Genomic DNA, 123,355 nt, shown 5'->3' with positions numbered 1-123,355 from the left:
TTCGAAAGAACCGTTTGACGCCGACTTGGAGCACTAGGTATGTGCCCCTCGGTCCACGCTGGTCTCCAATCAACCTCTTTTATAAGGATTCGGGTCACTGGGTATGCGCATGTAGGTCTGTGCCACCATTCAATAATGGTATTTTACGCCAACTTGGCTAACTAGCCTTGTTTCTCTGGAAATGTGCCATTCCCCGATGCAGATCGGAATAAGACCCCACATCACGAGGGTTCCTCAATGACAGCAAACCGACGCATTAGCAGGCTGTGCTACAAATGCACTGGGTGTTTGCCGAGTTCAATAAAAATCTTTTGCGCCAAGGCTTTAGAGAGCTGCGCCATGAAAGCACTGGGTATGTGGCGCTCTTTAATGAAGTTCCCGTCCACTTGCGTCACTGAGTAGGTGACACTCGGTTTGCGGCGAGTGAGGGAAAAATTCTCAGTGTTTGCGTAGCCCAGCGCGCCACGCTTGTTCTGTTGGGGGCCACGTGCGACTTCGCGGCAGCGCCACCGGATGGCGAAGCTTGTCCAAAAACAAGCGCGAGAGAGGAGCCCGGTCGCGGGCATGGCGCGTTTGTCAGCGTTCGTCCGCACCGGTGCGCCATGCATCTAATAGGCCACGCGCTCGCTCCGCGGCGGTTCTAGCTGGCGTCGAGTGTTTTAGGAAAACAAGAATGAGGAGTGAAATATGAGCGAAATATTCAAGCGATGGCGGCTCCGATAGTAAGATAGAATTACTTTTTTTCTTTCTTGAGGGAAACCTGGCGGACGCTTTTCTGGCTTATGCGGCATGAAAGAAATTCCACATAACCCACTCGGCACAGTGCACCGTGCACAAAAACACATGCATGCTTACCAAACGGAACGAGCAGACGAGAGTGTGCTTGTCCACTGCAAAACCACACCAGCCACCGCTATGGATCAAGAACCGAGTGAAGACAACGAAGACGGGACTTGGTTTCTCGTGGCCGGAAAGCGCAAGAAACAGGTCCAAGCTACGTCGAGCTTGCCACCCAACATCGAACCCGCACAGCAGGACCACCTACATCTGACATTGCGCAATAAGAGCTCGCAGCTGCCCCCGCTACCGATCGACGACTTGAAAGTGGTCTTCCGACCGAGAGATGGACTGAATCTCGGTGATTAGCCGCAGCACTCTATAGCCAGAGCTATAGGCACGGCATCTCAATTAAACGAGAGCACGCTGCACCAGCTAACCATCCACATACGCCGAGAGCAGAACGTCGCAGTGGTCAGCACACCTCACGAAGAACTAGCGGCAAAGCCGGCAGCTGATCAAGTCTATATGCCTGGAAAACAAGCAGTACGAGGCTCAGGCCTATGTGGCTACTCCGGTTGCTTCCTGCAAAGGAGTCATCTCCGGCATAGAAAAGAACACAACGCCGCCGACAACACTGATGACAAATATCCGATCCCCGATGGCTCAGGTCCTGCATGCAAGAATGATTGGAAATTCAGCCACGGCCATCATAAGGTTCTCAGGCATTCGGGTTCCCCGGTACATCTACTATTACGGAGCAGAATACCGGTGCTACATTCATAAGCCCCGACAGATGCAGTGCAGCGTGTGCCTCTCCACGGGTCATCGAGCGGATGTTTGCCCAACCCCGGATAAACCCCGGTGTGCTGGGTGCGGAAATTCCAACCCCTGCGAAGGGCATGCTTGCACGCTGAAATGTTTTCATTGTGGTGGTGAGCACCCCGCCACTGACTCTCGATGTCCAGTAAGGCAACGCAATACCTTTAACAAGAGCCACTCGTTCTTAGAGCAGCATAAAATGGCGGAGCAACAACTCCAGCACGACAAGAAATCCAGCAAGGTAGCGACATTCAACGGTGCGGCACCTGCGACTACTGATGCAGAACGTGGTCGTCCCAGCTGCCGATCCAGGGTACACAGCCAGTCCCAAAGTCGCAGTAGGTCCAGGGTCCGCAGGCCGTCCAAGGACCAGAAGCAATCACCTGGTCGAAGCCGATCTGGGAGCCGCAGCCTCACGCAGCAGAAACAGCTACCGAAGGAACCTCAGGCCGCGTGGACGAAAACGCCCGACCAGGGAGGACACAACGGTGAGTTGGTCAGCGCAGTTTCCCCCTCTTTCCTCCTCCCTTCCTTCACATCCGTCCGCACAGCAAACAAAGAAACAAAGCAAGTCTCCCACAGCGACGCTTTTACTCACCCAGACACCCACACCGGCACCTGAGAAACTCCCTCACAATTCCTGCACCAAACAAGAAGTGTTCGAAATGATAGAGGTAATGGCGACTGTTTTGAGAGCGGAGATGAAAAAAATGAAGGAAGAGATGATGGCTGATGTCCAGCACATGCTACAACAGGTCATACAACAAGCCATGACTGACATGAAACAATTCATGAGCCAACTTTTAGCTCAACTTTCAGGCATCAAAACAGCTCACTTCCACATCACACTAACGCCACTCGAGAACCAAGAAGGTCACATCCTTATACCCGTCCGGCTCATACAACAACACCTGCCCTCACCAGCGAGGTGATATCACAGTTCCTAGCCACACAGCCTCACCCACCAGACGTTATAGCACTTCAAGAAGTACATTGCACTCCCACACTCACTGGATACAATGCATACACCGACACCACCAAACCACCACTAGCTGCCACCCTTGTGTCCAAACAAATCACAGTGATCGAGCGCACGCTCGACAGCTCCCATATTCCGCATGTGCTCTTAGAAATTATGCTTAGGAATCGATATGAAATCAGCTTGTTTTTACTAAATATCTACAGTGCACCGAAATCGCGACGAGACGACTTCGGACAACTGTCCACGGCCGCCAGTAAACAAGCCAAAAATTGATTATTCTGGGAGATTTCAATGCGTCCCACCTAGCCTGCGGGTGCCAAACAGAAACTCCAAAAGGCTACCGTCTAGCCCACGCCATGAACCTTCATCAATTCACTCTGCTGACCGAACCTGACACACCAACCAGAACGGGCAACAGCGTAAGCAGGGATACGTGCCCTGACCTAACAATGGTCAAGGGGTTGACTCAATGCTCCTGGAACAACCTAATGGAGAATCTGGGCATAGACCACAGAATTTTAGCCACAGAAGTCCAACTGGCGCTCATAAGCACCTCAGAACGTCCAATTAAAATAACGAACTCGGACTCTTTCTGGCGCAACAGAACCAAATATCAACAACACGACGCGCCATCTCTACACGAGTGGACACAACAGCCACAAGCAGATTGTAAAGCAGCCACTAAGCAACTTACTGCAATAACGGAGACACCGGATGTGGACAGACATCTGCTCCATCTCCGGGATGCTCGAAGACGCCTGACCAAACGATGGAAGACGCAGCGGCACAACCAAAGGCTGAAACAAAGAATCGCCCGGATCACAGCAAAAGCTGAAGAGTACGCCACCACTTTCGCGAATAGCAATTGGCACAACCTCTGCGACTGCCTTAATGGCACACTAAGTAGTTACAAAACGTAGTCCCTCCTCAGAGCACTACTCAACCCAACACACACAAAAACGCACACAATGAACAGCGTCCGCACTCTCATCCACAAAGAACAAATGGATGATGACGCGCTCCTCCAAACACTGCAACAGAGATACATTGCTACAGGTCACAAACCGGAGTACAAAGACTATCCACACGACGAAGAAAGCCAATTGGACGGCGACATTACCGAGACAGAAGTGACGGCAGCCCTACACGGCATAAGACGTAACACGGCGCCCGAAGCAGACGGCATTCACTATGCAGTGCTACGCAACGTCCACGACCAGGCCATACGGCAACTCACTGCATACTACAACGACAATTGGAAAAACAGAACGCTTCAACAAGAATGGCGACACGCCCGATATCACCTTAATTCTGAAACCCGGGAAACCGCTCTCCCTCCAAAATCTCAGACCCATTTCCCTGACTTCGTGTATTGGGAAACTCTTCGAGCACGTAGTTCTAAATCACCTGCAGCCTCACCTCGACGCGAAACATTTCTTCCCCAATACCTTATTCGGCTATCGACCAGGTCTGTTTGCGCAGGACATACTCCTACAACTTAAGGAGGGTGTTGTGGATAGTCCAAGTAAAGCTCAAACAAGAGCCATTCTGGCGTTAGACCTCAAAGGGGCCTTCGATAACGTCTCACATGACCTCATTCTAAACAATCTTGCGTTCTCCCGATGCGGAAAACGCATCTATGACTATGTCAGAGCCTTTTTATCTGACCGCACAACCACCATCGGCCTAGGTGATATTCGGTCGGACATCATAAAACTTTCCGGCAGAGGGACTCCCCAGGGTTCGGTTCTCTCACCCACCCTGTTCAACGTGGCGATGGCAAAGCTGCCACCACTCCTCGACAAACTTCCGAACGTGCAGCACGCCCTGTACGCCAATGATGTTACAAGCTGGGTAACCACAGGGTCAGACGGCGCCATTCAAGACGCACTGCAGGAAGCTATAAATATAGTACAAGAGAATGTAACAGCCGGAGGACTTACGTGCGCAACTGTAAAGTTAGAGCTCCTGAGTGTATTCAAAAAACGCAATAATGCCGATATTCCACCAGCCATTACATTTCATCTCAATGGCAACGTTATTCCAAGGGTAGACAGACTACGTGTAATAGGCCTTCACATACAACACAACGGGAAGGCCACACGTACCCTACACGTGCTCCGCCAACAACTTACCCAAGTAACGCACGTGATAGAGCGCATTACAAACCGCCGACAAGGACTTCAAGAAAAAGACATATTCCGAATTGTGCAAGCCGATTAACCTACCACCTCCCCTATCATAATATGACTCAAACTGAGATGCACCAGATGGACACCCTCCTCCGTACGGCACTAAACGCAACGCTGGGGCTACCCCAACATGCGTCTATGCAGCTCCTACTGCTAATGGGGGGGGGAGGGCACAACACATTCCGCGAACTAGTTGAACGTCATGTTAACAGCCAATTGCAACGTCTGCAACGAACAATGCAAGGGTGCCACATTCTATCCCGGTTAGGATACCAAACGCCAAGAAAACTCCAAGAGTAAAACTGCACACTTCTTCCACTTAGCATTCGCAACAAAATTCCCCGGAATATGCACCCTGATTGTGATAAAGGCCGAAGAAAGGCAAGCGCACAAGCCCTGGCTCGAGTCTTTGGCGATGACACATCGAACACACCGGTCCTATACACCGGCGTGGCCTGCTACCCACAGAAACGTGCCCTATGTCTGGTCGTACTAGATAGTGCACACATTCTGAGGGCTTCGGCCTCGCTCGCCACTGTGGACAGTGGCACGGCGGAAGAGGCTGCCATCCCCCTAGCCTTCGTACCCGCTTCAACCATGCCGGCACGGGATGGACCCATCACAGTGGTCACTGGTTCACAGACCGCCTGCAGGACTTTGGCACAAGGGAGGGTGACAAGGCTGTGTGTAGGGTGACACCCTACACACGCCGCATCCTTGCATAATTGCACCCCACAGCGTTACACAGGGTGCGTATCGTCTGGACGCCTGGACACGCCTCTCTCCATGGTAATGAACGCGCTACTGCGGTAGCCCGAGAGCTCGCTAACCGGGTGCCATTGGAAGAGCTGTCCAACCCAGACGACGCGCCGACAGAACCACTGAACTACATTGAAACTACAATATTACTGAGATACCAGGAGGAGGAGGAGGAGGAGGAGGAGGAGGAGGAACTTTATTATTGCAGAAACCGTTGCGCGGTTTATTCCTGGGTGGTTCCATCTGACAGGGCTCCACTGGCAATCGCGGCTCGCCGGGCCTGGTCGAGGGTCGCCAGTTGGCGTCCCAGGACCAGTTCGGAGAGTCTCGCCTCCCAAGACCACGTAGTGAGTGTGTGTGTTGTGACTCGTGGCGAAATTGCGTGGCCCGGACGGTTGGTGCATTCGTGTGTTATGTGCGCGAGTGTCGCTGTGTGGTTGCTACACCAGGGACATGTTCGGGACGTAGAACTGTCTGGGCAGATTGCGTGTAGGCGAGACAAGATTGCGTGTAGGCGAGACAAGATTGCGTGTAGACGAGACCATGTAATTCCCTTAATCGAAAAGATGCCGTCGCGTGGCGACAGCTTCCCACTAATTGATTTCCCTGCCTCTTATTTTCACCTCTTCAACCCCATACAATATTCCTCATACAATCCATATTGTGGAGCAAAGCTCACAGTATATCATTGCACCTGGGAGTGCCCATATCCTCCGGGCTACTCTCTTATTCCTTCACCTTCACCTTGCTCCTGGGAGACTGCGCTGACCAGCTCAAACCCGCAAGAGCAGCGACGGCTGATGCGGCGGGCACGCGGAGTGGCGCGAGCCAATGGGGCCCTGAACTAATGGCTCCACCCTGCGAGGAAGTTGCCCAATCTCATAAAAAATGTTTTCTCTCTCTCTCTTTGTCTACTGCAACCGAAACGCAGACCAGGCGATCGAGAAGACAACACGATCAGCGCTTGAAAATCTACTGGCCTAGGCGCTGTTATTGATGTATCCCAACAGTTTGTATTGTTTATTTATTGCAAATTATAATAATTTCAGATGTGTTTTGAGAATGCTTTAGTTTATAAATGCAGAAAGTTTTGCACAACAAACTGTCATGGCCTAGTAGGAGACGGCATTTGATTTCGCGCGCTAGGTACACCTGTCGATCACGGCGCCCATCTGATGGCGTCATCACGGAAGGGACCCAAGGTCTCCCATTGTTTTGCCATACCGACGACATACCGCTCCATTCTAGAACGAAAATAATTGGAGGGTGCTTAAGCTTCGCCTTTAAGAGTGGAAGGCAATATAATTAAAAGATCCCTAACTGCTTCTTTCGCTACCCAGCAACTGTGGCTTATAAAATCTTAATGCTTACCGGAAAACGCTGCAGGCGAACGCTATGCACGAAGCCGAGCTTCCTGGTAGAAACACGGCCTCTTGCTTAGGCCGATCTCTGAGTTAGTGCGGAACCGCTGCAAAAAAATTAATTATTTCATTTCCAGGTTTCTATTATTGTTTAGCACATTTAATATTTAAGGTTGAGATGGTGTGACAGAAGAGGCATATGCTGGCGGTGTTTTCTTTCACGACATTTGTTTATGGGCTGTCGTTCTCAAAATTCTCAGGAAGAAGTTTGTCAAGACAGTAAGAGAAGGGTATGGGCTACTTTAGTGATAGAGTGGTATGACAACAGAACCCGCATAAACAGCCCTGTCACATACCAAGGCGTGGCATACATATAGACCTAAGTATCTGCGCAAATTTTGGCTTAGGAACAGCGCTGCCGACGCCGACACCAGATCTTCTGCGACACGGGGCCGCTATCGCTTTAATATCGGAGCCACCTTTGTCAGAAGCCGAAGACCAGCGCGCGAGCAGTGGCACGAGTGCGGTTACGGCGAGGGGCGCCGACATTCAACGCAGGAACGAGAGCCTGAGCTGCGCTCTAAAAAGCTCCACGTACACCAGAGTTTTTATAGCTTCGTAGTGGAAGGGCCAGGCGCGGCATTACTCACGACACCAGGTGTCGTCTTTGCGTGAAACACAGAGCGTAATGGGGATGCAATAGGTGCGCGGTGCTCCGGGGCATGTGGAAACGTGTAATGGTTCCAGGATTTAGTTTCGGAAATGCGGTTGTTTGCGTCAAATCAGGGGTACAATCAGGACTCGATGACAATCAAAGGTCACTGGGACGCCTCGCATTGGGCGCTCACGGGAGTACCACAAATGGAGCTGTGTATGGTCATATGGGATGGAAAGGTTTTGAAGTGAGGGAAGCTCACAGTAAAATTGATTATCAAGAACGGCTGAGGAATATGCAAGAAAGCAAATGGGTTGTGATAGTATTGAGGTATTTGGACAGAAAAAAACATTGATTCACAGTGGAGGAAAAGAACTAAGGAGCTTACCAGCAAGTATGCGACCTGTATGGCGAGCAACATGGCAACGAAGAACGTCAAGCGGGAAGTCAGAGAAGCTGAAATAACGTCACGGGTGGCGGCGATGGAAAAGAAACCTGCCATGAGTAACTACTTAAGAGGAAAAAAAAAACAAAATCAGGAAAGAAACAATTTGTGATAACGCAAAGCGAAGCTCATTACTTCTTGAAGCGAGATCAGGATGCTTTAGAACACGCACCTATAAAGCGAGATATAAGAAGGAAGAAGAAGCATGTGCTTGCTGCAGTAAAGCTAGGGAAACGATGGAGCATGTTTTATTTGAATGTGAAGACATCTGCCCAGCGGTCGATTTAGGCACCACTGGAATCTTTGAAGCCCTTGGGTTCAGCGAGAGCAAGGGAAATGTAACTATGTCCGCAGTAGAGATTAGTAAGGAGCGATTGGAAGAGTGGTGGAAGAAAAGTGGGGAAACGAGAAACAACGGAGGCGTGCAAAAACAAAGTTCTCAATAGGAGTTCAGAAACTTTGGTTATGGGACTTCATCGTAGTCCTTTCTTATCGCGTTTATTTCTTTTTAACATAGGTACGTCATTAAGCAATATAATAGCAAAAGCTTGGTGGCACAACCCACCACCCCGTTCCATAGGGGATACTTACAACATCCATCCATGCATCCATGCGGAAACTGCGGGACACTGGACATGGGCTCCGACATTTGCTTGGGCTGGCTGGTTTTCCTCTGGATTTCCTATTTGTACGGAAACAGCGTATACTTAGTGGTGGGCTTGGTGGGCTCGGTCTCCGCACAGGAGCGCTTGAACCCGCGGGCACTTGAGGCGTTAAGGAGGTTTTCACGTTCTCTCGCGCTCTTGCTGCCACATGGATGAGGCGACGAAAACACGGTTTTGCACTGCAATATCCCTTACCGATTAAAAAATGATGGCTGAAGGCGTACGACGGGTAAAGTGCGTGCTGGAGGTTAATTTCTCAAATGCGTTGATCTTGGATGCACACATATTCTACTATATTCTCATGGATATGTAGAAGTGGTATATCCCTGTTAAAGTTAGTCAGTAGAAAGTGTGAACAGTCACGAACCGGACCGTTTGATCGACTTTTCAACTATGTATATATGTAGTGTTGGCTTTGTTAAAGAACAAGCAAACCTAACTTGCAGGACTAAGTGTGGTATTTGAAAGGCAAATATTCAAGCTGAAGTGCTATTGAAAGTAGAAACACATATTGATTGTTTTAGTTAAAGTGCAGCAAGCTTTAGGAAAAGTTTCACTGAGGAATAAAAGAAATGTGTGTGTTCCGCGTGCGTTTGCGTGACTTCGGCTGCATGGAGCAGGAAGTTGAAAGTTGAAATGATAAATTATGCAAACACTTACTCATCTATTAGTATAGTACAGCAGCCGTCGAAGCAGGCAATATGATAATTAAGATCAGTATGATTGAAAGGGTAATAACTCCCAAGACACCGACATATAAAAAGCCGGGTGTCTCTTCTCAACCACACTTCTGTTTACAACTTTAAACCTACGATCTCTATGACTTTATACTTTAACATTATGAATCACATTTTCCTCATTTAATCTCACAACGTCCCCGCACCTCACACACAATCACCGTCACAGAGTCGTAATCGTACTATTGTTGCCATGCCGTCGTCACGCAGTCGCCGTCACACCATTGCTTTCATGCCGTCGTCGTCGCGCTGTCGTTTTACCATCGTCATCATTTGAGTAGCGCCATGTAATTGTCCCCGTACCGCCATCACCATACCGTCTTCCTCGATCAATCAACGTCGTTCCTGTATCGTCGTTCCATCGTAATTATGCTATAGTAATTCATTTCTTGTTATGCCACCGTTGCGATGCCATCTTCGTCACTCCGTCGTCGTCAGACGGTCGTTATCATGTATCTGTTATCTCACCGTCGCGCTTATGCCATCGTGGTTAATCTGTGTGGTATTTGGCTTCATACGGATTACAGCTTCATCTAGGACCCCGAAAAACAAGGGCCGCAGTGTGTAGATAGCCGAGCGAAATACTCTGGCAAATTATTAGCGCACGCGTTTTTAATTTGAAAATATAATTTTTTGCACGCGCACCCCTGCAAAACTTTATCAAATTGCAATTTACCTTTAGTGCAGCCGTTTGAAAAAAAAAACACTTCCTGCGGCTATTTCGACTTTATTTTACAGTACATCGCCGAATCCCAAGAACAGCCGCACTGCACACTCACCACCCGCACATTGCTTTTATGTGGTTAAACTTATCTTCTCACTTTCCTGGGTGCTGTGGTTTGTTATCTATTATTGTACTGTGCTTTTTCTTTAGAGTTGGCATTGGGTCACCATTGCGTTTCCAGTGTCACCACTTATGTGAAAAGGCTTGTGTTTGACTCACTATTTCATGTGTATTATGAGTCAGAAGCTGTAAAAATACGTGTGCGCTTATTTAAAACAGAATAAAGAGCCACAAAAAATCCTTCTGGCAGTTTCCTAGGGAGTCACAATAACACGCTTTCGAATGTGCGTTAGTCTTTGGTGCTTTATCAGTACATTTCACTATTGTCGCATTAAGTTAAATATAATAATGCACTGCTTCTTCGTCACAAGACTTTTTTCCATAAGACCAAGTGACCCAGTATATTGGATTCGCCTTCAATGCACCGTGGCGCCTGTTCAGGGATACACACGTTTTGTATTCATAAATAACGGCATATACTCGAGCCATCTGCGCACATATCAAGCAGACATCTGAATAGAGTATAGTCAACTCCCGTACAATCGAAGTCCAAATGACAAAGAGTAAATGAAACGACGAGCGTGTCTTGCCAAATTTCTTATACGAACCTATTTGTGGGTGTCTAAGGGCTAAAGGCATATTTGTTTGAGTTTTCTATAAGGCTCCTACAAAAAACAATTTCATTTTTGATCTAATAAAACAAATTCAATTTCTCAAAAAGCATGAAAGGGAGAGTTTTAGGTATTGAGTGGGAGTCGTCGTTTGGACAATTACTGAGATTTAAGCTTCTCGTAGAAAACAACACTGGTAAAGGCATTTAGTACTCCAAAACGTGCGTATGATGGCAGCTTGTGAGTATTTTTGTGTGAAGTTTATTTCTAGTTTCACCCGAGAGGGAAAGGTATCGGTTGTGGGCAGCGATATGAAATAAGGATAGTAGCTTTATTAGCCCTACAAACTTGAAAGCATAAGCATACTAACTAAATCAACAAGCACGGTGTCGTGCGGTCACATGCAAACATGAGCACATGTCACTCAATGAACGCGGAAACTCGCCGTCAAAACGCTGGAGTAAGCAAGCGCGACCTCAGCAAGCGAGCTCAACTACGCGCTCCGCCCCACGTCGACGCGAACAAAGCCGCGGAAACACAGCGTGCGGTGTACTATGCCCCGTCGCAGATGGATTTCAAGATACAGATGCCCGAGCAACCGCGGCCGCTCGGAGTAGAAGGTGCCCCCTTCCCTTCCTCCCTATCCACGGCGAACCTTGTCCCAAAAGCAGATGGCTTTCAACATACAGCGGCCCGGGCGGGCGTACGCGGCCATCCGGAGTTGAACGCGTCCCCGACCCCTACCCGTATCCCGGAGCCTTGCACGTGGCGGAAGACGGCGCTTCCTCCCCGCTTTTCTTCCTTTCGCGCGCGAAATTGAGCCTCCATCGCCGGCTCACCCTCGCACGCTTTCATTCGCACATACAGCATACGACGCGGGGCGACGATTTCATTGCCCTCAAATCTTGTGCGAAACCTCACGGCGACACCGACGGCGGTAATGTGCTTGGACTGCCCATATAATTGCTATCGAAATGAAACGTGCGGAGAAAGCGCAGAAGGCTGCGCAGTTGGAATGGGTACAAGACGCCTTTGATTGTGGCTCATTTTAATCACAATCGTACTCTACTCCTTGTGTTCTCATTTCTGTGATGTCGCCCGAGAGGGAAAGGCATCGATTGCGATAGCAATTCAGTGGGCAGCTGTATGTAGTAAGGATAATAATTTTATTGGCCCTAGAAACTTGTAAGCATAGGCATACTAACTAAATCAACAAGCGCGGTGTCGCGCTCGCACATGCAAGATTGGTAGCGCAGTAACTGTCAGGTTCCTTCTTGTGCTATCGATTGCAGAACGCCCTTGCAGCAGCGTGTGAGAAAATTAACTTGTGGCAATTTGCATGTCCTTTATCGTAGCGCCGTTGGGAATTGTAGTTGCATAAATGTTCTGTTGTGGCGATGATGCAAACCGATGAAGGCTGGCGTACGACAGTGCGTTGGGTATGAAATGTCTCTTAAGGAAGAGCTAGCTGCAGTCTACGTCGGGACCCTGAAGTTGGGAGGTCGCTTCGGAGCGCCGCTGATCGTTATATATTAAATGTTCCGAATTATATACGTCACTAGAGTAGAGAACTTTGTCTGCATGTTTTTGTTAAGCAGTAATCCACATTTGATGGAATAGTCCGCGTTTCAACGGCTCCTCTCGCCAAGATCCCCTAGGGAGAGCCGAAATAGTGTCTCCGACTTTGCCATAAGTTTATTATTTAGTATCAACACTTCTCGTACGTTTCTGCAACCGCGTATGGCACCGCTTCGTTTTTTTTGTTTTTTCAATGATTTTAGGCGCAAAATGCAAGGCGCCGTACAAATCTCTACAAACAGCGAATGTTACAAACAGGCTCGGATATAGCAAAATCTCTACGAAAATGGCGAAGCACAGCAAAGTCGTAGGCTGGCTTTTGCTTTGCTTTTTTGCCGTATAATACGAACTTGTGCGTCCTGTCTTTGCCACCTCGCTGAATGTGAACAGTTTGCATCGAGTTCTTTTTCGTCGACATTTATTTGTTTTTTTCCCGTGGAGTGTGTCACTAATCACAATGACTTTTGTTACCGTGCTGCGACTGGAGCCTCTGGTCTAGCATACTGAAAACGTCTGCCCCTAATTTACAAAATCTCAACAGCTTTAAGTTAAGAAAAATGTCTCTGCGGCTGCTTTGTGCATGTCAGGAACTAAATTGGGTAACACCGGTAGATAAGCGTCGTTTGCTTGCTCAGCGTCATTTCAAGAGTAGTTAGGCAAAGAGTGAGCGATGCGAAGTGGTGGTGACCATTACATTTGTTGACGTGCAATCAATCCTGCCACTACGATACCAGGTGACGCACGCGCTGCCGCAGCCAAATAGTTATTGCGGTAGAGCACCATGCGTATAACAAGCGAAGGCGAAACATCCGTACGCCGAATGCAAAAATAAATGACAGGCTTAATATCAAAAGCCCTAATCAGAAACTTTGGGAACATATTTATGAATGCGAGGAGGCAGGATGGAGCTATTTCCTTACAGGAAGCTCTGCGGTGTCTGCGTGGATTCCGGTCTTGTGAGGTATTCGAGTTGCTGCAATCCACAAGAAAGGGCGCCGACTGCTCCAAGAAAATTATCGGCCAGTTTCTTTACCTTCTATTCCCCTGCAGATCGCTAAAGAATGACATCGTATTTATTAGAGTTGCTGAAATCCACAAGAAAGGACAACGACTGCTCAAAGAAAATTACCGACTAGTTTCTTTACCTTCCACTCGCTGCAGATTGTTAAAAAATGTCATTGTACATTTCATTACAGCTTTTCTTGAATCCAATAATCTGTTATCAGAGTTACAGCATAGCGTTTGAAAATGTTTGTCGGCAGTCATATAGCTGGTGTGTACCGTTCGATACATTGGCTTAGCTGTTCACGCAGGGGGTCAGATATATCTACAATTTTCTCAATTTGCGTAAAGCTTTCAAACTCATGCTATACTGCAAAATTTAAAAAAAAAAGGAATTCAAATGTTGCGGCTTACCTGCTTTAAAATCTAATGGAATAAAATCTTAGTTATCGCACATATCACAGTTTCTTCTAGTACGTGGCTCCAACGCAGTAATTGGTTCATTCGGCGTTGCCGAGGGAAGTGTTCTCGGCCGCACTCTCTTAATTGCACAATAATGACATAACAACTCCTGAGAATTCTGACGTCCACATCCGCCTATTTGCGGATGACTGTTAATTTTTCAAAGTAGTGCGCTGTACAGATGACCAAATCAGTTCAATTGCAGCTTTGCAGCCGTATGTGAGTGGTCCACTTCATGGTCCATGATGTTGAACTCTAAAAATAGAGTGCTGCTTCGTGTTACGAACAAAAACCAACCACTCATTTCCTCTTACCCTAATGATGATGAGCTCTTTAGAGAAGTATATGAGTATAAGTACTTAGGCATCCCATTTACAAATGCAATCTAACGGTCAAAGGACATTACAAACATAGGGGTTAAACAACCTCTCCGAATCTAGGCTTCTTTAGGCAAAAGTTCAGGTTGGATCCTGCTGCTGTTAAACTCTTGGCATATAAGGCTTATGCTTTACGAAAACTGGCGTATGCTAATTTGGTATGGGACCCTTTCAAGAAGAGGGACATACAAACTTAACGTTGTTCACCGGCGTGCGGTTCGTTTCATTTTAACAAATATAGAAAAACCGATTCACGTTCTGCTCTCATGCTCCAAAATAACATTTCTAAGTTAACATTGTGAAGAAAGGCAGCTAGGTTGAAATTATAGTGCTCGATTGGGCATACGTCTTTTAATAACAGTGCACACATATATGCGCAACCGTTCCAGACGCGCGCTCTACGTAATCGTCATGCGCACAATCTTTTCGACTACATGTCATGCACCCGCCCCTTGTCGCTTTACAAATTCATTCTTCCCGCGTACAATAAGCTAGTGCAACTATTTGTTTCACCAAATAGAACAAGCTGTGTTAACGTCATGGTGTTAACACAGCTTGAAGAGGGACACATTCTTGGCTGCGTTTTCCTCCTGTTTCTCAATATATCACGTTGTGTTCCTATATGCTGCCCTCTAGATTATATGATCAGCAATTATATGTTATCGCGTTGTAAGCAACTGTACCGTTCACAGAGTACACCTGATTTGTTCAAATCACATCTGTACAAAATCGACAGCTTCCGGAGCATTTCTGTACTACATCAAATTCGGGAGTGCAGCGTGCAATAAAAACTCCACAGATCTATAGATGCCGAGCTCTTTCCAGTGTAAAGCTTGAACAAAAATGTTTGCAAAGAAACTTCGCAAATACCGCTTATCTTACATGCTCTAGACTAACTTTGGAATTTCATTTTGCTCTTTTTGATTTATCTTAAATGTGCGTGATCTGAAACCTTCAAATGATTCATAACTTAGAAGCCAGGTTATTAATGTAGGGATGTGCCATAGTATTTATGCAATGAAAAAAGAAGCACCAATTTGCGTAATATATTGATATCGTGGCGAAATTATGACTCGGATGATTATATCCAATATTTTAAGAGGCAACAGTTTCACTCAAACCGTGATAAAGATTGTCGGGAACCGAAACCATCCGTGCTGCGCTTACACTACGAATATGTAAAATGAATGATGCCAAAAAACAGAAACAAGCTTTCTCTAGAAATCTGTTTCTATTAAAAGTTGGTTAATATTGTGCAAGCTTTCGCAAGTCACTTCGTGAGGACAATGGAAAAAAGCTGCGTCGGTTGCGCGACTCTATTAACTGAAAACCAAAATCGCGTGCACTTTGCCTGGATCGCATATCGCATTTGTTGCTTAACGTTGTATAATCTTATAAACTTGCCGTACCTTAGGTCACAATAAGGTGTTCCTTATATAAAAATAATAATTTAGCAGAAATGTTGCATTCGATAATTAAGCTTAGCAAACCTTCATAAGCCGTGGGTATGCCACCTATACGGAAGCCATAAATTTTTAAAAATGAGTGCGAAATTGTGTATGTACTTGGTCTTTACCGCAGCAGCCTTGAATAACAAAAAATGTTTCTTACAGCCAGTACGCTCCTACTGCTCCTGCTTATGCAAGTCATACCGCCTGGGAAGAGCGCCCCTGCGGAATTACCGAAAGCTTATCAAGATACATATGGGCCAATGCCAGTTTCTTCTCGAGCTCTGATGCCGATGGCGCTCCCATCTTGGTTCACTTCGAGAGGGTCTTAAGCGGGGGGAGCAGGTACAGCGCTTGAAGAGAGGTCTCTAATCAAAACCAATGGAGCCATGAAGCGGCCCTTACCAGAAGAACGCCCGGACACGGAGTCGGCCGTAGTTTTCTACCCACCGTTCAAGTGAACATGTCTGCTGAGAGGCTCTAAGGTTCGAAAAGTGCTACTGGTAAATCCTTGAGGTTGCCCTTGACCTGTAATTAAATTGTTTTGCCTGTATCAGTTCACTTGCCGTGTATCTCGTTTATCTTCTCTTTTCTACTTCCTTCGTTTCCCAATGTGCGGGTTATTAAACGGGAGGAACCCTTGCAAACTTCATTATTTCAATTATTTCTGTTGCCTTACGGCTACAACTCCGGTATACCGATACAGAGCACAGTTTTTGTGCCAGAAAACACGCGTCGGCATCATGCAAACGGACATTACCTCCCACTGATGTGCGGAGATTTTTTATTTATGACACTTCACGTGGGCTTTTTTTTCTTTTCTAGGCCCGATTGGCATGGTCAGTTCTTAGTAAAACAAGAAATGCAGGATTACGTGGGTTTGACCTGTGTCGGAGGGGAACTGCTCTACAAAATTTGTTTTGGTCAAAGAATAGGAAACCTCTAAAAAATATATTACGGCAGAAATCATTTCACGATGTCTGCCGTGGGTAACGTACACTGCAAAAGAGCAATGTTGTGATGGACGATATTCACGAAGCTACGTTTATTTAACACGCGTAGTGTTAATTTTGGGTCATTGGCTGCTTTGCCTATAAGCCACATACTCTGACATCTTTCGACTTTGGTGCGACAATCGCTTGCCAAAGTCGCTTATAAGCACGAAGGCATGTCGGTGACTCTATGACACCGACTCAGTCACCACGGAACGCCGCAGACGAAATGATACCGACCGCACGACAAAGGTGTATCACGACGATGGTATGATGATAGTGAGCGGTCGATTACTAAATTAGGACGAATGTATAACAATGATAACTGGAGGACGACGACATGCGGACAATAAGACGGCTACAGCGGTCTGAAGACAACAGGATGAAGAAGCCGAAAAAACGATGATGGCACGATCAATACGGAATGACGATGAAGGTATGGCAACAGATCCATGAAAAGGTCTGTGTCACAATGATCCAATGATTAGGATGACATGATAACAGCGACATAATTCCGACTGAATGAAGACGGCACGATTACGTTGGAATGACGAAGAAGAAATTACTTTGATGTATCGAAGAAGTTGGTATGACGATGATGGCACGGCGGCAATGCCATGACGATACTTTATTGATGACAGTGGTGAAACGACAGCGTGATGACGATGGAACGACCTCGACGACAAGCCAATGGCGGTATGACAAGGAGCATCACGAAGACTGTATGAAGGCGACGCGGGGTCGGGGTAGAAAGCTCGAAAACGACAACACAATGATAGGCACTGTATGATGACGGCGTAATGACGACGATGGCATCACAAATGCCGAATAACTGGATTGAAAGCCGACAGTACGCAAACAATAGAATGTCGAAGAAGGTTCGACGTCTGAAGAACGATAAAGGCCAAGTGTCAACGACGGGAAGATGACAACGAGATACCCTGCTGAAGTGATGACAATAGTAAAACAACAACGTGACGCCGAATGCATGATGAGGACTGTGTGCCGACGATGAGTGCGAGAGTGAGCGGGAACTCTCGTCACGGGCGAGAGTCCGTGACGAAGCTGAAATGACGACTATTAAACGTTCGCGACCTCATCACTTTCACGGTGTCGATAGAAATACCTGATGACTGCATGCTGACGATGGCGCGAGTACGATGGCGTGATGACTACGGCATGACGGAAGCCGGATCATAAAGCCGGAATGATGGCGATGCAATTACCACGGCGGCATCACAAGCACGAGCCCTAGAACCTCAAGCTATTGACAACTTTGAATACTGGATCGGGGTAGAAAGCGTGGCCACGATGGCATGACGAAAGCAAGGCATCCCGAAGTTGGACTGACGACCATGGAAAGATCACGACGGCACGACAACCAGCAGCACATACCTTGTTGCCCAAGCAGGGAGATACCTTGAGCAACTGGGTCGGCATAATAAGATAGATAGATAGATAGATAGATAGATAGATAGATAGATAGATAGATAGATAGATAGATAGATAGATAGATAGATAGATAGATAGATAGATAGATAGATAGATAGATAGATAGATAGATAGATAGATAGTCAAAGCCGTGCGCACGTAGCGTATGATGTTATCAAAAGAGCTGTCGCCAAACTAACGAAAAATTGAAGTTTGAGGCAAGCGAATAATTGACCACAACAGCAGCAGCGTTTTCGGTCTAAACTGCAGAAGCTGGAGCTATTGCTCCCAGCGGAGGGATGGCGATGGAGCTATAGAGCATGGCATTCATCTTGACTACAATCTTACCCATAGAAAATGAGCCGTACTGGCTACTCAAGGCAAAGAGAGGACAAGCAGGTCATAATACAGTTTCAAGTGTTGCCCGGATTCGTCACAAGAACCGCATAGTGCGTGTACCACCGAAAGATGACACTACGGCGCATCTAGCACTGTTTCTAGAGCCTGAGCTTCCGTCCCCATTTAACCAGCCTCCGGTTCGTCCGAGTTTCAGCCCTTCAGGACAGCCGGGAGTCTGCGCTTCCTGAGCGTCGCTACATAGTTGGCAATAAGAAACCCCTTCACCATTATGTTCCACAGTGGAGTGTCTCAAATAAAATAAGTCCGGAGGAACGTTGCAAAGCACGCCATAGCATGGCGATAGCCACGCTCTTGGTCTCACACTCTCCCCTGTAACGCTTACTCTTCTAGGTACGGTGCCCCTAAATAAAGCGCTTCGCCCAAGCCATAATCTTACTTCTGCTCGCACAATCATATAATAAATCATTACATGCTGTCAGCGCGGCTGCATTGCCGTGAAAATGACAGTAATCATCCCTTAATGTTTGAAAAAGTGTCTGCTGTTGAAGGCAACTCTACACAATGGAATCTGCGCTACTTTCCCTAGTTCAACAGATTTGTAGTGACATTACCCATTTCATTACATTACATTTTCATGAAGAATTATTAGGGGAACTCCAGCGCGTACATCGACAAGAGCTACAACCATGACGATTCACGAGCATGGGTGTGAAGCTTAGCGGATTGTTTTGCCAAAACTCTGTCCTCATCGCTTTCAACGACTTTGCCTCTTTGCAAATTGATCATGGTTAACAGAATATTGAGTCGTAAATGCGACCATTCACAATGATTACGTGAGCCTGCAGACCAGTGTTGCGGAGTTACCACTCCGGATTTGGAATGACTCCGGGATCATTCCACAATTCGCGAACCCAGAACGCAATGGGAATCGAATGGCGACAACGGTTGGAGGAATGGAATTAAGCACTTTTTGCCCGGAATGAAATGGGAATGGAATTACGTTTTTTTTTCTAAAATAGAGCCTTTTGTCGCATACGCGCCGTTTATTTTTGTCAAAAGATACCGAAGAACCAACCGGCCCACTTTGAAACATTAGTAACTCAAAGCCTCAAATTTAGCAATAAAGCAGTATTCTTAAAACGGCTTGTCTGATTACAAGCATGGTACATGTATAAGCAACACGCCTACTACAATTCTGTACTCTTCCCGCCGTGGTTGCTCAGTGGCTATGGTGTTCGGCTGCTGAGCCCGAGGTCGCGGGATCGAATCCCGGCCACGGCGGCCGCATTTCGATGGGGGCGAAATGCGAAAACACCCGTGTACTTAGATTTAGGTGCACGTTAAAGATCCCCAGGTGGTCGAAATTTCCGGAGTCCTCCACTACGGCGTGCCTCATAATCAGAAAGTGGTTTTGGCACGTTAAACCCCATAATTTAATTTAATTTTTTCAATTCTGTACTTTGACTGAGTTGCTCGAAACTTGGTCTTGATCCTTCGCGTAACCGCGCTTTATGGTATCCATTGTGGGGAACTACGGCAGCGGCATACGAGACAGTCGGATTTTTGCTTCCCGCGTTGCGAAATATCGGCGTTTCCGCTGCGGAAACCTTAAGCAAATGCACCCTTCTCTGCAAAGAGGTGGCTAAAGGCTTACAGTGTAGCCTGGAGAAGCGGTTCGCAATCACGTGGACTGACCCTGTTTTTCTGATGGGTGCCCTGATAGACCCACGGTTTAAGTCTTTTGGTGTTCAGCTGCAACATCCGAGCAGATGCGTTCTGCTGTGGAGGGAAGGGTGCCTCTTTTGTTTGGGCAGGATAGTGCCAGCACCGCCGAAAATGAAGGCTCTGAAGCAAGGCCAAGCAGTCTGATGTTTAAAAACATCAGGCAAAATGAAAATTGCCCACCAAGACAACATGTCTGGCATAATTGCAAACAAAATTTCTCTTTTCCTTTGAGACAGAACTTGCGCAGACACGCCCGCCGCTTTCCCTTGATTTCCGCCTCTCAAGGGCAGTTTTCACTGTGAATGCGACATCAGATGATGTGGAACGCGTGTTTTCCACGGCATTCCTGATAAGGACAGCGAAGCGAAATCGGCTTTCAGGCAACTCTTTGAAGCAACTCATGTTTGTTAAAGGGAAGCTGAAGAGTCTGTCGAATTCAATAAGACGCGCATATACGGATGCGGGAACTTTATAAACCATGTAAGTAAAATTTGGGGTTTTTTTTTCAATTAGGAGCGGCGTATTCGTCGGTTAAAATTGCGCTGTAGCTCCGGCCTCCGTCGAATTCCCCGCGCTGCTGCTGACGCTGACGATGCGAGCGGAGACCGGAAACCGCGGTGTTGTGACGTCAACTCTAGTGTTTTGTTCCTTCGCAGCCTGCTTGACCGTGCTTGACCGTGCTTGTTTCTGCGTGCGTGCGATCGTAATCTGCTTCGATCGACCCTGCATTCCTTTGTTGGTGCGTCTGCGTGTATGGTAGTCAACGTGCGCAGCATCAACTGAAGGGGTGGGCCGATCATGCCGGCTTTCTGTGCAGCCTACGGTTGCACGAGCACCAGCGGCCGACGAAATCTCACGTAGCCGACGGAATTCGCCGCCTTTACGACTTCGGTTACGAGTAGTGTGCGGATGGCGCACAGATGAAGGTCACTACACGTACTGCATGAACCGGGAAGCTTTTCACGCGTTTAAACCGTCTTTGTAGATTGCCGACAGCTTTGGACAGCGCACAAATGCCGACGATCGCATCCCCGCTTACGTTCCACGAGGAGGCAGGCAGGAACACAACACTACAGTTGTTTTACCGGAAACGAGCTCACTAGACCGGCGAAAGATCGGCGAGACCACTAGATCGCTTTGCAAAAAACATACTCACCAAAGAGCATTTCCAACACGAGGAGATCCCAAGACTTCGCTCTCGTTCGCGTCGAAAGCACTGCTCGCACCAGCATCGTTTGCTTCTTTGAGAGGCCGGCTCTTCGCAATCGGCTCGTACATGTAGGGAGTAACGCCGAACTCCTCAGAAAAACGCAGTCTCTCTAAATTTTCCATTACCTCTTAATTTTCCATTACAGCACCAAACTACCTGGCACCGCGCTTCATGTGTAGCGGCAGCGGTCGGTCACTAGAGTTGACGTCACGAGGCGCCCGACCAATCACAGGCGGAAACGAGACGCGCGAGCTGGGCGTGTCCGCTGCTGCATTTTTCGTCAAAATAAAATATATTTGCGCTTTCTTTCGCTCAATTTCGATACGATATTCGAATTCGGAGGGTTGAAAACCATTATATACGCATGTTCAATCATTTTTTCTGGAAAACCTTTAAGCTTCCCTTTAAGTGCAACACATAGTTACGTAGAAGGCGATTATTTTATCTCACCTTTCTTTCTTAAACTAACCGTTGCAGCAGCCGTCATATACACTTCGCGTTTGAAACGGCGAAGCATCCATTTAGTTCAGGACATTTTGTTGCAAGATTTGGGCTGCTGAGCACGAGGTCGCGGGATCGAATCCCGGCCACGGCGGCCGCATTTCGATGGGGGCGAAATGCGAAAACACCCGTGTGCTTAGATTTAGGTGCACGTTAAAGAACCCCAGGTGGTCAAAATTTCCGGAGTCCTCCACTACGGCGTGCCTCATAATCAGAAAGTGGTTTTGGCACGTAAAACCCCAATTATTAAAAAAAAAATTATTGCAAGATTTGAATGAATAAAACCGAAATAAAGCTTCCTTTGTACAGTACACTGCCTGCTATCTTTAATGCAGCATTTAAAAATCACGAGGACAACTAAGCAAAAATGCGCTATGTCGTCATTAAAAAAATTATGGGGCTTTACGTGCCGAAACCACTTTATGATTATGAGGCACGCCGTAGTGGAGGACTCCGGAAATTTTGACCACCTGGGGTTCCTTAACGTGCACCTAAATCTAAGTACACGGGTGTTTTCGCATTTCGCTCCCATCGAAATGCGGCCGCCGCGGCCGGGATTGTCGTCATTTTAGCATTAACACATGTAGGCTTAAACAATATTAAAACATGACAAGCCGTTAAAACATGCTGATCATGCAAATACTATAAGAAGCGGGAGAACTGCCCCTATCGGAATTAGTAGAGTGGTTGTACTGCACGAGATATGTGCGCAAGTTACTGCCACTCGACCTTGGTAACGTATTTTGCGTATTTTTGCCCTTCTTTACGTGCCTGATGACATCAACCTTTCGGTGCGTTCATCGATAACTTGAAAAAACTACCAAGGTGCCTTTCCTACGTTGGGGAATTACAGGAATGGAAATTAACTTCGAGGCAATTCCCGGAGTGGGAAAGGGCTCAGCTTTTTTCATTCCAAGCAACGGAAATGAATGGAATTTCGGCAAGTTCTAATGGCCCGGAATGGAATTGGAATAGAACAGGGACGCCCCATTCCGGAACACAGCTGCAGACGCTAATTACCTTGCTGTGCTTAAGAGTCTAAGGGATCTCGAAAATTCAGAATGATAAAGCCTAATAAGTAGCTGCGCCAGAACTCTTGAAGCTGTATTTACTAAAATTAGACTAATCGAGGTATTAACCCTAACTCTCATGAGGCTCAATAATCGCAGTGCCAGGGTTCTCTTTAAATATGTTCGTGCATGAGATAGTGGCAGAGGGATGGTCACAGTTCTGATACGCCTATGTTAACTTAAACGGCACTGTACTCTGCAGCATCTATAGCCCTAAAACCAATACATAAACGTACACATAACTATACATTGGTTCATTCCAAGATAGTGCCTTCGACCGGAAGGCAGTATGTGCATTCGACCGCCTTCTGCCAACTGCCAACCGCCTTCGACCGGAAGGCAGTTTTCCCGGAGTCAAAATTGCTACCAGGAATGTGGCAACGAATGAGGCACTTGCTGAATGACGGGCAAAACCTGATGCTTTTGTGAAAAAAGAATCCCATGCGCTTTGTTGCCTTTATGTGCGCAATATACAGGTCAAACGAATCTGTGTTTGAACGATCGCTTCAGAGAACTGAAGGCAACTGTCGCTGCTTTGGCGGATGGCGGCCATCTCACTAGCTATTGTCGTAGGTGTTCGTGTACCAGGTACTTTAACCGCCTGCATTCATTTGTTCAGAGGGTTGCAGAGGCAGGGTGATTAGAGATAAATTTGAAGCTTTTTTCCATAAAAATGTGAGTGTAAGTCTGTAAGAACACAGTCGCTTGCTGCTACCACAAAAAAGAGTTCGGATGTGAAAAATAACCTGCGTATTGTTTTGTTCTAATAGTTCGTGGTAAATTGGGGAGAAAAAGAAAAGGTAAGAAGAGAAAAAGGGCAACACCAAAATAATAATTTCTTGTCCCTTTTTTGCGTCCACATTCGGCGCATTCCATGAATGATATCCCGGTAAAATAAAGGTTAGTTGAAATTTTGCGTCGTATCTTCTGTGCTTCTGTAGTTCTCGTCCCACGTTTTTAGCAGTAGCTAAAAATGGATCCAGTCTTTAGAAATTTATTCGCTCCAAATGCGCTGACTAAACTATAACTATTAGTTATTGTTGCACATGGTCCATTGGCAAACGTCTTTTACCTAATTGTACCGTCTGCTCCAGTCAGGTCACCCAATCTCCGCTTACACCGGTTCTCTCAGCCTGTGCATCCCGCATGTAGATATTGTGGTCATATGGGTAAGAAAAAGTTGTGTGATCTTCCAGTATTGTTTAAAATTTTTTAAATTGTTTTCTATATTGGCAAATTTTGAGCAGCACAACTGTGGCTTATAGGAATGACTCATAGAAGGCCGGACTTATACACCAGACCATCTGAAGGGGTGCCACGCGAAAGAGAGTCATACTCAAACAGTACCTTGTCTTTCACCCGAAGAGTGGCTCATCTGACACATGTAACCGTAGATTTGCACATGATACATGCTATACCTCCGACTGCAGGATCGTGAACACACAGGCGACAACGATTCCGTGGTATGCCTATTATTAAGGCGAAATATTAGGTGTATATGTTAGCAGTGACTTTCACGAAACTGTGCCGGGACGACAAATGGCCGACGCCGCCAAGAATAAAAACACAGCAAAAAAATTCATGGATTGACGCCACATTTCTCACGGAGGTTCCTCTAAACAAGGTAAATTGGTGGCCTGGAAAAGAAATTTGGGTACATTTCGTTGAGCATGGGAATCGAACCCGGGCCTCTATAGTGCTAGACGAGCACGGTTCCCAAGGTCGATTCAAATAGGTCGAGAAGATTCGGGCGAAAAGCGGTTCAGTACTGATTGTCACCGACATCAGCATGGGGGGTTATGGGAGAAGCGATTGAAGCGTTACTATGTTTGGAGGGAACAAACATTGGGAAAGAAAAACGCGTTTTTTAATTGAAACGAGACACAGTTAGATTCATTCAACGAAAATAAAATTCCTAGTCAATCTTATATATTCGTGACGAGTTAAGAAAATACAAGTTTAATTTTATTATTATTAATAAATGGATTTCTCTTCAGCGCCTATCGCTACAGGGGGCGTTGACGCCACTATCACTCGCAATGCAATGCACGTCTTGAAATGGGCAGAAAGGCGCACTCGTAAAGGTCACCTGTTGAAATACGCCCCGCTCACAGTTTGTGCTTTCTTGTTTGTCGAAGTTTGTCTGAATTTGGTGGCGCGGGTAGCTTCATCGCTTCTTAATCTCTTCAGTCAAAAGTAGTGAGTTACGACCGCCAGATGGTTGTGTAGTTGTTTTCGTGCGACTGCGCTGGCCGACGGGCTTGGCATCCGACAATAGGATCAGCACTCTACACCTAAAGCTTTCGTTGGCCTCCAAAGAAAATATGTTCTGTGCAGGGATGCGATTTCGACAACCGTATGGCTGGCCTTTTCCTGCATCGCTTTCCACGCTGAAAGCTCGGAACGCCCATCTAGTCGAATGGCGGGGCATTTGAAGATATAGTTCCAAAGGAAGGACAACAAAACAAATTTCGCGCCTTCGAAAACAAAATGACGTCACTTCTGCTTTTAACGGACATAGCGTCACATTATTTTTTCTTCCACCGGAAGTGTTCCCACCACATACAGAGGGCGCTAAGCCCCATGAACCGCAGATGGACCGCCATGTTTTGAACGTATGGGCTCCTATGGAAGCTTCGCTACCAGGTATATTTACCTCGTGGTTCCCTTACGCCACGGCTGCTCTTTTTTTTATTACTGGCTTGGCAAAAGAAAGTACAATGTGAATATTACATCGCCATAAAAAACAACTAGTCAATGCCGGACCAGTGTGTTGCGATAAGAACAATGTAGGCTAGTAACTTTGTCGAAAGCAGTTAGCCAATCAGGAGGATCACTCTGTGCACAGAAAAATTCGCGTATATATAGCACACTTTCAATGAAGTATTCATGTGCTGGGGCCTGAACAATTAGCTCATGTCTAATATCCATACGCTTTCGCCACACGCCACGCATGCACAGAAGCATTAACAGATCGACAGGCACTCCCTCTGGTTCCGCGCATGGCAGGAAGCGTATGCCGAAAGCATTTAACGGAAATTCCTTTTTAAAGCTGCGTTTTAGAATATCCCACAAAAGCACTGTGTCATGGCAATCCAGAAAGATATGCTCGATCGTCTCCGGTTTTTTGCATATAAAGCAATTCACAGACCAAGGTACAAAAATGCCTTTGCTTTGCAACCACGGTTTCACTGGGAGAGTGTCTGTATGTAGTTGAAAAAAGCAAGATTTAACAGGAGCTCTTACCAGCATTCGTTTAACTCTGTTAAGAACATCTCGTTCTGAACCTAAAACAAGTACTGTACGATACAACGGTACAGGCAAGAATACATCAACAAGAACTTTATACAACTTCTTACTAGTAACAGCGGCCAGATATTCAGTAGAAACGCCCGGGCTGCTCCACGGTTCTAACTTACTAAGGTGGGCCTAGTGCGTGCTTGATTGCACACGTCACATTACACACGTCTCGCTGACTAGCGCGCGCGTCATCGGGAGGTGCACGGGACGGTACGGAAGGGGTGGGGCCACCTCATGAGCTCGTTGATGACGTTCCGAGCTCTACAGACATTTATATGCTTTCCCACTCCGACACGTACGCAGTCTTAAGTGTCCGTCGTTCAGTAATTGAGTAATTGTCGTTCAGTTCAGTTCAGCAATTGCTGTCGCGCCAGGTGTTGTTGCGCAGAAAAGCAGGCGCGTGCTCTCTACGCATTGACGTCAAAGTCGGAGCGGCGGCGGTTGTCGGCGGCGAATGACGGAGGAGCGTTGACGTGCACGCTCGTGACGGCCGCGCAAGCACGCCTCTGCGGAAGAAGCGCGGGGCGCTGCGCGTTAATGAGGAGGTCGCCTTAGTGCCGCACGTGTATTTCTCATTGCGGCTCGTTATCCCTTTCGAGAAGTCAATCCCCGATTGTGTAGCTCAATGCATTATCAGTATGTCTTACAGCGGAGTCTAAGCTGTTTTTTTAGGGAACGTGAAACGATTTTGACGATTTTCAACAAATGTACTGAGTCGTTAGAGTAGGTCCTTCTGATCATTAATTGACACATGTAAGTGCTCCGCGTAAAGCGTGTCATTTATTATAAGGTTTTAAATATGCACATCGCTGCCGATCGCAGCACACTGCTCGGCGGAATTTTAAGCCGCCCCTACCCATATGACGGAAATCACCGATATGACGTCAGTAGGGCGAGCTATTCGATTGGCTGACCAGGGCGCGTGATCGATAAATTTTCCAACTTTATGGTAAACGAATGATGTTCATGATAGGTGGAATGTTAGTTAATTTCTTTTTATAAAAAGAAAGTCACATAAAGAGAATGCACAAGAACAATTTCTCAGTACATTTAAGCACTTCCGGCACACAGCAAGTGTGGTCTGCTTGTGTTACAACGTGCTGTATCTTGACGAGAGCTCCACCGTCAGTGGCGGTCTGTCTTTTCGCGAGCGCTATGATTCGACTTTGTTGCGTTGTCGACTGCAAACGTAGGGACTGCCAATATGTCAAGCTCCGATATCGTGTCCCTCTGCAAGCCAGTAGACGAGCGGACTAGCTGCAGCGCATAGGACTGCCGCTATCCGATTGGCGCCAGGAATTGCGCGATTGCGGCCTTAAGTTTACACCGAATGATTACTAACGCAATAGCGTTTCGCTATTGCGTTAGTAATCATAAAGGGCAAACGCAAGCTCAAGGGGACAGGGCCTGGCCGTGTCCTCTTGCGTGTTGTTTCAGGGGATGAACAGAAGCGCAAATGTGAATGGTCTGCATGGTGCAGCTACCTGGTGGCATACAGCTCAACCACACGCACTACCAGTAACAAAATGTATTCTTGTTTGCTGCTGGTGTAAATTTTTCGCAGAAGTGTAATCGTTAGCACGTTGTTTTTGTAAATGTTTAAAATGTTTTACACTTGGTTAGAGCAATATGAGCTCTTTTTTGGCTGGTTAAGCTCTGCGCCACGGGTGGCTGGACCGTGGAGACCGATCAGGCAGCTTACGTACGTCTACGCTAAAGTTCCTTCATCCGCTTGAGTTTATGCTTCCACTGTTCCGTCGAAACGTTCAGCTAGTGTGTTGTTACCGGAATACCAGACACGTTCGGCGCTGCGACAGAATGCTCGCAACGCACGCTGCTTCGATAGCTCTCGCTTGGGGTCGACGTCCGACCGGCTATTGGAGAGGTTGCGCACGGGCGGGGGCGGGCTCCAAACAACCGGAAGGGGACGATGTCACGTCGCATCGTGACGCAGAATCAGTGAAGGCGGAGCTTAGCCGCGATCGTTCGGCGAACGAGTTGAGGAGAAAAAGCATGGCTAGGGAGGAGGGTAACTTGTAATCGCTTGTAGCTCCATTAATACGTAACGCTTCACTTAAATTGTGGTGCAAATGTTCTAGTTAAGCTGTACCCTACGCGTTTACAAAATTTCTCCGAACCGTTTCAGGGGCCCTTTACCTTCATGTATAGCCAAATGTGCAGCAGGCTTTCGCCTCCTTTTAGAAGAGTGTAACAGCTGCCCAACGTTTCTCACAAAGTTTTTACAGAATGGTTTGCTAGTAAAATAGTTCTGAAGAGCAAGCATTACATCGGCACGCTTAATTGTAAATACATTGAAAACAACCGGTCTTCTCGCACCTATTCGATCGCGTCTGAGTGGATGAAGTCTGATAGAGGAAAAATAAAATTTTTATATCCATCGACTGGCTTTGAGTCGATGTTTCATTCGAAGCCCGTGTTATATTTGGAAATATTGACAAATATGGAAAAAAAAGCACGTATTCTCTTCACAACTTTGTAATGCACGAATAAATAACTGTATCCCAAATATGAACAAAGGACCTTTTGTAACATCACAAGCGGACAAAATTGATGCCGCCCATCTCCATTGTGCTCCTTACTATCAGTTGTGAGTACAATATCAGCAATACCTTCGTTAAAATTGTAACAATGTTTATCTATGTACTAAACTCATTCATCCTACTTCATCAACTCACACACTTCAGATTCCCTAAGAGATGTAGCTAACATCTGTTTGAATGGCATGTGGGTTTGTGCTGGAGTTTTTTTTCTTTACCAAAGTATCAATTTTTGCCAGCATCGTAAAAACTCAGGCCCATGTAGATACTCTGCTTCATCTTATCAATAAATAAAGTTGTCCAATAAATACGACGCAATTTACTCACAATGCTTCAGCTAATGCCTGATGGTAGCATTTCTCCATTTCACACGTATGTGGACAAAACATTCCAAATTAGCCTCGGCATACGGCTCCTCTTAAATGCGGGAAACAGCGTCTGCACAAAATTCATGGTGGCAGTTGAGGCAATTAATCGGAAACGGAAACTTTTTTTGATGCCTGTAACTCGATTTTCAGAGTTACGTTTTTTTCTAATACCTGGGTGACTCGTAAAAAAGTTTGCATTTAAGGTAATGCAGGTAGCATTTTTTAAGTCGTAGTACTACACTCAGGTGCCCTCTTACTTCAGAGGTTGTCATACGCTATAATTTGTCTTTTCTTGGTGCTCTGATAATCAATTTCTTACAAAAACTTCGAGAAGTGACGAGTACGTGTCCATAAGCACGGCCACAAATCAATATTCCGTATGACGTTTGAATTAGGTAGACCTGCAGCAAGGAGCTCCTTCGCACATTTAACAAACCCGTTTCCTTCTGGCAGTGGTTCATTCTTCCATTGGCATGAAGTAATGAAAGGCGTTTTCAGCTTCATCATTTCTAGTCCATAGACCACACATTACAAATTTAAGCAGATTCAGTAAAAAAGAGGCCCACCGACACGAGAACTGGCCGGTGTGCCCGTAGAACACGTCTAGAGTATCTCGCTAGGAATGAAGGGTTCGGGGGGACGTGGCTTGCTCTACAGCAGACGTCGAAGTACATTGCACTACATGTCTAAACAGCCCTTCCACGACTGCAGAAACACTGAGGAAATCATGAGTGATAAGCACTCGTGGTCACGAAGACAGGGGCGTCCCGCGCGCAACTACCGCGCAACCAGTGCCAAGTGCATGTTATGAAAACCGCTCAACAAAGAACATATAGAAATTAGAAAATTAAATTGTGTTTTGCGCATGCAAGTACACGCTTGCCAAGGCGACCAGAGCAATTCTTTATGACATTCCCCATTCGCGGAAGCCGCACTCTAGATGACTGTAATTTGCAATATGAATTTTTCTTGTTTGGAAGCTGCTGCTTGCGATGAACATTCACACTATTGACTGTGTCATCGCTTATGTTCGCAAATACACGTCCTGCTCTCCTGTGCTACAACAGATGGTTTCGCACGCTCTATTTGAAAGGCGAAGGAATAATGAAGCGTTTATTGTCTTACAAAGAATGGAACAGCACGGGAAATAGAGTGCCTGAAATGCTGCATTCAAAACGTGGATTTCAGATGACTGACTGATATTACAAATCCTTACTGTCCTACAGGCACAATGCAGGTTTACATTGATTTCTTAATTTTCTTATTGTGGCTTAACTCCGCCAGTCTCTTATACAGCGAAAAATGTTCCCTCTTCTACATCAGTGAAAAACGAAAACCAAACAATTGTTCTAGCAATTTTATTGACGAAACTTTTCTTCCTGTGTTGTGGGGCGATCGCTGACAGAACTCTTTGTCGTTCATTGCTTTTTATCAATATTCAAATTTGATCTACTATGTCAGGAAACCTCAAAAACAAGTTCTGCGTGGCTCTGGTCAACGGTACCACATCACTGAGTGAGTAGCGTTTAGAAAAAAAAGCATCATTGATAGTTGCATCTCGAAGCGGATAAATTTAGGTCCATACCGCGAAAGGATGACTAAAATGAACATTACTATTTTGAGATATTTGCATGAAAAAAGTTTGAATCTTTAAAAAAATATGTTGTTCCCCCACACTGTGAAGATTGGTTTACACGAAGCTTTATTTGGCGTTGAAGAACGCTGAAGAATGTTGAAGCTGCTTATTGGCTGTTTGCAAACACAGACAACTTGACTCAGTTGTAGGCATTTTCACTGGAAACTGCCTAACTCAATACAAAATTGTTGCACGCGGTCAGGCGAAAGTGGTCCTTGATGACTAAGGAAAGGCGACGATAAAATTATCACGACGGCGTACATACGATTGCTTGATGTCGATGAATTGATGACGACGTATGGACTGCACTGGCATGACGACGGCGGAAAACCCCCCCAAAAAATGGTCATAATAGAGCGACCTCGACGCTGTGACGACTGCATGCGGACTGTGTACTTATGACAACGGCTTAAAGGCGATAAAATGAAGAGGACTGCGTGACATCAACGGTCAATTTACACTATACCTGTGTATGTTTATCCTGCGCCTTCCATTCACCCGAGGTTAGCCGGCAGGTACGAAGGGTGAACGCTGAAGGACGACCATTGCGTGACGATGAGATTACATTCAATATTACCCACGCATTCGGCAAGAAACAACAGCCGTGGGAAAGACGGAGGAAGATGCAAAAAAGTCTCGCTTTCAAAATTATGGGGCTGGATGGCAGGTATGACTGCGACAATTTGTTCCATAAGCGTTACGTTAAACGGGTGGTGTTGTTTTAAGGCTTTTATAAGCATAATTTAATCGTCAACAAAACACGACGTCTCTCTTATTCAAACGTAGACCAGAATAAAATTTTCGCCATGCCTCTTCCTCAAGCTGGATGATTTTGTCGTTTAGACAAGCAAGAAAGCATTGAAGAGTGGTATAAGTTCTCGCTGAATAATGCATTCAACAATACGTTTATTATGAAAAATATAACTTTGAGTATTTCTTGTGTTTTTTTTTCATTGCAGCGCACGGGCTCATTTTCTGTCACATATGGCGGACGGATACTTCAAACAGAAGATAAGAAAGGCTGTCGGCACCGTGAAATTCAAAATTATTGGACTCAAAAACCGTATATTTCAGTTCGGACTCGTAAGCCCTATTCCTCATGAGCTCACGCCATTAAAAACCACATATGCCGGTACGGTGTCTTTTTTAGAACAGCCATTCTCGACAGATGAAAGCGAGAGCCCACTCTTCGACGAAAGCTTACTGGCTGACAAAGAAGAACATCCCGGCGTTGGACCGCTTGAAAAGTCCTATGCTGCAAATTTTTTGGTACAAGAGCTACATTTTGAGGAGGGAGTTACGACAAAGTAAGCCGCACCAGAGGGGTTATTGTTTATTGAGAGAAGCTCTATTGAATAGCTGGTACCCCCAGCAAAAGTTCTTCACCAGAAGATGTATACAGTGGCCAAAGTACCGGACGGATAAAAATGTGACTTGAACTCAAAAACTCCACTGCGACGCCCAGCTTCGCTAGCATATCTAAGAGCGTTCTAACCAGCTGTTTCTTTTGAAGTATTAAAAATGTGAACGTTTCGAAAGTTTCATTTCAGTCCGCTTTCTTGTGCATCTACCTGTGGCTCTATTTGTCGCCGTGAGTGTTGCCAATATGCAATGTTATAAAATCTTTATCCGTTCTTATTTTTGCAAAAAAACTAAATAAAGAAAGAATGGTTCAGAGAGGGGAAATACTGACTTGGGGTAAAAAAAGTTTGCCAAATGCCATGGTATTCTGGGTTCAAAGAATTTTAAATATACACTTAAGAGGAAGCTTTAGCTCGGACCCAACTCCGACGCGGCCTATTCAAATACATGTAAAACGTCAAAACATTTTTACGGGATAAGCCCTCGACCGATTGTAATTAAGTTTGTTGCATCTGAGAGAGAAAGTTAAATTATAGTGACTGTTGGAAGCGGGCTTTCGATTTAGGGTTTGAATTTTGTTTAAAAAATCTTAAAATATTAGACAGCTTGAAAAAAATAGAAGCACGAAATTCACAAATTTAGAGCTCTGCACCAAAAACATATATCGCGGTTCTATAAACGGCATCAATTAGATCATTCAAAGCTAACAAATTCGATATGTCATTTTACATGTTACATGAATTTGTTACGTTGGTTACAAGGGTTCCGCAAAAGCTGTATTTCCATATTAATAAATTTTTTGATATTCATGTGTAACAGATAAATTTTGTCCGCTTTAGGTGTACTATCAGGTGCAATTCACAGAATTGTATTGTCATTTTTCGTTGTTGAGTTACGGAATTGTAAGCTTGATAGTTTCTTTGTTTGAAAATTTTCAATATTTGCCAATTTTTAATGAAAAATTGACGACTTGACTCGAGACTTCAAAACAAACAGCCACTAGATCTTAAGTTTTTGTTTTGAATGCAACAAACCTCGTCACATTTGGTGCAGTGGTTGCCGAGAAAAACGAATTATCCTTTTACATGTATTTAGAGAGGAGCACCCGAGCTAAAGCTTCCTCTTAATGCGTTGGTTCAGGCCAGCAAAGACCAACAGAGTTGGTTCTGGCAGACCTACAGCGCTCTTTGGCTCCGTCACTGTCTCAAATATCGCTTTTACTGGACGTCATTAAAAGGAAGCGTTAACTCGGACCCAACTTCGACGCCGCCTATTAAAATACATCTAAAACGCAAGAACGTTTTTCTGAGATAACCGCTCGACCAATTATAATAAAATTTGTTGCATTTTAGAGAGAAAGGTAAATTCCAGTGACTGTTGGAAGCGGAATTTCGATTTAGAGCTTAAATTTTGTTATACAGATTTTCAAAAATTAGAAAGTTTGAAAAAAATAGAAGCACGAAGTTTCCAAATTAATAACTCTGCATGAAGAAAAGATATTGCGGTTCTGCAAACGGCATCGACTAGATCACTGAAAGCGCAGAAATGTGATATGTCATTTTATATCTTGCGGTAATTTGTTGTGTACAAGGGTTCTGCAAAAGCTGTATTTCCATATTATGATTTTTTTAAATTCAAGTGTAACATATCAATTTTGTCCGCTTTAGATGGACTATTAGATGAAATTCACATAACTGTGACATCAGTTTTCATTGTTGAGTTACTAAGTTGTAAACTTGATAGTTTCGTTTTCTGTAAATTTGCGTTTATTGCCCATTTTTAATACAAAATTAGAACCTAAATAAAATATTAGAAATAAACAATCACTATTAATAAAGGGAAAATCAGACATCCACCCGTTCGAAGGAATTGCTACAAAGGAAACCCATACGAGTTCCTCAAAAGAAAAGCCTCACAGTTGAAGAAAAATTCGTCTTGGTCCGGGAGTCGAAACCAGGATCACCGCCTTTCCGGGGCAGCCGCTCTACCATCTGAGCTAACCAGGCGGCTGGCATATGGTAGGGCGAAGTGGAATTTGTTGACAACACGAAGCAAAGGCAAGAGTTTGACGTAATAGTTTGACGTAAAACCTTGCGGGTCTCCGCAGAACTATTACGTCAAACAATCACTATATATTAAGTTTTTCTTTTAAACGCAACAAACCTTGTCAAATTTGGTGCAGTGGTTGACGAGAAAAATTAATTCTCTTTTTACATGTATTTAGATAGGAGCACCCGAGCTAAACCTTCCTCTTAAGCCAACGGGTCGAAATTCCACTGCTCTAGGGAAGCGTCACATCTGATGCTAGGTCATGCAGAAGCGCAAGTGTCTGCTAATACTCTCATGCAACAATGCTGCCATCGAACACTCAATGCTGTCCAATAGTCATTTTGATGCTTGGCGCCTCAACTACATCAGCTTGGTTTACCAAAGGGTTGGTTGCACTATTCAGAGCATGGATTTGACATTCTCTAAGAGTGTCGGCCCAGAATCGGTTTAAGTATTTATTATCGTTCAGTGAAAGCCCTTCATTTCTGCTTGAACTTCTGGGCAGAAAGGACGATTCGAACCGGTTTTAATGGTTTAAGGTATCTTTATAAACCATAAAACAATGAATTATGGGAAAACTTGTCAGTGCACATCAGTTGCTCGCAAAAAAATGAACAAAGGTAGGCAAATTAATTGATGCGATACAATGAGCAATTTATTATTGCCCCCATACTTTAGTTTACAGAGAAACGCCATCCAACACTAACACCCAGCAAGGAGACGCATCACTTCAGAAATTATGCATAGGTCATCCACTCCCGGAGAATGACTTACTGGTTCCCAATTTCACGTGCTTACATGTTTATTATAACAAGCCCGTCCATCGAAGGAAAACGTTCAAAACCACACTGATGCTGCTGCCACTCGTACAATTTCAAGAAGCTTCTGCACTATTGAGAATAAGTTAACATGCATGAGCTACAATTACATCAAATTCATTGATAAAGTATCCAAGAAGGAGGCAAGCTTGACACAATGTTCGCTTTTTTTGAAGCCTTTTGTGAAAAGTGAGCATTGTGGATATATAATTGCCCGGCAGGAAGCTTCCTAGTGAATGTTGGCAGTAGGCATGCTGGTTGGTGATCATTATAGGTCATGGGTTGCGGGCAGGGTGGTTGGTGGAGATGATGAATAGCGGGTAAGCAGGTTACGGGTGCGGAGTGCGGGGGCATGGCGCACGGCAAACATAACTTGCAGCACCATGTCAGCTTGTGAAAAAATATATATATATATATATATATATACATATGCGAATGAGAAGAAAGGGAAGGGGGGATCCGATTTTTATTAGTCTTATCATAAGAAGCCAGTAAACAAAGATAGGGGAAAGAACTTTTACTTTTTAATTGAATAAAATAAATTAAAAATAATAGAAATGAAACTGAATGAAAAAACTGGCGGCATGTGGTTCACGAGCCCACGTCTTCGCATGAAGTGTGCAACGCTTTACCATAGTGAGCTACCGCGGAGCCGTTTTCCCATCCACATTTCGGAGTATTTATGTTTTATCTACTAGAAGTAACCATCGGAGTGTTAGCCAGCGCTACTACTGACAAGCCTCAGCGGCGGATGTAGAACTCACTTTCTGCCGCAGGCGTCACGTGTACGTGAACTTTTTCAGTGAAAACGACTGGTCAATACACCCCGACGTGCTACCTGAAGGCATCAGTGCTGCAGGATTCGAGACCCTCGCTATGCAATGAACTAAAGGAGAAGAAACCGAGGGGTCCGATTTTATTAGTCATAGGATAAGAAGCCAGCGAACAAAGACACCAAGGATAACTTAGGGGAAATTAATTGCACTTAATAATTGAAATAAATAAATTATGAATAATGCAAATGAAAATGGATGAAAAAGACACGACTGACCGCAGCTGGCACACGACCCCTCGTCTTCGCATTAAGAGTGCGATGCACTTACCAGTTTAGCTACCACGGCGCCCTTCTCCCATGTACCACAAGAATAAAAATGTGGTTGTCGGCGATTGTCCCAATGGTATGATGAACGACCACTGTGCGCCGCAGGAGAACATGGAAATTAAGAGCCAACACATAGTCGCCGTCAGGAACAAATGGGAAGCACTTGAAAGGTAAATATATGGCGGCTTGAGGCGGCAGCCGTGCGAAGTCTACAGAAAGTGAGCAGGGCTTTGCTGATTTTGGAGGACAGTAGTGGTTAGGCAGTTCAAGTTGGAGGAGGCGAGGAGTCAGTGTTGAATGGTCCTATAAAATGTCGAGGTTTAAAAGTCATGGGAACAACGTTCAAGAAAAGCAAATAAATCGGAAGTGTTGAAACCAGCAAGTTCCCCGTGCCACTAATGGAGCAACGTGCGCTATTCTTGGCAAGTGCACGGGCAGTGCACACGCCAATAATTATGGACTTTGCTCCATTTGCGACGCGGATAACACGAGATGCGGCACCTGCAAGGACTTTCTTCAGGCGAGAACGAAGCTGGTTGCTCATTACCGCGATACCGACTCCAGTATCGACAATCGCTGGGTCATATCCACCGTCAATTTCTGCATCGGCGATATTGCGTATGGTAGGCAGAGTGAGAGGCTTTGGCAGGCATGCACGCGTCTCCTCCTCTCACGCTTACACGCTGCATCTTGGAGGTAAGCTCTACGCAGCAAGTCCAAAGGTGCGGTCGATATGGGGTTGGTGCCTTCACGTGCATTTTGTCGTTTCAGCGCGTACCCCCCCCCCCCCCCCCTCCTCCCGTAGTGTTGACAGTCGCATAATCTCTAGTTTCAAAGACAAGGTGTGAAGCGCTCGCTCGCCTTGGGACTGCGAGTTCGTGATCGTCGAGTGACATCTGTTAATGTTTGCCTGAGCGCGCGTGGCACCGGGTAAAATACGAACCTTACCTCGTGTAGTCGCCTCTTTGCTAACGTCGTAAATGCTCAGCGCCTTTCTTGGGAAACTGACATTTTCTGTTTTTGCACAGGACAAATACCTGTATCTTTCTACAGTTTTGATTTTAAGTTGTGGGCGTTGGCTGCGGGCAATAAGCGCGGTCAGCCATGTCGTCCATGAAATGTGGAATCGCGCGACCTAACAGACGCAAATGTACGACGCCGTGAGCCATGTCGATGCATTGCTTCCAGTGCGATCTGCACCGCAGGCGCTGGCGTTCATAACCACGCTATAATTCCTGACCTTCTTGAAATTTGTTTATAAACGCCTACTCACAAGGAACTACCGACGAGGAATGCGCTGAGAATTTGAAAAGTTGTTCTTAACGCTCAAACTTTTATACGTTGAATTGACGAAATTCGCAATTTAACGAAGTTTTTCGTTGCCAGTAAAACTGCCTTATACGGAGGGTCGACTTTGCGTATAAAGAATACCTCAAGCACTTATACAGCATTACAAAGGATAAATTTTTGCTAATCATCCTCGAACAACTTCTAGTCGTCGCTCAGCGGAAGACGCGCCTGCATAATTCGAAACTTACACGAATGTTATCGTTGATTCTAACTGTTGACTACGTTGTCGCCTATTATTCTGTAATCAGATTGCATGCCCGACACGAATTGTGTAATACTCTCCGGAAGGCACGCGGGTACCAGCGATTACGCTGGAACTTTCGGCAAGTCATGTGTAAAAACCGACGTGCTTGACCCCCAAATAAGATTTTCGACGATCACCGACTGTGTTCGCCGCTATCGTCGTGCATGATTATTGCTAGTTTTCCCAGGGGAAGCGCTCAACCAAGAAAAAATGGTTGCTTTCGTGATTCACAATTTTCGCTACTGTGTTCTTCGCCGTCACTACGACGTTACAATTTATGCATACGCAACCAAGCGGAACCAGATCACGGGTGTACCAGAAAACAAACCCGGCCTGACCCAAGACCGCCGTGCAGGCTACTTTAGTCAGCCTGGCCCGGCTTCTGGGCCGGGCCCGGGTTTTCGGGCAGGCCTGTGCCCGCGACCTGCTTTAGTAGCTAGAAAATGACGATGTCTTTACCAGAATGCAGCCGCCACACTAATATGGAGCCTAACGGTGGCACCGAAAAGTGTTGCTGGTGCTCAATGCGAGCGGTGCACAAAAGTTATTATTTCGTGAGCATGACACCAACTTTTCGCGCTCGTCATCTGCTACCTTGTGTTATCGCAGACGGTCAACGGGACATTGGCTTGTGGATATTTGATGGATGTATGAAAGGACTCGTGGTGAAACTTTTGGTTTACTCTCCTGCTTAGGACGAGTGACTAGCACTTTTCGCTGAAAAATAGAGAAGCCCGGCCACAGAAACAAAGTTGTTTTTGGCTGCTGTCTAATATTTACTCCCGTATAGAGTGAAAATACCTGGTTGCGGCACAACACTGCATGACGACAATAACGACCTAAGCCGCTGTGAGTCGCAGCCAACAGCTATTGGTTGCTTCATTCCATTGATTTCTCGATTATGTATTCATGCACGAATTAAAAAAAAATATCTTATGGTTCGTTTGCACAATTGGTGCCTTTAAAGAAAGCTGCCCGATTCATCTACAACTCTTACGGTGGAACTTTTATAACAGATCTCCTTAAACGTAGTGGCTTCCCTTCGATTACAGAACAAAATCGTGTTTTCCGATTAAAATTCATTTTTCAACTAATGAATGGCCACTACCATATTGATACCTCACACATCTTAACACCTTTAACTGGTTATGCTACTCGTCATAAACACTCACTAGCAGTAACCCCGTTAACACCGCACAACAACTGCTTCAAATACTCTTATTTTACAAGAACAATAGTTGATTGGAATAAACTTCCTGATAAAGTTGTTACACAAAATTCTTTATCCCGTTTTCAGGCGCACCTGCATTCATGAATGAACCGCACATACTTTATTTGCTCCTTTTTTCATGCATTTTGTCCTTTTGCCATTTTGAATTCAAGCGTCGGCATGATTACTTGAACTGTATGTTTTTATGAATGTACTTGTATGTTCCCACCCTGCTAAGATCTTGTAAAAGATCGCAGTATCTATAAATAAATAAATAGATAAATATAATCACAACTCCTTTACATTTTCAGGCAGAAATATGGGAGCGAATCGCGCATGTCGCAAACCGTGTTGAATGAAGTTTTGAGAAATTGTTTCTTGAAATTATATAAAACTGTTCACCATCTGAAACACAATTCGCTGCACTATAACTTCGAGTCTGCCTGAAAAACTAGAAAGACCAAAATATTCTCCCTCCCCGCACTAAACCCACAGGTTCAGGATTTTAGCGTAATCCACGACCGTGGATTACGATGCATTCGGGATCATCAAACTTTCCTTCACGCCATCTACTGGTTCATCCCAGCTTACTTTTGTAGCCATATCCAGAACCGGTCTACATTAATCGGCAAGAAGCCTACCGAGCCGATGTGCCAAGTACGTTGAAAGTTGTAGAAAGTTTCACGTAATTGTAAAAAAATTGCGCGTGATTTCAAATGTTGGTCACACTGAAGATGTACAGGGGCCGTTTGTAGTATCACTGTGAAAGGCACCCATTTAAGGTGGTTACCAAAAATACGCTCACGCCCGCCGGCACATAACCAACGACTGAATAAAAAGCACACAATCCAAGGAGCCGTTTTATATCACGCGGAATTTTATTGAGACGTTCGTGTACTATTGTTATGATAATTAGTCGAAATACAAAGCTTGTACGCATTCTTTACTTCTTCCTTGTGATTTGTGTTGGCTATTCCAAGCCAGATATATCTATACATACATATATACCAAGCTTAAAGGTGCTCCTAATTATGTACTAGCAAAAGAGCTTACATAAACCCTGTCTGCTGTTTACACAAGTAGTGGTGCTCCTAGTACTAGTAAAACGGCTTACAAAAACCCTGTATGCAGGTTTGCCCGATTGGGCTATTAATAGCCAAATTGGGCAAATGTCTGTCCGGATTGGCGTACGAATTTTCCTTTTGGCTATATGGCTATTTTCTGGCTGCATCTTTTTTCCTGTTTAAAAAATGAAGTAAAGATAGTTAAGCACAAATGAAAAGCACGCTGGAATCAAAATGCAGACGATAGCTGGTTAAAGAAATTGAGCCCGTCTGCTACAAGATCAAAATTTCCAAACTATATGTTAGAGAACACATGTGCATGTAAAATGTCAAGGATCGCGGCCTTTTGATAATTTTGATTAAGAAAGCTGGCCTCAGAAAACACGTCTCCATCCGCGAACTAACGCTACCCGCGCGTGCCAGCGAACATAGACTGGTGCTGTCTCCCCGTATGAGCATTCGGCGTCCTATGTTTTAAGCATGAGATACTTTTAGCTCCCGTTGACGGTGCGCCGCAGGTGACCATGGCGCCAGAACAGAGGGAGAACACCGACTTGAACCTAACTGAAATTTGCCGAATGTTCTGCCTGCCACATAGCGCCTACGTGGCAATTCGTTCGGACTCTCCATGCCCAAATTGGTCCTGCTGCAACGCCAACGTAGAACATATCCTCGTCTATTTTCCCACAGCCACCAGAGCCATCCGTTCCCTATACTACTCCAAAACCCCCTCTTGTCTTTGCTATCACTACCCGTATCATATACCACTTCGAATGAGTGTTCAGCCAGGTCTCATTCATTAAAACTGACCTTCTAAGCAGAATGTCGAACGAGACATTGGTAGTGCTCTTCTACTTGAACTTTGGCCTGGCCAGGAACGGAGGCTGCTACACGGATTTTAAACCGGGCCAAGAATTTTTGCCCCGTTTCAGTCCTGACATTTTGTACGGACCAAGCAGTTCCACTACTCAATAAGCGCGTGAATCGTAATCATAGCATACTTTTTATGTCTATATATCGTACTAGATTTTGTACTAACCGCCATCTATTGTGCTAGACTTTGTCTTGAAATTTTTGTAGTTTTCAGCTTAGTGTATTGTGTGGTGTTACGCGAAATTATCATGAGCTGTAAGTAATAATACAGAACGCTTGAATGCATGCCATTGCCTAGCGCGTTTATTGCGCGGTGTTATCGTTGTGTTGTTCTTTTCGTGATTTTTTTTGGTGCGCTGGGAAAAATAAAACAGTGCATTTGCAATTAAGACCGCATTTGCCTTATCATGAATTTGCCTGCATGCCGGCGTTTCTGCACTTCTTGCGCTTGTGCAGCAACTGCTGTCCAAGCCGCATGGTCTCCGTGACGATGCGCGCGGAGGTCATGCGTGGTCATGCGTGGAAAAACTAACTTGTAGGTATTCTTGCCGAAAATTAATTCAATATGCTTAAGAAATCACTTCACAAAAAGACAAAGCTTTTGACTACTTTTGGGCTACCCAGAAGTTTCGCTTTTGGCTAAATTCGGGCTACTGCGGAGGCCAATCTTGCTACCTGTGGTTGGAGCGATCTGGCAACCCTGCCTGTATGCCGTTTGCACAAGTAGTGCGAGGATGTTAGCCTCTGGGAGTGTAAATTTGTGTAGGCCATTTTCTTATTAAACTGACCAGAGGTTAACTTTTTCGCAATAGTGGTGCAATCAGCATGCCGGATTTATGTAAGCCCTTTTGCTAGTGCATAATTAGGAGCACCTTTAAGCTTTGTATATATATCGAAAAATACGTCTCGCTTGGACTGGCCAACACAAAACACTGGGAAAAGGTAAAGAGCGCTCACAAGCATTGTGTATATACATATATATATATATATATATATATATATATATATATATATATATATATATATATATATATATATATATATATATATATATATATATATATATACTGGCGTGAAATGGCCCACGCGAACTACAGGAAGAAGGTAAAGAGAGAGAGAAAGCAAGGACAGGAAAGGCAGGGAGGTCAACCAGAAGCGCACCCGGTTTGCTACCCTACACTAGGGGTGGGGGAAAGGCCAATAGAAAGAGGAAAAGGGAGCGAGTGAGCACTGAGTGCGTGTGGGCGGGACACTATAAACGGTCTCTTAAGCCGCTGCACTTCGAGTATCGCACTAGTGCACGATTCGCTTTTCGTGCCAGTGACGGGTGTGGCCACGGTCCGGGTATCTTCGAATCGGTGAACTGTCGTAACTCCAGTCGGTGTAAAGTTTCCCGCAGAGAGAGGTGTTGTACATCGTAGTGGCGGCAGGTACACAATAGGTGCTCGATGGTCTCCTCGCACCCACAGGTATCGCACATCGGGCTCTCGGCCATTCCCAAACGATAAGAGTATGCCTCCTTAACGCGATAGCGTTAAGGAGGCATACCAGTGTCTCAGAAAAGCCGACGTCATCGTCGGACGTCGTTTCGGCGAAAGCATTTTCGAACCACCTATACCAATGCCTTCCATATGACGCAAGGAATTTACTTAACAAATTGAATTTCTCGATCTAAAATACGTGGAAAAATTGTAAACTATGCCTTAGACACAACCTACAGACATGATAGCTCTCGTATCGTAATTTGAATAGGCGGGAAAATATGATTCCGTTACGCAAAAACTCAAAGAAACCCTTTTTGCAGCGTTTCTACCAGTCACTAACCAGCCGCGGCGTACGCCGCTTGCACGCCGGCGCGCGGGTGTCTCGGAGGCCATGGAGCGGCGCGCCCAGTCTCTTGCAATACTTCCAGCTGGCGCTCGCCTACGTGGCATCGCGGCCCACGCAAGAGGCCGCATTTCTACCAACAAGTCCACATTCGTGCATAGCGTTCTCGGCCAGCGTTTCCCAGTTACATAACCTCCAGTTGCCGGGAAGCGCAAGAGGCATTCTGGAATCCTTGATTGCTATCGCATTCCACTGTTAAAGGCGAAGCTGAAGCGTCCTTTAAATTTTGGCTTCATAAGTTTATGGCTTCATACCCATTGTAGCACAATGGGTCACCCATTGTGGAGGGATCAGCAAAAATGCGCGCATATTGAGTCGCGCATAAATATGTGTACTCATTTGGTGCCAAAGATGGCTGTTCGGGGACATACTCAGTGACCCAAGTTGTTAACGAGGCCAGCTAGTGACCAGTTTTCTACTCAGGCACGCGTAAGGTGGCTTAAGTTGTCTATTCGGCCAGATTGCAGACGGCGCATACCTAGTATCTCAAGTTAACCACATGCGTGCATCCGCTCTTACATCGCGCGAGGAAAGGACGACAAATACCAAAGACCGGTGAAGTGGCAAGAAAGGCTTCGCTAAGAAACATCTAGCTTGAAGACACACGACTTGCTGAGGACTTGGTGCATACCTGAGATAATACACGAGCCTACCGCGTGTCCGCGTACTTTTTCATTCTTGTAGTATTTGTTTTTTCGCTCAACAATTATCTGAACTAGTTAGATGGTATGTGAGCACTCCGGTGCCAGACATAGCAGCTACTCTCACTGCCCATGCATGTAGCTTATTACTGATAGAGATGCGGCTGGGCTGCATTTTGAGTACTGAAGTCCCCGTGCACCCGTGGTCGCACTGACAAATACGTAGACCTGGTGCCTAGTGAGAGCGAGATAGAGAAGTAACCATTTAATTTTGTTAGGGCGGGGCGTCCTCCTCATAAAGTGGGTACCTTATTTCGGGGCATTTTGGCTTCCGGTCATTTCATGGCTGGAAGATTAATCTCCAATTGCCGACTGGTTGTTGCGGCAGTGGCGAGACAATCTCGCACAGCCGTGGGCCTCCTTGCGCAATGTCAGCTCTCTCTTTTGTCAATCGAGGGTGAGACGGCATATTTGGGTAGCCTGGCCATGTCTCTTTCCCTTTCAGGTCACGAGAAAGCATGTGCAGTTTGCGTTCTCTTAGATACGTTGTTCATTCATTGCGGCAGTTGGTGTAGATTTGTTCAATGTGGGGGTTGGTAGGGGGTGCCGGGCAGCCATGCTCACGGTAGTAGTGCACCAGGCATGAACTGAACTCTAAAAAATTCACGTTTATCTATGCATTCGTTTGCAGTTTTTTTTTTGCATTCTTAATCTAACCGCGATATTTCTCCACGCTTACCAATCAGGCCTACGAAGAGTGATCTTCAACCCCACTTCACGCTTAGCAGGCGGGATAAGGACCCCCATTCCCATGCTTATTATGGCATGACTGCGACGGCGCATGAGGAGGGGATGGGGTAAGGAGAATTCCCCAGCCTCCCCTCGCCTCTTCTATGCATGCGCGGGAGGCAGCGAAGAAGCAGCAGCATTTCTCTGCTTGGGTCGCTTCTCTGAATTAAGCGATCTTTGCTCCCCATGCTCTTCGCTTTAACTATTGCTAGGAACCAAGACGTTATGGCAGTGGCAGCAAGCCGGCTGTAAATAGAAGCTGAATATGCTCCAGAGAGATTGCGCAAGACTCTCCCTCAGGTGACCCTGAAATTAGTCTACTAAGAAGGTGCTTTAAGTCCTGACACACTTCAATGACGCCAAGGAATGTGAAACGTAAACAAGACCCGTCGGTATTCTTAGGCAAAAGGACGAACGCCCTCTCAACCGTGCTCTGCGGCACCGCGCGTTAGAAGATAGCGAGCCGTGTGCAGGATAGAAACGTCAGGAGAACATTTCCCCTCTTAAAGTCTACACGTTATTGCACTAATTTTCCGATTGTTGTCGCAAAATACCTGATCAAACTATTTTTCACTGGCCTCTTTCTCTAAGAAAGGCGAATATTGTAAGCCGAAAAAAATATGACATATATTTCTTTCTGGGCTAAATCTTTGATTCAATGGATTTATTCCTAGAAGATGGGATACAATGAACCGTTGATGTTTAAAAGCGAAACCTATAGAGTAAAGCATTTTCAGATCACGGAGAAATGCTATGTCTTTATATGAGCTTGATTTAAAGCTGCAATGCAATGAAGAACTTTTTAAATCTTGTTTGCACCCATGATGTTTCTTTGCTTGTTCTGGCTTTGTAATTGCTTGCATAACAATTGGCCCGTTGCTGCCGCATATGTTAGATATTTCATATAATAAAGGCATAAAGGCATCACTGGTGCATTATCTAGGGATGTGTCATCGGTGCTTTCCTGCTTACGACCACAGACGAGGAGCCTTGTTTCCCCCACACGATCTAAGGTCCTATAAGGTCACTTAGCGGTATTTAAAAAAAGATATGTCTTTATAAACGTAGCACAGTGCTTTAGAGATGAAAAAAAAAAACGTTTCGTTTAGACTAACAACGGTAGCTATTAGGATCACTTGCTTTTTTACTGCTTTACCACTGATTGCAGGTTCTTGTGACATTTCTGCTAGTAAGCGCATTTGAAATAATGCAGTTTGAAATTTTTCAGGAGTATGCGATACGTGGGAGAGGGTGAACTCACCCCAGTAATGGGAGCACGCCTCGCAAGCCACGTTTGACGGCTCAAACGTTTTCAGTATTTTTGATGCGAATAAAAGGAATCTTTTCAATTTTTGTTTATTTTCATCAATCCTACTTCCATAGCTTAGTTCGCTTTCAAAGGCGACCTGAAAAAGAAAGTAACAGCGCGCAAAACGCATTTAGGTGAGGCATATAGCTGAAACAGATTTTAGTCCAAACCCTGTGGACTAACTACGGCCGGTCAACAGGGCTAGACTATCCGCACAGTGCCAAGGCTACCGAGAATAGGGTGGCCTTCCACATTCACGCATCAACAGCTTGGTCTCCGAAATAAAGTACATTCACTCACTCACCGAATCTTGGCACTCATGGTCTCCAAAAATGTCGCTTAGGGATATGCGTCGATTGGTGGTCGCTACCGCGTTGTGTAAGCAGCAGTGTGCTGGAAGGTGTTTCATGAACCAGGGCCCATTACTGCGCTGTGCAAGTTTTGTGCTTCTATCACGAGATGCTTGATCGAGTATACTGCTTGATACCCTTTCACCAGCAGCGGGTGGCCCACTTCCCGGTAGTTAAATGTGTGGGGCCAGGTGGAGGTTGGGAATGTGTTGCAACACAGCGAGACCTTTTAAGTATAAACAAAAATGAGGCGGTGCCTTCTAGCTGGAAAGTGGAACGTAAAGCGTTTCACGTGCTTTCAGCAGGTCTCAGCATTGCTGCTTTCTGTTTCCCTTTCCTGCCTGAGCTGCGGCTTCAGAACCTTCAAGCTTTGAAACAAGATTTGTAGCGACAAAAAAAAAAAAACTATTTATTCAGAATTTCAGAATTGCAGATTGTGCTTATATGATGCAGAGAAGTGGAAGTGTCAGATTTGGGAAAACTGCATTGCGTTATTTTCGGCAGTCTCCTCTCTTTCCTTTTTCCTCCCCTCCTTCCTATCTTCCATTTCTGTGTTGCTGTCGCGTCCCTTGAGAAGAGCAGGGAGGCGTTGTGCCCCTTTCGGTGGCAGTTGCCAGCCTGCTCCTCGCTTTTCCTTTCCTCTTAACTGTGTATATGTGTTCAAAACAAATAATCATAATAGTATTAATAATAATAATGCTTCATCCAGTACTGCGGGCCGAACTTGACTGTAAAAGAAAAATATTATAGTTATTTAAATCAAGAAAGGCATTCCTTAGGTTGTGTAGCTGTTTGAGTAATGCGAATATAATTATTTCTGTGCGTGTGTTCGGGCAGTGACAGAAGTACTTCCCACCAGAGCATTTCTGTATACTTACTAGAAGATAACCGGCCGTGGTTGCTTAGCATCTGAGGTGTTGGGCTGCTGAGCATGAAGTCGCGGGATTGCATGGATCCCGGCCATGGCGGCCGCATTACGATGGAGGCAAAACGCGAAAACACCCGCGTACTTACATTTAGGTGTAGATTAAAGAACCCCAGGTGGTTCAAGTTTCCCGAGTTCCCCATTACGGCGTCCCCCTTAATGAGATTGTTGTTTTGGTACGTAAAACTCAATAATTTCTATTATTTGAAATTCTTGCAGGAAACTTTCATGACCATATCTTGCGTAAAATAATAGGCTGCTTGGCAAGGTACGGAAATTCGCCCATGAGTTGAATATTTTCCAGCTAAATTCGTCATTTGGCGATCGATGGGATTAACGCCGTATGACTAGAGGAACATTTGCAGGCTAATAAAAACAGAAATACCATCCTTCTTGAACCACCTTACAGCATTACACAACGCATTTGATATGCGTATTTCTGGATAGGGATTATAATTCCGAAAAGGTGTAAGGACTTTCCTCGGTGTTAGGAAATAAGGTGCTCACTCAGCCCATCACATTTCCCTTTCTCTGAGGCGGTTAAGCAGACTTGTTTCGGTATGTTGCAAAATTATAAGCGAAACGATGCATGCAGAAGTTTCCAAAGTTTATTACAGATTTCCGATAAATGGCATATTTTTATCGTTTAGATAAACCTAGTTGGCCGAGAAGTGTACACATCTTGGTTTTGAGTCGTACGCCAGTCCAAAATTATGGGCCAATAAACAACCATGTCATTAGGATTTCATCTATTTACCCAGTTCGCGCTAACGTAATACGTTGTTTTTACGCTATTTAAATGTGTCTGAAGACTCGAATGGACTCGGACATGACCGATTTTATAATTTCGCTCCTGTCATGTTTGTATCGTTTTATTCTGTGGAAACGGCTCTTTTCTGAAACTTCGGTTTCGTGCACCATTTATACTCTTTAAGTCCTTGGCACTTCACTTTGCTAGGGCGACGGATTTCAGAGTGAGCAACTTGATAACGTACCAATAAATAGTGCAAGTGCACTGAAGAAGGCTTGTATGCATAAGTACTAATAAACTCGCGCACTAGAAGATTTTTGTACAGCGGTTTGCTTGTGCGCTTCATTTTGTGACTGCCTGCCGTTCAAGTAATATCATTAGCACTCAATGACGAGTGGTGCTTTTCATTTTTTTTTCATTCAAGTACTGGAAACAATGCGCCTGGTGGCATTATCTGCATAACTGAATTAATGCGTGGAAATCCTGCACCACATTTATCGCCAAATCAATGTACCCATCAGATTATCTGACTTTTTTCATGGCCTGAGCTGTTAAGTGATTCTAGTGTGAACAGTGCTCCCGTGCACATGTATATTTAAGAATGAAAGACGACGTTGGCATGCCATTAAAGAAATCAGTCCTACGACACATAAACAGTAACTCAGGAGAGAAATACAAGTTTAATGATACGCTGGAAGTAATAACTAGTCAGCCCTTGTACCCAATTATTGAGGTAATTTAAGTCTGCAAAAAATGCAATGCGACGATGGAACACTCAAGAGGAGACAATGCGGCATTACAAAAACAATAAATACCGACAGGTCCCAAAAAACTTGAATGAGCTTAACGAAAACGCAGAGGTTAGGAGCAGCTGTACTATTCTTGGCAAACCAGTTTGAGAAGGCGTTGTCTTGCTGCCTTCTATATTATTATAGAACGCCCACGGGGAGCGTGCCCCCCCCCCCCCTCCTCCCCTTCTTATTTTTTGTTTTTCTGGCAGGAGCTGACGAACACGTCATTGTCCACATAACTTCCAGCGCCGTTATGCGTGACAGCCTTTTTAGAAGGAAACAACAGCATGGCTGAACCATATAATCGCTTTGTTTTGTTTTTGTCGCCGCTCAGAAACTTCTGGATCTCGTCTGCATTGGCTTTATAAAAGAAAGCATAACACACGACGCAAGACATGCGGCTTCCAGGAACGTACTTCCTTTTTCCAGAGCACTCTTTTTATCAATGCACGGCATCATTTCTTTTTGTCTCGTCCGCTGTGCCGAGACACTGCATAAAGTACACAAAGGAACCTGCTCTACCTATTGTAAAGTGGTACGGTACACCGATCATTAGATACGTCCTCTGAGCAGTTACGCTTACAGCTATGTAACCAATAACAGTACAGAAACATTCATCTGCTCCCAGAAAGTGTACTTCGACAAAAATGACACCCCTGTTAAAGACAAGAAATTGCGCGGTGCACTGTAGCGTGGCAGTAGGTAAGTACATCATGTACAATGTGCTGCGGGTACATTTGATTAATTTTGAACACCTAATACAGCACAACAGCTGCAGTTTCTTGTTTGTAACATCTGGGCTTCTTGCAGAAGGTGCATTCGACTTCTCAGACGTATCATATTATAATTTCGGATGGCAACACCATAGCGTCTGCTGCTGGCTATGATACCAGTATGCCTGCAAAAATAGAAAAAAGAAAAATTATCGTGGGCGCACCACACAAAGCTCGTTCTAGTAATCATGTCGGTGAATGAAAATCTTTAGGAATTCCCAGTGTAAGATACAAGATTTAAAGAAATAAAGAACGCTTCCTTGCATGTTTCATTTTCGACGCACATATCTTCCATCATAAGTTTCGGTGCCGCCTTCAGTGCAACTATAGCGCGATAATTAAAATTTTCCGTCTCTTTTAGGAGTAACCTTTGTTGACGCGTTCGTGGCATTTTTTCCTGCGTATGTGGCCTTTAATGACAAACAAGTTTAGTGGGAGGGTGTCGCCATATAGGAACGGTGCCGCGAAGGAGCAGTCTATAAGCGCAAAGAACTAACAGCAAACAGCGCCACTGTTTCAAATGGCGAAACGAGTACAAACTCCGGCAGTTGCCTGTGACTCATGCCAACTGCTGCCGGAAAATCCACCTTATGTATGCCTCCCTGTAATATTTACACCCTCCTGCTTACTTTGGCTAATGTGTATCAGAGATGATCACTTCGGTTCTCTACCAGCTCCATGTAACGTCGACGCCTCGACAGAAGAAGGTGGTCGGTGTCTGTACGCTTGCTGAACGCAAGCACAAGAGGGCTGAAGCCGAACATCGTCGATAACCCGACAAGACCGCCGAAGCTTGAGCCACTTGCTTAAAGTAGATGAGGTATGTTGCCCATGGGAACGAGTTACCGGGTAAACAAATAAACACAAGGCGGCCATTTTGGAGCAAAGCCGGACCGCCGCCCCTCGGTGGCATGCGACGGCGAAGGCGGCTCGAACTGTTGCTCGCCCATACGCAGCCGCTCATACTTGCTTAGAGAAGCATTTCGTTAAGGGTGCCTTTGTAGCACCTGTGATCTCCTCAGGTTTGCCTTGTACGTTCACAGCGTCTAAGAGAGGTTCGTGAACCATTCTAGAACCACACTTCCCAACAGGCAACCTTACGTACTTTGGAGTGTGCGAGCTACTGAGCTATTGTGTGGCCGACAAGCAGCCACACAACATCTCACTCGAATGGCTTCACGTAGCCACCAAACGCACCGCCACCCCTTTCACCCCTTATCTACCCCCCACTTGCCTCTGCTGACTGATCTCGGCGAACGGTGTACCTGACCTTGTGGTTTGACTACCTGTGAGGCAGATATTTTCGAAGAGGCGAAGAGCGCCGAAGAACTGAGCACCCTCCCCATGGAAGATCCAGTTGAGGCCAACATGATTCTAAATCAATAAATTTTATGTCTTGGACAATTCCACACACTTCAAAACCTACTCCGCAGAGAATCAGAGATCTGTGAGCCCATTCTTTGACGAACACGGCGACGAGTTGTCATTTCCTGAAATCTACTTCAAGCATCCCAGCTGCATTCACGCCGAAGTGCGCCCCATGGCCTCTAGGCACGCAACCAGGGCAAATTCGCTGAACCAACCGAACCGGAATGGTGCCTTAAAATGTGCTGTATATAGCGCTACGTATATAGCGGTACGTAGCTAAGATTTAGGATTTGCACGGGACTCGTTACCTTTGCAAATACTAAATGTTTTGCTGAGGTTACCAAGAATATCTCGGAGAGGTCTATATAACATCCATCTTGTTTATAATTTACTTCAAGTAAAATAATTTCTTCGAAAACACAAGCTACCCTTAATTAATAGAATTAATACCGCGGGAACCGTCTTCCAATAGCCACTTGATTATTCTCCAGTCTGAACTGCACTGCGTATATTCTGCTTAGCACCAAGTAATCAAACGCTAGACAACAAACCGTTATAGTTGTCCGTGCACTTTAACTTCATACTCGCATATTGCTTACTTGATGTACAAATACACACGCCGTTCATGAGGCAATTACACCACAAATGCCTCCATTTACCGAGATGTCAATAGGAGTTTTCTGCCTGTTTTATTTTTCTGCACATTGTCTCGAAATTTAATCTATGGGGGGGCCTAACAAATATAGCGAGTACCACGCATTTTGGTCGATGTTCGGCAATTTTCTTTCATAGCAGATTTTGCTCTGAGCCTCTCGCACTTCGGATGACGCCCACCCCATGCTTACCTGGACAGCGGGATTTGTTGTTGTCGTTGTTTTCTACCCGTGCACTGAACAGCCGTCTTACAAAAGCCACTAGATTATTCTCCAGTCTGAACTGCACTGCGTATATTCCGCTTAGCACCAAGTAATCAAACGCTAGGCAACAAACCATTGTAGTTCTCCGTGCACTTTAACTTCATACTTGCATATTGCACAACCTTCAGAACAGCTCCATCGTTACCCGGAAGCAACCTTTGTGTAAAAAGTAAAATACGCTATTCTGAAAGGATGCGCTCTCTAGCCAACATGTCTGGCACCATCCAACTGTTACGCTTAGTAACCGTTATCACTTCTGGATGGCGCCAGAAAGATGGGTTAGGGTGTCGATGCTTTGTGTGCTCCTCTTCTTTATCAAGCTCAAAGTGAAACGTTTGCTCGGCCCATGGCTACCATCACCAGAGTGAACTTCTCAAACATCATTCCTAATTTTTTACAAAAAGCAAAGGTAAATTAAAAGGCTAAATGGCCACATATCCAGAAATATGTCTCGGTCTTCCGAGGCCATCGTTCTGTCTCCAGTTCGTGACCAATATCTCAGCGTTTTCTGTAAACTAAATATAAACGCTAAATCAGTTTAGGTTAATAAATAATTGTTCGAAAAGTGCATTCATGATCATTTCGCGATAATAGCTTGATTATTCATAGAGAGAATGAAGGTCGTAGTTGAGTTTTTGTATCTCGCGCTGAAGCATTGCGCCGGTACGTCACGGAGAGATCACGGATTTCAAAATTTCTTTTTCCTTACTTAGCACGCCTCGGCTTACTACATGTTCCAGTAACACGATGTGTTCAAACTTAAGCACCTACTTAAAGACAATGTAGTACATATTTAGTCGACCAAGAATTGCGTAGGTCCTGACAGGCGTCGAAAACGCCTATGGCGTTGCGACGTGCCGATGCAGGGACTTCAAGGCGGCGACCCGAGCCGTATTTTCTTTTTCCTCTTCCTGTTTTTGCATTTCTGGCCTTATCAAGGCTCTTCAGCGATAAGAGGAGTGTTTTTGATATTGTAGGAGAATAATTTGATAATACAGGTGGATTCATTTTTGCCAGCGTTAGTCGAACAATCTCGAAAAAAAAAATGTGTACATTCCGATTTTTCAGTCCTATATATGCTCTCCCTTGTTCTGTGAGCATGGTTTGATTATCTTTACCTCGCCGCTTTATTGCGTGAAGTGAACCAGGTAGACTACTTCACAACTGTAACTTTTAAAATACGTAGTCATCTTGTTTTAATCTCTGCAATGAGGGGCTCTTTTAGGTCTGTGGGAGTTGTAGCGGAAGATCCGACAGCGGTTATCTTAGCCCGCTATGATGTAACATTTCTTTTCCAATGCTATTTATTTTCTCGCTGCGTCGGTGGCTTAAGTGTCTGTGCATCCCCGTTATCACCGGGATCATGGTGTCGTAACGGTGGATAAAAACTGAATTGAGCAATGAATAGGATTTAGGCACAGAAATCTGTGCACTATGCCAACATTATTATTATTACTCATTTGCAGGTGATGATGGCGCGTACTACGAAATGCTGTTGCGAACAATTTCACAGGCCCTAGCGACAGCGCGTATGGAGACATTACAAATTTATGGGGAGAACTGATTACTTACTGTGATCACTCTAAGTAAAAATGTTCTTACTGGACGTGCCAATCAGCGTTATTTCGACTCGTAGGTGCAATACTACTAAACTGTTTTAAACATGGTGTTTTGTCTGATGAATACGGAATAATTTAATATAATAGCAAGCTTTTGCATTGAACTCCTTAGCATAGTCTATGATGATCGCGGTACGTTTACTAGTTTACAAAAGTTGTATCGCAGTAAATTGTGATTTAGAAATATATCTCGGATTCTACAGAGAAAAGAAAAAAAATTACCGACGATTACGTTACTTCCTAATGCGAAATTTGAGCGCAGCAAATAAGCTGTTTCACCTTTTCGATAGATTGAGGCAAAGAAATCGAGCAACACATGTATGCGCTATCACAGAATTTTTTTTTTATTTTTCACACGTATTCCTTTAACAAAGACTCCACTAACAGTTCTTGACAGTCATGAAGGAAGCTTTGTGGTCGTAGAAATAGACTGATATATGTTCGACTTGGTACACCAATGCTTGATTCTCAAAGACGAGATCTATACAAGTGCCTCGCGAGGTTGTCACAGCCGTGGGACGCGTTACGAGCGAGAGGAACGGGATGTTCTCCCGCATAAGTGTTAGGAAATTGCTGTTTGTCTTTATGTCAAGCCGCCACCGATCTGGCTCTCTGATTGCCACCGCACAGGGCGAACGGCAGCGGCAATTTCGGCTCGGGCGGTGCACATATACAGATCCGCCGCCACCGATCTGGCTCTCTGATTGCCACCGCACAGGGGTTGCATTGGAGGAGGAGCGAAGAAAGGAATTAAGTTCGAGCCGGCGCTTTGACAACCGGAGACTCGCAGGAAGAGGGGGGGAGGAGGGCGGCGTGTACACCCAGCGGCAAACGATGGGGGCAGAAGCGCGCGCAGCAAGCGGACGAAACGATAAAGGGAGGAGGGAAGAGATAGCAGCGACTGACTGATGCAACTGAAGAGCACCCTATCCGCCACACAAGAACAGGGGGGGGGACCCTTTCCTCCTCTTTCTGCATGGCGGCGACGGTGTTCTATGCAGTCACGTTATCTTGACTCTCTAGCAGCGACAGCGGCATCCAGCGGTATCAGTCGGTCGCTGCTAGCGCTGGGGGGATGAAAGGGGGGCGGAGCTGGTTACGAGGCCGACGACAACGCCGACGACGACGCGAAACCCAGGAACGGACGCCAAAGAGCTGCGCTCTAAAAAATTACTGACGATTACGATGTTGCTTAATGCCGAATTGGAGCGCAGCTCTTTGCGTGTTTTCATTTCACGATTCATTGTGTAGCGCGGAGAAATTGTCTTGTATGACCCGCTCCAAACGGAGGGAAAAGTAGCGCGACTACCTCGGTAATCGGTAGATCACAACAGGTAACGCGTGGCTGACGCGTGGGTGCGATTCAAAGCAGCCGCCGCAGACAGGCCTCCGATCGTGCAGCTCTTTGTTTATATATATGGTGTCTGTGACGTCCTCTGTGAACAGAAAGCGCGCTACTCTGGCGCCATCTCGTGGCCTTCCTTACTGCAGAGCCCGTCTTGCGCGGCACTGCGCTATAGAGAAGTGGTTCTTCTGGGGAAGGAGAAAAGGCTAGCGCCATTTTCTGCAACCCATACGGCAGCATGGCTCAGCGCCAGCAGGGTGGAGAGCATGGGGTTAAAAGAGAGAGAGGGTAGGAGGGAGAAAGGTAGAGGGTTGTAGAGATGGAAGCGAAGTAGTGGCCGATCAGGAAGCCCGAGGTGGTGGGATGGCCGTTAGGCCATCCGTCTTTGTAGAAATGTCCTATAGTCTCGCCGAGAGCCCCGACGAGTCGAGGTACTGGACGACACTTAGAAAGGCTGGTAGCTGATTACGACAGGGGAAGAGGATATCTTCCTGTCGTGAACATGGGAGCCCCAGGCGGTGGAACTCTTGCAGAAGTCGACCGCGGTGCTGCAGGTGAGCAGGGCAGGCCAGCAGGAGGTGCTCCCACACTGCGCTATTCTTCTCATGCTTTCGCTATACCCTCTCCTCCGCTTTCGTCCTCGCGCTCTTTTGGCTGTCGCCGATTTCTATCCCTCCGCATTCACTCTTTCATCCTTCGCTTCGCTTGTTCGCCCGGTTACGAGGGGCGGCGACGCCGACGCTCGCCGCAGGAACGTGTACCTAAGAGTCGCGCGCTAAAAAAAACGCGCGATATCATACCAGCAGCCACATAAAATGTCCTGCCACCGATGTATCTCATAGTAGAAGTAGGAACCAGGCGAAAAACTATATAAGGGGCAATTCTGACTATGTTGAGCCCCCGTACTCGGCAATCTGAGTAAAGCATTGAAGAAGCTGCGCCGTGATGACATTGAATGTTTACGTGAAATCGTGAATCACATTCGCCCACAAATACACTGACAGTAAACGCCAGGGCGACAGAACACGTCGCCCTAGTTCTAGCATGTATGCCTCTTTGTATAAAAACATCCTGCGCATGCTTTCTTTCTTCTCGTTTACACCGTCTTGGTGGAATCGTAAGAGTTGTTAGTCAATGTACGGGCACTATATGGCGAAGGCGCCTACTAATTATCTCAAATTGCGGCTGGCATATGTAGCCCTACACCTTGGCATAATATTCCAGTACCGGCAAAATAGACAGAACATTCATGCTTATCTAAAAAGTGATCGTTAAAGTGTCGTCCAATGCACAGGCGAGCCATCTTTCCTGCTCTCAGTAACATTACCCAGCTCTTGATATTTATGTTTTAAAGACACGTCACAGCCGTGAAATTCACGAAAATTCTTCCTCAGATCTTAATTTCCACATTCCCCAAACATATACAGTGCATGTCCTCTATTAGGGCATGCAATAGTACTCAAATTGATTTTTGAAATAAACCTATCAATTTAATAAGAAATGATTAGATATATTATTGAGTCTGCCGAATAATGTGGTTATTGAGGTGACTATGTGATTCATTGTTGAATATTGTTTTTAGTGACGGTATGTTCTGTAGATTTGCGTAAATCATATTTTAGTAATCGAAGAGGCTTGCCCACCTAAATTAGAATAGCAGTTCTGCAGAATGCACTAGGCGTCACACATGCTTGTCTCGCGTTGACAAATACTCAACACAACATAACGCAGTACTTGGGAATAAATTTCTTAGGAAAGGGAACATATGTTATGCACATGACGTTGACCATTGATTATTGCACAAATGACTATCTCACCTGGCATAAATTACTGCACCATGTTTGGCGTTCTGACCGCACTAGAAAGCTATCCGCTTGTAAAGAATCCTAGTGATGAATTGGAGTTGCAATTCTACACCAATTTGAGAAGCGTGGCTTCTCAAAGAAAAGGCTGATTACATCGGGGATAAGGTTCGACAGCAGATTCCATAGAGGTATTCCAGGTATTCCATAGAGGGGAAGCAGACAAAAAAGAAACAAACACCTTATCGACTTTTTTCTATAGACCGTCTATAGACTGCGAGTAGACAAAAAGAAATAGAAACCCTATCGACTTTCGTCTATAGAAAGTCTATAGACAAAGTATGGACAAAAATAGATAGAGGCTGTGTCCACTTTCGTCTGTAGGTATTCTATAGAGGGGAAGCAGATAAAATGGAAACAAACACCTTATCGACTTTTTTTATAGACCGTCTATAGACTGCAAATAGACAAAAAGAAATAGAAACCCTATCGACTTTCGTCTATAGAAAGTCTAAAGACAAAGTATGGACAAGCTAGCGTATTGAATGTCCGGCAGAAAATGAGCTATACAGCGTCTAGTGAACGACATTTAACTACTGCCTCGAACCGTTCGGTTTGAGGCTCCTGGAATGAGTCCTGGAGGTCATGATTGCTTCTTCAAGTCGAACACGGCCCTATAGTAGAAACAAAGGTAAATATGATAATAGTGCGCTCGACATGTCGGCTGGGAAATGGGAAATAATACTTCGATTGATTTCTTGTCGCGCCTGCCTAACACTTGTGCTTCTAAGGAAACCTGACTTAGCTCTCGATCTTACGTATTGAGGTCAGCGACGGGAAGTACAAATGCACAAATGCGTGTTGACTGCCAGAAAGTATCTCTAACTATAGCTTGCATGTTGCTCCTTGTTTATTCGTCGCCACCGTCGTGGTGATCACCTTCATCATCATTACTGGCCTAGTTTATGCACATATCAGAATGAAGACCCCTCGCAGCGATCTGTGCGTTGTATGCTAAACAAATCGTGAACAAATGTTTTCCAGTACTTGAAACTTCGTGATTTCTTCCCTCCTCAACTTACGGCTTTTTATTTGTTTATTTTTAGTTACGACCTTGGCTTTTTTGGAGCTTACCTATGCAAGTCTACCCTCCCTGGCCGGAACCAAAGTTTTCGGTGATCATACAAGGACAACGCTTTCGGGAGTTGCTGCTGATCCTACAATCAGATCAAGCCTTCCTGTTGTAGCAAACGCTCTTCGGGCTCTTGACTTGGCGACTCAAAGTACAGCGCGAAGCGTTTTCACAGGCATAATCGGTGCTCTCCGCGGAGAGGTGGTAAATGCGTACGAAGAAATGCTGCCGACATCTGAAGAAGGCCCAGTCACAGCACTACCTTCAGAAAGGGTGAACGCCGCAGTGAAATTACCGGAAAGAAAAACAATTTTGGATCCACCTGCTAACCTACACCAAGCACGGGCTATCGTAGAGAGTTCCTTGACGGCACGTTCGATCTCTTCAGTACATTCGCCCCATGTCGAAGAGAGAGCCTGGTACAACTTTTTCAAGTCTTCCTCCGGAGGAAACAAGAAATCATTGATTGAAAAGATAAAGGCGGCAGCGATGCCAGCGTTTCCCTTCAACTCTGTGAAGCGTCAAAACAGGGGCCCGCTAGACCGGTTCAAAAGTATCCTGCGCGGGTAAGAAAGAAGAGCCACTATGAAGGGTCTTGTGAGACCTGAGAAGCGCGAGGCTGGTACGGTGGTACGGAACTGCCGTCGCTAAAGAATATCTGCAAGCTCTGGCTAGAACCCTGAACTTTGCTTGTGTTATTCCGAACGGGCATTCTTGATTCCGAAACTTCGTATACTGATAATTGAGTGAAATAAACTACTTGATGCTCGCTGGAATAACCTTTCTTTGTCTAATTGTGTTGTCTCTTTGATTTGTTTTCTCGCAGTTAAACTTTAGAAAAGCTCAGGCAAACAAGTTACCTAAAAACACGTGTTTTTAAGTAAATTGTTAGCCTGCAGCGAATGAGGTCGATTAAATGGAGAGGGATTGCAATTTTTGTCCCGCTGTACATTGGGATAAACATTGCAATCCATCTCTCTATTTAATTAGTGTACTTCGCTGCATGTTTCTTTTTCTCAATTACATAAGCAGCATTCTTGGTCTAAAGCTCCTACAAGTCTATTCACGTGAACATAAGTATAGAGTTAAAACAAGATATACGCCTTGTATACTGTGCATATTTACTTAAATGCATAATATAAGCTAATCGGATGTCTTTACCAGGAAACTTGTTTTTTTAGCTCTACGTGACCTACTAATGCAATGAAATTACTATTCGAATGCGAGATTGTCCGTTAAACACAGCTTATTTGGTGCGTAGCTTCCGAGATAGAAAGGAGGGCTATGCTACGAGTGACGTGTGGGGAAAGTTCAATGTTGTTGGCCTAAATATGAGGTCTGGAAATAAGTACTAAAACCGTAAATAAGTGCCCTATGTCAGATGCCCGCTGGACTTCGGCGGCGTTAACCAATACTGCTCGTTTTATATCATGGATATGGCTGGGCCGGTTATGGGGAATGTGAAAGCAATGTTTAACTGAGTGGGCTAATAAGGTAAACGAGCTGCTACGCCCTTTTTCGCTTCGCTATGTATATTATATCAGCGTTTGCATTTAAGGATCATTACACCGCTGCTTATGAGAAAATGCGCAATAGACCAGTGCACAGTGCCAATTTCATTCCGATACATACCGCTTACAGTATAATAGAACCGAAAGTCCTTTAAGAAAATGTTAGCTCTCGAAAATTTCTTTGTATAAGAATAGGTTGTCTTTCAGTGAAAACGCTGACGCAGTAGGTATAGAATATACTACGTCTTTTATATTTTATGTCCTATATTTCTTTTTTAATTTGAAGGATAACCACGTAACAATATTGTCACGTTGTAATAGCGGTGACAAACACAGTACCAAACTGTGTATCAGAAAACTAAATTTTGATTGCGCAAACATGTGGCCGTAATAGCAAGCGACACTCAAAGCATAACGGTAGCGGCGAGCGCAGTCACCAATGATGGAAATCTGATCTGTGGGTCAAGCTAGTCGGTTTTTATACATCACTCGTCTAAGGTTCCAATGTAACCATTGCATGGTGACCGCGCCTTCTAGAGACTACTACACAATTAGCGTCACGCATACTGTCAGATTACACAAAGTACGGTGTCAACAGCCACAACAAATGCAATCAATGAAAACCTTCGAGTAAGTTCCAAAGCAAGCAGGTACGCCTTGCGCTGAGCAATAACCTTAAGTACTTAGCGAGTGAAACGCAGTCCCCTAGAAAAGGATGAATAAGTACACATGTCAACGATGTCGTCTTCAAAAGCCTCTTACCGATGCTTCGAACGAAAGAGGAAAAGAAAACATAGTAAAGCACACGCAGCAAAGAAAAACAAAAACGTGCAAAGAAACAAGGTCCCAGGGTACGTTAGAGCTCGTAAAAGGGCTTATGGAGCACTATATATATATATATATATATATATATATATATATATATATATATATATATATATATATATATATATATATATATATATATATATATATATATATATATATATATATATATATATATATATATATATAGACTACTTCAGCTCACGAGCAGTGCTGCTGTGGACCGCCTGCCAGGACCTCATAGTCCAGTGCGCTAATGCGTCGGATTATCTTGTAGGGTCCGAAACAGCGTCGCATAAGCTCCTCACTGAGTCCTCATCGGCGTATTGGGGCCCAAACCCAAACACGGTCGCCGGGCTGGTATTTCACATGGCTTCGTCGAAGATTATAGCCAGGTGCGAAAGACAGGTGCGATGGAACCCGTGGCGGCGGTGTGGGTATTGCTACTCATCGCCAACTTAAGTGCTCTTTTGTAAATATAAGAACGCCTCTAGAAATGATTTGGACGTGCTGCCACGCCACTTCACCGCGCACACTCATCGGCTGTTGCTATCGTCAACCGTGCAGTGATAGCTCCTTTCTTTCGTTTTTTTCACGATGCGTTGTTTAAATTAACAACGGCTCATCCTAACACCCCCATATTGTTACTCGGGGACTTCAACTTTCGAACTATAGATTGGAGTAACGTTGCGTCATGCCCAACACAAACAAACATGGCTAGTGAATTTATAAACATTTGCTTGCTGTTCGGTCTATCGCAGCTTGTTACTAAACCTACGCGAATAACTCAACACTCATCAAATATCCTAGATGTTGTCTTAGCGTCACACTCCGCAAAGATACCTCCTCTTACGTACGTCAGTGGGTTAGCGATCACACCGTCATTCCTGCCACGTTTCCTTGCAATATACTCAAACGTAAAATATCAAAGAAAGTACTAACACTATATGAGAAAGCCGATTATTCAAGCATTAATCGTGAACTTTCTATCTTTCATGAGCAACTTGCCCTTACGTGTCAGCAGCGGTCGACTGAGAGTAACTGGGCACTTTTCAAAACAGAAATGCTGCGTTTAATGGGTCCTTACATTCCAACTATCACGATAAATGAAAGAGCGCGTTCCTCCAGGTTCAACACTACTTGAAAGCGCTCAAACAATAAGAAAAATGATTATTTCGTGTAGCCAAATGCTCAGGTTCTTCTTCTGCCTGGGAAAAATATAACAAAGCTACTAAAAAATATAACTCATTAAAAGCACACACAAAACGTAATTTTGTTTCTACTGCCGTCCCAAACATGTGGCACTCTAACCCGTGGCGTTTTTTTTGGAGAACGATAAAACCCGTGACTAATAGCTCTATTTCTCTATGTGATAATTCTGGCTCACCCATTTCTGACTCAAATGTTCCTGATGCCTTGAACCTTGTATTTTGTTCAATGTTTGCAAAAGAACCTGCCAATGAACTACCAGATTTACCATTTTTCGATTTTACGCCAATGGAAGGTACTAATTTTAGGCCGGAAGGCATCGTTAAGGTAACAGATGGCCTGAAGTGCTCATCATCCTGTGAGACCGACGGCATTAATGCCAAAGTGTTAAAAAATACGAAGTATGTCTGTAGTTCGATCCTCTGTATCATCTTTCAGAAATCACTTGACACATGCATTGTTCCAAGAGACTGGAAAACAGGGAAAGTCATTCCAGTCTTGAAGAAAGGTGATCGGTCTTCCCCAGGTAACTACCACCCCATTTCACTCACCAGCGTATGCTCCAACATCATGGAACATGTCATTTACTCTCATGTTGCAAACTTCCTAGCTTCAGTGAAGTTCTTGCACCCTAATCAACATGGCTTCAGGAAAGATCAATCATGCGAAACGCAGTTAGCTTTATTTATTCATGATATTCATTTAAACCTCGACTTCCAACTGACACCCTGTTTTTACATTTCGAAACGGCTTTCGATAAGGTTCCATATTCTCGCCTTTTACTAATATTATCACGCCGAAACATCCACCCACTTGTTCTTAACTGGATCCAGTGTTATTTAACTAACCGAAAACAGTTTGTATATGCTAACAACCTTACATCTTCCGCTTCCTTCGTTCTATCTGGTGTATCTCACGGCACTGTTCCTGGGCCACTGCTATTTTTAATCTACTATAATGACCAGCCATTCACTGTAACCTCTGCAATACGCCTTTTCGCTGATGATTGTGTCCTATACCGCCCAATCAATACCGTCACCGACGTCTCTACTCTTCAGGAGGACCTCTTTCATATTCAAGACTGGTGTGCTACATGGCTCATGTCCCTAAAAGTTAGTAAGACTGTGCATATTTCATTCCATCGTCGACCTAACTACATTCCCCCTGCCTACAAGATTAACAACTGCACTATATCTACTACCGACTCCTTCAAGCACTTAGGAATTCACCTATCCAAAGATTTGTCTTGGACAAATCACGTAAGCCACATAATTAATTCAGCTAACAAAATTCTTGGTTATCTTCGCCGTAATCTCTTCATGGCACAACCACCCGTGAAATGACTTGCAAATAAAACGCTTGTGCGACCAAAACTTGAATATGCTTGTGCTATCTTTGACCCTTACCGAACTAATCTCACTAAAGCCTTTGAAAGCGTTCAGAACCGTGCTGCTAGATTTATTCTTTCAGATTAATCATATCACACTAGCGTTTCATCACTAAGATCTAAACTAGACCAATCGCCTTTTGCCTCTCGTCGTCGCATCTTTCGCCTATGCCTCTATCACAGGTTTTTTTATTCCATACCTCGTGACAGCCATGGTCCAGCTGGCTTATCGTGTTCGTCGAACATGCCATCCAAACTCAGTAATCCCACCACAAGCCCGCACCACTACGTTCCTGCAGTCGTTCTTCGTCCGAACTGCCCGAGACTAGAATGGCCTTCCCAGACAAACTGCACTCAACCGCGATACAGAATGCTTTATATCTGCCATTGGGTGTTCCGACTCATCTTTCTAATTTCCACATCATCAATCCCGCCTTTTACATGCCCACCCCTCATGTAATGTCCTATTTTGGACCCTTGAGGTATTAATAAATAAAATAAATAAATACAGGGTGGTAAGTTTTTCTAGAACAATCTGCCCACCATCCTTCAACAAATCTGCCGTTACCTGATCCTCCCAAGCTGCCTTCCCTCTTTGCATAGCTCCCAAGGCTTTCTTTACTTCTTCCGGCGTTACTTGTGGGATGTCAATTTCCTCTAGACTATTCCCTCTTCCATTGCATTCGTGGGTGCCACTGGTACTGTTTAAATCTCTACAGAACTCCTCAGCCACTTGAACTATCTCATCCATATTAGTAATGATATTGCCGGCTATGTCTCCTAGCGTATACATCTGAATCTTTGCCTATTCCTAGTTTCTTTTTTACTGATTTTAGGCTTCCTCCTTTCCTGAGAGCATGTTCAATTCTATCCATATCATACTTCCTTATGTCAGTTGTTTTACGCTTGTTGATTAACTTGTAAAGTTCTGTCAGTTCTACTCTAGCTGTAGGTTTAGGGGCTTTCATACGAACGAATCAGCGCCATGTAAAGGTGGGACTTAACCCTTATACACACAAACTTGCTTTTTTACCTCGATGGCCCACTGAGGGTTTGGTTCGAGACTCACGATGTTGACATCACAAGCTGGGATTCTTTCAAGAGAAGGTGCGTGCCATTTTCGGTGACAGCACTGGTTGGCAGCTTGCTGTGCGGAATGAGCTGGCGACTCGTGCATAGACGTCTACCGAGTCATAGGTACCTTGCAGTCAGGACGTTATCGCTCTTTGCCGCAGGGTTGACCAGTACATGGCCGAGTCCGAGAAGCTTTGTCATGTGCTGAAAAGTGTTGCCGACAAAGCTTTTAAACTGCTGATTTTTACCAACGTTCATACCATAGATACTATTATCAAACAGTACCAGCGGTTTGAGAAAGCCGAGAGCCGCCGTATATCTCACAGATTCACACTGCTGCCCAACACTGCCGCAACTTCATCGTTTGATGCCGTTTTCCCGCCGCCCACCTATGACAACGTCGCGCGCATTGTTCGTGGCGAGAATGAAGCTGCGTCCAGCACCTTTTCAACCTCCCGTATTCGCAATGCCCACCAGTGATTCATCTCCGCCATCGGTGCCCCTCACCCTGACTGTATTCGGGCTGGAGTTTGCAAATCTCGACCTCCCATCAGCGTGCCCTCTGACTCGTGCTTATTCTCGGCCTTATTCCACCGGCACCGCTCGACACTCCCACACTTGTCGTTTGCACTTCCGTAATCCTACAGAACAGAGAACGCCCGATGAACAGCCCATCTGCTTCTTCTGTCATCAGGCCGGGCACATTGCTCGTGATTTTTGTAGCCGTAAGACCTACACACCTCGACAAACCTTACCTACTGTGCTGCGTCATACTCCTTCAACCTGTTCAGCCGCTGCCTCCCCTACTTATTATTTGTCATCCTCCACGCGCCTCTTACCTCTGACGCCCTTCCCGTTCACTGCTTCTGCCACTCCCCGTCGCCTCAATGCCGCCAATCCCACTCACCGCAGCCTCGTCGCTTTTCCTCGCCGACCTTCTCTTGACCCTGGCAGCCAGAAATCTAGATCATGTTGCTTATGGAGGTGAAGCTGCAATGCCATCACCCCCTTCTACTGACACTCCCCACTCACCGTAGCCTCCTAGGAATAAAATTCGACAATCTTCCTGTAACCGCCCTCATCGATACTGGCGCACACCTATCCAATATTAGTACCCCTTTTCGCCACCGCCTGCAGAAGATTATGATGCCGTCTGCAACATAAACAGTACGTGTCGCCAATGGTGGTGCTGTTGAAGTGACAGGAATGCTTACTGCTCCGCATTTACTCTGACCCCCTGATGTAGTGAAACAGAAGTAAAGAAAAAAATGGTGAAACCAATACCCACTGGCCGTGCCAGCATTGTCAGCCGTCACACTGTTCTTTTTGCCATCCTTGCTCGCTGCCCAAGTGACCTTACACTTGGCCTTGAGTTTATTTCGGCAAAATCGGCCTTAACGGATTGTTCTGCTACACTTTCCCTTCATCATCCTCTTCAATCGGATGCCTGTGGCACGCCCGTTAGCCGCTTAAACCCAAAGCTTTTTTTCGCCTTGAGCCGCCATATGTTTGTCGTCGCCCCCTCCCGTTCCTGAGGATGATTATATCATCACCCCCATTAGTGACTTACGACTAACGCGTAATGTCATTGTGCCACATACCATTGGCACAATGGTAGATAACTGTGTGTCTCTCCCACTCCTGGATTTTGGTCTGAGCCTTCAAGTGTCGTCCCACAATATGTCGCTTATCCAACTCAGGGCTAGAACAGATAATGGCGTGAAGGTTGTCGCCGTAAATGCTCTTGATGAAGCTGATGTTTCCCAGTCACCAGGTTCTGAGGACACTATTTTTCGAAAGATGGTGTCGTCCGCGCCCTTACAGGGTCGTCCGCTAGGTCACGGACGTCACCTTCGATATTGTTCCCGTCTCGCTTACTGTGCCACCTACGATTGCTCTCATTGGCATAGCGCCCGTCAGCAGACTGAAAGCATACCGCCCCCTTTCTAATATCAATGTTTAAACGCCACTGAGGCTGCGCTCCTACCACTGGGAGTGATGTTACGAAGCTAACTCATTCTGAGAGAGACATTTTGCCTCGAGCAGATGACGAATAAGACGGGTCTGCCTGGTGTGCACACTACCCACCATCTTGGTTGCTGCTGTGTACGTAAGTTTGAATGCATCGCAAATAGTCACGCCTCGTGTCGTTTTACGGAACAATTTTGAGCAGTAAATGAAGTTTCTCCAGCCTTCGTAGCCATGTATCAAACGAACTATGTGTGAGCGCATATATGACCTATGTTACAGAAAATTTAGAATAGGTGTCACTGAACGCAGTAATACCTCGTTAACTCTTTTTCCTTGTATGCTGTACATATTTTTTATTGTCGACCGTCTAGTATTTGCATTGATGCCTCGTCACTTGGTGATAAACAGTTCGGAAAACATGGGTTTGAAGTCTGCGTGCCATCTTAGTATAATTACCCGACTCAGGCACTTCACATTTTAATGGGTCTAAAGACGTGATTCCTGGCGCTAGTCGTCACATTTTGATCTGTCTGTTTGAATGCAGCCAACGCGCTAGATTATCACGTATTCTATGTAGCGGAAGTCAGAGCTGGCTTTTCCTCTAATAGATTTTTTTCAACAAATGTTTTATTTCTTTATGGTATTGGTTTCATTCTTTATTTTGAAGGTTTTCAGCCTTCCCAAGTACGAGAAGAAGGGATTAGTTTTCTGCTGATTAGCACCACTGATTTAATTCAACATTACTCGAAATTTGCGAACGAGAGAAGGAACGGGCGTCGGGGGCATCGGCGGCATTCTCGGTGGTCGCGTAGTTGGCGACGGAGAGGTAGTTGGTTGCGTTTTACAGGCTGGAGGTGTGGTCGTGGTGGTCTTGGGTGGCGACGTCGTTGTTGGCGATAGAAGGCAAGGGTTATATCGGCCTACACAGACGCACTCGTAGCGGCAGCAGTAGCCATGACCTGCATGGCACCATGGCGGGAGCTTTGCACGAACATGAGGTGGAAAGAGGAAGAAGAGTTAGCGAGCAACTTTCTTTTTAACAAAAAGGATACACTCATGCGTTAGGTTCGGTATTACAATTCTGAGTAGGTGATGCGCTCTTTCGTGAGGCACCGTCTGGAGTAATACATTCGCCTATGGGCGCGAGCACTTGGCTTTAAAGGAGACGAAAGCTTTGCAAAACATCCGCGATTGTTATGACAACGCACTAAAACACCAAGACGGCCTGAAAGCCAACGCGAAATGGAAAAAGTAGAAGATGAGTTGGCGTCAGCCAATCGTATAAGTTCTCCGGCGTAGTTTCGTTCCCCTGCGTGCGCCCCGGTGAGGCTGGTCGAAGGTACGAACTGCAAATATGGTTCTAGCACAAGGAAAACTAAGCCCAAACAAGGGACAGAAAGATCGCCATTCTGTGAACTCAGAAAAAGTGAAAAGCGCTATTACGCCGACGTGTCCTCGCACGGCGCCCGTTAAGCCATGCGAACACACGATGGAAGAGAGCTTTCACTTGTGAGAATCGCAGCTTGTTGCAGCCAGTTTCTCCACTTCTTCCATAATTAGTGTATCCGAGATGCTGCTCCAGAGTTTGAAGGACGTTAGCAGAGGGCCTGACCAGCTGCACAGAAATAAGAAGACTGCAAGCTGTGCCGTATATGCACAAGGCGCAGCAGAATCTGAAAAATCCTCCGAATCGGAACGGCGTGCTTGTGGTTTTCTCCGGCCCGAATAAGCTGTCGATGCTCGGCGCCCGCGTTGCCTGTCGAAGCAAGGCCCAGCCTGCGTCCACAAAGAAGCACGCTTGGCCTTGTCTGCGTTATGCCGTCGGCACTATTTAAGAGATACCTCCAAGTCGCGGCCGAGTCCACATCGACCGAACTTAAAGTTTCACTAACGACGGATTAAGGGAGCACAGCCTATTGATAAGAAATGGTAGAGGTTCGCTGCGTGTTGCTGTTTGGGGACCCATGTCTGCTAGGTAAGAGCCTGGATTCTCTGGCACGTGAACTGCTGGCAGCGTATTACATAAATAAAAAGAGTGACACTTATATCCGTGTCCCCTCTGTCACATTGCACAATAAAAAAAATAGAAATTATCAGATTATCCATGCTGATTTTTTGGTCTTGATGGCATGCCGTTTTGGTTTGTACGGACATACAGTCGTTTTTCTAAAATGCGTAAGCATTTCGAGGCCTACCAAACGAGGAATCCTGTCCGCCCGTACATCACGTAAGTCGAATCGCTATAAAGAAATTATTGTACACAACAAAACAGGAAAGGAAGAACGTTCACGGCGATGAGTTTCGAACCTATGACCCCACGCTCAAAAGACGAGCGTAATTACCCACTGGGCTAAGCACCTACGCTTCCAGAAGGTGAATATAACTGAACCATATGATTGAGTTGTACCTGTGGTACTTAACAAATGTCATAAGGATAACACTTTATATGATGGCTTTGCAGAAACATTTCGTGATGATGGAATAAAAGCCATCTCTAGGAATGGATATAAAGCCAACTCGGAGCATTTTGGACATCAAGAAAATTCCGATTTTGTCAAAATATAATGCCAAGCACGCATCATCCTCGATGCGCTTCGTTGGTCGTGGGGTTCCCCTTCAGTGGGGACATTCCTTCGCCGACCGGAATGCCACTAACCTGTGAGGCCTCTCACATTTCACGTTACGCCATATAGAGAGATAATGACTGCATGAGGTGAGCAGGATAATAAGGAGTGAAAAACGTTTCTGTGGGTCTCATCACGGCTGATAAATGTTCTAGGTGGATCGATAAGGTGCTAAAAAGCGATAAGGGCTTATAATTGTCGGAGCAATTTTGATAAGGAGAATGAGCACCGATAAGGCTTGATAAGAGTTGGATCAGGTGCGATCAAGTTGATAAGTACCAATAAGTGTTGATAAGGGTCGGATCATGTACGATTAGGTTCATAAGGACTGAGAAGACCGAATAAGTGTCACATATTGCGATACGGCTGATACGGGCCGATAAGGCTTGATAAGGCTTTGACTGAGTCCGATAAGACCGATAACAACTGATGATGGTTGGATCTATTTCGATAATGTTCATAACGACCGATAAGAGTTGATAAAGGTCTATACAAGTGACATCAAATTTCATAACATTGATAATGATATCGAGCTGCGTGGATATGAGCAAGTAGCAAAGTGGTTGCGCACACATAGACAAATCCCAGAGGAGTTTCTGCATGAATTTTTATTCGTATAGTGCACTTGCTGATTTTGCGCATGTAAATGCTCCTTGTATAAAATATCGGGGTTTGTAATAAATTCAGTTGGAAGTTGACGCTCTTTCTGTCCTGTCTTCCTTCCCCTTAGCTTTCTTGCGGTAGAACCACATTCGAAGCATGAACCAACTAGTTCGGCATCGCATTGCTCCGAAATGTACAGCTTGGGCGCTATAACGTAAAGCTATTCCAATTCTGCAATAAGCCCTGTGCGATTGGTCAAAAACTTTTTTGGACCATCCCCACTTCGTCTGTCTGTCACGCGACGTCACGAAAACCGCGATAGCTCCCCATCAGATATGACGCGTCCACAGTGATTATGCATGACTGGACCAAACAAAAGAAAAAAAGAAGTTATTTCTTATTCGACGCCTTTTCGCCATTAGCCATCGGCTATTGGTCAATAGTTTTCGGGCTGCACCCACGTCACCTGCCCGTCACGCGACGTCACAAAAGCGCGAAATATCAAAGCGTGAAAGTGGCGTGTATACGTTAAAAATGCATGAATGTGCCGAACAAAACTGAATTTTCTTCTGAATAGCCGCCGGCTGCCCCGTTCCGAAAGAAATAAAAAATGCCTGCCGCCGATCGCTCAGGCACTGGCCACTTGCACCGACCGGAGAGCTTGGGTTTATTTGCGTACAATAATACTTTTTGCGTGGCAGCGTAGTGCTTTCGAGAACTGTCGGCACGTTTATGGCCTCACTCTGCCAACTCTTCTTATCTAAGGATTTGCTTTAGTGGCTTTCTTGAGCTTCCGTTGCATGCCGTCACGATTTTCGATCAGCCGCCGCAACCTAAGTAAGAGTAAGCGGACCAATCGCAGACGCCGGCACCACCCTGTTCATCTGGTTATCGATTTTCAGTGCACTGGCTCGACCCCATCGAATCCCTCTCCTCTTGAGCGTGCTCCTCACCTATTGTCAGCCAGTTAGATAAGAAAAGCCGCTCAGTGTAGGCAATGTTATTGGTTTTTCAAGCAAAGTGACCTCATGAGGAGAAATTTAGGTTGATCCGTTCAGACAATCGTGCGGGGAATCGCCCGATGCTTGCGTCGGCGGTTCCGGAAATTTTACGTCAGGGAATAGGAATAAAAGCATATTGGAATAGTTTTACGATATAGGAACCCCTGACTTCTTAAAATTTGTGGACACTGATTTGTTTTGTTCAAATATATAACTTCATTTGTCGTATAACAAAGCAAATTACCATGTTTGTTGCTTGAAGCCAGTTTAAAGAATGAAACGTAGAAGATCGTTTTCTAATGTACTAACTAAATAAGTGGAACTTCATTCCATTGACTCGAAAGGCGACATCGTACCACAAACAATATTAGAGTTGTAGCACTCCGAACTGTTCTAACAGTTCTAATAGCACACTTCTCGGATTGTGTCGTAATGTTTGAGTTTGCGGATCGTTCTGTAATAAAATGAATGAAGAAAATGAAGTGTGGATAGCTCAAAAGGCGCCAATGCACCATGCCGATTAAAATTACATCTTTGGACGGCAACAACCTGAACCCTGAGATTTATGCAGCTTTATAGCATCCAAAATAACTTTTCATAAGAACACTTCTCAAAATTTTCGGATATATTTGTATATTTACAGCTACATGCATTGCAGCTTCAAAAAGGGGAGAGGGGAACAGAATGTCCTCTATGTGACTGCGCTCAATTTATACAACAGGACCAAGCCTTGAGACCTGCTGTGTAGCAGAGTGCTACGTTGGCTTAGATAATGTTACACAGTTTCTTTTTTTTTTAATTATGGAGCTCTACGTGCAAAAACCACTTTCTTATTATGAGGCATGCCGGAGTGGAGGATTCCGGAAATTTCGACCACCTGGGGTTTTCTAACGTGCACCTACATCTAAGTACACGGGTGTTTTCGCATTTCGCCGCCAACACTGCCGTTGCCGGGATTCAATCCCGCGACCTCGTGCTCAGCAGCTCAACACCATAGCCACAGAGCAACCACGGCGGGTGCACAACTTCTACGTGCGAGACATCATATCAAATAAGTCGAAGACAGGTCGGAAGAAGACAGTGCTGATGTAACCATCTTGTTATCTGTCTTCAGCTTTCCGCACTATCTCGCCCTTCAGAAGATCGCACTTTAGCTTTTGGTTGATTATTTATTCATCTCCAGGGTTGTCCATGCAGTGACACCTATGTGTGTTTTGTTAGGTGAAATACCTTCGTAAACAACGTGCTGGAAAATATTTCTAAATTGCGTGGCAAATTTCTTTTAATTGTCTTTCTTCACGCAAAAAAATTATTTGCCACCATCACCATCTTCTCCAATCGCATATGTGAGTTTGTGGCTCTGAGATGAACAGTGGTCAAACAAGCGATGTTGCCAACGCCAGCGCATCGACAAGAGGATTCTTCTTTATCAAAGTACTAACAGCAGATGCTGTTCTGACACAGGCGTACTTACTACCGAGTATTACTGGAATCTGAAGGAACCTGAAGGAACCCACCGTGTGCCGCCGGGGGCAATGTTCTGACTGGTGTTGCAGAAGTCGTAGCGCGCTCTTTTAACCACGGGGTGCATTTCCTTCCACGAGGATAGCTGATATTTTTCACAAGTACAGCACCAGGAGGGCACATGTAAACGGCAAACGGAGGCCTCAAGATAGCACTCGAGATTAAAATAAATCCGGCGGAGCAGGATCTCCGGGACTCCAAAGGGGTAGCGGGGTGGGATCAAAGCTTGAAGCAGGGTGCTCCGTGAATTGGTGCCGCTGAGGCCCGAGCATACCAGAGAATGTTTGCGTACAAAATTGGCTTTCCGTGACAGCGGGCAGCCAGTCTTATAAACCCCTGGCAAGCGCAAGCCTCGGCCATGGCCCCAACCGTGTTGACCCTTTTCAGGGCGATCCCGTGGGCGCTGCCATGTTTCATCACGTGACGACACGGCCATTGCTTCCCTCAGCTGCCGTCATTGCCTCTGTGTTTACACTGGATGTACATGACGTCGTCGCGGCTCTGCAAAGCTCTGTTTCAGCAGATATTGCAGACGGTGACTAGGTGGACGACATGCGAAACTTTCGCTGTAGTTTCAAAGGACATGAAAGTGCTTTAGGAGTTCATTACACTTTGTCTAAACGGCGCGAGCAGCGTATACGGCGCTTGCAGTGGCGTAGCAACAGGGAGGGCCGGGGGGCCGTGGGCCCCGGGTGCAAGAGGCCAGCGGGGGGGGGGGGGGGGTGTCATACACGTCTGAAGACCCCCCTCTTTCCGCCGGCTACCGCCGGGGGGGGGGGGGTGACAGAAGACCTATGGGCCCCGGGTTCCAGACGACCTAGCTACGCCACTGGGCGCTTGTGATAAAACTGGAGCTAAAATGTATTCCAACCTATCCAATTTCTTTGCTTATGAATTGAGTCAGTATCAGCATGTTTCGGTATTCGTTCTTTATTTAGTAAACACTTTTAAGCAGCGGATTGTCAACGTTCTTGACTCAGTAAATTTCACCGGGCGGGCACCATTTGATTATATTATTTTATGCCTGATCGCTCGTGGTTGTGCTCACTTGCGATAGATTTCTTTTTTCGAAGCACAAGGCTTGTAAGGTAGATCTTTTGTACGTTGTAATAGCTTGTAGCAAGTGCGTATTCTTGCTAGTCACTCGCTTACTGTGTGAACCGTCACGAATCGTTCGGCTTCGTACATTATAGTGTACTGTCGGTGTAGTCGCCGTCACCCACGCTTCAGCGAATTGATTCAAGTGTGCGGCCGTTCGCTTATTCTTGATACGCTGGCAATAGAGCGGGCGTAAGCTTGCGGGTGAGTTGGGGTGCATGTGTGTATAAAACGTGCAAGAAACTTTATACGCCAGGAAGCGACGCTACTGCTTTTGTCGAAGGAAAACTAGCTGTACTCACTCGTGCACACGTTCTGAGGTTGAAGACCCTCCTTTGAAGGTTAACGCTACAACGTTGGCGGATGAGCGATTCTTCTCTATTTATTCTCAAGCCTGAAGCCGCGCATCGCGAAGAGCCGGCAGCACAGACAGCCCTTATGCAGCAGCGGGGCGTGAACTGGGACACAGAGATTCATTCAATTCCTTAATATGCCAGTGACAATTTTTGCAGACAACTACTGCACACGTCTTTCCTCCACCGCTCCATATTTTCCAGCAAGAATGGAGCAATGCATTAGCGAAAACCCAGTTGCCTGAGGTAATGGTTTCGCATTCGTGCGCTTTCGCTGAGGCAGCGTGCCGCGTGCCGCCGAAAGCGCCTTCTCGTGTCTCTAATGCAAACTTCTTCGCGAAAAGGGTCAACAGAGCAGCCCTAGCTCCAGCTGCGGTGTCCTGATGGCGCCACCAATATAATGAAGGAATCACACGTTTTTACAACTAGTAAGGAACGAATAAACAAATATAATAATGCCCCGCCACGAACATGTGCAGCTGTAGCCCGCGATTTCTACAACGCCTGCCGGAAGCTTGCACCGCCGGGTACCTACCGGCAAAATACGCGGGTTATTAAAAATTGAGGGTCGTTTGCTCCTAATATATATATATATATATATATATATATATATATATATATATATATATATATTTGCTAGTAAAATGTTTTATTGAAGGGTTTAGTTTAGATTCAACGGACTTTAGTTTCCTACACAATCAGCGTTAATCTCTAAGCACTTTTCATACCGATGCACCAGTTTCATTAGTCCCTTTACGTAGAAGTTCACCGCTTTGGTATTGAACTAGTTAAGACCGGTGGTCTTGCGTTTCTCGTTGTCTTCAAGCCTCTGTACCACTAGATACTAGATACTCTAGTGTGCGTGATCAAAAAGTTCCCAACCAAAATCTCGGACCTTCTGCTTGTTTCGGCCAGCGGTGTGAGGACGCGCATTGTCATGGAGGAGGACAATTCTAGAAAACAGTTTCCGGCACCGCCGATTTTTGATGGAATTTCTTAGTTTGGTAAGCGTTTCGCAGTGTACTTAATTAACCAATAGAGCACACTTTTCGTCGCAGACAACGGTAGCCATCATTTTCCGACTAGACAAAGGATAGTGCTCTTTTTTTTGCTTTTAGTGAAGATGAGCTGCGCCACTGCATTGATTGTTTTGTTTCTGCAGTGGCGTAGGATATCCAAGTCTTGTCGCCTGTGGCAATTCGCGAAAACAAGCGATCTTTGTCTTGTCAGCAGCGGTCCAAAAACGCACGTCCACTTGACATATTTTGCTGTTTCAGTTGGTCAGTAAGCATTTTTGGTAACCACCTTGCACATACTTTCTAATATCCGAGCGTTTCAGTCTCAATCGTGTAAACTGTAGTGAGTCGAACAAGAGGAAGTTGATCCGACAGACCTACAACTGTGAGGTATCTGTCTAATCGCAATTCCCTGTTCAATTGTTGAAGTTTCATTGGTCTGGACTCTGGGTCTGCCACTTCACTCGTCATCGTGCACTCCTGCGAGACCATTTCTGATGTCTCGACACCATTTTCTGACGTTTCCTTCACTCATCAGTGTAGGTCCATGAACTAGGCGCAATTCCCCATGAATATGAGAAGGTGATGATACTTTTGCGTGCAAAAAGTTTATTACAGCTCGCACTTCACGAGAGGCGGGAGTAATAATTTTCGCGGACATTGTCGTCTGCATTCAGACGACTACTGGGCCAAAACAGTAACTTCATTACCGTCCCGAAGAATCAGCAAATGCGGTTGCACAAATAAAGCTTTAATTTGGCATGTAAATATTTAAATATAAGCAAGCGGCCCTTAATTTTTGAATAACCTTTGTATCTACAAGTAGGCTCCCGGCCCCGTGCTCAGGTGACTATGAGAGTTCCACACTCTTGGAAGAACAGCCATCTATTGTGAATTCGGTGGCATGTGAACACGCGAATGCTCTTTTGCAACAAAATAACGCAAGATAGGTGTTGGCGGTCCCATGCCACCAACATGCGAATAGATTGCTGCGGTTCGAAGCGTCTGGAACTCCCGGAGAAGTAGAGCACTTGGTCGGAAGCACGCATGTACCTGTTTGACCATTAGGTACCCGGCGGTAGCACACGTCTGTCTGCCACAGAAGCAGAGGTTGCTCGAACATTTGACCAAAGCTATGGTGCGACAATGGGCGCCCTGGGACTTTCGCAGGTCACTATAGGCCTTCGTCTCAAAATGAGAAACGAGGCCCTATTTGATTTGTCTCAGGCCTGGCGCAACTTCTCAAGGCCAATGATGGCTACAGAGGTATTTCTTCTATGACAAATGTGAATTCAAATCACCAACTTCCTGTGAACCTGCGTCATGTATGACTTAGCGATTGGGTTTTACATTTGCCGAAATAATATTGTAATAGTGACAGTGTGTTCAGGTTTTTCTCATTGATCAAAACAAAGGAAAGTTTAAGATTCTCAGGTGCATATAGCGAGCAGAACATTACTCGGCGTAAACTGAAAACATTGAGCAGGACTTTAATCGGTAGTTGCTAAAATAGACAAACAATCACGAGAAAAAAGGGGGGAGAGATACGGAGTGAGAGCTTCACGTACCTTGCATCTTGCTCTGTCCCTTAGGTCCTCTCCACATATGGGAAATGCCTATTCAGAACACGAGTTAATAATTGACCCAGGGTAAGCTCTATATTGAGGCAAGTTTTATGAGTTCTTCATTGAATTATGACCAAGCGAAACGCTCATTTAGCTGGACTGAAATACTTTAAGTGTTTCAGGGTTCCTCAAGCACTGGGAAAAATGTAACTTTCTTGATGAATTCATAAAATTAAAAATGTATTTGCGTGCGGATGCTAGGCACCGGCAGGGAAGATGTTGGCACAATGGAATTTTGACACGGACTAGGCTTGGTGTAATAGACTACAAAAAGAAAACTGGCCTCGCTGCTTGGTGCTGCCATGCACATTGACAATGGAGACACTATGTAACATTGATATTTTACTCGAATAAAGGGATGTGTTTAACACCAGAAATTACACAAAATATAGAAAAAAATTTCGAGTGGCTTACAATTGCAGCGCGTGAATCTGACTATAACTTCCGCCTTCAAATAATACTAAGATTGTAGTATGAATATATGTTGTCAAAAGTGCATAATTTTAATGTAACATGTTGCATACTCTTTAACATGACTATAACTTCAGCCTTCAAATTGTAGATTGTAGTATGAATATATGTTGTCAAAAGTGCATAATTTTAATGTAAGATGATACATACTCTTTAACAAAAGTAATGACCTAAGAATATTTTTTGTGGATTTTGCAGAGAATTCATGTAATTACATGGCAAATCGAATTCAATTTTTTGTGCCATTATTTGCATCGCACTTTGCTTTTTGTACAAATATTCATACCTCAGGCCCAAACCACATGTACAAGATATTTCTGGATTAACGAACAACGACAAATGAAAAACTGGCATGTCATCATTGCTGACGGAAGGCAGCGCATCGAATATACAGTTAAAGACGGTAATGCGTTAAAAAGTGGTCACATGTATGAATAACCTGCAGTGTACATTGAAGTGGAGTAACACTTGATAATCATAGGGCTTAAATAACACTTAACTCAGTGTGTGTGTCCTTCACTCTTATTTCGCTACTACGGGATGAAATTGCCAAAAATGTAGAGGTCGTACCTGAAGAACCTTGCAAAGATATTTTACCCTCAGCAGTTCTACATGGACAAATGCCTTTGTAAACACAGAAACGGCATTAAAATTGTCGATTTCGCTCCCCAATAAGAAAGTTTGCGTCTTTTGCATGAGTGCGAATTTAGGGAACGCAGTCTAAATTTCTCGCTTGTTTGTTAAGCAGTTCTGTTCTCACCCTTTCGTTGAAAACAGCACCGGGACAAACACATGAAAAATTCTAATACTACCTATCAGGTAGCGGGATGTTCCTTTAGTAACAATTAGTCACAGCGATGCGTTTTTTCCTTGCAATGCGCATATTCTTGCGGAAGGCGCTGGTGAGATGGTGAATAGGGTCCTCATACATGAAAACATTAAAGAGGTAATAATATTGAAAAGTCAGTTAGAGAAAAAGATATCAATTCCCAACCTTGTCTTTGGGCGGTTTCCACACAGGAACCTTGTGGTGGAAGTGTCCATTTATGCTTTGAATGCACATGATAACTGCAACAAATAGAGATTATGTCAACCGCGCTTTTCCATGTAGCAGTTAAATGCTTCCTGGGATGCGACACGTGACACATTTATACGTCACTGTATCTGTTGTAACACACAGAACACAATGTGGGGGTTTTAGCTCCTAGATGCGTAAAATTATATAATGTCGATATATTAGAGCTGTTACACATTCTCGAGTTCTTCCCAGGCCAGCTGTCGTGGCGGTGCTTTTCTCCTGGGCAATACAAACATTAATTCGCCACTGTCGTTGTCCATACAGTCCAGTGGCCTATAGACACCCATAGAAACTCTGTGAAACCGTGAATAATGTGCCTGATAAAAAAAACTACACTCAGTCATTTTCTACAATGCCGTCTAGTGCCGCATGACGATATTTAGAACTGCAACAGCAACATCTAAGAATGGGGCACTCCTGTGGTTGTGCAAGCAGTGATGTAAGTCAATACTTTTAAAGGTTCACATCTTCCACTGAAACCTTGCCGCCTGTATGAAAGATTTATGAAGAGACAAAGTTTACAGCAAAGTTTGCCTCAAGAGTCCCGAAGTTTTCGGGCCCATTATGTCGCTTTCAGTGTGGTGAATAATGTGGAGGAATGCCTATAAGAAAGGTCGCCTGGAACTGCATCACTTTCAGAACACTCCTAGAAACAGCAATAAATGTTCGTAGACGTTACACAGCGTGTCGGCAGTCGCCCCCCCCCCCCCCCTGCCTTCGTAACAACATAAAAACAGTAATATGAGATTGCAAATGCTCAAATGAACTTTCTCGGAGGCCATGAGATGTGGTCATCACTGCGGAAAGTGCAGAATCGGCCTCTAGACGCTCGGACTGTCGTTTTAAAGAAGTCTATCCAAAGCATATACCTAAATATTTAGCGCCCCTACCAAAATGTCACAAAATCGGCATACGTAGCCATCGTGCCGTTTTGAAAACACTCACCGCTGAACACACAGAGGAAAACTTTCACTGACGCTGACTGCGTCATTGGTTGTTTCTTGAGCACTTCGCTAGTAGAAAACCTGCAGTGAGAAAAATATCGCTAGAAGGGAAAGACCGAAGCAACTTCTTAAAACGGCATTTATGTGGCCGTGCAGTTATGACATATCAATTCGGGTTTTAGAAATGTTTGCAATTTCATGTGATGCTTTGACGCGCAACCAAGCGCTCTGATCTCGAGATATGCGCAGACCCGATTTACCTTGGAGCCTTCGCTTAATGCGAGCTGATGTGAGTGAACAATCATCCCAATTTTGTTTCACTCGCCGTCTTCGAAAGCAGGCAGGAAGACAAGCGTAATTTTGTGAGCCAGCTGCACCAGCTGCACCAGCTGCAGAGCAACCGAGCACAAGCTGAGAACAAAAAACGCTTATTTTCCTTTTTGTGTGATGGCTGTTAGCCTGAAAGCTACTTGAATTGTGCAATCCCCTGGTAAATTCTTTGAGTGTTGCGTGGGACGTGATAGGGGTATGCGCGTCGTGTATTCAATGTTCCGACAATCCAATACACACGATGTACCCAGCGGTGCGTGACACAAAATAATAATGAATGCGCTTGTCTTTGGCTTTCTTCCCTGCCACTCGGCTTATTAACTACGTATTGTCCACATGCAGTACCGGAAGGCATGCTAATTTTGGAGCGCGTGTATTCACTAAGGCTACGCAGTCAGCAATCATTTTTGCCTGTATCTCGAGCTTTACCTCGATTAATATTTTCTTTTACTCAACCGTGCGTTTTAACAGTCTGAGCTTTTGCTGTATTTTACACAACGTTCATATTTGTGGACCGGTTGTTCATGTTTTGATATTAGGCACACAGAGATGTTTATACAACCACAACTCATAAAAGGTTTTCCCAGCTGCATTCATGGCGTCACCACATGTTGCGTTCGTATAATAGTGTGGCCGAAGGCCGTGCTCCTGGATGCGCTTTTCAACAAAGCCTAAAAGAAAATACTGAAACATTTAAGTGGAGTAGGCTAAAATTAGAATGGTTGCCGTCTTCCAGAAGGAAGTAGTCGGTTAATATTGAAGTAAGTGAGTGAGTGAGTGAGTGAGTGAGTGAGTGAGTGAGTGAGTGAGTGAGTGAGTGAGTGAGTGAGTGAGTGAGTGAGTGAGTGAGTGAAACAACTTTATATAGTCCACTATAGACGCAAGCGAACTCGGCGTCACCTGGCTAGGCCCACTCGGGGACCACCAGGTGAAACCTGACGGCCCTCTCGTGAGCCCTCTGGACTGCCAGGATTTGAGAGGTCTGAACAAGAATTGAAAATAACGTTTCTCTTTCTTTTTGTACATGTCACGAAACGGAATTTTGGCAATACAGCTGTTCTTCAGGAAATGTTTTTACGCTATACCTCTTGATGGGCGCATATATCAGCCTATCAAGAGCATGTACCCCTTATTATCGAATGTAACCGGCGAATGGGAAACAGCACTACCGATGGTATAGCTTTCTGAATATGGACCTACCTGTAGGATATCTTTTGTCTCGCACGCAATGCATTACAAAAATGCTACAAATATCCTACAGATGCCTCAAATAAGCCCTCTAGTGACCCGAAACAAGTGGAACGATGTGATGGTGGCACCAAATTACGCTTTATGAATTTTTGTCGGCAAAATTTACTGAGTCGCAGGATGCTGTGAAATACCGTTATAATCAGACACAGTAGTGTAAAGCAGAGTTATGGTTTAGCCTTTATTTTTATATAACGCATTCAATGGCCATCATGAGCAGATTTTCTGGTGAAGCTAGTATGGTGCGACTAGAAGCGTTCGGAAATGCTATAGCCGTGTTTGAGCGGTATTCTGAATAAATGACATCACTCAAAGACAATAAATTCAGATGAAATGGAGAGACCGCGTGCTAAGGGATGTGTGCGGACAAATCTGCAATTGTGTGGGTATCTATGAGCTGAATTATGATTTCTAAAACCTTAGTGAATGACTATGTTAACGTGGTATGTGAAATGCCTGGATGGTTCATCCGCTGAGCAAAGAGAACCAGAGTGGTAGCAATAGTACATTAAAAAATGTGACTAATGACATGGGCGACCAGTTTAGAAACTTTGAATTGCACACGTTAATTGTTGTCTTTGCAATAAATTAGATTTGCAAATGCTCCATAGTTTTAGAATAATAACTCTTTAACGCATCTAAGTTGGCCCAATCCTCTGAGTCAAGGTGCCACAAAGCTGCGATTTTAACGAAATAGATGACGTTAGGGCAGTTTCAGCAGCTTCAGGTATTTACTCATTTATTTAAGTCCTGACATAAGCACCTGAAAGCATTATGGAGAAGTTATTCGCAGGGTTTCCTTGAGCTAGGAAAAAATATTGAGATTGCGAAAAAAATGAGATTAACGTTCGGTTGAAAGAGGGGTCATGTTAGGTATGATGCGTGGAGACGCGGTTTTTTCACATTAACTTATCTCGCATTTTTCTGTACATTTATGCTATAAAGAGGCTTCGCTGTAGGTATTTACGATGCCTTCAGTGAAAAAACCCCGCCCCACCCATAAAAATATATAAGGCAAACTGAAATTAACGTGGGTGTGGAAAAGTGACTTCCTGTAAGGAATGAGTTCCTCCACCACTGAACAAAAGCGTCACACTGTAGGCAAACGTTTACCTTCCCAGTGTTCCGGAAGACCTGGCGTGACATCAACTTTAGATGAAGCACAAAAGTGTGCCGTCATAAGGGTGATTTGTGAAGTAAGTACGACGTTGATTACCTAATTATTAGCTTTTCAAACATTTATTGAACACACGCTCTGTCTCAATTTTTACTTTTTGAAGCTGGTCCTCACGATGCCGTTGGTGAGACAAACTAGTCATTTTGTTTCTATATCGCAGAACAAAGGCGGCTTTCAAAGGTTGACATGCATGCAAACCATAGGTGTGGGGTTTCCTACAGTGTTTTCAGTAACTAGTGTTAGTAGAACTTTTTCATCGCTTCATGTGCCAGGGAGAGTTGGAACAGCAAGTAGTGTGAAATCAGAGGCAATGAAATCAAATGGTACGATAGACAAGCGATAAGAAGATTACCGCACTTTCTTTGTTCCCTCTGCTGTGATGCTCTCTTCAACTACGTTTTGGTGCAAGTAACTTTACGCATGGAAGGATGTCATAGTGCTTTCTACGAAATATGCCGAATTTATTCTGACGTCCAGGGAATAACTATACCTGTAATCAAAATATTTATTATTGAAAGTACCAATGTAATGATAAGGGGTAAGTGGGAATAAATTACATCATTTTAAAGAAATAGTGTTATGGGTGAAAAGCGTTATTTAGTGATTTACAGGTATCTTCACAAGGGACGCAATAAGGTAAAGGTATTTAAAAAAAATTCTACTGCAATTCCGCAATCAGCCCTCCACGATTGGTCAAACATTTCTAAGGCCACCTCCACTTCCCCCGGCTGTTACTCGACGTGACAAAACCCGCGATAAGTCCCCATCGGATATGACGTGTACAGAGTGATTGTGGGTAAATAGACAGAAGAAAAAAAATTATTTCTGATTCGGCATCTTCTCGCCATTAGCCCACTGTTATGGGTCAAATGTTTTCGGGCTGCGCCCTGTCACCCAACGTCACAAAACTGTGACAACTCACCTCGTTAAAGTGAAGTGTGCGCATTGAAGATGCAATAATATGCCGAACAAAACTGAATTTTTTTTTGTAAATAGCCGGACACTAGCTCGTTCCGAAAGGAATAAAGATGGCAACCCGCCTATTCCTCAGCCACTCGCTACTCGCACCTGCCGGAGGGCATAGATTTATCTGCGTGGAAAAAATTTTTTGCATGGCAGTATAACGTTATCGAATCCTTTCGGCACAGATACATAACCATGCCAACTCTGCTTTGTTGATGATCCGTTTTAGCGGCATTTTTAACCTTCCGTCTCACGCCGCCACGATATCCACTAGCCACCGCAAGCCAAGTAACGGGAAGCAGACCAATCGCAGACACCGGCACCACCCTCCTCATCCGGTTATCTATATTCACTGCACTGGCTCCGCCCCATCGAACCCCTCTCCACTTTAGCGTGCTCTTCACCTCTCGTCAACCAATTAGATAAAAAAATCGCTCGATGTAGGCAATTTTATTCGTTTAGAAAGCAAACAAAAGTGACCTCCTATAAACGAGGCGAGCGCTTGATTGGGCTCTTGAGACAACGCTGCAGGTCACCGACTGATGCTTGTGTCGGCGGTTGCGTAATTTGACGTTAGGAGCTTGGAATAAAAAGAGATAGGAATAGGTTTACGTTGTAGGGCCCAGTTTTCCAATAAAACGCCACGCTGAGGTAAGATTTAATTCACAATATAGGGCATGTTATGTGCTATCTGTGGTCCTATATGATCCTAGGAGTGAACGATCGTGTTTTATGTGGGCTTCCATAGTGACACCGTGTTCATGAGAAAAAATTATATATGCGGGGTGTGGCTCTCGTGGGGGAAAATATAATGAAAATGGGTACACGTAAGGGGCATGCTTGAATGGAAAACTTCCCTCTTTTGGAACACTTGTAAGTTGAAAAATTCAAAGTTTTTAAAATAATTTTTCGAGCTCGGATCAATGGCAGACCTCTTGTAGCCACAATCACGTTTAGGACGTCGAATTCTCCTTTACTCTCTGTACGCACCGTCACTGCACTGGTAGTCGCTGGAAAGCACTGTAAATGAGCGGCTACCTGCACCTAAATTAAAAATAGATGCACAGTACGCCGGTAGGACGCTCGGAGCTCAGCATGGGCTAGGCTAACGCATTTCGCATGTAAACAATGCGAGACGTATTCAAGCATACTACGGGCAAATATTTAATTGAGGAAGAGACGAGCACACTTCTGGCCATTGCGTGGACGCTGGGAGAATTTCTGCCCCCATTCTGTCTCATGCACACGAATTGGAGAGTGGGCTAGCTACGCTTACGCATCGCAGGTTTTGGGCATAGTAGTTTTTTAACTCTGATTTCTTCCGCTACTCCAAACCACAGCGCTCCTTCATCACATATTGACAGATTCGAACTGCCAGCAATGAGCGAAGTGTGTTGGCGAAATGAATCGGTGCTGAAATGAGGAACGAGGCGCTGCAGCAGGATCTTGGCAAGCCACGAATTTTACTAAGGCGAGAGCCTGAAGGGGATCGTAGCAATGGCTCATACCAAAAAAACAAGCGGCGTCTAGTTGAGTGGTACAAACAAAATTATTATCAGGAATGGCTCATAGCCCCGTAAGCAACCGAAAGATGCAACGGCTAAATATGAATGAAGAAACAAAAATAACAAAGAGCGAAATAAAAAAAAAACGAAGGATAAAAAGAACGCATTAATGAAGGGAACAAAATAAAGGTTTGAAATAAAGAAAGACGTCAAGAAAGAGAACGAAAGAAAGAACGAAGAACCTTGAGTTAGTGCATTAAGTTCTCGCACACATCGTTGAGGAGGTCAACCTGCAGCGCTTACGCTCACCGGCACGTTTAGATCACATTACTACTCATTTTGCCTTGTAAGCAGCCTAACCCCTCCGATTGTACAACTTGATGTGTTACCACGTGTGCAGAAGACATTCGCCTGCACGCGTTACCGGAGTGCAACATGCCGCCGAACTTTCTTTTAAATCTTGGAGCCAGAAGTTATCATGGAAACATGTCCCACATAGCACTTTGCCATACTAAGAATAAACGAAAATTTACGCAGGTGACTTCTGCTCTACTGACTACATCAGCTGTATCACCTATACTATTTTGCATAGTTCAGAGGTAACTCACATTTGCTTCTATACTAGAAAAAGAAATCAATGAAAGGTGTGAAGCGTCGTGGTACTGTTGGTTAGCGTCTTCATTACATGCTGCTGCACTGCATATACTAATACGCTTTTTTTGATAAGTATTAACGACACCGTTCATCGTTATTTTTGAATTTTTACTTACCCAGGCACGCACTCATTCGTGTTGTTCTTGGGAGCGACGTAACGCGTGTAATAGTGCCACAGACCAAGAATCAATGTCACTTGTACTACGCGTGATCGAATAACAAAATGCGAAAAAGGCGACGCGAAATCCGAAGCGGCACTATCAGTCGGATCTATTTACCGACTCATTGTCAGATCCGCACCTGCGGGCACGCGGACTGCTCTATGCCGATTCTCGGCAGGCGAGCCATCTGAGTTGCACGAATGGGTCGGGGCACTGCAAAACAGTAAATATGAACAGGGCTTTAGCTGTGATAGTTCCGGCATCCTTCGCAGTGATGATAAAATACCCCTTGAAGGACGTCGTGTCATTAGGTTCTATTTTTGATGAGTTGACTAAGGCAAGTGTTTTCACCTCAGCAACTTCTTGAGACTTAGGGCCAACGGGTGCTCTGTTGCCTTTGGCTCTTTTTAATTCAAACCATAGCGCACGCTGATGCGAATGGCTCAATAAAAGATGAAAAAGGAAATGTTCTCCTAACTTTAGGAGTTTCTGCTTGTGCAAGTTCTTACATGAATGTAAATGGGGTAGCCAGCAATCTAGGAGGAAAATCTCGTGGACCTCCATTCACAAGAAGCTCCAGTCCTAGAATCGGTCTTAAGATAATATTTCTACCAATCCTCTACTGGGGCTTGTCATTATCGAAGGTAGCCAGCCAATTGCAATGGACACTTACACGCTTGAATATTTCTCAGTACGGCCCTTCATAGATCCAGGCGTTTACATGCCCGCAGAGAATGATGTCATCATTTTTTGGAATAATATTGTGCCCTCCTTTTTGGAAAAATACGATAGGCAAAATGCACTATGCTCTGATCCAATACTATGGTCTAGCTGTGAAATTTCATAGAAAACTAAGTATCGATCAGCATTAAACATATCACGTTGTCGGGCGTAAAAACACAGTTCCAGCGAAATATACCATAGCACTTGGGCATGCACATTGCACACATTGCTACTTCGTGATGGCGTGCCGACCTTGCGAAATAAAAAAAAATTAATCCGTTCTCGCATGTCGTGGACCCTTTAACTACCGTTTCCCTGTTTCTAAAGAAAATCTCTCTATGCGAACGTCCCCTACTTTCGTCATCGTTCCTGCTGACATGCCGAATAGACACGCGCGGGATGCGACGTTTGCCCGAGAGAATGTGCGCATGCGCCGCGTTTCGTTACGCATTGGACGCAGGAATTAAGCAGAAAAGATATCGGCTGGGCCGTGAATACCGGAATGAGATGGAAAAAAATAATGATATTACCTGTCTTTCAAACCGTACTTCTTTTCGCATACATCTATACTAGCGATTCTGCTCTCCATAAACATCACCTTCGTCCTCATCACATCTCTACGGCGAGGTCTCGCAGCATGCATTCACGTCGTGAACTGCTATCTGCATTTCGGCTTAGATCGTGACTGACGTAGCTCTCAAGCATAACTAGGTTAGCGCGTGAAAGTTGTGACGGGTATGGTGCGTATGCATACACGTTGTGTGATAGATAGAAGTCACACTAGTCTGCGACAAATAAAAAAAATGCGTCGATGTCGTCCGTTCAGGGCATCGCTTGCAGCGTGCTTCAACGCTAGGCCGATAAATTCCCCAAGGATTCGCTGGTGGTGAAGGCTGGTTCTGCCGGTCAGCCATCCGGCGGAAGGGATAGGTGCGAGAGCCGAGGGTTTGCGAAAGCGGGGTGGTATTGGATGGCGTTGTCATATAATGTGCGATGTGCTCGGAGGATGGATATCACGGTTACGGCCATAACCGGTTACGAAGTAAGGAGGCCTTGGAGGAGACGCTTCTGTGCCGGAGTGAGCAGGGTGTTCGTCTGAGCTTCTCGGATGAGCGCCCTGTTTCCTTTTAATATCATTGTACAGCTGAGCTGCGCTTTTCCCTAAACAGGCACTATTGTGGTGAATCGGTAGGTGAAACAATTAGATTTGGTCGGGGGATGTTGTGAAAGAGGACAACAAACACAACTTTAGGTATCGCCTACATTTGGGTAGCCGCTTCAGAAAAAAACTTCAGTTCAAAGGGATTCCAACTGGAGTGTTGTATCTGCATATACTTTACGTCCGTCCCTGAAACATGATCAGACTGTCCCTGCACCATCTAGTAATAAGTGCACATAGGCATGTAATGGGTAATAAATTTTCTGGCTATAGGGAGCAGCTTTGTGCTGCTGCACCAGTAGGCTTGGTGATAACATTGAAAACAATATGACATTAGCCTACACAATGGAGTTTTGGAGGTGTTTCACAAGAATTTGCGACGATATATATATATATATATATATATATATATATATATATATATATATATATATATCATTGGTGGCTACAGCTGTTTATTTTATTTTCAGGTGTAGCCTGGCTTATGTCTGTAGCAAACGAAGCTCACAAATAACGGGTGCTTCCAGCTGACAGCTCTCAAAATGAGTGAGAAACATTCGTTTCCAAATTTAGGCACCTTTTGTTGTGCGTTCTGCATGTGAAAAGACAAGAGCTATTGGCTATCTGAATTGAGACGACGGCGGTACTGCCGGGCATGGCGACTTCTGCACGACAGTAGAGCGAGTTTTCTTTAGCTTCAGAACAATAGAAATAAGGAAATGTATAGAGGGGTGACTTACGTGCTTTGCTTTTTAAGCAAGCGCTGTGGTCGAAAATCCAGGAAGACTGTGTTCGCAAATTCTGTGTAAAGCTCGAGATTACGGGCGATATTCTCTAACGTGCAACTCACCATATATATGTCACAAAAGGCAACAACTCAATAGAGACAACACTTAATAGAATTTGGAGTGGGACATCCTGTACTAAATACTTCTATTGCAACTTAAGATGGACCAAGTGTCTTGGGCGCTTATGCGAGGAGGCTAAAGAAGTAGTAGAACGCCTACGTTTACACGGCTAAACATATAATTGCAGCTATGATTGCTAACCTTTTTTTTTTTGTCTCTCTGTGTGCGTGTTTTCCGCGGTCGCTCCGGTTACCATGTTCTTGTGATTCTCCGGTGGATCTTTGTGCGCGCCGTCCTTTTGACCAACAAGCGTCCACATGTGTGCGCCAACATAAACCCTCCAACGCTTGTGAATTGGTCAGAAGAAAATGTTTTTCGTTGTGTGTATGTGAACTGACGAACGGCTGCCATTGGTAATATTTTTAATCCATGAGCATACTTAGTCTACTTCATGCGCATTCTGAGATCTATCTATCTATCTATCTATCTATCTATCTATCTATCTATCTATCTATCTATCTATCTATCTATCTATCTATCTATCTATCTATCTATCTATCTATCTATCTATCTATCTATCTATCTATCTATCTATCTATCTATCTATCTATCTATCTATCTATCTATCTATCTATCTATCTATCTATCTATCTATCTATCTATCTATGTTGGTATGTAAACGTTTACCCGCATATTTGGGTCAGTGGGTAGTCGTGGTTTAATGAGTAGTGCATTGGGCTGTTGTACCAAAGAAAAAATATTTGACGCCAACCCTCTAACCAACCTTCATCACTAAGTATGTACACACGTGTCGCTCTGCAGCGAGTTTCATACGTGCCTCTTTCGCGTCACGGTATATATGGGCCTGCGTAGTGTTCTTACCCGTTTCTTGGGTTCGTGGTTGGAGCTCCTGTGTCATCAAGGGGGTCAATTGTCTACGCCGCTTGCGCACCTGAAAAGCAGTATCTGACCTGCGCCCCACCGGGGTGGCGCACTTACTTGCTGGCTAAGCTAATACACGTCGTCATCCGTCTATATCGCCGAGAATTGGTTGTTCGGAAGGAGATGTGGTCGGGAGGTTGAAGACACGAGAAACAGGTTTATTTTATGCATATTTTCGAGTTTGGAAGTAGAGTCCATGTCAGAACACTTCTGATGTGTGGTCTCACTACGTATTCGAGAAAACGCATGTCAGCACACGTCAGCCACACCTGTTATCACCAAAGATGTCCGTATTGAAAACAGCCATTTTCTCCAGATAACGAGACGAGGGAGTTTGCTGACCGCGTCCAGGCTAATCAGAGGGACGTACTGTTCACAGCACTTCGCGCATGATAGCACCACCTTGCTGGATTACGTCTCCGATGTGCCACGTCCGAATTCGCCTACGACGCAAGCATGGCGTAATTGGGGAATCAGAAGTAGACCGCGTTCCCACAGAAGTCTTCGACGTGGGCCCTTGCATCAATTAATGGTCTCTCCATGATGGTCAGCCCGAAGCGATTTGAGAAACCTGCCTCGAGGGCCGTTAACATTGCGCAGAATACTGCGGCAGCTGTTACCACGAAGGGAGCTCCTTTGTTCACCCTTCAACAGTCGGTGCCGGGCACTAGGTGGACGATGGTCTACTGGTCCGTTCGTGAGAAGCACCGAAGGAATGGTCATTGCCATTTTAAGACATTTATTTATTTATTTATTTATTTATTTATACAATACTGCAGGCCTCATTGAGGCCCAGGCAGGAGGGGCATACAAAATACAGAATAATTGCATTTGCAGACGCAAGAACAAAAGGACCAAATTAGTGTGCACAATAGCAATGGAGTCCACCAGCTGCGAGAACCAAATGGGTAAAAAGAACACTCGGTCTTGTAACGAAACAATTCCCAAAACAAAAGTGAAGAGTAAATGTACAAATGAACCGTCAGTACAATTTTAAGCAATGAGAAGGCAAATAAAATGAAATCAGTAGTTCAAACGGTCAATGGAATCAGTACTGTTTAGTAGCGACTGAGGTAAATTATTCCAATCGGTTATAGTGCGTGGGAAAAAAGAATATTTAAAAATGTTAGTTCTGGCATTATAGGGAGTTAGAGAGTCAGCATGACGATGACGTGTTCGGCGTGCTGCCATTGGCGTTACATAAGGCTCAGGAGTGAGGGCGAGGAGATTATTTTTAAGAAGAAAAAGAAATTTCAGCCGTTGTATTTTTCTTCGTATTTCCAATGTCTGAATGCCATGTTGTCTCATTATTGCTGTCGGGGAATCAGTCATACGGTATTTCGAAAAAATAAATCTGATTGCTTTACGCTGTACTCTTTCTAGTGCACCAATGTTCGTTTTTGTGTAAGGGTCCCACACTATGCAGGCATACTCCAGTTTTGGCCTTATTATTGATGTGTAGGCTAAAAGTTTAGTTTCAGCGGGAGCTTGTTTTAGTTTATGACGTAGAAGACAGAGTTTACGAAAGGCTGAGTCACATACGTTAGAAATGTGAATGTTCCAGTGCAGGTTATGAGTTATTGTGACGCCAAGATATTTGTATTCCCTAACCTCGGTTAATGGTTCAGATCCGAGAGCGTAAGGAAAAGATAGGCTATTTATTTTTTTAGTTATCTTCATGTAAACTGTTTTGTTAGCATTTACCTCCATGTTCCAACGATTGCACCAAGAAAGGAGGTTTTGAAGATTATTGTTCAGGGTTATCTGATCATCGCAACCGGTTACCTCACTGAACAGAACGCAATCGTCAGCGAACAGTTTTATTTGAACTGGTGCTGTGACAACGCTGGCAATGTCATTAATATAAATTAAGAATAATAAAGGCCCTAAAACACTACCCTGAGGGACGCCTGAGGTAACTGGAAGTTCATGGGAATGGTAAGTATCGATACTAACAAACTGTTTTCGGTTAGTGAGGTATGCTGAAACCCAATTAACAATGAAACAAGGAATGTTAATTAATCGAAGTTTTTCAATTAACTTGGAGTGTGAAACAAGGTCAAATGCTTTCCTGAAATCTAAAAATATTACATCTACCTGGCTGGATTTGTCTAGAATATTCGCAAAATAATGAATAACCGATGTTAATTGGGTGACAGTAGAAAAACCTTTTCGAAAACCATGTTGTTCAGGTGAGAGTACACTGTTATCACTTAAGAATTTAGTAATGTAGTTAGCTATGATGTGTTCTAGCATCTTACAGCATGATGACGTTAGCGATATTGGGCGATAGTTACTTAACAGTAGGTACGACTGTTCTACGCAAACTTGGAGTACTAGGTCTTTGAGACTTAGTCTGTGTCCAGAACGGTGCTTTCTTCGAGATATTTGCAGTTCCGTCCATACGCTCATATTGCGAGATTAGTGTGCGAACACACACTTCGCGGCTGCTACGCCGTTTGCTGGCTACATTAGGGATTTACCCTTCGTCAGCGCACCTATCTTGAACTTTTTCTATTTTGGTTTACTTAGCATTATACTATTGCAGTGGCACTTTCAGCAACAGTGCCAAAAAATATAAAGCATGTTGACAGCCTTGCGAATAGTACCACGTCACATTAGAGAATGCTGTCTCAGGATTGACAGTTGGGAGGGAGGGATTAAAGATATCTTTCTAACCTCAAGCAACTTGCTGCGAAAGAACTCCACAGGTGAATGCCTAACAGATAACAGTGAGAACCCACACTGTTCTAGCTGAGAGTGAATAAAAATGTTACACCTGAAATTGACGCATATGCAATCGCGTCCTATTTCACTCGTAGTCAGAAAAGCCGAAACCGTATTTTACAGTGATAGCGGGACAATACTATGTGCGGCTGAGTGGCGGCGTTGAATAGAAATTTCGTTGTAGCATCTGAAACTCTAGACTCTGTTGAGTTTTGGTCTATAGGGGTCTGTGAAACAAAATTGGCCGCTTTTGGGATGTCACGCTTCTTTGTGGGGCTGTTTATTTGTTGCGTGCAAGGACTGTAGTGACGCTGTGATGCATGCGTGCAGTATTGCTATTAAATTTCTTAGCTTACTTCAACCACTACAAGTGTTCGGTAAAGGTGGCTTCATCAATACCGTTTGTCGCTGCGTTGCTGGAATGCTAATCGCATTCACATCGGCATTTAACGTGAGATAGACAATACCAACAATTTTACTTCTGCCCTTGAAATAATCGAACATGTACTTTCCTACTTTCCTGGGGTTCATTTTCTTTTTGCTTCACGCTGTTGCAGCTAAGAAATTAAGCCGCAGGGTTCTCTTGAGATGCCATGTCTGTTGCAGGGATGTTGCCGCTCCATGATGTCACACAAATGCTTTCTTGTAGAAACACACGGTGGTTTCTAAACGGTGATCAATGTCTTTGCGGTAAGCACAACGTGCTGTCAAAAAAACAAGCAGTCCGCATATGGGTAGCGACAGCTGCTGATACACCATTTCCTCTGACGGTATTTCTGCTAGGATATCTCGTTAAGTTAATTAATTTAATTATGGGGTTTTACGTGCCAAAACCACTTTCTGATTATGAGGCACGCCGTAGTGGAGCACTCCGGAAATTTTGACCACCTGTGGTTCTTTAACGTGCACCTAAATCTAAGTACACGCGTATTCTCGCATTTCGCCCCCATCGAAATGCGGCCGCCGTGGCCGGGATTCGATCCTGCGACCTCATGCTCAGCAGCCTAACACCATAGTCACTGAGCAGCCACGGCGGGTATATCTCGTTCTACGAAGTGCTTTTGGAGAGTGAGTTTACAGGTTATATTGTGCATTGCTCCATGCACAGTCGAAAAAAAAAACAGCAGTAAATATTTACGAGCCACAATAAGACGAAATTTTGATGGCCTACTTAGTTATTCCACTCAATCCGTGTTAGGAAACGTACGTTGGGTGCAGTTTTTGCCCATGCACCTGTTTCATATATCAAATATTTGCAACTTATTTTCAATCTTTGCTGTGCGGGCACAGATAGTGAACATGCATAGTGACCCACAATCCTGACAAGATTTACGGCAGGAAGCCGAAACCCGACTCCATCGTCAAGCAACAAAAATTGGAGCTGGCGAAAGTGCGCAGGAAACGGTGCGCCAAAGAAAACGAGGGCAAACTCTATTGTCGACCAGATAAATAGAGATCGCGAAAGCGTGTGTAGTAACTTCTAACGGCGTAGTTTGTGTCGAAAAAGAGCGATGACTTGGGTAAAGCTATTGCTTCTATTTTATGGTAAGTGTAGCCTCAAGAGTTCATTGCTAATTTCTATTTATTTGCATGCAGAGGACAAGTTGTCCTTTTAAGGCTCCCTGAGCAAACCAGAGATGAGTGAGTGTCTGCGTGAAAATTTATGGTATACCTTTAAAGGTCAGAATATGTGCAACGTAAGGTCAGTCATTATTATATATATATAGCGGAGGAGACAACACAGTATAAAAATAATGCCTTGACTTTTCTGCCAGTACTTTTCATCCTTTCCTCCTTTTTATCTCGCGCTCTTACAAGGCCTTTCTTTGGGAGCTCATTTATGGGTCACCCTATGTTTTCTACATTGATTTTATAGGTTTGATTTTTCTAGGCATTTCAACGACCCTTCGTTAAACATATCGAGCTCAACTCATGTCAATACTGGCAAACATATGGCACATATGGTACCCACATTATTCAATGAGAAAGGTGTGACGAAAAGTGTGGAACTACATATGGCGCCACTCCTCCTTCGCGAAGTGTGGTGATGTTATGTTGCACATATTCACTTTGTGTATGTTGTCCGCCATAATCGTCTTGCCCCGTAAATTCAGATCTCGGCATTTTTTCTTATCGTCGCACGAAATCTCATTAGCAAGAACTCCATATTGTGGCTATGCCTCTAGCGCAATGACTTGCGCTAGAGGCATAGCCACAATATGGAGTTTTGTTAAATAGATGTACCAGAAGTACAAATGCGGGTTTTTTATATGTATTAGCACAATGGAGGAGTTTTATTTTTGTGAAATAAATTTAGTTGCACAAGTGGATAAGACGTATGGATGCTAATATATACAACAGTTTCCGTCGAAAACTCCAGGAGGCGCGTAATTGAAAAGATTGCAATAATTTTTGTATATTATATCATTTTCAGTTTACTATCAAGCGCTATGTGAGGATCCAATTCCACAAAACAGAACCAAGCGTACAGTGTACCCCATCTGGAAGCCACCAACGAACAAGGTCATAAGAGCAACACTTTCTTTACAGACCACTGGCAAACATATTCTTTGCTTGTTAGGCCGAATAAATATTCTGAACGCGCCACTTACATTGCTTTGTTCCCGTTCAGTACAGGTTCGTAAAGGCTCTAAGATGCGCACTTCTAGAGTGGTTCTACCGTTTATGAATTCAGGCCGTAGGGTTAGATGTAATAGTAAACTTGATGTGCTCAGTTGCTCAATAAATAATTGCTCAAGGACATTTTTTTTTGGGGGGGGGGGAAGCGCAAGCTTTCATTATATTTCCTTTTTAAACGAAGAGATCCTTAAAGATGACAGAAATAAAGTTAATAAATCATAGGCAGCTGTCATACTTCATTTACCGACGTAAATTCTGGAAATATAAAAAAACGCCATCATGTCGTTCATGGTGACATGACCACCCAGTAAGACAAAGATAAATAGGAGTGACGCCTCGCCTGATAAGGCGTTTGATCTTGTGACCTGGCGAGCCAGCTGTCTCGGGGTGGAAATCACAGACGGCGCGATAAATTGTAGCTAGCACGCACAGCTGCATCGCCTGCAGCGGCCCGATTGTGGCGGGGCCTGTAGCGACGCATAGTGGGCCTTTTGCTTCTTTACTATTTCGTTTGTTGTCATATGCGCGCATTACAACAGTGGACCATGTGAACATATGTCGGCTCGCGCGCTAGCCAGGACCTCATGTCCCCTGCCGAAGTGCGCGGGATACTTCGTCGCTCTTAACTGGATAAAATTGACTACTGTAACTGCGGCTGTCGTCGTAGCAATTAATAAACAATACGATTATACTCGTTGACATTCCTTTACGAAAGGTAAACTTATTAACCAGAAGCTGTAAACTGCCTCACGTTTGTGTACATTCAGACTGTCAATGAGAGAAGATATGATCTGCAGATTTGCTTATTTGAGCTTCTCTTCCTATCTTGCCTGTGTTTATTCACTCCAATTTGCGTCATGTTCCGGCCTCTGTCGCCGCGTGCTTCAGCTGGCATGCTATGATTTAGTACGAGTCCTGGCACCAGGTGCAGGAGAATAAATCCTGCAGATACAATACAGGCTTTAAGGTGTGTTTACCATGCACGAAGCCACTTAATTTGGCTACTAATCCAAGCAGCACGATAACATTTGTAAGGGCAAACGGCTAGCCCTCAAGGCACTCACGGTGCACAAAGTATTTCATGTTGTTTTCGATTAATATTAGCGCACTGTGCATGCACTATCCAAGTCTAAATATCGCTACTTCTACGCCCAAACAGCGCGCTATCATCGCCTTTATTGCCCCTAGTAATTTTCGTTGATAGGCTGCAGTTGCATTGTTGGTTTTTTTTTAGTTTTCGTAAAATTATTCCTAAAATGTTACTAGTACTATATAACAAGGACCCCTCAACGCCGGTCTTACTAATGGTTGCAAGAAAGTTTTTATTCCAGGGATTCAATTAACCTGTCGCTTCTTCTGCATTCAGGCTCATGACCTATGTGGGTTTGAACTGAAAGACAATGCCACATGCAAGGTAAAGATGACCTCAACCTTTTTCTATCCGTTAATAATCTTCCTCTATCTATACTTCATTCAACGTATGTAAATATATGCAATGCCGGGTTGAAAGCAGTAAATAATTTATAGAATCATATATGCCATATTTAGCCCCTTACGAACGAGTGTTGCGTATGGTTACTATGTTAAAAAAATATCATTATTGCGTTGTTTTGGTATTGCGTGTTTTGGCGAAATTTCTGTGTCTTCAGCCAGCCCTGAATGGCATACCGCAAGCGTCAGCTGTTTAATTAGAGCAGCAACACATGGCGAGGAAGAAGTACGAGCCGGGCTCATGAAATATCTCCAGTTACAAACCTGGCGCACGTGACATAAAGCAAATTAAATGTACACACATGGTCATCATAAGGCAAGAGCTGTCCGTACAGATTCAAAGCGAAGCCATAGGCGGTTTGGGGTAAAGCCTGCTTCCAGTAGTCTGCCAGGTGGGTATTCTCCGTATTGCTGAGAATGTTGCCACAAAAGATTTTTTTTAAATTTTAACTGATTATGCCTACTACGACGTGTTTTCTACATTTAGATAGACAATAAATATTTTTATTTACATGTATCATTCATAAACGGTTTATTATAACAAGAGAAGTCATATAAAAACACGTTGTATCAAGGACGCTCGATATCATCTGCCTTAATTGTGTGCACTGCATCACGAAGGCTTCTTTCAGCAATTTAAATTCGCAGTGGCTTGCGCCAGCTCACCACATCTTATACCTGCAGGTTTCTGAATTTCATCACACCACACAGTTTTCTGCCATTCTCGGCTATGTTTTCCTTCCATTGGCTCCCAATCTGTAACTATAATAGAACACGGTTTTATCTGCCCCACGCATTACATGAAATGCCCAATGCCATTTCACCCTTCTGCTTCCTGCCTCTATCACACCAGTGCCTTGCTCTCTTAACGTCACGCCTATAATTTTTCATTACATTGCTTGTTGCGCTGTCCCTAAGTTCTTCTCAAGCTTCTTAACCTCCAAGTTTCAGCCCCATATGTTCGTACCGGAAGAATGCAATAGTTTTGCCATTTCTAATCGAGGATTGCGGTAAACTGCCAGTGATCACTTGGTAACACATATAAGAAACACCTTGATATTCTACTGTTTTATAGTTTTCAGATTTCATTACCACTAAAAGCAGTTAAAGGGGCATTACAATACTATTTGAATGTTGCACAAACATGTTCTCGGTCTGCTCTATGCAGTGCCACCGTAAACCCATGAGAATTGTAATATGCAACCTACCTGCAACCGAGAACGTGAAATCCTGCGTGGTTGTTTGTTTGCCTACAGCTTTGAATTTAATATCCTCACTTTGAACCTGCCGTCTGCTGTGTCAGTGATAAGTTATAATTGCAACGACCCACGTACGCGTACCATTGCGTGACTGCTTATGGCAATTAAGTGCGAAAGGGAGTAAGATTAGGATAGTTAGTCATTGTGTTTGTGGCAATAGGCGTGCGTGCCATTAGGCTGCTTGAGTCGGATGCGTCACATGCGTTCTAGCTTGCGTTCATCATTGGGCATTGCTTTTTCTTAGTTCTGACGGCACTTACTGTCTCACCCTTGCCATCACCATATCACCAAGTTTTTATAGTGTTCTAAGATAGCGAATTGTGGGGTTGATATTGTCATGTTGTAGTTAAGCGGAAGAATTAGGCTGTGGTACTGTGCTTAGTAACTCAGGGGACCAATTGCAATGCATGCTCACTGACCTGGAGAGGCAAAGCAGAAGAGTGGGTCTAAAAATTAATCTGCAGAAAACTAAAGTAATGCTTAACAGTCTCGGGAGAGAACAGCAATTTACAATAGGCAGCGAGGCACTGGAAGTCGTAAGGGAATACATCTACTTAGGGCAGGTAGTTACGGCGGATCCGGATCATGAGACGGAAATAATCAGAAGAATAAGAATGGGCTGGGGTGCGTTTGGCAGGCATTCCCAAATCATGAACAGCAGGTTGCCATTATCCCTCAAGAGAAAAGTATATAATAGCTGTGTCTTACCAGTACTCACCTACGGGGCAGAAACCTGGAGGCTTACTAAAAGGGTTCTACTCAAATTGAGAACGACACAACGAGCTATGGAAAGAAGAATGATAGGTGTAACGTTAAGGGATAAGAAAAGAGCAGATTGGGTGAGGGAACAAACGCGAGTTAATGACATCTTAGTTGAAATCAAGAAAAAGAAATGGGCATGGGCAGGACATGTAATGAGGAGGGAAGATAACCGATGGTCATTAAGGGTTACGGACTGGATCCCAAGGGAAGGGAAGCGTAGCAGGGGGCGGCAGAAAGTTAGGTGGGCGGATGAGATTAAGAAGTTTGCAGGGACGGCATGGCCACAATTAGTACATGACCGGGGTTGTTGGAGACGTATGGGAGAGGCCTTTGCCCTGCAGTGGGCGTAACCAGGCTGATGATGATGATGATGTTGACTACTGAAAGTCAAGTAAATCAACTCTTTATTCGGTGAACACGCGCACACGAGAATAGTTTGCACCCAGGCACTCCAATAGTGGCGACAAGAAGCGTCGACCCTCTAAACTTGATCTGCGAGTCGAGAACGTTAGACATTTATAAATTATTCGTCGAAGATTCCCGTGTTACTGCTGGGGCTCGCGTGCCAGAGTGAAAAGCATTGTTCGTGTCGCGCATGCAACCACATTACACAAGGCTTAGTGACAACATGGGCAAGAGATGGAATCGGCTACAACTTTCAACACGTTTCCAATACATGTAGGCGTGTCTTGAGTCATGCGATAACTTTAACCGTTTCTAAGCTGGCGATCAGAGAAACATAAACGAGGAAGCGCGTTAATATTGAGCTGCAGCGTTCGTAAATAAGTGGTGGTAAGGTGGAAATGATCGTAAAAACATAAGCTATATAACACAGAAACTAGAATACATTGTTGCATTCATATACAGATGGCCGCTTACACAGTGTTGTTAAAATTTCTCTGACAGCGTTACGACATCGCTACTTATGTCCGCTGCTCGCGACACCGCTGCTTATGTCGTGTTGTCCAATTATTGGAGGAAAGGTGAATCGATCGAGGAATTCATCTGGGAAACGCATTGTTTCTTTCATCAAGAAGCATTGTTGCAGTTCTCCGCTAAATACACGTCGTCACCCCCATGAGGGGCCTACCCAAAACAAATTTATTAACAAATTAAGGTTCCCTGCAAGGAAAATGTTGCGAACATTGCTTTTTGGTATTTTCTGCATTGCTAATGAGTATTCACAGTTGCGACAATTGTGGTCGTCAGGCGACGTCTGGCTACAGGTTCGCTCACAATATGCTCACTATGGAGTGCATGTAAGTCTCAGTTAATGTTTTTAGCACGACGAAATTTTTTCACGTAGAAGGTTTGCCCTTAAATGAGCGAGTGTCGCAGGAGGGATTACTAGATGTTCAAAAGAAAATGTGTCAAATGTTGCTTTGTCACTATTGCAGTCAACATTGGCATTGCTGGTTGATAAACGCTCTCTTAGGCTGGCTCTAGTCGAGGTAGACTGTGCAATATTGTGCTACTGGTGTTGTGCAACTGTGCTGTGGAACGACGGGTTTGGTTGTAACCAGCTGCTGGACTAATTCTACAGTTGTTAAACAACGCACTCAGTTTGCGCACACATTCAGTGCCAAGGCTGGTGGTCGATATCGACAATCAGTACAGTAAGTACGGAATGACTCCCGTTTCAAAAGGAATGTAATATCAATCTGCTTTTGGTATCAGTCCTCTTCTCTACCACCTCGTAGTATAGGGTCGCAGTGGATTGAAGAAAGCATTTTTATTCGACGAATTTTTGAACACGCAAGGATACGTTTATTGCCCAGAACTTAAAAAAAATAAATTATGGGGCTTTACGGAGTAAAACCCCGATGTGATTATAAAGCACGTCATATTGTAGGATTCCAGATTAATTTTGACCACTTGGGCTTCTTTAACTTGCACCTAAATCAAAGTACGCGGTTTTTTTTTGTCGCTCCCATCGAAATGCGGCCGCCGTGGCCGGAATTTAATCCCGCGACCTCATGGTTAGCAACACAACACCGACACTACTAAGCAACCACAGTGGGTCCCAGCATTGCCGAATAGTAAATAGTGCCGTTTAAGTGCACTGTGTTATTGTTAACTTCAGCCGGTACAAGTTGTAGCTACAGTCGCATGCTGAACTACTGAAAAGAATAGGTGCTGCATCTCTGAGGCAGGTAATAAAAGGGATGTCCCGTAAGAGATATGTGCGGTTTTTTTATTCCAACATGCAATAAAAAGCCATGTTAAATTATTTCGAAATCGTGCGCTGTCGCGTCATTGCGCTTGTGCAATAGAAAGCATGTTTTCGCCCACATGGATCTGTACAATCAAGAATACTGATTGACAATAGTAGAAGCACTAATTTAAATTCGCATTTATCAATTTAAGTGCCACTTCTTGCAAGTTCTTTGTCGCTATGATTAAATACCAAGTTACACGCTTATGAGTGTGAGGCGCTATGATTTCTGTCGTTGGACTAATTATGCGTTTTCATTTGAATACATGTCAACGCCAGCTGCCACCGTGGTGTACTGGAGGCATGGGCAGATGCTGTCGGTACGAGTGCGTCTGTCATTCGAGACTGAACCCATGCGCCTCTGGGAAATGGACACAACCTGGAGGAACCACCGCAGCGCCTCCGCAAATGCCTGGACAGGGAGGGCAATGCGCTCTGAATTGCATACGGGAATGCTTCAATAAGTGCATGGGTGGAAAGGAAAAGCCGAACGAATGCACAAGGCATTGTGCTCCCGATTGCCAGCGTCAATGTGGTGGCCGATGAAAGCAACAATAAAAATAATCAGGTCATCGACCACACGTGCCATAAGGATGTGCGTGGAAGAGACACTAGTAAGGCCCTTCCAGCGTCCGTACCATTGAGTTAACAGAACTCCCACAAAGGAGAACTCAAGACCCGTTTTCTCATTCCTGCAAAGCGTCTGCTACACGGTGGTTTTCTATTTCCGGAAACCGCAGGAAAACACATGATTATATCTTTCGCGTTAGGTGCATTGAATGCTATTCTTCGAAATTTTCACGTGCCAAGCAATCATAGCCACCGAAACATTATTCTTTCACTGGGTCCGTTAATACTTCACTAATTAGTTCCTTATAGCAAAGAGCACATGAGTCGCCGTTATGAATTTTCTGTTTTCCTAATGATTATTGCCGCTGCTGGTCGTAGCAATCGTTTAATCAATGACAGGACAACCGGCTGATGGCAAATTATACAAACGGTGCACATGAGGACGGACATCCCTTCTTAGAAGACCAGGTCTTTGAAAATGAACGTAGCTTGCAGGGTCACCGTTTGTTCACTTTTATGAACCTTAGAGAACCCGATGACTAGTTGATATATGCGGATACTTCAGTTGCTCGCAACATCCAGATGAAAAAGTGCCGTAATACATCTCTATGGAAACCGTTTGAAAGTGTTACACACAATTCTGTAATGCTGAGCTATAACTAGCTTCAAATATAGCTGTTAGCGCTGGTTATTAAAGACACCGTATGCTACAGTTAAGACATATTTTTCTGTGAACTCGGCTGTAAGACAGTGTTATCCAACTTTTTCATACATATTTCTTGAAGGATTGAAAAGTTGAGGTATTACAATTTAGAGGTACTCAGTTGAAAAAAAAATTCACTGATTACCTGGTATATATGTTTTAGAGCGCCCTGGTTGTACAGAAATAAGGTCTTTGCCAAACGGAAATCCCAGGTCTGTCGGTACCTTCAAGATGTAATCCCCATGAAGTTCCTATAAAGGAATGCGGCCGAACTCACATAGTGATGACTGTCGAGGGTAATGGAAACAGCAATCAAGCAATATAGCCACAGGCCACATTCCTGAAGTCGCGTTTATTTACCACTTGTAGTGAAAATTCTTAGAAGTTCTTTGCTTCGGCTATATGTCTTATGCAAGAGAAGCCACAGGGGGAGAAGAACCTACCACCCGCATACGAGTGGTCTTACGGAGTAGCTGAAGAAAGAAGCAACACAGATCACGCTGTTCAAGTTGGTTCGCGAAAGAAACCCAACGATGGTTCTCGATGCGATGCTGCCACTCGTCACCATCGAAGAGAACCTCGACGTCCCTGCCTATCTCCAGCGTTCCGAAGAAGCCCGACAACTCGCCCCGTTGCACATCAAGAACCAGCAAAGGGTGTGCAGCCGGCACTACAATCTTAGTTGATACTACGGGAAATAGCAGCCCGGCAACCGACTTTGTATTTGCACCTCCATACGCCGACTAGGACTCAGTGAGAAACTTTCGGAGCCTGGAAGATCAGCTAACGTCTTGCCGCACTGGACTAAGGGGTCCAATGTGGAAGACGATTACGTATTTGCGATTGCGTAATGCCAGACGGAATTTCGCAATCACTGCTGCGCCGCTCGCCACCTGAGGTAGTTCATGCTCCGCGGCTTAAGCTCTTCTACAGCGCTAACGAACTCTCCGACATTGTTCCTTTTTTGGTGGTTATTTTGCTTTAGACAGTGTACTTGTTTTATTGTCATAATAAGTATATGGACACCACAGGCGCATTCTTGCCGTCGGAGTCGCCCTGTTATTCCGTATAAAGTCCAAGGGCGATAACACCGTCACAGCACGCCGTATGCGCGAGTGAAAGCTTGCGACGTAGAGCAGAAGACCTCCCTTCAGTCTCGTGCGGGCGAAGGAGGAAAGCGGTGAGTAAGCGTGTCGTCTTCCGTCGCTGGCAAGGAACCGCAGGGTGGCGGGAGGTAGGGCATTGTATTTCGGCTACAACTGCGTATGCTGCTGCCGCGCGGGGTCGCGTGGACTTCATCTTGAAAGCGATCAGCTTTGTAGGCACAGTCTTGGGTCGGCGACGGCTTGTAGCTTTGCGTGTGCTGTGTCCTCGCTGCTTAGTTTGCGCTGAAGCGATAGAAAGCACGAATGTCACATGGCTCGTTGCTGCTGCCGCGCTTCCTCACGCCAGCGTTTTGAAAGAGAATGTGCGTGGTCATCGTACGTGAGGTGTGCATGTTTGTCTGTGCACACCGACACTATGCTCGTTAATTTAGTTAGTAAGCGAGTGTCTAGAAGTTTATACGGATGTAATTAAGCTACCATCCTTAGATATTATGGCTGACAGTAAATTTGCTGTCGCAATAGATGCTTCGTCTTTGGAGCGAAACTGCTACTTCTTTTTTTTTCCTCTCATGCTTTTATCACCGTGACGATGCTGTTAAAAAGGGCTAAGGGGGGGGGGGTATTGACGCGCGTATTTAATAATGCTTTTCTCAGGGACCGCAATTCACCCGCTGACAACTTAAGGTTAAAGCTAAGCACAACACGCGACGGAATGATTCGAAACTTACATGAATATCATCGTTGTTTTTCTCTATTGTCTATGTTGTCGCTTAACACTCTATAGTGAGATCGCATGCGCGACACGAATTGTGTCGTGATTGCTGGAAGTCACTTTGGCACCAGGAGTGCTCTTGAGCTTTCGACGAGTCGTGTATAAAAGCCAACGAAGTTGAACCGCAGACCAGACTTCGCAATCTTTTCCCCCCCTATTGCTGTGCTCGTGTGTTACTCGTTTTGCTGGGAACAAGTTCGCCCATGAAAGAGTTAAGTTTGTTTCTCACACTTTTCAAACTGTGTCGTTCTTCGCCGTCACTACAGCGTGACAATATTGCACTTTGCGGTGAATGGCTGAACAGAAGACAAATATAAGAAAACCAATTTTTTTCTGTCATAAAGCGTTCCTGCTTCTACAAGCTCGCACATCAATTTAAGTATGGCAGGCAGCAAACTTGAAGGAAAAAGTCGTGGTGGGAACCGTAAAACTGTATTCACACGCACAAAAAGACCTCTATCACTAATATTGTTCTCGAGATAACATTTCAGCCAATGATTTAATGTGCCTGTCATTATCGAAAGCGGCCAGCCAATAACAAGGGACACTGACAAATGAAACTCTTCCTCAACATGACTTTTATTAGTCCGGACGTTTCCTTGGTGGTAAAGAGCGAAGGCGAGGTTTTTTACAATAATCAGACAATGTGCATCGATCACATCCCAGGATCTCGCTCTGAAATTTGGAAGAAAGGATTGGTCAGTCGAAAACGTTCTAGGTTGTTGAGCGTAAAACACAGCTCACAAGAAGTATGCTATGACACTTGGGTGTGAATTTCGCACACAGTACTGCTCACCGCATTTAATAATCACCGCATTTTCAACCATGATGCCCTCCACTCACTCATTACATCTGGCAAGTTGTGCGCCTTTCAACTAGCGCTTCCTTTCTTCTAAAGAAATGCTTCCTCACCGTTCCGGCTGCCTTGCTGAACAGGCGCGTACCTCGCATCGCGTAGCACGTGCGCGTGATACCACGCTTGCACAGGAAACGTGCCCATGTGCCAGGTTCCGTTAGGCATTGGACGCAGGAAGGAAACCGAAAAGATAATGGCCAAGTTCCCGGTAGGTTATGGATACGGGAAGGAAATGAAACAATAACAGTCTGACACATCCTTGCCTTCCGAGTCATATTTCTTTCAGCAAACGTGACCTTCATTCTTGTGACATCACTGCGGACATGTCTCGCAGAGTGGGTGTACATGTACTGCTCTTTGCATTTCGGCTTAGATTGAGAATGATGTAGTGCGTAAGCGTAGGGGCATAGCATCCCTATAGCGGGTACGGTGTGTAGGCATAAACGTTGTGTGGGACCACAAGTTTCGCAGATAACAATAAAGGACAAGCGTAGGTATCGCATTTAGTAGTAAAGTATTTAGGCGTAACTTTAAGCAGCGCAAGAAAAGATGAGGACAGGAATCTAAGCAAACACGTAACGATTCTCGTTGCTGCAAAACGTCATTTGGCTCTATTTACCAGCGCGTTGCGCTGCTGCCAACCGCAATTTTCAGCCTTGTTGCTTCCGTTCCCAACCGGGTTCCACAGGGTCGGTACCCTTAGTCCAGGGCTCCGTTGGCCGCAGCCGCCTTGCGAACTCGTTGCACAAGACCGATTTTGTCTTCGCGGCTATCGCGGGCCAGTATTGTTTCCGACTGTGCCGCGCTTGGCTTTGTAATTATTGGAACCGCAATTGCTTTTCGGCGTTCCCATGTAGCGTGATAGAGGGTTCATGTTGAACGAAGAGCATTTGTCGGCGTATCGTGTAGAGGGAATTTTCTTTAGTATGTATAGGTTGCGCAAGGTGCCTGTTTGAAGTTGTCTCCTGTCCACTGCCTCTGTCCAAGTTAGAGAGTTACGTGGGGATTGGTATATCTTTCCGATCCTTCTGTAATGGGATAGAATAGCCGAGTGTTCCTTGGGGACTGGCGAAGGAGCTTCTAATTGGGATTGGCAAAGAGCTCCTTTTGAAGTATAGCCGCGAGCAACCCTGCCTGCCTTCGTGTTCCTTGCTATCCCTGCGTGTCCCGGCGTCCATATTTTCCTGTGCTGTACTGCGGTATGGTGTCCAGTAGATTCTACAGTGTCACCAGCTGCCTCGACAGGGAGCACGGTAAGCGTACATGGAATTGCTTACTCTGCCGTTCAGAAAGTTTCGGCAGGCCTCTTGTAAATCAGAGATTAGGGCCCCTATAACGTAAAACTATTCCGCTAGGTTCTTATTCCAATCTCCTGACGTCAAATTTGCGTAACCGCCGACACAAGGATCGGGCGGTCATCCGCAGAGTAGTCCGAACAGACCAATGAAACGCTCTCCTCGATCATAGGAGGTCACTTTTGTTTGCTTGAAAAATGAATAACATTACCTACACTGAGCGGCTTGTCCTATCTAATTGGCTGACAAGAGGCGAGGAGCACGCTCAAGTGGAGAGTGATTCGATGGGGCCGAGCCACTGCGCTGAAATTCGATAACCGGATGAAGAGGGGGGTGCCGGCATCTGCGATTGGTCCGCTTTCCCTTACATAGCTTGAGGTGGCTGGTCGAAAATCGCGGCGGCATGCAACGGAAGGTTAGGAATGCTGCTAAAACAGATCCTCAGCAAAGAAGAGTTGGCAGAGCGAGGTTGTAAATGCGCCGAAAGTGCGCGAAAACTTTACACGGCCACGCAAAAAGATTTACTGTACGAAAATAAACTCATGCTTTCCGGCAGGCGCGAGTAGCCAGTGCCTGAGCGATCGGCGGCAGCCATCTTTTATTCCTTTCGGAACGGGGCAACCTGCGGCTACTCAGAAGGAAATTAAGTTTTGTTTGTCATAATAATGCATCTTTAACGCGTGCACGTCATTTTGACGCGGTGAGTTTTCGCGGGTTTGTGACGGCGCGTGACAGGTAGGTGAAGTGAGTACAGCCCGAAAACATTTTACCAATAGCCGAGGGCTAATGGCGAAAAGGCGTCGAATCAGAAATAGCTATTTTTCTTTTGTTCTGTCAAATCATACATAATCAGCGTGAACAAGTCACATGAGATGGGGAGCGATCGCGGTTTTCATGAAGTCGCGTGATAGACAGGTGAAGTGGGGGTGGTCCAAAAAATTTTTGACCAATCGCGGAGGGCTGATTGCAGAAATGAAATAGAAAAGTTTGTAGCGCTCTATGTTGGGCGATAGTCCGGCCCTAAAGCCCTCCGCCACTGCTACAGCGACCAGCTAGCTCCTTAATTCGTGTTCTCGTCTTTTTTACACTCCTTGAAGTTGTCCTTAAGATGAAACAGCTCGCCAGAATGGAGTGGTTACTCCTTAAGTATTTAGATAGTCGTTTCACAAAAAACATCACTTCATACAGATTCCAACATGAGCCTTGTCTCTTCCCTTCATTTTTCACTTCCTCTAAGTATAACCCAACTTTCCCAGCGCTACCTGGTAATAATTGACCAGACGCATGTAATGGCTATTACACTTTCTGAGAATAAGCAGCTTCGTGCTCTTGCGTAAGTTCCGCTGGTGATGACACTGAAATTTAAATCTGAATTTCGCACTGACAATAAAGTTTTGAAAATGCTTTACAATAATTAGCCCTGAAAAAAATATATATATAGATTTCTCTTGTAGAGGGAATATCGGTGGCTGCAGCTGTGCATCGTAAATTGTTATATATAGCTTTGTCAATTCCTTCGAGAAAAGAAGCTCTGTCTTGCAAGTAACAGGTGTTTTCAACTAGCAGCTCTCAGAATGATTCAGAAAGATTCTGCTGCAAAATTTAGGCAGCTTCAATTGTGTCAGTTGTGTTTTCTGTGCGTGAAGAGACAATAGGTATTCGCTATCTTGCTATGGAAATTCAGAAAACATATGTATTGACCACTATTACCAGTTGTGCACTACAGTACAGCAAGATTTCTTTAGCTCCAGGAGAATACAAACAAGTAAAAAATGTAGGGGTGACTTGTGCGCATTGTATTTTAAGCAAACACTGCGGTCGAATATCCAGAAAGGCTTGATTTACAAATTCTGAGGAAAAAAATTAAAAAAATTAATTATGGGGTTTTACGTGCCAAAACCACTTTCTGATTATGAGGCACGCAGTAGTGGAGGGCTCCAGAAATTTCGACCACCGGGGGTTCTTTACCGTGCACCTAAATCGAAGTACACGGGTATTTTCGCATTTCGCCCCCATCGAAATGCGGCCGCCGTGGCCGGGATTCGATCCCGCGACCTCGTGCTCAGCAACCCAACACCATAGCAACTGAGCAACCACGGCGGGTAATTCTGAGGAAAGCTGTAGATTATGGGCGACACACTTTAACATGGCATTCACCATACTCATGAAAACCCGCAACTCAATAGAAACAATCCAGACACTTCTGAGTGGCACATCCAATACTAAGTGCTTCTATTACGACTTAATTTTTTTAATTATGGGGTTTTACGTGCCAAAACCACTTTCTGATTATGAGGCACGCCGTAGTGGAGGACTCCGGAAATTTCGACCACCTGGGGTTCTTTAAGGTGCGCCTAAATCTAAGTACACGGGCGTTTTCGCATTTCGCCCCCATCGAAATGCGGCCGCCGTGGCCGGGATTCGATCCCGCGACCTTGTCCTGAGCAGCCTGACACCATAGCCACTGAGCAACCACGGCGGGTGACTATTGCAACTTAGGAACAACTAATCGTGCTCTGTGCTTTTGTGAGGAGGATAACAAAGTGAATAAGCAAGAATTATGTTCACCATAAGAGGCTTCTGAAGAGGGTACATGTCTGAATAGGAGGCGAATATCACGAAATGAAATCGCAGTTTCACAATCATCATGACACTTGAAGGACCGCGCAGCACGTCCACTAGTATAGTATCTTGAACAAGCGCTAATATCTACAAGCAAAGAAAGAGTATCATTGTAACTACGATTACGGTGATCTATTTATCAAGGCGAATGATTTTTTAAATAATTTTTATGGATACGTGCTTCGTGTGTTCACTCCTATTATCATGTTCTTGCCGTTCTTTGTGTGCCTATGTGCGCCGTTCATTCCACCAACAAGAATCGCACTGTGTACGTCACCGTGGACACTCAAATACTTCTGAACTGATCACAAACGATTCAATCCATCAATCCATCCATTGTCTGTCTGTCTGTGTCTGTCTGTCTGTCTGTCTGTCTGTCTGTCTGTCTGTCTGTCTGTCTGTCTGTCTGTCTGTCTGTCTGTCTGTCTGTCTGTCTGTCTGTCTGTCTGTCTGTCTGTCTGTCTGTCTGTCTATCTATCTATCCATCCATCCATCTATCTGGCAGACATTGTCAGCTCCTGACTGGAAGCTTACCATTATCATTGAAAACGAAGGTGCACAATCGCAGCCTTTTACCAACGCTGATATATGGGGCAGAGACTTGGAAAAGAAGCTTCAGAACAAGTTAAGGACCGCGCAATGAGCGATGGAACGAAGATTGCTAGGCATAACGTTAAGACACAGAAAGAGAGCGGTTTGGATCAAAGTGCAAACGGGCAAAGACGATATTCTAATCGACATCAATAGAAAAAAATGGAGCTGGGCAGGTCCTGTAATGCGCGGGTAAATAACCGTTGGACCATTAGGGTTACGGAATGGATACCAAGAGAAGGGAAACTCAGTCGAGGACAGCATCACAATTCTAGGTGAAGCGATATTGTACAGCCACAAGAATGAAGATACGAGTCTTATGGCAGAAGCATGGCATATCTATAATGGTGAAAGTGCGTGCGTGAACCAACCTTTGATTATTTTACATAAGGAAGAAATTAAGTGCCTTAACAGCTATCTCTCACGTAGACGGGCGCATGTACCCGACTGACACGTGGTTACATCATTCCAGAGCTTGCGCAAATGAGTTTTGTGTCTTCTTTCTTTTTTCGCCTCAGTGCTCCCTTCAGTTGATTGTCGGCGTTCGTGGGGTCCACTTCTGTTCTCTTGCGTCCTGTCTGCACACCTCACCTTTTTTGCATAATGAATCCTTACCAACTAGCTCGGCTTTCTGTCGTTCACAGCGATGAAATTAGGAAATTCATGGGTGCTAGTTGGTATGGGTTGGCGCAGGACAGCGGTAAATGGAGATCGCAGGGAGAGGCCTTCATCCTGAAGTGGACATAAAACAGACGGATCATGATCATGATGATGATGATCTATTTGTCTGTCTGTCTGTCTGTCTGTGTTTGCATGTGAACGTTTTCCCGCTCACGTGGGTCACTAGGCAGTCCATGCTTAAATGGGCGGTGCCCGGTGTGGTTGCTCAGTGGTTATGGTGTTGGGCTGCTGAGCACGAGGCCGCGGGATCGAATCCCGGCCACGGCGGCCGCATTTCGGTGGGGGCGAAATGCGAAAACACCCGTGTACTCAGATTTAGGAGCACGTTAAGGAACCCCAGGTGGTCGAAAATTCCGCAGTCCCCCACTACGGCGTGCCGCATAATCAGAAAGTGGTTTTGGCACGTGAAACCCCACCATTTTTTTTAATGGGCAGCGCATCGGGCCGCTGTGCTGATGGAATAAGGTTCAACAACCTTCGGCCAAATTAGGTTACTGAGTGTGCAGCAACGCCTACACATGTGTCGCTTCTCAACGAACCTCTTTCAAACGGATGAGGGCAACTCTAGATGTGCGACTAGGGTAGTGTTGTGACCTGGTTCTGCGATTCGTAGTTATGACGCAGTCGTCACACAGGGGGTCGCTTGCCTACGCCATTGGAGCACTTGAATAAACATGGTAACTGAGCTGCGCTACACCGGTACGACATACTAACTTTCTGGCTAAGCTGACCCACATCGTCATCTATGTTTATCACCATGAATTGTTTATTGGTGAGGAGATGAGAATTGGACATTGAGAAACAGAAGAAACGGATTTATTTTATATATATATATACAAATCACCAAACTGAATTCTTCAGGGCTATTGGAGCACAGTCTATGTCTGAGCACGTAAATTGTCTGGTCTCACTACACATTTGAGAAGATAGATGTCTTCACGTGTCAGTGCGCACCTATAGCACGAATGGTGTCCTGTTTTAGAATGACCGTTTTCTCTAAGTAACTAGACTAGCGAATTTGATGACCGTTTCTCGGCCAAACAGAGGGGTCGCAGTGCTCACAGCTTTGCGCACATGGTAGCAGCATATTGCTGGACTCCACCTCTGATGTCAAAACTTTCGTATCCGCCTACGATACAACACGTGGCAATTGGGAATCCCAACTCGACGCCGTTGCGACTGAAGTCCCCGACGTTGGCCCTTGCGTCAATTAATGGTCTCGTGTTGAAGGGCAGCCTGTAGCAATTTTAGAAACCTGGCCTTGATTATCGTTAGCGCTTCCACAGAATGCAGTGGTTGCTGTCACTTAGAAGGCAGCTCCTTTTTTTTACCCGTCAACCTTAGGTGCCATTCACCGTCACTGCCTGAGAAGGCACTGGTCAAGTGGTTGATTCGTAGGAAGCGTCGAAAGACGCCCATTGCCACTTGATACGGAAAGTAGCTATCATACTTCAAAGTGTAATCAGGAAGACAAGACGACGATGAAGCAGCCATGCAAGCAAACCATAGTTTTGGTGGTAGCCAAGACCCGAGCTCGCGCTTGATCATATTTCTGGCCGCTTGACGGCCACCGTTTCTTGACGCTTGCCTTGCACGTTCATTGTCCTTCCTTGACGTCTACACGTCGATAAACGATGTGAAATTTGGTGAACATTGCGCGCGTCCCCTGCACGACACTGGAACTTCGTTCCTGGATGACCTCTTCCTTTCCTGCTCCCATTATGGCCAAAGAGACTTCGACTGAGACTGACCCTTCGGCTGCCCATGCCATCTGCGGCGCCATGTACCGTCAGCTGTTTCCACCTCATCTTCAACTGAATGCCATGACATCATTTTTCCCCAAACTTTCAGCACCTGAATTTCTACCCTTTTATTGCTGCCGATCTATCGTCTGCACCTCACAGAGAACTCCTGGCTATTCTTCGATCCTTCCGCTCCTCGTTTGATTGCGTTCAACCATCTCTGGATTGTACAACACGCGTCGCTCACCACATTTACACCGGTTGTCATGCACACTTACCCCAACGACCATATCGAGTTTCAGCGGAAGAACGGTGTATAATTAATGAAGAGGTGGATCATATTCTTAAGCGTGGTGTCATTCAACTGTCCCAGGGCCCCTGGTCTTCGTACACCACCAAAAGCGCATGGAAATCTGAGCTACCTTGTACACCAACCCGAGAAGCGGCCACGCCAACGCTTGCAAGACCTACAACCACCTGCGTCAGCGACACTAGTGGTGGGGAATGTATACATTTGTGTGCAAATACATACGTGCTTGCACTGCCTGTTAGTGGCGCGAGGCTACACCTGAACGCCTGGCCGGTATACTTCAGCCTCTACCTTGCCCGGTCCGTCCGTTTGACCGCATCGGTATCACTTATACGGGCCGCTTCCCTCGATCTATTCAGGGAATAGGTGGATGATTGTCGGCCTGGACCGCCTCACGGGTTACGTAGAGACTACAGCTTTGCCCACAGCCACAGCGAGAGACATTGGAGAGTTTTAGAAAATAAATAGCGCCGATGCCACTGCACACGCGCAAGATGCGAGACGTTTGGGTTTTGCGTCGGGCACGCTATTTCACTCATTTAGTGGGAGAACAGGGAACCGCCTCAAAAGATTTGCGTCAATAAACATGGTGGCAGCGGTCGAAGCGACAGCTCTTACCTAGCACCAAACTGGGCTCGATTCGTGGTAACGCGTGACGTTCGCAAGCTAGGAGAAGTGGCTGTCGTTATCGCTTTCTCTCAACTAGCGTGTTTTATGAAGACGGATCCATTAGACGCCGCTGATTCCGCATTCGATTGTCAATTTCATGGCTCTAAGGCACAACTCAGTTTAGCTTGGCTGGTGAAGGCTCGTAAAAATGTTTACTCAGAATTCTGCCCAATTAAATGCTCGCTGCTAATAGAATAACCTCTAACTTACAATTTAACGCGAAAGCACGAAACTCAAAATTAATGTTCTTAGCATAAGATGGCACATTTTATGATAAGAAGACGATTATGATTTTTGACGCCGTAGTGGCGCTGTCGGCGCAAGACGCTATCCGGAAACGCAAACCCTATTCTAAAGCTCCTCACTCCTGCGTGCTCCGACGCTAACACCCGCAAAGCTCTTTGGGACCCCAAACTTTCGGGGAAACTGCTTTAAAACTCTCTATTGTGTTTTTCATCTTACGCAACTTCGACCTGGGCCACGGTGCTCCATGTGAACTTTCGAGTGACCGAGGACGTGTTTTCCTGTCTGACACTATTCAAGCCTTGCGCGTTCAGTGCAAAATCGTTCGTCGCATGAGATCTGCACATCATGCGCAAATGAATGACCTAACTGAACGTTTTAATCGCACTCTCCGTGATATGTTGACAACGTACACCGCATCGGACCATAGCAATTTGGACCCCGTTCCTTCATTAATCACATATGCGTAGAACAGTGCTAGGCACACGACCACAGGAGTCTCGGCTTCCTTTTTTTTATTCACGCTGGACACTGTGCCTCCCTACACAATTGACTCAGCTGAATACATTCCCATTTCTGATGTTGGCAGGTAGACCGAATATTTTCGACAATTGGCCCGTTCATTGACAACGAAAGAGCAAGGTCACCAGCAGCTAAGGTACGACACCGACCGACATCTCCCTATTTTCGCGATTGCTGCCCTCGTTTGGCTTTGGATACCTTCGAGTGCACCCGGACTTCCGTCTAAATTACTGACCCGATATGATGGGCCCTACCGTATCCTCAGTAGGACATCTCCAGTAAGTTATGAGGTTGAGCCTTTAACACCGTCCCAAGACTTACGTCGTCGTGGCCAAAAAGTCGTCCATGTTAGTCGCCTCAAGTCCTATTATCACCCCGCTATACTGTCAACGCCTTAAGTCGCCAGGATGGCTACACCCTTCACCGAAGGTCAATGTAATGAAGTCGACGATGAGGAAGCAGCCAAGCAAGGAAGCCCCAGTGTTGGTGGTAGCCATGCGACCTGTGGTTTCGCTGGTCCAGATTTTTGGCCGCTTGACGCCCGATGCTTCTAGGCGCTCGCCTTTGAGACGTTCCTCGTCATTCTTTGACTTTACACGTCAATAAATCATGCGGCAGAAGAAACACTTCGACGCCGACATGGAGCACTAGACATGTGTGACTTGGGCTACGATAATCTCCAATCATTGTATTTGATACCAACTTGGCTCATTGTGTATCTCGCAATAGGTGTGGGCCACTATTCGACTAGCGTCTCTGACACCAGCGTGCGTATTTAGGTTTGTGCTGCAAGGAATGGTGCCTCTCCACAACGACGTAAATTATCCGTTAAAATCCACCGATGCTGGGCGTTAAGGACAAGCCTTCCGCATATGGGTGGCGAAAGTTGTGGCCATATCAGTTGTTGTGATCGTATTTGTGCCAGGCTATCTCGTTTTTCAAAGTGCTTTTGGAGAATGAGCTTACAGTTTGTACTAGACGTTGCCCCACGCATATTCCAAATAGCAGTAGCAACTATGCAACAGACAGAATAAGGATCGTGCCCTCACGAGCTTCTTTCCTATGTCAAAAAGTATCAATTTATTTTCGGTCTCAGCTGTGCGAGCATGCACACTGAATACGCATAGTAACCTACAATCCTGACATGATTTATGGCACAAAGGCGAAGCCCTACTGCGATGTGAAGAAAGGCGAAAACAGAGCAAAAACGACGCGAGACGAAGGAACACACATGACAGGCGCTGACTGACAACTGAAGGTTTATTGCGGTGGAGCAATATAAGAAAAGCGGGGGGCGGGAAAAGAACTGACACGTCATCAGCTAGCTATTGTCGCATGGCTTTCCTGCGTCGCCAAGCAGATAAAACGAAGCTGTCTAAAGTGTGCAGGCAACTGTGCGCTGCCGAAAACCAGAGCAAACTCTACTATCGACCACATAAAGAGAGATCCCGAAAGCGTGTGTAGCAACTTCTATAGGCGAGGTTCGTGTGGAAAAAGTGCGATGACTTGGGTCAAACTATTGCTTCTATTTTGTGGTAAGTTCAGCCCCGCTATTTGATTAGTAACTTCTCGTTGTTTGCATGGACAAGATAAGTCTCCTTTCAAGGCGGCCTAAGCAGCACACAGATACGTATCTGCGAGAGAATTTTGGACATACTAGTGAAGGACAGAATACGTCGAACGTAAGGTCAGTCCCTAATATATATATATATATATATAATCCTTCCGTCCTTTTTATCTTGTGCTATTCCAAGGCCTTTATGTGCCGCCCTATCCTCTCTACATTGATTATATAGATGTTGTTTCTCCAAGCGTTTCAATGACTCCTCGTTAAAGATATCGCACTCAACTCATTGAATTACTGGCACACAAATGATGCATCTGAGGAAATGTGGGGAACTATAGATGGCGCAACTTGGCCTCCACCAAGCATGATAATTCAAATTTGCACTTGTTCAGTTTATTTAGGCTCTCTACAATAAACTTCTTGTCCGGTAAATTCACATCTCAGCATTTGGCCTAAGTCCTGCATGAATTCACAGTTTTGACTAAGAAATCGATATTCTGGCGATACTTATAGCTGAGCGACTTAAAGTTATGCTAAACAAATGTACCGGAAGCAGAAATGCAATATTTTTTGAACGCATTCAAATACTTAGGAGTTTTATCTTTGTGCAAGAAATTTCATTCCCCAAGTGGATAAGGCTTATAAATGCTAAGACTTACAAGTGTTTTCATGGGGAATCTCCACGAGCTACCTTATTCGAAAGTTGGCAATTATTTCACGTTATTGTTTTGTTTTCAGTGTACTGTCAAGGCTTATCTGGTGATCCCATCGCGCAAAACAGAGCCAAGCGTGACGTGTCCTCTGAGCTGAAGCCACGGGTAAATACGGTCGTAACAGCAACAGTTTTTTGACACACGACTGGCAAGCATATTATTTGCTTTTTAGCGATAAGTATTCCGTAACGTGCGGCTTACATTACTTACTTGCTGTTCAGTTCAGGTTTCTATAGGTTTTATCCTAATGATTTGTTATATGGAGGCTTGAAATTCCATTATACTCTTGTCAAAATGAGGCCATACATTTGGAAGCGATATCCGACTTGATGTGTTAAGTTTCTCGGTAAATATTTGCGCAAAAAGTCTCTTTATGAGGGGAGGCTCCTAATACAAGGTATTTTCTTTTCAATAGGAGACATCTCTAAATGTGACAAAATTGAAATGATCAACAATATGCAGCTGCCGCCCTTCATTAGTCGGCGTACAGTAACCTCTGGAACAACACAAACGTAGCGCTGTTGCTCAAGATACCCTTACCACATCGCAACATAAACATGAGTGAGCACTCACCTCATAACGCGCTCCAAATTGTGTCATGGCGAGCTAACTGCTTTCTCGCGTAAATGGCCGATGGCACGACAACTTGTAGCTAGTGCCCAGAGCTGCATCGTCTGCACAGGGCGGTTTTGACGTGGCGTGTAAATTGGCGCATTGGGCCTTTCGTTGCGTGACTAATTTCTTTGTTGATGCATTACGGCTGTGCCCCGCGTGCACACGTGCGTGCGCTGGCGCTAACAAGGACCGCTTATTCCGTGCAGAATCTCGAGGGATACTTCGCTGCTCTTAAATGTATAAAGCTTGCTACTGTAACAGCCTATTTCATCGTAGTAAAGAACACGATTATGTACGTTGATACTCGTCTAAAGAAGTTAACTTTACTAACGAAAGCTTAGATTAAAAGCTGTAGACTGCCTCACGCCTGTGCGCATTCAGACTGTCACTGAGAGCATATCTGATCCACAGACTTGCTTATTTGAGTCTGCTTACCAATCTTGTCTGTGTTTTCCAGCACGCAGGCACTTTTGCTTATGCGGGCTGGATATGCAACTGTGAAGAGAATAGGTGAAATAATAATAACAACAATAATAATAATAATAATAATAATAACAACAATAATAGTAATAATAATAATAATAATAATAATAATAATAATAATAATAATAATAATAATAATAATAATAATAATAATAATAATAATAATAATAATACTAATAATAATAATAATAATAATAATAATAATAATAATAATAATAATAATAATAATAATCTTCCGGCCACTGTCGTCGTGTGCTTCAGCTGTCATGTCATAATTGCATATGAGTCCTGCCCCCAGGTGCAGGACAATAAATCGTGCACCTACAGTACAAGCTTTGACGTGCGTTTGCCGTACACTATACTACTTAATTCGGCAACTGGTCGCCGCAGCGCCAAATTTATGAGGGAGAACGGCTAGCTCTTTTGTAGTATGCTGAAACTTTGCTTAAAACAAATAAAATTTTATTCACGCCATGCTCGAGAATGTAGTAGCAGACTGGCACTCACGGGGCTCAAGCATTTCATGTTGTTTTCAACTCAGATTAGCGTAGCACCAGCAAGCTCCAGCCAAGCCGATATGTCGCTACAGCTTCGCTCAAATGGCGTGCTGTTATCGCCGTTATCTCACCTAACAAAACAGCAATGGAAACTTCAGCGGCACAGTACTTTTTTGATTTTCGGAAACTGGCTGATCGCGTGATTACCCGTTGCAGTGACTGTCCAAGAACACTCCAAAATAGTGTACCACTCAAGCGATTACAAGAGCGAAAGCGCATCATGTAGCCACTTAATATTTTTATAGCCCGAAAGAGGCCCTCGATATGTTTATTTCTTGACTTGACCACCACAGGGCGCAAGCATTTGGCGCCCACAACTAGGGAGGAAAGTAAGAAAGGGAGGAAAGCACCTTTGAAACCGATCCAGATGGAAGGAGGTGAACGGAGCCAGATAGTGCGGTAGTTGCTGGGACATAACTTGCAGTTACTCGGCGCTAGTTGTTGCGGGGACATTAGTTTGCTGGGTGACAAGCATTGCAACATAGGCGTGTTGGCGCTCTGGTATGTTTTACTCAATGGTCCTCACATAAAGGAATTTCTTTCGGACACATTCGTCCATAAGCGGTAGTTGGATTGTTGTTTTGTAAAATTCTCCCTGTAACTTTTAGTAGTGCCACATACCAAGAACCACTCGACGCTGACGTTGCTCATGCTCATACATAAGTTTTTAATGTAGGAGTTCAATTAAATTGTGTCTTCTTTTGCATCCAGGCCGATAATCGATGTGGGTCTGAACTCAAGGACAAGGACAAATGCGAGGTAAAGATGACTTCAATCTTATCCATAGGTTTATAATGTTCCTCTATATAAGCCTTAATGAACTTGCGTCAAATATTATGCACTGCTGTGCCGCCACCACCTAATAATGTACTCATCTATGCCAATTTTAACCGTGCACAGAGGACCGTTACTTGCAGTTTTATACGAAAAAAAAGAGATTATCATCCGGTTTTGGTATTAAGTACGACATTTCTGTCTAATGGTCTTGAGCCAACACTGAATGACAGTGTAAACGATATTTGTTTGATTAGAGCAGGAACACGTGACTAGGAACCAGTTCAGAGGGTACGGACTCATGTAAGATCTCCACATACAGTGATGCCGTACACGTGATGCAAAGCAAACGAAATGGCCAACTATACTTCACATATTGACTCGAAATAAGTTTGCATGTGATGACACGGGACCCTTAAGGTGAGAACGACGAAGTTCTTGGTTGCGCGCGCGCTCTTCGAGGACCAGCCATCGCTAAAGGCAGACGTTTTTTTTTTGCCAATCTGCCGGTGGTAAACTCTTTTAGTTGTAATAGCTGGGTGGCATTTCTGGTGGAGGTGCGGTGTACGGTCGATGTTAAGATCTCTTGAGCATACCCCAGACCTAAGCCCGGCGAGTAGTTCAGCCGAGCTTACCCCTGTGCACGTACGTGTCAGCCAACGTCTTCAGGGACTCCAGCCACAGCACGGTCTGCTACCCGAACGAACTAGAATGACAAACCAACCACCTCCTGCCACTCCTGCAGCATCGCACGTTGTCGTCAATCACATCCGGACGCCGAATCTGTTCCACGGAAGTGCTTCAGAGGACGCCGACGACTGGCTTGGCCATTTTGACCGGGTTGCCAACCTCAACGACTGGAACCACGAGCGTAAGCTACGCTACGTGTACTTCGCTCTTGAGGATTCCGCGAAAACATGGTTTAAGAACCACGAGGCGACGTCATGGGATGAATTTCGTAGGCAGTTCCTCAATGCCTTCGCCAGGGCGGACAGGAAGGAGAGGGTGGAGTTAGCGTTGGAGGCAAGAATTCAAGGCCCGAATGAGCGAGTAACGGCGTATGTAGAAGACATGAATCGGCAGACGTGCGGACTTTTCTATGACTGAAACATAGAAGGTGCGCCATCTCATGCGCGGGTCAGAGGAAATCTTTGCTGGCCTGATTCGAAATCCGCCGCCGACACTTCAAGAGTTCCATGACGAAGCCACTACTATGGAAAAGGCCCTTCAAAAGCGGGCCAGGCAAAACAACCGCGATGCCTTGATTTGAAGGGTGCTCTCAGCCGTTACCCTCGGTAACGACGTTGGCGTCTTGCGAGAACTCATCAGGGCTGTCGTCAAGGAGGAAATGCAGAAGATGCAGACGACCACTGCCCCTGTGGGACAACTTTCCATTGCGGAAATGGTGCGCGCCGAGGTCCGACAGGCCGTCCATATCCCTAGACAGTACGAGGCACCACAGCAGGGATCGCACGCCGAAATGAGTTACGCTGAGGCAGTACGCCGTCAGTCACCCTCAAGTGCGTGCAGCATGGTACGCCCCGCGCAACAAATGGACGTAAGCTTCAGGCCGCCTCGCAGCCCACCGCACATCGCTGAAGCAAGGACTAGGAAGAGCGACGTCTGGCGCAGCACAGACAACAAGCCCCTTTGTTTTCATTGTGGCGAAGCCGGACACATCTACAGAATGTGTCCTTATCGTCATGTGGGGCTCCGTGGATTCTCGCCGAATGCACCTCGTCCGCGACCTGGTGAGTGGCCGCCGGAAATAGAGAGTTTCGTCGCGAATCGTCGCAATGTTGATCAGCGATGGCAGGAGCCCCGTTCGTTGTCTCCTGCTCGTTACAGGCTACCATCACCAAGCCAAGCCTTTACTCTCGGCGCTCTGAGACGCCGCTCGCCTAGCCCGGCGGGTCGAGAAAACTGAGTTCAGCGACCTCCGGAGGTCAGGCCGCTGACGACGACCGTACGCAAGATCCTCTGCTATGGCGACAACGACGAAAACATAACGACGCAGACGTACAGACGGAGTCAAACACCTTACGAGAGGTACTAAAGTCGAACATTCTCGTCACCATAGACGACGAAGAACTAACGGCGTTAATCGACACTGGAGCGGACACGTCAGTTATGAGCATGGACCTTGCCTGCAAGCTGAAGAAAGTTTCTACCGAGTGGACTGGGTCGCAGATACGCACTGCAAGAGGCCATCTGCTAACCCCGGTAGGAAGATGCACAGCGCCAGTGAGCATTCGTGGGTTTACGTACCTCGGAGATTTCGTTATCCTCCCAAGCTGTTCGAGGGACCTAATTCTGCAAATGGACTTTCTGCAGGCTAATGGAGCTGTAATTAACTTACAAAAGGCGCGGGTAACGTTTTTGACGGCGCAGGACTTAGCAGGGAGCAGCACTGACGACATGTATGTCAACGCCTTGAGGATTGTTGACGAGAACATCACGGTGCTGGACAGGAGCAGCGTAATGACCCTCGTCACCTGCGACGCATTCGACGGCTATGAGGCTATTGCCGAGGCAAATGTCCCGCTGCTGCTCGAAAGACACATCTGCATCGCCCGGGGCCTTGTTCGAATACAGCATAAGTGCTCGCAAGTTTTGTTGACCAACTTCAGCCATGAGTATCAGCACGTCTCTCAAGGTACAGTTGTGGCATTCCTGAACGACATTGCTGACTTCTCCGATATCGGCACGTTACAAGTGACTTCACCGGATGCAACAACTCGCGCCAGCCTGAACATCAGCGTCCATATTATGCTGACTTAGCAGATGTACAGAAAGCTCAGCTGCTGGGCCTACTGACTGAATTCTCCGGCTGTTTTTCTACAGAATCCAAAGTCCAGCGCACTTCCGTTACGCAGCACCGGATCGTTACCGAGGAGTCAGCGCGTCCTGTTCGTCTGCATCCGTATCGCGTGTCACCTATGGAGCGGGAGGCAATAAGGCGTCAAGTTCAAGAAATGCTAAATGATGACGTCATCCAGTCATCGACAAGTCCGTGGGCATCGCCTGTTGTACTAGTAAAAAAGAAAGACAACACACTCCGCTTCTGCGTTGACTACAGACGGCTTAACCGAGTCACCAAACGCGACGTTTATCCCCTGCCACGGATCGATGACGCTTTGGACCATCTGCGTCATGCTCAGTTCTTTACTTCGTTAGACCTAAAGTCAGGCTACTGGCAAATCGAAGTGGACGAGCGTGACCGTGAAAAAACCGCCTTCGTGACTCCCGAAGTGCTGTACGAATTTAAAGTGCTACCTTTCGGTCTCTGTTCCGCTCCTGCTACGTTCTAACAAATGATGGACATTGTACTCGTTGGACTAAAGTCGCAGAGGTGTCTAGTGTACCTAGACGACGTTGTTGTGTTTTCCAGCACGTTCGATGAACATCTCGCCCGGCTACGAAGTGTCCTTACCGCAATACGCAAGGCCAACCTCACCATCAAGCCTGAAAAATGTTACTTTGGCTTCAAGGAACTCGTTTCTAGGCCACGTGGTCAGCTCCCAAGGTGTACGACCAGACCCAGAAAAACTCACTGCCGTTGCCGAGTTTCCTCGTCCTAAAGACAAAAAGGCTGTTCAGCGGTTCCTGGGCCTCTGCGCTTACTATCGTCGTTTTGTTGAAGGCTTCTCAAGGATTGCTGAACCGCTCACGAGACTGACGCGACAAGATGTGCCCTTTACGTGGACGGAAAACCAAGATCAGGCCTTCACCGAATTGCGTAAACGCCTTCAATGCGCCCCAGTGCTGGCGCATTTTGATTACACTGCGACAACTGAAATACACACCGACGCCCGCAACGTAGAACTCGGGGCCATTCTGGTTCAATGGCAAGATGGCGCAGAACGTGTAATTGCGTACGCGAGTCGTAGTCTGACAAGAGCAGCAGCTTATTATTCAACGACCGAAAAAGAATGCTTAGCAGTCGTGTGGGCCATCAGCATGTTGCGGCCCTACTTATACGGCCGGCCATTTTGAGCGATCAGCGATCACCACTCGCTCTGCTGGCTTGCCAATCTACAAGACCCGTCAGGTCGCCTCGCTCGTTGGAGCCTCCGCCTCCAGGAATACGACATAACAGTTGTCTACAGATCCGTCCATAAGCATAGCGACGCTGACTGCTTGTCACGTTCTCCTATTCCCTTGATGTCCTCCGATTTGGAGCTAGAGTTGCCGTTTCTTGGTGTCGTCGACGTGGAGCGCATGGCTGAATATCAACGTGCAGACTCTGAGCTGCTTCCAGTCATCCGATATCTCAAGGGAGCTGACGTTGTTGTCCCACGTCCACTTTCACGAGGATTGATGTCGTACTGCCTGCGAAACGATGTCCTGTACAAAAAATAATTTCGATAACAGCCAGGAAACGTTCCTTCCCGTCGTTCCGATGGCGCTGCGCGAGGAAGTTTTACAGGCGTGTCACGACGATCCCTGTGCCGGCCACTTAGGCTCCGCGAGGACATTAGCGCGCATACGGCAAAAATACTATTGGCCACACCTATCTTCGTCGGTTCAGCGCTATGTGCGAACGTGCCGTGACTGTCAGAGGCGTATAGTTCCACCCGTGAAGCCTGCCGTCTCCTGCAGCCTTTGGATCCGCCTCCGGAGCCGTTCCAGCAATTGGGAATGGACCTTCTTGGGCCGTTCCCCACGTCATCCTTGCAAAATAAGTGGATAATCGTGACAACTGACTATTTAACTTGCTTTGCGGACACGAAAGCTGTGCCGCGGCGAACTGCTGCTGAAGTCGCCAGCTTCTTCGTCCACAACATCGTGCTTCGCCACGGTGCACTCGCTGTACTCATTACTTACCGCAGTGCAGCGTTTACAGCGGAGTTATTGCAACAAGTCGTCACACTGACGCACACCGACCCCCGAAAGACCACAGCCTACCATCCCCACACTAACGGCTTAACAGAGCGCCTAAACAGAACATTAGCCGACATGCTGTCCATGTACATTGATGTGGAACACAAAACGTGGGATGAAATTTTGCCATACGTCACGTTCGCTTACAATACCGCTGAGCTGGAGACCACCGAGTTTACACCATTTGAGTTTGTTTACGGACGTCGCGTTACAACCCCCTTATACGCCATGCTCCCGGTAGACCACAGAACCTCCTGGAATGACACCACTGAAGATTTCGTCGAGAAAGCCGAGGAAGCTCGCTAGCTTGCTCGGAATCGCATCCGCACCCAGCAGAATACCGACGCCTACCATTACAACCGGACCCTACGGAATGTCCAGTACTTACCAGGCGACCGCGTGTGGGTGTGGACACCTATCCGACACCGTGGGCTCTCAGAGAAATTGTTGCGCCGCTGTTTTGGGCCCCTATGAATTTGTACGCCGCCTCAGTGATGTGCACTACGAGGTCGTGCCTCAAAGCTCTGATCCTGGTTAGAACCGACGCCGTCCCCGTGCTGAAGTCGTCCACGTAGTACGGATGAAGCCGTACTACGCACGCGAGGGATAAGCAACCCTCACAAACTGCTTCAGCATTGTGTACATTCCTGTATGTTTTTTTTTGTCTTTTCATGCTGGCACTCTTGCCCCTAGTGCGCGCCCACTGCCCTTGAAGCGACCGCGCCGGTCGCGTTTGAGAGGGGAGCAATGACGCGAAATAAGTTTGCACCTGATGACACGGGACCCTTAAGGCGAGAACGACGAAGTTTGTGGTTGCGCTTGCGCTCTCCGAGGACCAGCCATCGCTAAAGGCAGACGTTTTTTTTTTGCCAATCTGTCGGTGGTAAACTGTTTTAGTTGTAGTAGCTGGGTGACAATATGACCATAGCTGTCTGCACAAATGTCAAAACGAAGCCATAGGTGATTTGGTGGGAAGACGTCCTCCAGTATTCTGCCTTGTGGTTTTTACCTATTGCCGAAAATGTTCCCCCAAAATAGTTTTTCCGCCTAATGGATTACGCTTACTACAATGTGTTTTCGTCACTTAAATATGAAATAAATGTTTTCTTTTAGGTATTTATGTACCTTGTCATTCAAGAATTTCATTATAACATTCGTCATATAAAAATAATTTTCTCAAGGACGCTAGATATCATCAGCTTTATTTATTTGCATTGCACGACGAAGGCCTCTTTCAGCGATTTCACTTGCCAGTGTCTTGCGCCAGCTGACCGCATGTTATGCCTGCAAGGTTCCTAATTTCATCACAACACAGTTCTCTGTGGTGCTTAGCTTTGCTTTCCTTCCATTGGCTCCCAACCTGTAACTATGTAGAGCACTGTTTTATGTGCCCTAGGCATTGCATGGAAAGCCCAAAACCATTTCTCTCTTCTAATGTGAACTAGAACACTGGCTTCCCAAATTTGCTGCCTCATTAACACCACTGTCTTTATATCTTTTAACGCTAGAAGTGTGTTTTCTCATTCCATAGTTTGCTGCGTTGTCTTTAAGTTCTTGTCAAGCTTCATTGATAACCTCGAAGTTTCCGCCACATATGTACGTACCCGTAGAATGAAATGGCTTAACCATATCTAGTCAAAGATAGCGGTAAGCCTCCACTTACCACGTTCTAACACATACCATACCAATATCGTTGATATACCATCGTTTTGTAGTTTTCCGATCTTACTACCACTCAATGTAGTTAAAGTCAGTGATGATAGTGATGATGGTATATTAGGCGCGCGGAGCCACAGACGCCAGCCATAGGGTGATTGTTTATGCAGATGAAGTCCGAAAAGGATGAAAATTAGGATCGCTAGTCCTTATAATTTGTGGCCCCACGCCACGTGTGCACCTCGACAATGCAGAGCAGCCGAAAATGTACGCCTGCTGCCGCACCAGGCGATGCGAGAAGGAAGAGAGCATCGCTGCGACGGCGCGTCACCCTCACTCTCGGAAACCTGTGTCATCCGCACGTTCCGTGTGTGCGCAAGCTCTCATCTGCGTTCTAGGTTCGCCTGTGTAATCGCTATGAAGAAATGTATAAAACAGAATACATTCGAAAGGAAAAACGTTGGGGCCAGCGAGTTTAGAACTTAAGACCCTACTCAGAAGCCGATTATCTTACCCAGTGGACTAAACCAGCGCCTTCTAGCGTTGGCGAAGCGTCTCAACGCGCTCGCTTGCCCGTGAGGAGTTCCCAACTTGTAGGACCACTCAGCGGCGGAATATTGGACAATAATGCTTTCGCATTCACAACTCATAGGTAGAGTTTAGGTGTCCTCGAATATATTATAGTGCGTTTAAGTTAGTGAATCGTGGGGTTGACACTGTCATGTTATTGTGAAGAGGAATGCTCAAGCTGTGGCACACAACTGAATGGTAAGGAATCTAACTACATATTGAGCGAACATGCGTCCACACGAACCAGTTACACTCAGACACACTGACAGGGGGGCGACAACGGGCGTCGATCGTCGAAATCTTATCTGCGAGTCAAGCGCGTTGGCTATCTATAGATGCTTCGTCGCCGATTCCCGCGCAGTCGCTGGTGCTCGCGTGCCTTCGAGACTGTGCATCACTATTTACCTCGCGCATGCAATCTGATTACACAAGGTTTGGTGACAACATAGACAAGTGA

General features: G+C 45.3%; 2 protein-coding genes across 4 annotated transcripts in view; both read left to right on the top strand.

The window, feature by feature from the left end:
- Positions 1–48,541: 48,541 nt before the first annotated feature.
- LOC142586899 (uncharacterized) lies at positions 48,542–98,952 on the top strand. Of its 3 annotated transcripts, none has more exons than XM_075697780.1 (4): positions 48,710–49,025; positions 92,465–92,553; positions 94,037–94,084; positions 98,677–98,952. In XM_075697780.1, exons 1-4 carry the CDS (start codon positions 48,971–48,973, stop codon positions 98,941–98,943), a joined length of 459 nt encoding a protein of 152 aa, XP_075553895.1. In that variant the 5' UTR covers positions 48,710–48,970; the 3' UTR covers positions 98,944–98,952. The 3 variants fall into 3 exon arrangements, 2 of the variants coding, with proteins under 2 accessions (XP_075553895.1, XP_075553896.1); XM_075697781.1 differs by lacking the exon at positions 48,710–49,025 and adding an exon at positions 91,525–91,575; XR_012829286.1 differs by lacking the exons at positions 92,465–92,553; positions 94,037–94,084; positions 98,677–98,952 and adding an exon at positions 49,771–49,910 and having other exon boundaries at positions 48,542–49,025.
- Positions 98,953–112,436: 13,484 nt separating this feature from the next.
- LOC142587593 (uncharacterized) overlaps positions 112,437–123,355 on the top strand; it is a 12,639-nt gene continuing 1,720 nt past the window's right edge. The window contains exons 1-3 of the mRNA XM_075698722.1: positions 112,437–112,614; positions 113,385–113,464; positions 115,726–115,773. Of these exons, the coding sequence (XP_075554837.1) occupies positions 112,581–112,614; positions 113,385–113,464; positions 115,726–115,773 (162 nt within the window). The 5' untranslated portion in view covers positions 112,437–112,580. The remainder of the gene's footprint in view (positions 112,615–113,384; positions 113,465–115,725; positions 115,774–123,355) is intronic.

The sequence above is a fragment of the Dermacentor variabilis genome, chromosome 7 (genome assembly GCF_050947875.1).
Source record: "Dermacentor variabilis isolate Ectoservices chromosome 7, ASM5094787v1, whole genome shotgun sequence".
In the NCBI taxonomy this organism is placed as follows: Eukaryota; Metazoa; Arthropoda; class Arachnida; order Ixodida; family Ixodidae; genus Dermacentor; species Dermacentor variabilis.
This window is presented reverse-complemented; position numbering and strand designations above follow the sequence as displayed.

Bases quoted from the DNA above. Each gene is read 5' to 3' on its own strand.
- LOC142586899 (XM_075697780.1), top strand. From the start codon at position 48,971: ATGACACCCCTGTTAAAGACAAGAAATTGCGCGGTGCACTGTAGCGTG. The intron at 92,554-94,036 runs GTCATAAGAGCA...TTCTGCATTCAG, and splicing joins GGAAGCCACCAACGAACAAG to GCTCATGACCTATGTGGGTT. The intron at 94,085-98,676 runs GTAAAGATGACC...TGTCAACGCCAG, and splicing joins AAGACAATGCCACATGCAAG to CTGCCACCGTGGTGTACTGG.